This window comes from Neospora caninum, chromosome VIII, assembly GCF_000208865.1.
Source record: "Neospora caninum Liverpool complete genome, chromosome VIII".
Classification (NCBI taxonomy): Eukaryota; Apicomplexa; class Conoidasida; order Eucoccidiorida; family Sarcocystidae; genus Neospora; species Neospora caninum.
Window position 1 is genome coordinate 5,273,264 of NC_018395.1, and position 103,584 is coordinate 5,376,847.

General features: G+C 53.8%; 12 protein-coding genes and 3 non-coding genes across 15 annotated transcripts; 11 read left to right on the top strand and 4 right to left on the bottom strand.

The window, feature by feature from the left end:
* Positions 1 to 746: 746 nt before the first annotated feature.
* NCLIV_036650 (putative zinc finger motif, C2HC5-type domain-containing protein) lies at positions 747 to 5,845 on the top strand (the record flags this gene model as incomplete). Its single annotated transcript, XM_003883866.1, has 6 exons — positions 747 to 2,154; positions 2,492 to 2,671; positions 3,020 to 4,355; positions 4,690 to 4,966; positions 5,289 to 5,396; positions 5,666 to 5,845. 6 exons carry the CDS (start codon positions 747 to 749, stop codon positions 5,843 to 5,845), a joined length of 3,489 nt encoding a protein of 1,162 aa, XP_003883915.1.
* Positions 5,846 to 10,243: 4,398 nt separating this feature from the next.
* NCLIV_036660 (conserved hypothetical protein) lies at positions 10,244 to 24,015 on the top strand (the record flags this gene model as incomplete). The annotated part of the gene is made up of 13 exons (XM_003883867.1): positions 10,244 to 13,192; positions 13,568 to 13,746; positions 14,555 to 14,725; positions 15,147 to 15,444; positions 15,844 to 16,227; positions 16,436 to 16,751; positions 17,203 to 20,030; positions 20,348 to 20,701; positions 21,046 to 21,428; positions 21,728 to 21,989; positions 22,432 to 22,768; positions 23,031 to 23,229; positions 23,850 to 24,015. The coding sequence occupies 13 exons, from the start codon at positions 10,244 to 10,246 to the stop codon at positions 24,013 to 24,015; spliced, it is 8,826 nt and encodes a 2,941-aa protein (XP_003883916.1).
* A 2,257-nt stretch (positions 24,016 to 26,272) lies between these two features.
* On the bottom strand, positions 26,273 to 34,212 carry NCLIV_036670 (putative phosphatidylserine decarboxylase proenzyme; the record flags this gene model as incomplete). Its single annotated transcript, XM_003883868.1, has 9 exons — positions 26,273 to 26,496; positions 27,353 to 27,532; positions 27,913 to 28,018; positions 28,584 to 28,919; positions 29,717 to 30,010; positions 31,330 to 31,550; positions 32,675 to 32,699; positions 33,036 to 33,737; positions 34,111 to 34,212. 9 exons carry the CDS (start codon positions 34,210 to 34,212, stop codon positions 26,273 to 26,275), a joined length of 2,190 nt encoding a protein of 729 aa, XP_003883917.1.
* Positions 34,213 to 37,222: 3,010 nt separating this feature from the next.
* NCLIV_036680 (Protein F58E10.4, confirmed by transcript evidence, related) lies at positions 37,223 to 38,266 on the bottom strand (the record flags this gene model as incomplete). The annotated part of the gene is made up of 1 exon (XM_003883869.1): positions 37,223 to 38,266. One exon carries the CDS (start codon positions 38,264 to 38,266, stop codon positions 37,223 to 37,225), a length of 1,044 nt encoding a protein of 347 aa, XP_003883918.1.
* A 4,753-nt stretch (positions 38,267 to 43,019) lies between these two features.
* Positions 43,020 to 52,040, top strand: NCLIV_036690 (hypothetical protein; the record flags this gene model as incomplete). The annotated part of the gene is made up of 9 exons (XM_003883870.1): positions 43,020 to 43,210; positions 43,953 to 44,185; positions 44,569 to 46,237; positions 46,519 to 46,603; positions 47,042 to 47,171; positions 47,535 to 47,699; positions 48,115 to 48,306; positions 48,851 to 48,955; positions 51,193 to 52,040. The coding sequence occupies 9 exons, from the start codon at positions 43,020 to 43,022 to the stop codon at positions 52,038 to 52,040; spliced, it is 3,618 nt and encodes a 1,205-aa protein (XP_003883919.1).
* A 2,546-nt stretch (positions 52,041 to 54,586) lies between these two features.
* On the top strand, positions 54,587 to 62,053 carry NCLIV_036700 (putative M16 family peptidase; the record flags this gene model as incomplete). Its single annotated transcript, XM_003883871.1, has 11 exons — positions 54,587 to 54,800; positions 55,277 to 55,737; positions 56,055 to 56,173; positions 56,426 to 56,600; positions 57,206 to 57,285; positions 57,496 to 57,617; positions 58,003 to 58,577; positions 58,890 to 59,687; positions 59,909 to 60,992; positions 61,122 to 61,509; positions 61,843 to 62,053. The coding sequence occupies 11 exons, from the start codon at positions 54,587 to 54,589 to the stop codon at positions 62,051 to 62,053; spliced, it is 4,227 nt and encodes a 1,408-aa protein (XP_003883920.1).
* A 1,912-nt stretch (positions 62,054 to 63,965) lies between these two features.
* NCLIV_036710 (conserved hypothetical protein) lies at positions 63,966 to 69,491 on the top strand (the record flags this gene model as incomplete). The annotated part of the gene is made up of 8 exons (XM_003883872.1): positions 63,966 to 64,292; positions 64,495 to 64,671; positions 64,781 to 64,928; positions 65,237 to 65,354; positions 66,201 to 66,363; positions 67,362 to 67,517; positions 67,958 to 68,128; positions 69,381 to 69,491. 8 exons carry the CDS (start codon positions 63,966 to 63,968, stop codon positions 69,489 to 69,491), a joined length of 1,371 nt encoding a protein of 456 aa, XP_003883921.1.
* A 1,478-nt stretch (positions 69,492 to 70,969) lies between these two features.
* Positions 70,970 to 74,217, bottom strand: NCLIV_036720 (CBR-CSN-5 protein, related; the record flags this gene model as incomplete). The annotated part of the gene is made up of 6 exons (XM_003883873.1): positions 70,970 to 71,203; positions 71,663 to 71,847; positions 72,205 to 72,345; positions 72,824 to 72,958; positions 73,519 to 73,615; positions 74,065 to 74,217. The coding sequence occupies 6 exons, from the start codon at positions 74,215 to 74,217 to the stop codon at positions 70,970 to 70,972; spliced, it is 945 nt and encodes a 314-aa protein (XP_003883922.1).
* Positions 74,218 to 76,425: 2,208 nt separating this feature from the next.
* Positions 76,426 to 78,679, top strand: NCLIV_036730 (conserved hypothetical protein; the record flags this gene model as incomplete). The annotated part of the gene is made up of 3 exons (XM_003883874.1): positions 76,426 to 77,379; positions 77,672 to 77,839; positions 78,254 to 78,679. The coding sequence occupies 3 exons, from the start codon at positions 76,426 to 76,428 to the stop codon at positions 78,677 to 78,679; spliced, it is 1,548 nt and encodes a 515-aa protein (XP_003883923.1).
* Positions 78,680 to 79,624: 945 nt separating this feature from the next.
* NCLIV_t100013 lies at positions 79,625 to 79,696 on the top strand. Its single transcript has one exon. It is a non-coding gene; the product is annotated as a tRNA-Met (tRNA).
* A 1,011-nt stretch (positions 79,697 to 80,707) lies between these two features.
* NCLIV_t100014 lies at positions 80,708 to 80,779 on the top strand. Its single transcript has one exon. It is a non-coding gene; the product is annotated as a tRNA-Trp (tRNA).
* A 61-nt stretch (positions 80,780 to 80,840) lies between these two features.
* Positions 80,841 to 87,045, top strand: NCLIV_036740 (putative glutamine-dependent NAD(+) synthetase protein; the record flags this gene model as incomplete). The annotated part of the gene is made up of 7 exons (XM_003883875.1): positions 80,841 to 80,853; positions 81,846 to 82,061; positions 82,573 to 82,727; positions 83,264 to 83,462; positions 83,977 to 85,583; positions 86,042 to 86,247; positions 86,685 to 87,045. The coding sequence occupies 7 exons, from the start codon at positions 80,841 to 80,843 to the stop codon at positions 87,043 to 87,045; spliced, it is 2,757 nt and encodes a 918-aa protein (XP_003883924.1).
* A 1,349-nt stretch (positions 87,046 to 88,394) lies between these two features.
* On the top strand, positions 88,395 to 88,466 carry NCLIV_t100015. The gene has a single exon. It is a non-coding gene; the product is annotated as a tRNA-Pro (tRNA).
* A 1,119-nt stretch (positions 88,467 to 89,585) lies between these two features.
* NCLIV_036750 (putative ADP-ribosylation factor) lies at positions 89,586 to 91,244 on the bottom strand (the record flags this gene model as incomplete). The annotated part of the gene is made up of 3 exons (XM_003883876.1): positions 89,586 to 90,017; positions 90,553 to 90,662; positions 91,112 to 91,244. The coding sequence occupies 3 exons, from the start codon at positions 91,242 to 91,244 to the stop codon at positions 89,586 to 89,588; spliced, it is 675 nt and encodes a 224-aa protein (XP_003883925.1).
* A 3,099-nt stretch (positions 91,245 to 94,343) lies between these two features.
* On the top strand, positions 94,344 to 103,251 carry NCLIV_036760 (hypothetical protein; the record flags this gene model as incomplete). Its single annotated transcript, XM_003883877.1, has 12 exons — positions 94,344 to 95,670; positions 96,104 to 96,214; positions 96,695 to 96,828; positions 97,358 to 97,504; positions 97,897 to 98,169; positions 98,751 to 99,046; positions 99,597 to 99,712; positions 100,303 to 100,598; positions 101,131 to 101,458; positions 102,021 to 102,112; positions 102,665 to 102,754; positions 103,090 to 103,251. The coding sequence occupies 12 exons, from the start codon at positions 94,344 to 94,346 to the stop codon at positions 103,249 to 103,251; spliced, it is 3,372 nt and encodes a 1,123-aa protein (XP_003883926.1).
* Positions 103,252 to 103,584: the final 333 nt, after the last annotated feature.

Sequence of the window (103,584 nt, forward strand, 5' to 3'; positions counted from 1 at the left end):
GCGCTGCTGGAAGGCGACTTTTTCTCGGCTCGAAAGTCTTCTTCTGGAACGCAGCTCTCTACTTTTAAGTTGGATTTTCTGTCACTTCGGGCTTGGAAACGGCGGCTGCTTTTGCCGTACTCGCGAGAAAACGGTGTATGTGTGTGTTGAGCCGGAGACAAGGTGCCCAGTGCCGCGTGTGTTTCCTAGCAAAAAAGAGACCATGACCTCTCCTCTAGCGGGAAACGAACTTCGGTCCTCTTTCTCGATTCTTAAAAGTCCATGTCTAAAAGAAACAGACAATCGCGTGGCCTGTACGAGCTCGACACCGCCTTCCTTTCCGCCACATGACCTGCCTGCTCTCGCCGTTTCCAACTTCCACGCTGACTGGTCTCTGACTTCCACTTTTTTTGTGCTCCGTGCCCTCAGCGGCCGTTCGCAGTCTGTTTCTCTTCCCGAGTCACTTCCCCATCCTCCGAGCGCGCGCTTTTCCCTGCTTGTCCCTTCCCTTTCTCTCCTGTTCTGCCGTTCTCTCAGGCTGATGAAAGCACGCGCCCCTTTTTCGGAGCACCGGCGCCTTGGACCATCCTTCTCTCGCGCCTGACCCCCCCACCGGGTCCTCAAAGCGCTCCACATTTTCACTCCTTTTCCTCTCTCTGTCTTCTTCGGCTTCCAACGCTGGACGCGAGAAACACGGCGCGCCGAGGCGAGCTGTGGGGTCTCGTCTGCGTGAATCTGGTGCGTCTCGCCGTGTGTCTTCTCTCCAGATGGCAGCGCCGGCGCCTCTCCCGCCCGAGTTGGCGGCTTGGGCACTGCAGGAGTTGCGGGCTCTTCTCCAGCTGGATGACGCCGATTCCTACCTTGTCGATGAACTTGCCTCCTTTCTTCCGGCTGTAGAGAGCAGAGAGAATGCAGGGGCGTGCGAGACACAACAAGAGGAGCAAAGACAGGAAGAACACGACCTGGCGCAGTTCCTCGAGTGTCTCGTGGCGCCGATGCGCCCGGACTTTTCTCCCCAAGTCGCACAAGAAGTAGCGGACTTTGCCTCGGAGTTTGCGCAGCGTCTTCGCGACTCTCGAAGGAAGACGGGGGGAAAAAGGGTTCCTCCAAGGACAGAGGAACAACCGCAGACTCATGAACCTGAAGGCGAGGCTCGCGGAGAGACCGCATACTGGGAGCGTCACCGCGAAAAACCACACGAAAAAGAAGAGGCGCAAACCAGGAGTCTACTACCACCAGGCCGGACTGCTGACCGCTCTTCCTATTCTTCCTCCTGTTCGTCCTCTCCTGCTTCAGCTTCTTCTTCCTCTTCTTTGTCCTCTTCTCCTTTTTCGTCTTCTTCCTGTGGCTCTTCCTCTCCTTCCTCTTCTTCCTCTCCCTCTTCTTTTTCTTCTCCTTTTTCGTCTGCTTCCTCTGGTTCTTCCTCTTCTTGTCCCCCTGCCTCTTCTTCTCCCCCTGCCTCTTCTTCTTCTTCTCCCCCTGCCTCTTCTTCTTCTTCTTCTTCGTTTTCATCTGGATCGGGGGACGGTGTCTCTCGCTCGACAGGAGCAACGGAAGAGAAGAATGAGGAGAAAGGAGAGGAGAGAGAGGCGGCTCTATTGAACTCGAAGAGGGAGACGAAGCGTGTGAAGAAGGCCGGTGTGCTACAGCTGGATGCTTTCGGCCTCGCTGCGTCGCGTGTCTCGCTCGGAGACAGCAAAAGAAACAAATATATGTGTGTACAGAGGGCGAACGAGCCGAAGTCTGTGCGTTGCATTTGTCTCTGTATGGGAACAGAACACGGCGTCCACGGCAGCTGTATGTACTGCGGGAAAGTGGCATGCAAGATGGAAGGCGGCGAAGAGTGTCTCTTCTGCGGAAACAAAATCAAGACGCACTTCAGTGTTTCTTCTCTGGAGTCGTTTTCCGAGAAAAACCTGGGAATCTGTTACTCTCTGCACTCGGAAGACGAAAGGCGCGAGGGCGGCAGGGGAAGGAAATCCCGTGGATCACCCAAGAAGCACTCAAAGGGGAAACCCGCCTTCTGCCATTCTGGACGCGGAGGACAAGAAAGAGAAGAGAGTGAAAGACTCGGAGCCGAAAGCGACGGCTGGCTCGAGGAAGAGCGCCTCGAGAATGCGACCCCTGAGGAAAGAGAGACTGCCAGACAGAAACGCCTACAGGCTCTGAAACGCGGTGAGCCGAACGAAGGAGAAGAACGCAAAGAAATCTCGACATCTCCATATGGAAATGCACATGACTGCCTGCATCGATGCAACTAGAGAGCACTACACCAACATCCATACACCTATATATGTTTATCGTATGCAGACGTGGCGTTCAGAGATAGATCTCTCCGCGTTTCTGTGAACGTCTGTATGTTCGGTAGATGTGTGTGCCTGTTCTGGTGGTGTCTTGTGTCGAATTGCCGTTCCCTTTTTTCTGCGCTTTTGAATTATCGATGTTGTCTTTTTCCTTGTCTGCCCGCCTTTCTTGGGATGTTTGTCCTTTTTTCTCCTCTTCCCGCACGCAGCCGTGGCCCTTAAGGACCGCCTTGTGCACTTTGATCGGACGAGTGCAGTCCGCAGCGTCGTCTACGATGACGCAACTGACTGGTTCGACGAGGCTAATAACATGTGGATTGATTCAAGCAAGCGAGCGGAGGCCGCTGCGCAGTGGGAAGAGCAGAGCCGCCAAGCAGAGGAAGACAAAAGTAAGGAGAAACGGGGGAATCGGCGATTCGTGGCACACATGAAATCCTAGAAAACGCCCTCAGTACAGAAATGAGAATATATTCCGGGAGCATCTGGTCTTTATCGGTGAACTCTAACCCTACAAGAATCCTGTTTCTCTTCCACAAGCGAGAGCAGCAGCGTGGACCGCACGGGGGGAAAGCGGCAAGGGGGACAGAAGCGCGCCGATGCTTGACTATTGCGGCTAGGTTTCTGTGTTTTAGGTGTCTAGACAGCGGAGACAGCTGGGTCAAGAGAGGAAAAAGACTTTTCGAGGCACTTTGTGTTGGGATTCGGTTCACGTTTCGCGTTTCTCGTGTCTTCTCCAGGACGCGCTCGTATCACTTTGGATCTTGTCAACAAGACGATTATCGACGAGACCCAGATGCGAGCTGAAGAACGCCTCACAGCCCAAGAAGAAAAGCTCCAGCGCTTCCACCTGGCGTGTGCGGCGGCCCCGGAAGAAGAGCCGGGGCGCGACGCCGAAACGGACGAGGCCAGCGGCAGTTCGCAGTGGGGCGGGCAGAAGACGAAGATGTACTTTGACGAAGAGAAAAAGAGAGAAGCTGAAAAAGGCGAGTTGAAGAAGCCGAATGCCTTTCCGCCGCTGTCGAAAGAAGACACCAGGAAGCAACTCGCCAGACTGGAAGAAATTCAGAGACGGGTGGAAGAGCAAGCGGCTCGCCGGTGGAGAGACGAGAGAGACGCAGAGGAGGAACTCGCGGAGTGGGAAGAGGGCGACTGTGAGGATGAAGCGGAAAGAGGAGAAGATGCCGAGCAGGAAAGCGCGAGGAATTCTTTGGGACTCTCATCTGTCCAAAATCCATCCCTTTCGTCCACGTCACGGCGCCTGCTGGAAGTGCTTCAGGCGTCTCGACTTGAGGGCAGCTGCGAGACAGCCGACGTTGCTAGTTGGGCTCCAGAGGCACGGTCGGGAGGCGGCGACAGCACGGCCGCCGGCAGCGGGGCCACCAAGCAAGCGGGCTTTTTTGTCTCGCGCTCTGCACCCTTCAAACAGGAGGAAGAGTTGATGGAGGCCCCCTTCCACGCGCCTCAGGGGAAATGGCAACAGAATCTCCAAAGCCGTCTCCAAGAACAAGCGGCGAAGGAAGAAGAGCGGCGCCGAATGGAAAAGCACGAAAAAGCGAGTCGACAGGGACGGGATGGGCCCCCGTCTGGGGCAGCGCCATCGTCAGAGGAAGAAAAGCGTTCAGGTGGAGCCGCACTTGCTTTTTGCCCGTCTGTGCTTCCTCCTAACGCTGCCTCGGCGCCGGTGCCGCTCGAGGCAGCGGGAAAAAAGCAACGACTATTCCACGTGGAAGAGGCAGTGCTCTTGGGAGAAGAAGACCAAACAGACGAAAGAGATCGGACCCACCGCCTGTCTGTACGGCAGTCCGGCCCCGGTGACTCTTCGCGTCAAATCCCCGTTTCGTCCTCGGAGTGTCTTGGGATGAGTGAAGCTGACGCTTACGCGTGGGAGTGGGAGGGAGACGTCGAAGAAGGAGAACGCGAGAACGAAGCAGACAGTGACGCGTTGCAAGATGCGTACGAAGACGCACAGGACGAGGGTCTCTGCCTCACAGTTCGGCAACCTTTTGCTTCGCTCATTGTGTTGGGCTTCAAGGCGAAGGAAGGACGAAACTGGCCTTGTGCACATCGGGGACGGTGAGAAGAACGAAACAAAGGCGCCAGGAAGGAACAAGCGAGCACAAAACGCGCGGGATAAACAAGTGCAGTTTTCGTCTCTCGCTTCCCCCTTTTCAGACTGAGGATCCTCCCCGCCGTAAAGGAAAACGGCTCGACCGGGTGCTGCTGGGGTCCACACCAATAAGGGATATATGCATGTATGTATGTATGTATTTATTAACATATACAGAGATACCTGAGTTGATCCTTGAATCGATGTTTGTGCTACACAACGATGCGTGCATGCGTGCGTCTGCTAAAGGCGTGTCTCAGTGGACCTGTAGGGTGTTGTGTTTTGCTTTGTCTCGCCTAGGTTGTGGATCCACGCTGCCGCGTCACCTCCAAGCACTGCGGCGATTGAGGCGGCTCGGCGCTTCTACGAGCAGCTTCTCCATCTGTCTGCTTCTGCCTCTTGCGTTTGGAAGGGCAGTGAAGAAGGTTATCTATTTGAGCGCAGAGACCACGAGAAGGAAGGCCGGGAGACGAACGAAGTTCCGCTGCCACCCTTTCCGCGCGAGTTCCCCACTTCCGCAGTTTTAGGCTGTGTGACCGTTGTGGACTGCGCTGAGAAGACGGGAGAAGCCAGTTTGGTGAGAGGGACAAGCGAAGACGAGAAGACAAGTAGAGACGGAGGAGCAGGAAAAGGAAGGGAACGACAGAGCGGAATGGAAGGTTCCTGGAGAGGGAGGAGGAAACCCAAGGGAGGCACCGAAACAGCACGAGTCGTCCAGGGGATTAGACTTGGCCTATCCTGAATCCATATTAGGCACCACGGAAACGTGCCGGTTCTTTCGCCTATGTAAATATACGCATTTAGATACGCATACATGTCAGCAGCTGCTGCTGGATAGCGTACTTCTCGGTGTTCGCTCCGTTGTCTTCGGTTCCCGTTTCTCGACAGTCTGTGCCCAGTTCCAGTTTGCCTTGTCGCTGGTCGTTCTCCAGGGTCTGGACGAGACGGAAGGGTGCCAGTTCGAGTTCTGTCTACGGAGGCCGCGCAGGCTCATCGTACCAGTCAGGGTGAGGAAGGCATCCGAGACTGAGACACGAGCGAGTACAAAAGCGAAGGAAAGGTAGCTTGTGGAAGAACGAGGCAGGAGTGAACATCAAGAGAAAGCAAGAGGGAGTGAAAGGACCGTACAGACACGGAGGGAGGGGACACGGAGGGAGGGGACACGGAGACAAAGAGAAAAACGCAGACACGAAAGAGTGAAGCCGACAGGCGGCATGCGTCGCCTTTTACTGTTGTTGACGTGGTGTGATCCATGCCGTTTTCTGACCTGGTTCAGGTGCGGGGGCGCCATCCACGAATCTGGAATCTTAACTCCTCAAAGGTCCCCCACCTGCAGGCAGCTCTGCTCAAGTCACGGTGGCCTCGGGTCTTGGGGCACAAGTTCAGGGAGCAGAAACAGAGCCACCAAGAGAAGGAGAACTCTGAGAAAACGCAGGGGCGGAACGGGGAAGAATAGGGAAGCGACGCCGTGGCAGCGGAGCGCGGACGGACGGGAGTAGGAGAGAAAGAGACATGGAAATGATGGAAAGAACCCCATGGGACAACGAAGGCGAGAAAGGGAGACTTAAACCGAAAACTCGCAGAAGAAGCGATGACGAATTTTGGAGGAGCGCTGACGCCTGTCGCGGAAGAACTGCCAAGAAAAGGGTACCTTTCTTCTTCACCTTGCAGCTATCCTTTTTCAGCAGGGATAGACGTGAATGGTAGTCGGTCTCCCTGCGTGTGACTGTCTCCGTTTTGCCCTACAACGGCCTTTTTCTCACTTCACAAAGTTACAGGTTCAGTGTTATTCCCCTTCGGAATAAACTGCTCGCGCTGTTGCATTCTCCTGTCTCCTCGGTTGACAGGTTTCTCTCTCAGAATATCTGTTTTTTCCCCTTTTCCTCGCTGTGTAACTGCACCGTTTATGATTTCCCCTCTTCTGTTTCGTCGCTTTTATCTGGATATTTCCTTTTTCCTTATTTGTCGCGCTCTCCGTTAGGAAGATGAACGCATCTACACCTTGGGTTCTAGACTTCCTTAAACACATTTTCTACACTCAGTTCTCAAGATATCGGTATGGTAAAATAAATGTATATTGATATATTCAGGTGGATGTGCACTGGGCAGAACCACACTTTGTGCGCTAAACGTTTGTATGCATGCTGATAAAGATAGATATGGAGAGATCTCTACTTGTGTACAGCACTCGACTCCACCACTGGGCTGCCTAGAGTATCTGGCTGTATATGCGGCACAAGGCACCATTCGTCGGCGAGCCTTACCCAAGAATGTGGGGATAGCTTCTCTTGGTGCGTGGCACTTACTCTTACGTAAGGTGAACCCGACTGCACTGCGTCTTGTACAGTTACTCATACCGACGTTGAATATCTCGTCTCTCGAGCCTAGGGTTCCTGATCTACAACCCTTTCAGCGAAGCGTGTGAACGAAAGGTAGCGGACTTTCATTTTCCTTGGGCTTCGCTTACGCAAGCTTGACGCTTCGCCTTGTCAAACTCCCGTGTATATGATGCCACACAGGATAGACAGTTTACACTTTAGCGCATGGTCGCTTTGCATTTTCCTTGACATATCACGACCGGTACATTTTCCACTCTACACAGGTTTCCTCCGGAATCTACGGGGAAGTAGCGCAGAGCATCTCTATGGAAACCGTATTTTGAATGACGGTACATTCAGATGTACAAGATACCTTTCTTTGTTTTCCTCAAGGATTTCGTGGCTCCACATAACAAAAGTGGATAGCGACTCAGCGACACTACGTGACTGCTTCAGCCCGCTACGTTGATTTGACGGGGACTCGTCGGCATATTTTCCAGTGTTTTCAGGTGCACGTTGGGGTCGACTCGCTACAGAGGAACGAGGAACCATAAAAAACATTTCGGCAGAAGGATTGGCAACGTAGGGCGAAATAGAAATACAAAGAAAGACTTTGAATTTGCAGCCGGCGCCAGCTCGTGGTTCCTTTGTCTTTCATCCGTGATCTGGACCCACCGAATCGAAAGCAGCGCTGAAAAGGACCTTCATTGAGGGAGGGGGAAACATGCTTCTTCGTCTTCTCTCATTTTTCTGTCCGCTAGACATTTAAGACACTTCAGCACAACGAAGCTGCGCGTGGTTCCGGGACTGTGCTGTGTCTCCCGCTGCGAGTTGGAGGATAGAAAAGTGTGACAAAGAACGGTTGGAGAACAACGGTTTTATAGACTAGGTGCCCTCTTTTGTGGGCTTTCGAGGCGTACGAAACACGGGGACATTCCAAGAGAACACGGCTTGTCGTGCGTGCTTGGCTGTTTATCGCTTGAGCTCGTATTTGGCCGTCACTCAACAAGTAGGGGAAAAAGATCGGTAGGAGAAGACGACACGAGACCGTCGTTCGCTCTCTGTCTTGTCTCCTGATTTGGTGCTTTTGTGACGATCTGAAATCGACCCTATCTTGTCAAAGAAAGTACATCCAGGAAACACGTGAGATCTTTGTTCTCTGCTGTTCCTCCCTATTGGGTCACTCCAGACTGTGCCCGATCTGCTGTCTCGCCTAAAGTGCGGTGGACGCCAGATCTTCCCTGCTCGATTCTATCATGTTTCTTCCGTCCGTATGGATCATCTGTTTTCTCCCAATTTTTCTGTTCTGCGAAATACCAGTTGCTGGGGGCACAACAGATGCGTCGTCCTCGACTGTGCGTTTCTCATCCAAAATCGAACCTCATCCACTGTCTCCCGGGGTGGACCGTATGGATAGAAGGCTCTTTCTAAAGTAATTTGGGGTTTTTGGCTTATCATTGTGAAAATTTATATTCGGCTATTTTTTCCCGCATCGCTTGTCCACGAACATGCCAACATGTGGGTGAGTGCTTCCTGCACCGATACCAACAACGCTACCGGTCTACCAGTTTAATATACACACTTGTGGCTTCGCTCGCCTTTTCACTTTCGTTTTAAGGCGAAAAGGACGAAGCCTGCCTGAAGCTCTCCATCTCGGTTTTTCAAAGTGTCTTTCGCATGTACTGGGCCGTTTCGACTTCTTGCTCGTGGCCCTGTGCCCTTTTTGAATCCATACAACGACTCTCCTGTCCGTATTCTAAACCTGTTTTCTCTTTGTTTCTCTCAACATTTCTCTGTTTCTTCCCTCCTCGCTCGGGTCTTGATCGAGGGCAGCAATTGGCAACCACGTGTATACTTTGGTCCACGTGTTTTCAACAAGTGTTTTCATTGTCTTCTGTACGCAGTCTCAACGCCTTTGTGACCTAGTGATAGACCATATCGCTCTGGTTTCTTTTTCTCACTTTCCTGTTTAGTGTAGTTTGCAACTCGAGCTTTGCCTACATGATGCATTTCTCTCGTTTTTTTGTCTGGAGAGGGCCGAGACGTGTCCTCGGTGGGGACTGAGGAGACAGCCAGACCCCGTCCTGCCTCACGCTACATAAGCAGACCACAATAGAGAACTCGTTTGGGCCCTTTTCGGCGCACGTGGAAACGCCGATAGGCCTCTAAGATGCGCTTCTGTTGGCCTCGTATATTCTCTCATCCGCTGTTTGCCGTCAATATCGCCTGTGGACAGTCGTTTCTTCGTAGATCATCCCTTCGATTCTGTCCATAGAAACTCCGGCCACGAGTGGTTTCGCTTTTCCCTTCTCTAAGTCTAACGTAAGAAAACGGAAGTTGACAAGAGAAACGAAAACCTCAAGCGAGGTGCATGTTTTGACGTCCGACCCCCTCCCCCTCTCATAGCAACATGCATGACCAAGCACCTGAGTTTTAGGTGTTCTTTCGTGTTCCTTCTTTTCTGTCCTCTCTCCTCCCGGTCCTTCGGCTTTTCGATTCCTTGGTATCCTCTCCCCCCTCTGTGGATCCCCCATCTTTCTCTCTGGGCTGTCCAGAGGGTGATAAAAGAACGAAGCACAGCCTCCGGAAGGACAGCATGCAGTTGCGCAGAATACTCGGGTAGTGCTCGGACACGTCAAAGATCGATATCTTCTCTCGATTTCGCCCTCTCTCTGTCTCGTGCCTCTTTTCCGTCTGCGTCGTTAGCTTCCTCTGCTTCCTCTTTCCCCTCGACAGCTGCGTCTTCTCCGTCTTCCAGTCCGTTTCCCGTCCATCCTGCCCTTTCGTCTTCCTTTTCACAGTCTCGATTTTCTTCTTACCTTACGTTTAGTCCACCTTCGTCATCATACACCGGCTTGAGTAGCTCAATAATCGCGACACCGGCCATTAGAGAACGACAAGCAGAACCGCGATCGCATTTTGTACCGTCGGCCGCAGTCGGAAGTTCGAGCTGGTTCAAGGATCAAAAAAAGGAACAGTATTGCTGGGAGAAGTCGAAAGAGGAGAAGATAGATATGAGCATGGATCGACAAATGACTGACTCACCGCATTCCGCCTCTTCTCTGGTGCCCTCCCTGTCTTCGTTGCGTCCTGCCTCCCTTGCCTGTGCTTCCGTGCCTGTGCTTCCTTCTTCTCCCCGTTTTTTGAGAAAAACGCCCGTTCTTCTGCGAAGAAGACGCCTTCAGTCTTCTCTTCCTTTTGTGTCCGACCACATCCTTCTCCCTCTTCCTCTTTTTCTTCGTCCTCTTCGTCTCTCTTTGTTCTTCCTCTCTGCCTAGCGTTTTCTTTCCGCCCTAGCTCTTCGTTACTCGGCAGATATCGGCCAACTGCATCCTTTGAAACTCTCTGCGAGGAGTGGGCTCGGCGTTCCGTCCAAGTTTTTTGCGTTTCCTTCCTTGGCACATGTTTGGCTTCGGCGCAGTCGCGTTTCTCCCGTCCATGAAAGACGGCATTTCCTGTATCTTTTCGCACTGGTCTGTCTTCCGATCTTCGCACAGAACACGTTAGGCGGGGAACTCCGCTTTTTGCAGCCAACAATGCAGCATTTCTCTCGATCACGAAGCTCTCCAAGATGGATTCCAAAGACGGCAAGACTTGTTCTTTTCTGGCACTACCTTTTCCTTCTTTCGTTGCTGTTTTCGGTCTGCAGCGCAGCGACCGTTGTGGCGCACAGATCAAACCAAATAACAAGGCTACTGCGGGCCAAGGAGAGGGAGGGACGGAGATGGCGAGCTGGAGAAGGAGAAAAAGGCCGAGGAGGCTTCGCGTGGGCAGGTCAGTGTGCGTTGAGGGAGGACATAGAAAACGTAGGCTCCTGTTCCCTTCTTGAAGAAAGTACTGAAACAGAGTTGCCGTTTCCTTCTTCTTTTCCACTTTCTTCCCGCTTCTCTAGCGCATCTGCCTCACTCTTGCGCATCACAAATTCCAGAGAAAAAAAGGCAAAGCGCATGTGGATAAGGAAACGACAGGGACGCACGAATCCCTGCACCTGTCTGGATCGCGGTCAGGCGTCTTTGTTGCCAGCATCGACCCCGTCTTCCTCTCCTTCAATCCCTTCTCCCTCTTCGCCAGACGCTAGCCTGGGTTCTCGGCCTTCCCCAGAACCACCATCGACCCTCATCGCCCCCCAGCGTTTGTTGGCTTCATCGCCTTCTTTCTCTTCTTCCCAGCTCTCTTTCTCTTCCCTCGCTTCTTCTTTCTCTTCTGTTTCTCCGTCGATGCCAGCAGCTGTCAGCCAGCGAAGACAAGACGCGGCACAAGGACGTCGAGGGGAACCCGGTTCGGTTCGTTCCCCTCCGTCTCGCTTGTCGTTGTCAACCTTCGTTCTTTCCTCGTGGCCCACTCCTTCGTTTAACAAATGGTTGTCTTCTTTCTTCCCTTTCTTCTCCGACCTGCCTTCCTCACCATCTTCCTCATCGTCGTCTCTCTGCTCTCTTTTGTCGCCTTTCTGGGCTCTACACGGTCTTCCTGTCCTGCTTTTTGGGAGCGCTGCGACGCCGCTTGAAAATCCCCGCAAAGACAGAAGGGAGAAAGAGGTAGGAAGAGAGAGACGAGGTCGGAGAGGACACGAGGAAAAGCAATCTAACGGACTCGGAGAAGGAAATAGAGTTGCTCGGCCCTTCCAAGAAAAAGCACTGGCCGCTGCTGGTGGGTTTGGCGGTGTCTCCGCGACTTTGTCCACAGCGGATGTTCTACCTTCACACATTTCTTCCGCCCTTTCGTTTCCTCCCTTGGAGAGGAAGGGGTGCCATTCGAGCTGTCTCTCTTGTTCTCGCCCTAATGCTCAAAATGCCTGTCGCTCTTGTCCGAACCAGATCTCCTCTCCTTCCGAAGTTTTCGCCTTCTTCTCGTCTTTCCCTGCGTCTGCCTCGTCTCCTTCTCTTTCGCCCTCTTCTTCGCCTCCCGGTGCTTCGATCTTTCCATTCGCGCCGGACCTTTCTGGGTCAAGCGCGTTCCTCTCTCCTTCCTCTTTCTCTGCTCTCTCTGTTCCCTTTCTTCGCTCTTTGCCCCACATCCTTACCCCCCTCTTCCAGGACGGCAGCGGGCTCTGTATCCCGGTCGCCCCTGGCGATTCCTCGCCTTCTGCTGCAGACGTTTGCTTAGGCGTCGACAGCGAGGAAAACCCCGCGGTTTCTTGCAACTTCTCATCTCATTCTCCTCTTCCTGAAGCCGACGGGCCGCCCTCGTCCGTGTCCTCGTCTTGTTCCCTCTCGTCTATGTCCTCTTCCTCCGCGCCTTCCTCTTTCTCTCCTGCGTCTCCTTCGTTGCCGTGCTCTTTCTCTGGGTCGGGGGACCGTCCCCTAAGAGACGAAGGCGCCAGGGGGGACACCGAGCAGCGGCTTGGAGAGGAGGAACGGGAAAAAAACCTGGAACGGAAAAAGGCAAAGGAGCGTCTAAAGGACCATTGCCATCCTTCCTGCCTAACCTGCCGGGCCGATTGCTGCTACCGAAAAGCCGACAACTGCCTCTCATGCAATTTAACATTCTCTTCGCTGCGGCGTCTTTATCCGGACGGGACGGGACGTTGCCTTTCCATTCGCAAGAGAGAAGACGAAAGCACTTCTGTCGAGCCCACTTCTTCGGGGGGGAGAGAAGACGCAGGCGAGCCAAGTGGTGGATATGGGGCAATAGGAGACTGGTTTCAAGCGTTAATAGGATTTGCCGATGTGCAGCCTTCCTGGGAAATCATCGCCGGACACCCTTCTTTGTCCGCCGTGTCTCCTCCCTATTCCCCGCCCCCCAGTTCTTCGCCTATTTCTATCTCCACATCTTCTACGACGCCTAGTCCTACTTCTTCTCCTTCCTCTTTACCTTCGTCATTCTCCTCCTCTTATTCGTCCTCTCCCTCGTCTTCCTCTTCTTCGTCATCGTCGTCTCTGCCCTCTTCTTCGTCCTCGCCTCCCCCTCTTCTTGCTTCGTTTACTGCTTCTCCGTTCGCTCTTCCTCCGCCCTCAGCCTCTTCAATATGCCGCTCTCTTCCGTCCGCTGCTTCTGCTCTGCCTCTCCTTCACTTTCTTCACCTCTTTTTCCTCCACGCAGACAACAATTTAGAAGAGTCTGCGCTCCTCGACATGGAGGAAATCCTAAATCCGTATATAGGCCGACGAGCTTTGAACGCTATTTTAGCTGCACAGAATTCAGGTCTCTCTGGAGGCGGAACTCCTGGAGGGGCGGCTAGCCAGGCACCTACCCCGCTAGCGCCGCACCTAGCTCTAGCCCAGATGTATATCGTGACTCTCTTGGATCGACCGAAAAGTGGAAGTCCAAGCAAAGCCACCGAAGCAAGCATAGGCCGAGTGCACATTTGCGGAAATCTCGAGTACACTCAAAAAGGAAATATTCGTGTCCGAGGAAACCAGACGATATTTGTCCAGGAGGGCTGGCAGGGAACAGCTGAGCTCAGTTCAGAAACTGCGTATGAACTATTGAGGGTCAAAAATGAAGATGGAAGATTTGAATGGATGCTGCTGAGAGATCTGGGAGAGGTAAAGTCTAACACAGAGGAGCATGGGGAAGACAGAGGCGGGAGGCACATACACATTTTTATTTTCATGTTCACATGCAGTTCGCCTAGCATGCGCGCGTACCTAAACCTGCACGAAAGTTCGTATATGCCCCCTTGTCCCCGTAAATAAACATAGATTGCCAGATCATTTGCAACGACCAGGGTGTATACTTTCCTTCTCCGTACATACAAGCAGCTATCCAAGTATCCTTAGCCTGTGTGTGCCCAAATATATATATATATATATATATATATGCATATATAGGAATATTGATGAGGGACTGTACCAGGTTGTAGGCTCTGTCGGACTTTGGATGCTTCCTTATGTCTCATTTGTTGTTCGTTTAAGGTCGACATGAACTCGCCATCCGTCCTAGCGTCTTTCCTTCAAAGAAACTTGGATCTATTTCCTGCAAGACATGCGGCGCTGACTCTCTGGAACCATGGAAGCGCCTGGGTGGGGTTCGGTGATGACGAGAGCAACGCTGACAATTCACCCATGAGCTTGAAGGAGCTGGTACAAGGCTTGCAAAAGTACGGAAGAAGATGAAGCACCTGCCGGCACACTGCCCTTCTTAAGGAATGCGGGTCCTTCGAGATTAGCTCAAGTGTGGCTGTTCTTTTTAACCTCTCTCTCGAATTGCCCGTCTGGCAAGCTTTTTTTTGCCCCCAGACTCTCTCTGCATGACCCGTTTGTAACGTTCTGTCTGCGTCTTCCTATTGCTCAAGTTGTTCTTATACCTCGTAATCTGACGATATCGCGATTTCAACATCAGTACCCCCGTGTATATGGCTGTATATATATATATATATATACATATATATATTGCTCCTGTCTCGGTGTTTGACTCTGTCGCTCTGTAGCGCCTTTTATACTAATCGTTTTCTCGTCTATTTCTCTGTGCAAGCATTCCTCTCTATCGCTGTGCCTGTCTACATATCGCTCCGTCTATCCATCATCTCTCTATTGAGGTCTCTAACTGCACACAGTCGTCTATTTTCCCTGCAGAATCTGTCCACCTATTCTAAAGTGAGGGGACACCGACCTAGCTATCCTGCTGTGCCCTTTTGTATGTTCATGGTTGTTATCGTCAACGAGCCATCTCTCCAGTTGTCGCCTTCGGGGTTTATACACCGGTCTGCAACTCGGCTTTTTGCTCATTGTCGCTCTGCTGCTAGCGGACAGATTCGAAAAGGTAGACGAAAACAGAATGGTTTCCGTTCCAAGCTTCACAGACGATAATTCCTTTTCATCGGGATGGGAGAAGACAGATTCTCTCGTTTCAACAGCCTAGCGGGTTTCCCTTTGCTATTCTTTTTCACGTCCTGTTTTCTCTTTCAGAGGCCTCCGAGGAAGTGCTCGAGGCAAGCACGACCCCGCATTCAAATTCAGTGTCTTAGGTTTTGATGCGTGTCTGATGGCGAGCTACGACGTCCTCGAAGCCGTTGCCCCCTTTGCCCATTTTGTTATTGCGAGTGAAGACAATGAGCCTGGTCATGGGTGGAATTACCAGTAAGCGTTTGCATCTCTGTTTTCGTTTCTCGCCTTGGTTTCGGATCTCTGTTTTCTTGTTCCCCCTTTCTCCCATCGCGTTTCTTCGCGATGCCACGTCCCATTCCCTCCCGCTTCACTTCCAGTCCTCTTTTTCCTCGATAAACTCTCTGCTCCACGCAGCTTTCGCTTCTCTTCCGGTGTCGACAGGTTTTGTCCCCTGTAGACGCACAAGTGAACAGAGAGAACCGGGCCACGGAGAGAATGGCCGAGACTCGGTGCGTCAATCTTCTTCGGCGCCCTCCTGGTGTCCTTCTTCTGCTTATCTGTGGTGCTCGATTCGACCTCCTCTCCGTTCTTCAGCCTTCTTCTGCCCCATTTCCCGTCCCCCTCTCCCCCTTGAAGACATGTCCGAGAGTGCCTGTTTCGAGTTGTCGTTCAGCCTGACCGACCCCACGACTCTTCTCGACAACGCGGATGCGTCTGCTCCTCAGTCTCTCCCTCCTCCCTCCCGTCGCGAGTTTTTTTCCTCTGCACCTTCCCCGGCGGCTCTTCCTCCGTCTCTGGCTTCTCTCTCCGCTGCGCCTTCGCCCTTTCGTCTCTCAACAGCATATGAATACGCGTCACGCTTCATTGCCAGTTACGCCCTCCATCCTCGGTCCTCGGTTGCCTTGACTCTCTCGCTGATTGAAGTCAAAACATTTCTAACCTTCAAACACAAATTCGAAGAAGTCATGGATGTAAGAAGCGGAAACGAGACCTCACACAGAAGGCGAAGCAGGGGATGAAAAGGAGGAAAAGGGAGATACACAGAGTGGGTTTTTCTGTGTGGCGAACTGCGTTCTCCGTCTGCAGGTCGGTGGTGTCCCGAAAGGCATCTTGAAATGGGAAAAGAGAACCAGAGAAAAAAGAAGAGAAAGGAAAGGCTGAGAAGCAGCTGGCACTTGCGGCACTCCGCTTTGCGCCCCTGGTTCCCTGTCCGGATTTCTCTGCCTTTTCTCCAGTCTCGTTGAAACAGCGTATCTTTCTGCATGCCGCTGACTCCACTTCATGCACCACTTTGTTTTTGTTTGTTCTCGTTTTCGAGTCCTTCACCCCCTTTTCTGCACCACCTTTTCCTTTTTCGTGTTGCCTTCCAGCATTTGTTCGCATGCGGCGGGAGCGCCATCTCTTCCGTCATTCGGCGAGCCCTTGCTGCTTCCTTCACAATCCGCGGCTGCGAAATGGTCAGCTTGTGCTCGTGCTTCGACCTCTTCGATTTCCTGGATCACCTGCTGCGCCTTCTGACTGCACAACGCCACCAGGTCTACTCTTCCTTGCCGTCGCCTTCTTCCCTGTCCTCTTATTCCTCTGCAAACGCTGCTCCGCTCTCCAGCAAAAGAGCCGCGCCGCTGCTCTCTGTGGCGGAGAAGGTTGCAAGTCTTCGGAGGATGCTCAAAGCCATGGTGGTTATGGAGGTGGGAACGAGGGAGGAAGGCAGATATGCAGGCCTCAGCATGTATTTTCCTGATCCTAATATGCAGGTGAGCCGGGACGCCCAACCTGGACGCTCTGGTCTATGCTCCTCATTGACGCATGCCGCTCCCCTCATCCAGGCCTCCACATATCTTGATGCAGGAAAACCGCCGTATCGAAGCTGAGGAAGAAAAACACGTTTCTTAGCTGTCCTCTAATTCGTCGTTGCTCTCTCCCTAGTACTATCCTTCTCACCGGCGTGTTCTGCTTCTGCAGCTGAACTGCAAAAACACGCGCGGCGCGTCCCTCTGGGCAGAGCAATATCACCGGTCTGTTCAGTCTCGCTATGCCGCCTTCGTCACGTCGGTCCAGAAGAACCAGCGAGGAAGTGTTTGCTACTTTTCTTCGACTCTCGCGTCCTCTCCCGCGTCGTCAATTGGGGCCTCTCCGCATCCAGCAGAGGAAGCAGAAGAGGAACGCTTTGAAGTTCTGGAGGCGCGACTCCTGGGAGGGAAGCGCCAGGGAGGACACCACCTAGTCGGCCTCGCTGCCATCGCGCCTGCAAGTCTCATGTTCGCTCTCATGTTCAGGGGTGAGACCGAAAACGCAAGACCGGGCGATGCGAAAGCGAAAGACAGGGAGAGTCTACAGGAAGCAGGGTCAAGCCATACTCGCCTACCAACAGCTAAAAACTAACAGCTTAGATATCGAATTCTATGACCACAGATGCACCTACAGAGATGTTATCACCTACCGATTTGCTTAGCCGTCAATCGGTTCCTTCACAAACCAACTTCCCGGCGTAGCCACACATGGCTGTCATGTTTTCGCCTTCCTTTGCTGAATGCCTGTTTAACCACAAAAACAGCGGCCTCGAGTCATACACTCCTAAATGATACAAGGGTTTAAGCATGCAGCCATTCACCAGAGATATACACATGCATGCTGAAATATATATATATATATATATATATGTAGGTACATGCATGTGTTTCCCTGTTCTTTACATGCCCACCTGCGCTCCTTTGTCTTGTGTTTTTTAGGCTTCGTTTCTTCGGTGCATGGCAATGGGCGCTCGGCGCCTCCTGCGGCTCGTCCCCAGCCACAACGAGAAGAGCAGAGTCCAATGCAGCGCCGCGAAGGAAATCTGGCATCTTCTTCGGCTTCTTCATCTTTCCTGGAGTCCTCTTCCACTCCGCCTCCCACCCCACAAATAGGAGTCAGCACAGCCAAAGAGGAGAGAAAAGAGAGAGGCCGAGGAACGTTCCACATTGTCGTCGAAGTGTTCAGCACGTTACAAGCCTCCATGACGGACATCACCGACGTTGACTGGTTGGGGACTCTACCCGAAGAACAAGAAGAACAACAAGAAGAAGGACGGGAAGAAGAACGGGAAGAAGAACGGGAAGGAAGCAGAAGCTCAGGGGCGACGAAACGTGGGACCCCTGGGAAAAGGGAAGACTCCGCACCAGAGGCCGGAAAACGAAAGAACCACCCAGAAAACTCAAGGGAGCGCTTTGGTCGGCACGGAGAGACTGAGGCGGAAAGAGAAGACAGCGAGTCGGAAGGGAAAAAGACACCAGGGGGAGAAGAGACAGCAGGGCGAAACGAGAGACAAGACGCGAAGCGAACACCGGGAACTGCAGAAGCGGCTTTCAGCTCATTTTCAGCGTCTCCCAAAGAACGCAAGGGCCGCAAAGGAGCAAATACAGAGCAGCATAAGGTTGATCCTCCACGGCGCAAGCCGGAAAACCTCTCGGTCGCTGAAAGCTGGTGGGACGAGCGCGTGTGGCTCCTCAGGCAACAGCGAGCAGTTCTGCCGTCCTTCAAAGATCCTCGGAGGCGGCCTCTGGCGATGCAACGACGACGAACAAGAGAAGAAACAGAAGACGAGGCAGATGAAGGACAGACAGACAGAGAAGACGAGAGAGAAGAGGAAGGACAGGGCGAATACTTGGAGTCGCTTCTGATCGCCATGCAGGATGTCCCTGAGAGTCCTTCAAGAAGAAACACTGAAGAGCGCCGAATCTTCACGTTTCCTTTTATCTTCTATGAAGACGCTGCGGCACTTGAATGTGCTCAGAGAGCAATGCGCTCCACATTCGCTCACCCAAACTCGGCCTCTCGTTCCTCGTTGGCCGCTCAGTCTGTCTCTCCGTCTCCTTCAGCCTCAGGTGAAGGCACCCCATACACTGACGCCTCTGCCAGTAAGTCGTCGGCGCTTCCTTCTCAGCTCGCTTCTTCCCCTCGCGAGGCTCTAGCCGCTGCCGCAGCGCAGACGCGTGTGCTTACGGCGCGTCGACTGGCAGAAGAGGAAGAAGAACAGAGAACGGTCAAGGAAGAGACGAAGGATGAGATGGCTGAAGAGGACGGTATTCCTTTTGGTTCGGTGGATACGTCCCGTTCACGGCCTTCCTCTGCATGGCTGTCAGGCCGAAGTGGCGAAAGCAAGAGAAAACGCGAAATCGAACATGAAGGGACAGAAGGGACCTTCTTCACGCGGCCTCTAGTAATCTCGTCGGAGACACTCTTTTCTCTACCCTCCTCTGGAGGCGAGACTGCCGCGCGCCGCCACCTGCAGTCGAGACGGGGCGAGACTCACGACTCTTCCGCGGCTTCTTCCAGTTCGTCCCCGCATGCGCTCCCGGCTGCTTTCGGGGGTGCGCTTGGCCAGCGAGAAGACGGCAGAGCCTGTGGAGAACGCGCATATCTCTTAGGAGAAATGGAAGGAGACAGGGTGTCTAAACTGACTCTCTACGTGGTGGTGAACAACATGCCAAATGAGCGTCCACAGTCAAGCGGCGGAATCCTGCAGCCCATCCGAAAAACCTTCACGTTCGAACATCACCAGCCGCGTCTTGGTCTTGCTTTTGCCTCTTCCTCGAGCTCAGCGGAAAGGCAAGGTCGGCGCTTGAGTGAAACAGATGACGAAGAGCAGCGAGAGGCCTGGCTGAAGGAACAACTTGCTGCTGCCCTACGAGAGGAGCGTGAGGGTCACACCTTCATTGCTTCTGTCGGCAGAGGTACGGACCAATGGCAGACCGGGGACAGGCGAAGACAGGAGGAAGGAAAAGAGGGGACGGACGAAGGAAAGAAACAGGAAACGAACTCAGCCGCGGCGCCAAATAGGGACAAGGAGAGGACGGATCAGTGGTTGGAGAATGAACAGAGTGGGAAGAAGAAAGAAGGCGGAAAGGAGGATAAGCAGGGCGAAGAGCGACGAGATGGAGAAGCAACTAGCAGTGAACGCGCGGCGCAGCGGAAGAGAAGAGGAGACGAACAAGGAAACACGGAGACAGTTAGATGGTCCAAAATCACCATGGAAGAACTCACCCAGGATGTCTTATTTCTGTGGGGAGAAAAAGAAGATGTCGGGGAACTGGAGATTGTTTCAGTATCGCGAGGAGCCTACGCGCGCATGCAGAAAGAGAGACAGACCGACGGCAAGAAGGGCACCACCGAAAACAAGCAACAGAGGGAAGAAGCGAGGCATGCGAGAACGAAGGACGAAGGGGATAGCGAAGACGCGCACAGGGCTGACATCAGAGAAGAGGAGGACAACCTCCCGGAGATCGACTCACGCCATGTCTTAGGTTTTGTGATGCAGAGTGTGACGGAGCAACGAGGAGGCTTCCTGCTGTCTCTGCCGTCGCCAAAAGACGAGACGCCGCCTTCGTCTTTCTCTTTCTTTTCGTCCCTCTTCTCTTTTGGAGAAGGTGAAGAACAGAAAAAGAAAGAAGACGACTGCCAACCAGCATGGATAGGCGACGGCATATGTGACCCTCCATGTGATCGCCCAGAGTTTTCGGCTGATGGCGGCGACTGCCCGCACCGCAGTCGCCTAGGGCGTCTGTGGCTTGACCAGCAGCAGGTGGGTGAACTGGCCGAAAGCAAATTCAAACCGGAAGAAAACGCATGGCCCCCCGACCTCGGTTTCTGGTTCTGTGACGCCGCCGCTCTCTACGCATTTGGCCTGGGCGGCCCTCTCTGCTTTTCCTCCAGATATGTCCTTCTCCTGCCGTCTTCGCCTCTTTGTTTCGGATGTCTCACCTTGGCTTTGTGTTTCCACTTGTTATCTTTTCCCTTCCGTTGTCTCCTTTCACCTTCCTGCCTCTCCTGGCACGCACTCTGTGGGTGCTGTCGTCGTTGCCGTTCATGCTTCTCCTTTCGTTTCTTGCGTGTGTGCAGCCCACAGGGCCTTGCATAAACAACCAGTGTGGACTGAACGCGATATGCGAAGAAACTCCGGTTCCATCCAACGTTACGCTGTCCCTTAGTGGTCTCCCTTCCCAATCCCGTCTCTTTTACTTTGAAAAAGAGGTCGAGACAGAGCCTGCTTCCGCTTCTTCGGTGTCTCCCTCTTCTGATTCGCCTCACTCCTCGTCTTTCTCGGCGTTGGCCTCTGTATCTGCCCCGTCGTTCGCTTCCTCGGTTCCCTCTCACTTCTCTTCCTCTCGGGAGAGAGGCAGCAGCTCGGCAACGACAGGAAAGACCGGGTCGGAGCGAAAACAGTCAGTGCAGGAGAGTGCAGCTGAGAATCAGGTGAGAGAACAGGTCGCGTGGAGACAACACCAGATACGAGAGACAAGAACAGACCCAGCAAGATTTGATCACAGCGAACCGTCATGATGCCAGAAATGCTTTAGAGTCCACCGCCTTCCTTTACGTTCTTCATGCTCTGCTCATTTCTTGTGTGTTCGTTCTCAGTCCCGCTCGTGCCTTTGACCTGGCCGTCGCGGCGTCGACTTCTCTTTGCATCCCAGCCCAACCGTCAATTTTTTCTCCTCGCGTTTCTTTCTTCTGTCTCTCATCTGTCGTTTTCTTCGCTCTTTCTGTTTCTCATGGGTTTAGCTTCTCCCTCTTGTTCTTCTCTGCGTGCTCTTCAGGCTCCACCGCGCGCTCCAGCGACGTCCACAGTGTGGTTTACACCACAGGGCGCGTATCGCTGCCGGTGCAAAATCGGCTACGAGGGCGACGGTCTGAATTGCAGAGACGTCGATGAGTGTGCAGCTGGAGCGACTTCCCCTTGTCACCCCGCTGCTCTGTGCATCAATACGAAAGGGAGTTTCCGATGCGTCTGCAAGGCTCACTACGTCGGCGACGGCATCTCCTTCTGCATGCCCCAGTCCGAAGTCGCTCAGGGCGACACTCTCAGCGACTTGGAGCATCGCCGATGCGTCGACAGAGACGGCAAGCCGTTATGTCCCTCGACTCTGCACTGCCTGCCCGACGGCTCCTGTGGGTGCAACGAAGGCTACGTCCAAACCACGTAGGCGCGGAATCTATTGTGTTCTATCCGGCCAGCCCTCTTTCGACCCAAGAATTGGCGTGTGCATGACAGATTTTTTCGCGGGCTGTTCCCTGTTAAAAACAAGGACTATTGAGGGAATTGCTATAGACTTGACGTCGGTGCATGCAGTCCTTTTTTCGAGCGTCTTCGAGGTGTATCTTCGTGCGTCAGTTCGAGGAGCGTACACTGTCAAGGACGTGGCGCTCTGCGATTGCCTGTGAGGCGTGTGTTTGCTCTTTTCTTGTCCTTCTCCTTGCTCATGTGCTGTTTCTTCTCAGCGAAGACACTTGCGAAGACATCGACGAATGCGAAGAGGGCTTAGCCTCCTGTGCGCCGTCTGCTCTTGCGCTCTGCATCAACACGGAGGGAGGCTATTTCTGTAGCTGCCGAGAAGGCTACGAAGGCGACGGGCGCCAGTGCGTCAAGGGGCCGTCAGTTCTACACGCCCGGCTTGTCGTTTCTGTCGACCTTCGACAGACGATGGAGAAAGAAGGAGGCGTCGAGGAATTCACTCGCCTTTTTAGAGACTCAGTTGCGGAAGTACGCATCGCCTCATGAAAGGAATCGGAAATATGTGCACGTGAAAACATTTAGGCAGGAAAACCAAAGAACGTTTGATGGGAGTAGGAGCAACTGAACGCAGAAATAAAGATATTTGACCATGCAAGCAGATATATATATATATATATATATGTACAGAACGAGAAAATGTGATCGACACGTGCCAGGAGGTATCTGTATAGCAATAGATTCCGGCATACAACCGCTCCACACGTCGAGGCGGACTCGTCTCGGCACTCCATTCGCCGTGTCTCTTCGTATAGGTTGTCACTAATCGATCTTAAAATGGTGCAAAAATGTATATACTTATATTTGTATGTGTATGAAGTTTTTGAACATTTTTTGTGTTCCTGGGGTTTCTGTCCTTTGTCGCTGCCTCTGGTTTTCTGTCACCCACCTCTCCAATTCGATAATTTGTCAGGCAGTTCCCACGCTGACCCGCGAGCGAATTGAGGTCCTCAGTGTCTCTGACGGAAGCGTTAGTATTCTGCTTCGCATCCATCCTTCTCCATTTTCGTCTCGCAAGAAGCCGCCTTTTGCTACCCGGGAAGCGGGCTCAGAAGAAGGAACACGCGAGAGGGGTGAAATGGAGAGCGCCTTCACGATGGAAGAAGGAAAGGACAGGAGATTTGTGAGAGAAGATGAGCCACCTTTGACTTCCGCGGAAATTCTCCTGGCGCTCCAGTGTCAACTCGAAGACCCCACGTCTCCCTTGCGGACAGGACCGTTTGGGGAGTATGCGGCAGTTAGCTCGCTCGGTAAGAAGACGCTTCAAAAAAGCGGATTTGGAAAAAAAGGGGGGGAACGAGGGAGCGCACAGGCGCAACACGGGGCTGCAGGTGACCCGGGAATCTTTGGCAACAAGGGAGTCTCGTACGATTATGCATTGCCATCCGCTCCCAGCGCAGTATAACGAGGGGGACGACCCCTCGCACAATGGCACGATAACAGTGAGTGCACTTGATGTATTCTTCCCTTTTCTCGGATTCTTGCTGCAATTGTACCCTTTCGTTTTTGCAGAAGAATACCACTTTCTCACGAAGGCTCAGGCATACGGCACACACGATGTGCTAGACCTTCTAACCAAGTGGTTGCCTACGTGGATTACAGACCACGTTCCCAAGTCGATCATCGTAGGAATGGAACTGTGCTTCTTCGTCGTGATGTTCCTCATTCTCTTGAACTGCCTCATCAAAATATGCAAACGGAAGAAGAAAAGGTGAGGTGTTTCGGAATCTTGGTGCCACGCATTTGCTTCTCGGCTAAATCCTAAACGAGAGGAACGGGAGGGACAAGCCTTCCTATGCGTGGTTCGCATTCTGTAACACTGCAGACGTGGTTCGCATTCTGTAACACTGCAGGTGGTTCGCATTCTGTAACACTGCAGACTGGAGAAACACACAGTGACGACTGGTTTTGATTGTTATTCCTCTTGTTCCTCTGTCATCTAAACTCAAGGATGCAAACGAGGAATTGCCTGTTCTGCTGTTTATGTCCTTCATCGCTCTAGCTCCCCTGGACCTATATATATATATATATATATATATATATATATATATATGGGCTTGAATTGAGCTATTTGTTGGAATAGGGACATCTGTATCCCCAGTGTTGACCAGAAAAAATTAAAAATTGCGTCCATGGCGTCCTCCCCGTGTTGTCCACATTTTTACCAGAAAGGGCCCGGGGACGCGGAATGCAAGGAGTGTGCGGCGTCGCCCGGTCGTCTGTTGCTGCTGTATGGACGACTCTTCTTCTGAGGACGAAAGGGAAGTTCCTTGTCCGCCGCGAAGGGCCTCATTTTCTGGCCTTCAACCCCCTCCTTCCAATCCCTACCAGACGCCTCTCTATTCTCTTCCCTCTTCTTCCTCCGCCTCCTTTGTTTTTCCAACTCGGCCACAAGGCGAGACCCGGAGTGACCGACAGGGGAAAGAACGAAGAGGACGCAGTTTTCCAAGAGACGGCGAGGAAGGAAGACGAGATGAAGACACGCTCGAGAAAATGAAGAGCGTTGAAGCCTACCATAGACAGATCATAGCAGAAGAACAACGTCGAAGATACGTAACAGGGGCGGCCCTTGGCTGAAAAGCAAAACGCCAAACACGATCAGTCCATTTCTCATTTCCCACCCAACCTCGCAGCAACAAAACAGGACACCGCTGCCAGAAGTATGCACACATTTTTGACGGCCATAGACGCATGATTGCATGGAATACCTGTGAATGCTCATTTTCAGTGAAACATGCCTGTACACAGATGAGGCTTCAGATTGAACGACGCTCGTAGCGTAATAGCTTTTGAACCCTGGCTGGAAACGTCCGCGCGTGGAAGTATCTATTTAGACGTGTTTTGCTACCGGTATGGCTCTCGGGAATGTCTGTCATTTTAGATTTACGGTCGCATGCACACAACTTCTCACAGATATATTTCTCTACATGAATGGATAGACGTATACGGACACATAAATCGCTTCCCTCTCACTACTGCACCAATGCATCGGCATTTATTGGCTCCACGGGAACAGCAGATCGGTACTGTTCACTCCCGAACCATGAGGGTCCACGCTGAAATCGAATTACACAGACGCTGGTAGGCATGAAAACGCAATCAGCTGTATCTCCTCTCTAACACCTCTCTGCATTAGGAGTAACATCGAACCATGCCAAGCATGCAACGAAAATGCAATTCTCGTCCCGGAGTGAACTTGACAGCCGTCGGACGTTTCCACCACATGCAAAAAAATTATGTGTATGCATACGTTTATGTGTGTACGAATATGTGTATTTGTAGTGGAAAGACACAACGAGAGCATATAAAATGTATATACATACCTATAAATGTAGGACCTTTGCAGCGTTTCTGCTCGTGTGTATGTTTACTTTCCGTGGCTCTCGGCAAATCGACGCAACGCAGTGTTTCCAATGCAAGCAAATCGACGACTGAGTTGCACTCTGCGGCGCATGCTGCCTCAGGAAACCACTTCACGCTTTGCTGAGACACCTAGGCCCCTTCTGCCTCAAACGGACCCCAATAACCGCCGCATCCGACAGCGCGAGTTTACTTTTTCCACAGAGCAGCAGTTGTTTGTGTGTATTGCAGCTGCGTATGCGTAAGCGGTTTTGCGAAGGTGCAGACACAGACTCGGAGAAAACCGGGTTCGGATGCAAGGCGTTACAGGAACTCGACAGAGTTGAGGCGAAATACGAGCGCGGACCCATGTAAAAACATGGGAGCAACTCGTGAAGTAGTTTAACAGCCTCGAACGCGACTGATTCGCAGACATCCCTCCGTAGAGGCGCTTTCCTGCCATGGTTCCAACAACGTGCGGAAAAAATTCAGCCTCGGTTCTGTACCAACCCCACAGGAAATCGTCATTCATAAAATGGGTCTTTGGAAAATTGACACTAACTGCATGGTTGGTGTCCATTTAGAAAACAGAATGACATGAAAAGACCCCCCGAGTGCTCGTGGCTTGGCAGCTAAGCATGCAATGTTGCCACGTAACTGCTGTTGGAGAAGGAAAAATCCGGAATCCAAAAGAGGTTGGTATTCGGTTGTACTGCCATAGTAGAGAGAGAAGCAGCAAAGCTTATGGCAAGTAAGATTATATTTGGAGAGGACTGGACTCGACGGAATTCGTTCGGCCGCTGCACTTCCGCTCCGGTCCCTTTCAAACGAAATGGGGATAACAGCCAAAGGCCAGCAGAACGGATGGTGCATAGATGATCCCTCACCAACGGAAATATCATACGTGTGCAACGTCCACTCCCATTTCATTGCTCCCTCGACAGGAGAAACATCAAACAAGGCAAGCGTCTCATGCTGTCACCTACTTACCAACGACAAGAAAGGATTCCTTGCCTCAACTCTGCCGACACATATGCAAATGAAAATGTATTAGTGCATTGTCTAACGGAGAATGTATTGACACTTCTGAACGATGCAGGGGATAACGATTCTATGGCAAAAACATTTCGACTGCGTCTCTGATGCTCCTGTTTGCTTCTTGCGAGACGCGCGAAGGACCTCAGACGGAAAAGGGTGATTTTTCTGAGTGTATCGCACACCAAGTGACACACAGCACACGGCTGCGTTTGACGCTATCGAACACACGCAAAGCAAAGTGGCAAATTCGAGATACTGATGCAATGACAGTTCGCTGGGTTTGTTTCTCTTTTGAGCTGTAGGACTGCGAAACATCGCGTGAACCTTTGGCATTCTGTTCGGGGAGACGCAATTTCCTTGTGTTGTACTCCACGCTCTCAAAGATCCTCATTGGTAAGCGCAGTCTCCGAACTGGAGTCCTCCCGCTTCTCAACTGTACGGACCACACAGGTTGTCGAAGTAGTCCCGACTCTGCTGTCTTCCCAGCCACCCTGGCAAGGCTCCGTTTGAACCAGAATCGTCGAATTCACTACTCGTAGAGTGCGGCCGTCATCTTGTTTGCTTCCCGTGGACACCTTGAGCGTGAGCAGCACGGCGTGTTCTGCGAGGGGAAACAAAGGGAAACGCAGCAGAAGCGGCGAAAAAAGTTCGGCTGGATAGAGCCAATTCAACCGGAGATGCCCAGACAAACGGAGAAAACCGCGCCGAAAACACAGCGGCAGACTGAGGATGACGGCTCGCCTCCAGATAGACAGAAGTGAAACGTAGAGACCACCAGCAGAAGAAAAGAGAGTTCAAGGCTTGCGTAAAGCACACCCAGGAGCCGCTCGAGAAAACAGTAGCTGTACAGACTCCCTCATCAACCGCAAGAGACACTGCATCTCTGGGGGACCCAAAGAGCCCCCAGACTCATCCCTTTTCCTAAGTATTTGGAGACACCGTGCAAAATGAGATCTAGGTCGGGTCGTAGCCTCCCGTGGAGCTGCCCATGGAAGAGCTACGTGCGTTTTCTCTTTTCCAAGCATTGCACTCTGATGCAAGTGTCTCTCGCATAGCGCCACGAATAAGAAATTGCCTGTGTCATCTTTTTGCGACACAACAGCGAGAGTTAGGTCGTATTCTGGTGTGTATGTCGCGAGGAAAGGCTTCGTGGTGGACGTGAGGAAGCACGGGAGAAAAACCTCCTAGCGCTGTGAGCAGAAAAACCGCTAAAGTAGGTCACCTTGGACCGCGAAGCGGAACAATGCAGTCGAGTTTAGCGTCCCTCCATACGCGGAAAGAGATCCTGGAGCTCACCGCTGCTATACAGACCTCTTTATTTTGATAGATCTACATGTGAACACATATTGAGACGAGAACAGAAGTTTCGGTGGCCAACTCGGATTCTTTTTGCCGGTCCCCATGAGGCTACGCTAGAAGCATTTCTGCGTGTTTTGTTATCCCGTCACCGCGCGTACCAGGTTGGAGCGTCCAGGACGCATGGATCCCCTGGACAAGCTTGCCCAGCTTTTCGTTTCCAGTGCAACCATAAAAGGGATGGTGAAAAAGCAACTGCTCATCCTGGCTCACCCTCACAAAGAGGGACACTTGGCTTTGCCGTCCCATCATCTCCAGACGCATCTGCGTCTTGTTTTGGGCTGCGTAAGCAAACGAATGCATGCACACGACACGGATGCATCCTGAGAGCGCAGCTGTCGTGGGTTCACTGGGCATGCCGGTACACTGCTAAAAGGACAGAAAAGGAAAGCGTCCTACAGCTCTATGAAGGTAGTACGGCCTCTTCAAACAATTACAGACAACATAAACATCTAGACATAGGGCCCGAACGTATTTATATTGACAATACTAAAGCGACATGTCTGTGTACAGGGACACATGGAGGCGCATCGGGGGCCCTCGTGGGTTCGAATTTTTCAGCTGCGCCAAAAGGGTTCCTAGAAAGTACCAGTGCGTGGCCATTCATCATCCCTAGGTTTTGGCCCTTTCATTTCGGGTCCAAGATCCAAGCCCAACTTACTGGCAAAGCATCGAAATCCCTCCCGAATGACGACATCGCTGCCGTCGACGCCTTGCTGTAGAACTGCTGGTTGCCCCAGCACAACTTCACCCATGTTGTCATTTTGCTGTAAAGGCAATAGCACTTACAACAAAACGCCGGTTATTTCAGGAGCCGTCTCTTCATATGCAAAAGCCGATAGAGACATATAGCTACGGAGATACATCGGGAGACATATTTGGAATATATATTTACATATATATGACGCAGAGACGTGAGTGCGTGCGCGCGTGTGAGTCTCAAGTAACTCTGTAGGGATCCAGAAGTGTTATTTTGCATATCGAGGGGCCCAGCGACAGATATGAAAACCCAGACAAGATTGGTTATCTGTAGCCTTTGGTGGAAACCAACCCTTGAAGACTCGGCAGCCAAGGGCGGAGCATTATGCAAGCGATAACGTCAGAGCGAATCTGCCACGGGCATTTGCTTGACACCGCGGCTCCGCTTCATCCCGTATATGGGTCCATTTATCTACAGTGTCATCGCAAACATGGTACGTGATGGTCCGCAAAGGACTTCGTGACTATATAAACAATACGTATACGTGGTATTCAGGTATGTGGACACGCTCACAAACGTTTTCGCTACTCGCATGCCTGTCTCGGGATGGTAGTCTTGAGTCTTTCACTCACCAGAGCCCATCGGTTTAAGAGGTAGCGCGAAAGAGGGAAACCGTAGAGAAGACCACGTTCAGTTGCGCGGACAATCTCCCTCCACACACGCCCGGGTTCCTCACGCCATGCACGAGGAGCGAGTGTGTTTTCTTTCAAAACTTCATCGTGGTCCGGTGTTTTTTTGAGGTGCTGTAAGAACTGGAAAGATGAATCGAAGTTTCCTCGAAACGCGTTGCATCTCTCCTGAAGGGGCCTTCTCAGGCCTTGTCCCAGATAGCCCGCTGGTTGGCCTGCCGCGACGTGGGAGCACTGGCCGAGAGAAGTCATATCGAAGTCACCGGGTGCTTCAAAGATCTAAAACGAAATAAACACAAGCTCGAACAGTTCTGGTGAGACGCGGAAACCGCCCGAGGAACAACCTGAGAACCCGATTCTACGCCAAAAGCGTGTATGCAAATACGTCGGACCTCGCCTACGTGCGCGCATCGGTGATGGGGGATAGATGAAAGCAATATATATCAACATGCACGGGCGTCTGAAGGGGAGGAGAAGGGGATGCACAGGAACTCGATGTGTTCCCTTCAGTGACTTTTCCTTTCATTAAGGTGCATGTCTACGTGATTGCTGGCTGCGCCCTCGTACGCTCCATGCTAAGAAGAGATGCAGTGCTCGTACGCTCGGTGTCGCTTGCGACACAGGGTTGAGAGGGAAAAACGGGGGCATGCGCAGTCCCTGACACTATTCGGGAGAAAAAAGCAAACCGACTCGAGCGAGGGTTCTGTGTGGAAGCTTTCCCTTGCTAGAAGCGTGCACGAAAGACCATAGAGAGACGAAACCAGGTGAGGGGCGAGTTTCCCCGCTTGGTCACAGCCTAGCACTGGGAAGAACCTGCGGCTATACCGAGAACGTATACGAATCATTATTGAATGCCAGCATCTCGCCTTTCATCAAACCGAACGACATCGCCAGTGTTGCTGCCGAGCCGGCGACGGCTTGTCTGGACCGCGAATCTCGCTGTACCGAGTCTCGAGTGCAAACAGATTTGTTAAGTCCGCACTAGCGTGTAGCCGTGCAGGAGACCGGCGACCGACGAAGTCCTCGGTCGCGGATAAAAACAACCCGGGTTCTTGCGTGTCTCGAGCATCACTTACCATGACAACCGTGCTTCCAAAACGGAACGCTCCAAGTTCCTGACTTGCGCACAGCGGAACGTTGACTTGCTTCTCGAAGGTCTCAGTGTATCTGGTGCAGGAGCCTAACCGCATCTGGGCACCAAGGGGTTCTTCTTCCCACGAGAGATGCAGACCTCCGACGAACATCGCCGCCACCATGGTCACAGAGAAGAACAGTTGTTGGCCTTTGTTCTCCGGGTCCCAGTGCCCAACCAGCGCCGTCCTCTCGTACTTTTGAAGCAAGTCACCGGACTCCAGATTTTTGCGGGACACCTGAACACGCGGGGAGGAACAAGGGAGGTACAGAGTGCATCTTGCACGCTATCGGCGCTTTCGGCAGTTCAGTTGACGCAGTGGAGACGTATACCACCCTTGCATCCGCGGAGAAACACAGTGCAGAGGAATCGTAGATTGACACACTTTTGAGCCGAAGCATGCATATGCATGTACAGGTATTTTACTATAAATCCGTAGTGCATACCGAAGAATAGATATCCCCCTAAGCGGCCGTTTTTTGGGAATACAGGCGGTCGAACGCGGGGCCCTGAGATGCATGCGCACTCCTGGAGTTGTCGCTATTCGCCTAGCTCGACAGGGTTGATAGGGAGGTAGATAGATCACGAGGAGATTCGTATCCGGCGTACAACCCAGAGACGTGGGAACATGCAGTCGGAGCCACACACACTGGCAAACCCAATCAACCTAGATGACGCGCATATGGTACCACGCAGATATGGGAGGACGGGTGAGGCGCAAGGGAGGTGCGGTTTGGCAACCGTGCACGCATGCGTCGTACCGAAGGAGTGCACCCTGGGATATACGTCTGCGATGTCACAGTCCAGTCTGCTGGAGAATGAACCCTGTGATAGTCGCTCGGGGCAAGATAGTGGATGCTGACGAATAGGCGGTTCTGAGGCGACTGAAGCTGGAGAGGTGGTACTTCTCGTGGTCCAAAGAGAAACTCTTGCAAATTGAACGACATCGACTTCACCTGCAAATACCAAATACGCGGAAAGGGTCTGCTGAGAACCCAATGGTGAGCGCAAATTAGCGAAGCTTCTTTCTGCGCTTCTCCTCAGACAGACGGAGGAAACCTAAATACGCTCAGTTCAGCCGACGTCTGCGGCATGCACATTGCGAAGCCGAGGCCAAGTTTGAAGAAATGGGTGGAAGCAATAAAAATCCAACGAAAAGGCAAATACGAGGTGGGTTTTGAAGACTCTCACAGCACAGTTTCTCGCAGCCTTCTGCAGAGCTCCGAGGAAACACCGATATGCCCACACTGTGGCTGTACTGCATACACGAACAGCCTCCAGGACGCCGGAGCTCCTCATGCGTCTAAACAAGCAGTAGTAAAGGAAAGAAAATTACCAGGGGAACGAGCAAAGAGACAGTGAGGGGACCCCTTGCCTACACCCGCAAGGCCGCGATAAAAAACATCGAAGGACCAAAATCGCAGCACGGATCCTCTAGCGCACTGGGGCTGTGCTCCGCCCCGGCCGGCCCCGCTCCTTCGACTCGAGTAGGTTCTGTACGTACGTCTGTGAGGAGCGGGGTGAACCGTTCCGTTACGTTTCCTGACGAGTCCATACCTGCGGAATAATTTGGTGAGTGATCAGGCCCTGAGAATTGGGACGAATAGCGTAGACGTTTTGGACTAGGGAATCCGCCGGAGACATGATGGATGCTCGAGGATCCATATCACGATAGATCATGTAATTGATAGGCCGGGTGAAAAACTCTTGCAAGTTGCGAAACTCTGCCGCTGAGTGACGGCTGTCTGGGTCACTCATGCTGAAGGCCTCCTCCATATCTAAAGCAGGGGGAAAGAGAGGAGACGTTGGCATATTCGTGTATGCCCATCTTCGGTAGGATCCTTTAGTGTGCACACATCAGCGTGTGCACATCCATGAAGATATGCACATCCACTCACGGTACAGCACTGAATAAATATAGGTGCACATGAAGAGAAAGACATCTTTAGATATGCACAGAGATATGCAAAAGGGGTCACCTGCTGATACGCAACCAAACAATCTCACGCGCACACACGCACACATAGCTACGGGTAGGCACTGGATGTTCATGTGCCCTTTCAGTTGCATGTATGTATGCATATATATATATATATATGACGATACTCGCGCCAGTAAGAACTCATACGCCCCCCTTTACGTACGCTGGCATGTTTGTGTACATGTATACAAGAGTTGGGTACGTGTCCATCAACCCGAATATGTGTCCTTACATTAGCCTTGGTGTATCTGTCCACGCACCTACATGCACATGCATATCCACGCGTAAGAGCTCTTGAGCATATACATACATACATACATACATACATACATACATACATACATACATACATACATACATACTCGTATACGCTCCGGTCGACTGGTAAAGAATCATTGCCTTGTACAGCTTTTCTACTCCCTTGGCGCTTACTAATGTTATGTTTTTGAATCAAAGTTCTTATGAATCTTCTCGAGAAGGACCGGGAAACTATCCATCCGGCCATTTTCCCGATGCGCCTTGAATTGGCAGTAATTCGGGAAACGATGCCGGCGCGAGATTCTAGAATCAGGGACAAACAGCAGCAGTTGCGAAAGCCATGTAAAGTGAAGCATAGTCTTATAAGTCAGCCTGACCTCCCCGTGGCTCCCTCCTCAGTACAAAAGTTGATGACCGCCGCAAAAGGTATTCACGGTTCACACAGACGTCTACACAGTGCCGCTGCCGGCGTGTTGAGACTCGCCTGTTTACTCTTTATGTCGCTAGGACACTCGCATGCGTATAGAGGCGGATTTCGCTCGTCAACACTGAAACCCATCGACGCACGAACCAATTCAGTAAGTGCCAAGCACTCCGGAGCTTTCTCCCGACATTTCGAGCTTGAAAAGGTGCCCAGCCTCTCAAGATGTGTCGAAGGCTCACCGACTGCTTCCTCGAATGCCTCGAGCTGAAAAGACAGCACCAACGCAAGTTGACGACCGGTGAAAGCTGAGCTGCAGCCGTGGGCTGCCCACGGTAGACTGGTGGATAAAGTGCTTCTTCGGCGCCACCTACACATGAGGAACAGCCGCTCTTCTGCTCCACAAGCATTTGGTCACAATGACGTTAGCAAAAACGAATGTGCCCTTACGCTTCTGTGCACACAACTCGCATGAACGACGAGGCGACCACACATTCGCGAGGGCTGCGAAGCAGTACGCTTGAGAAGCGAAGACGCGTATCCGTCGTATACCACGTGTTAGGGGGCTGAGTAGTGCACCCCACAGTCTACCGGGGCTCTTACCGTGTTTGGAAATTCCCAAATGAGCGGGGTCTCTTGCCAGGTCTCCGAGCCGTCAGGGTGGCGCCAAAGCTGAAGTAGAATGACTGTCGGATCTTGTTCGCTTACACCTGCTACAGGTTTTCGAGCAGCGAGAAGACTGAGAAGCAGCTCGGCACCTGCATTGACCTTGTTCTTTTTACCAAGGCCCCTGACGCCTTCCTCCAACGTGTTCATGCCTGTGTGGGTTAATCTGTGGCTCTGAGATCCGGTACATATGTACGACATGGAAGAGGAGGGAACGAGACGAGCCGTAGAGACCGGAATCCGGAAAGTCGCATCCTCAACAGAGGTCACGTCAACGCCGAAATACGTCGTCGAGGGAAGGAGCAGGGCCAATTGACTGGCAGATGGCGTATACACCTTTCTGTCGAGCGATGCGTCGCGTGCCTTCCTGGGTCGCTTTCTCAGGCTTGCTGTTGCACTGCCAAAGTCGCCGATGGCGAAGCTCGGCAATCCTTCCAGGAGGATTTGAGCTGCTTGGTAACTGGAGACGCGCTCACCCGCCGGCGTTGTGGCCTCTCCCTGTTGGGATGGGTCTTTCGGGGTCAGCCCCAACACGTCCATACTGACATGAAGGGTGTATTTGTCCTGTAAACCCACTTTGGGCACGCCAAACAGAGGCCTGGGATCCAGTGCAGCACCTCTGCATGACGACGTCGGTGTCTGAAGAGGCGGACAGACAGCAAGATGGTGACCACAGTGCAAAAGGCCAAACTCGGCACCATTCCGGCAGCTCCGTTCACGTTGAGCAACAAAGGGATCGCGTACATGATGTCGGAAATGTTCGGGGGCTCCGGCGCACGGTGGGCTCCAAATGGTGGAAGGAAAAAAACGGGAACCGCTTAATCATCTCAGAGTCGAGGAACTCACTCTCACGTGAACCAAAGGTCCTATCACGCGTTTTCCCATTGAAACCCAACCGGCGCCGGGGGATGGGCTCACCAAGCAAGACTCCCCACGAGGTTTCACGACTTGACACCGTTTTGAGGGGTTGCAGATCTTCCTTGGCCTTTTCCCAGTTTTCGTAGCGGCTTACCACTTTGCGAACAAACAGAAGGAGTCGTCCTTTAGCGACTTGAGAGAGTGGGGTACTGCTGGGGAGGCCGGTGCCAATGCGAATAACACGACGATTCAACATAAGCCGCAAGAGAATTCGGTCCCGCCAAGTCCATCTTCGGATGGCCAACACTGAAGAAGGTTCGTTCAGGCTGGAAGCGAACGTGCGTGCAAGGCTAGCCTGCAAATCCCCCAGCGTTGCGTTTGCGAGGCGTGTGCCGTGAACAACCACTGTGAACTCCCCAGTCGAACACTGTCTTGTGCCCATCCTGAAAAAAACAAACGACACGCGCGCCAGCAACTTGTTTTCACGGGACGAATTGCACGGGCGAAGCGTGACGCAAACTGCGTTTCCCTCTGGTTGCAAAAAGGCAACCCAGGAACAAAGGCCAGATCCCTGATAGAGCCAAGCGTACTGCTGTGGCCGCGGCCAGCGGGGATCAACCTACGCGGCAGCACAAGACAGGCTATCGTCTTGCGGCACAGGGGAAGCTCTGCTGGTTCGTGAAGCGATGTCGCTTCTAGCAAAGAAAATCTGTTTCTTACGGCTTCAAATAGACGACATTTAGAGCCACCCTTGGCCCTCGGGCCACTTGCGAGTGGCGTCGGAACCAGCGAAATGGCCTGGAGGCAAACGAAAAGACAGAATAAGGAAACGAATTGCCGGTGCTGGTTCGAAGTTAGAAGAGGAACCACCGGTGTCGGATGGTGTTACTTTGAACAGATGATACGCTACACATTCAGGCACGATATGAAGCGTTTTTGCGAACCGGTTGACTGGTTTGCAGTTATCTGGGAGTGAAAGTTCCATCAAACCAAAAGCCGCTTGGAAGAAGACTGATCCAGAAACAGGACACCAGGTATTCATCTGGGGGCCCTAGTGTGTTCTCGAGAATGGTGGCACAGTAGTATGCGAACAGATACAATGGGTGCACGACTGCAGGCGCTGAAGGGACAGTGATCAAAGGAGACCAACTAGTCAGGCGAGACCTTTGCCACGAGAGCAGCAGGTTTCGGCGGATGAACGTTGCAACGTCGAATTCGAGGTTTGTGGCCCGGAAATCGCTCGTGGGCCCGCGTGCGAAGAGCCGCCGTCAGGTCCCGGATAAGTTTTCGGATAGGGCGCGGAACAAGGCACAGTGCAAGAATCCTCTCCCCCAGCCATGCTTGGGACCTCACAGACAGAAGAGGTACGGAAGGCAACACGGCGACTCTTGTACAGTCCTCGCATTTCCTTTCTGTTGAGCGGTCCACGGGGCAAGAAACGCATGAGTAAGCGCGTTACGTGAAAATCAACAGATGAACTGTTGGTTTTTCCGACGCAAAGACATAAGCCAGACTGTCGTCTCGTGACCTGCGCCCAGTCGAGAGCTCAGCAACCCTCAGTCGCAACTCTCGTTTACGGCAGCCCGTCCCCTGCTATAGGCGGTACGCGTGGAAACTATTAAACCCCTACCTTCCGAGGGTGGCGAGGAACCGATGCCTGAAGCCAGGTCGGAGGCTTTCTCTGTCGCTCGCCTCAAGTGCAGAAACTGCTGCTGAGAGGGCCACGAGGGCCACACAGGAAAGGACGACGAGCCTCAAAAAATTCGCCATGTTGCTTTGCCAGACTCGTAATCGTATTCTAGTGGTCGCTACGAAAACATGTAGAACCAACAGGGAAGAGACGAGACGGCCACAAAAGGTAGCACGATAAAATCATGGCGGCCCAAAGGTCAACTTTCTACGCATCGCATACGTATCACACCGCGAAAGAGGGACGGTCACCGCCTTGACCCGGATGTCTCTTCGGGAGATTGGGAGAAGCCCTATTAAAGCTGAGCTGACGATCTTGATGCGGCCACTTCACTTCCAAAAGTAACGGTCGGGAAACTCCCCGCCGAGTGTCGATTTCTTTTAGCAGTTACAGCCACATGCTACGCAGTCGTGAGTAATACCGCATCAATATTTATGGAGAGTGTCTTGAAAAGTTGCTCTGCCGACCGTCCGGGCACGCTAGTCGGCGGGTGCGCGGGGGTAGCTGGCGTCTGCGCTGGGGTAGCTGGCGTCTGCGCGAGTCGCCGACATTATAAATTGGCAGCGCCGCAGTTACGTTTGCAACAGCCCGCCCCTCATCCGTCGTTTTCGTACATCCCGAGGAGACAAGCGGTAGAAATTCACCAGTATTTGGGCCGTCCATTACATATTTACGTTTTGCGCTAAATGCGACGGTGCGGGTAGCGGCGCTGCTGTGCTTCGGTGCGGTGCGCGTTTTCACCATGGCTTGTGACAAGACACGAGATGCACGAACCCGCGCCGAGTGGACAGCAGACCTTCACACACAACCATTCTTGAAGGTGATCTGCATTGTGTTCGAGTTTGCTTTATTACAGTTGCTCATCAAAGCTGAGGGCAAAGAGCGACAGGGTGACCGGCTTGGGTACCCCCACTGTGCCCAGTGAACTTTCAGTGTTCGCGTTACAGTACGGTAGCAGCGAGGAGATTCACCCCGACAGAATAGGCAACACAATACTGCCGCTGGCAATGAGTAATACCAGTTGCAATTCAAGTACTACGCACCGCCTGGTGCCCGCAAAAGATTCTGCCAGACCCCCATATTTCGTAGTTGTGTTCTCCAGTGTACTAGGTTACGACTGATCCTCCACCCTACAGTGGTAACAGGCTCATTGCTTCATGCTGCTCGGAACCAGTGAACGGTTCGTTAATGAAACAGTCGCAGGCATTTCATTCCTCTTCCTCTAGTTGAAGAGCAGGCAACCATTTGCCACCAAGCGTGAGCAAATCCGATTTCCAGCGTCCACGTCAAAAACGGTGTAGCGACGGCAGGTGACGTGCCTTGGTCCTACTTCTGACACTGAGGTCAATCCGTGCAATGCAAACTGCCAATGAAGCGCGCTCGTTAGGAAATCAGAAGAAACGGAAAACTGGGGGGCTGGACCGTCTGTCGCAGTTCCCCAACATCGTACTTTTGGAACAGCAACTTTTTCTGCGTGGTTAACTCGAAAAATGATGTTCCCGGAACGGTCCACCGTTGAGGAAAAAACATGAGTGTACCTTTGTACAGATATACACATGTTTCTTCGAAGCGTTCTTTACACTGAAAGGTCATCCCACAAGAGAAATAATACGGAACCGTCTTGCGTCATCTCTTTCAGCAAGACACCGGGATCTATTTTCGTGACCCCGACGGCTTGTTCAGACGGATTTTTATGATCTTCCGCCTCGTACATACCAAGTGCCCAGAACGTCGCACCATCACCCGTCTCAGCGTTGGCATTGCGAATCGATAGTTTCTTACATATTTTGTCGAGGTTCCACCCCGCGGTTTTGCTTCCATCTACGTACATTATAGCGCCGTCTTTATCTTTTGCGGAACTCAGATTGACGGGAAGCATCTCTTCGGGCGCCATTGTCATGTCCACCCTGACCAGTATCCTGTCTGCTTCAGGAATTGACAGATCGGGCTTCACTTTCATTTTCATTTTTATGGCCTCTATTTTTCGCATCGTCGACAATGCTCTGGATGTCATAATTCTCTTTCTCCAGAGCTGTCGTCCAGGATGGAGGGACACGCAATGGGCTCCTCCTGAAACTCGCTCCTCTGGCCCGGCGTCATCCTTTGAGCCTTTCGAAACATCCTCTTCCCGTCTCCCTTTCACAAATCCCGCCTCCGCAAGGATACGACTGACGCGCGAGCGGTCGGGGGACGCCGCACCGACGGCGGTACGACGCAAGCACTCATGGTCGGAAGAAAAGCGATGTCTCAGACAGAACAGCTGTGAGCAATCGGGGCACTCTACCAGGCACGATTTCATTGTCTGCGCCCTGCACGACTGCAGCGCACACAGGGGCAGTCGCCGGGCAGCTTCCGCACAGGAAGCACTCTGTCTGTGTAAAGAAAGAAACGCTTCCGAGTCCAAGTTATCCGGCACCACAAGCAGACGCCTGCAACGTTTGCAGGCCACAGTGGCAGGAGGCTGGGCAGAGTCATCTGCTGCAGAGCTCTTGCAACAACAGTGGGCAGTCTGGCTGCGGTGCTCAAGACAGTAGAAAGTATTGCAGCCCCCGCAGAAAAACGGGAGAAAATCCAACTGATGACACTCCGGGTAGCCGCAGTGTTCCCCTATGTCATCCATCCTCTTGATCCCTGAATACGCAATAAAATAGCGGTGTGTACCCTCGAGTCACCGCTTTCATGCGGATAGAATCACATAAGGTCGGCGGAATAGATCTTCGGCAGCTTCCCGTAAACGCCTCGCCTTCCGAAACCTAACGGAGCGATGCGGGAGTTGAGCTAATGACCCACCGCTGCATTTATGTTGCCATCCGTTTCCATTGGTATGCCGTAGATGGCACCATCTGCGAAGGCAATCCAGATACGCATACACAAAGGAATGCTGGAAAAGAAGGAGGGACATAAATGGAGTATTGACAAGAGTTGTAAAGACGGTAACACGTGCGAATGCAGTATCCAACAAGGACGCTCAAGACAGCAAATGTACAGGCTCTCGGACGCTCACAGACTGGCGATCCTCAGCTCTCAAAATGTTCTCAAACCAGGATTTCTGACTTGAAATATATGGCTCGACTGCTGACGTTAGGGCACGCCAACAAGCGGGTTGTTGACTTGTCAGGATCACACGGCAGAAATTCTGTAGTTTCGCTGTCGTTGCGTATAACCGAGAGACATACGAGAAATATGTGTCTTTTATGGCCATCAAATGCTTGTTTTCCGGTTTGGTAATTTTGGATCGAGGAAGGGTCTGAGTAGAGGGCCGAGTACAGAGCAGAGATATCGCCAGCTCATTCGAGGCCGTGGAGAGCAGTCCACAACGGCATTGATACACTCCGCTTTCTGCGACATCCGGCTCGCAACTAAAACCAGGGAAAAGGGTATGATAACAACGGGCATGAGCCAGAACAATGCTATGCGCATTCGGGAAGTCAATATAACAGCATCTGTCACCGTTACGCTTTTGTCGATCTGTGATTCGGTTCAATTGTCTGGCGCGTGCGACTGCATGCATCCAGAAGACACAGCCAGTGAGGTAGCCCCAACAACGCATGCAAGCATGAACTTCTTCACTGGAGTCCCGCTCCTTTCGCGGGGAGGTCAGGGATGACGAGAAGTGCCTTCTGACATGCTCCGCTCTGTCTATGCTTCCCTAAATCCGATTCGTGTGATGCCTTCGAGTGCGTAGCGCGGTATAGACGTCCGGTAGGCAAAAGGCCTGTAGAAGCCCACCACCGCCGGTACACAGAAGTCAACTTTTCAGTCACGCCGAGCTACCAGTACTGTAGCCGCTCAAAATGATGGGTGATACAGCAGCCAACAACGTCTGTACGAGCTCTACAGGTCTACAGGCAAGAGGGGTTAGTGCCTCTATCCCTCTGGTTTGCTGCGAATGTGCGGATGCTCACGATATTCGTAACAAAACGCCGACTACCCCTCTTCTTGAGTTTCTTTCCAGCTGCAGAATCAGAAAAATGGTGAACCCTGTCCCCTGACGACTAGCAAAAAATACATGACATAAGAATCACATGCCAGGCATGCACCAAAACAACACCGCCATTCTTCTTGCCGGCTGGAACAGGGGTATGTGCCACACGACTATTCATGGTAATGCCCATTTTTTTTTGCATGAAAGAAACGTGAGCGGCCACCATTTCAACACATACTGGCGCTCAAGTGCTCACAGCTCTGCAAGAATTGAATATGGTGGCCTCGTTTTACGATTCCTAAAGGCAGTTATCTCATGCCGTTATCGTTCTACGGTGGAGTGCGTGATACAGAGAGTCTGCAAATGCCGCGCGTACGCGTAACGTTGTGATCCATTCTTGACTCAAACCCAGCATTGCAGTAGGACTAGTCACCGCTTCTGTCAGCTAAGGTTTGTGCCTTCATTGGTCAGGAGGCGACGCGCACGAAGATGTACTCTCGGCCGAGGTACAGATTCGAAGAGAGCGGAAAGAACAACTGCTATATATTGTCAACGACACTTATCTGAAACCGGGGAAGGCTTGACCTTGCGGACTCTAACATTAGGCCTTACCCCACGATACCAACATGTCACATGAGCAACACACTACATACCCTCAGTGAACGCAGAAGGGTGCGATCTCACTACTATTTTCCATGGTTTTTGATGCAATTCCAAGTTGAAGCGGGTCTTCCCGTACTGGAAATAAATGCGGCCTCACCGTGAAAATGCTGCTCCACCTAATTGACTGTACTCTGTCCCCCCCCCCCCCCCCACGCCATTGTCAGGTTTTTATAGTTCCAAACCATTGAGAGCTGAAACTTGGCCCACCGGGGCCGGTCTGTTTTTTTCATGCCCACCGACCGGATTCATGCAACGTGGATTTAGGCGGAGATGTGATGTGTCCAGGCTTTCCAAAACAATTCAAAGAAACCGTGGGACTGATTTCTTTTCTTGAAACGTCTCTTGCGAGACATCATGCCTCGAAAATAGACCGTAACTTTTGCTGAGTAACATTTGCGTACCCGTGTTTCCCCTTGCATACTGACGATATCACCTGAACGACGATGAACACTTACTTATGGTGAAAAAAATCCACTTGCCCCTTGAGAACCACGGGGCTACTATCGGACTTACAAGGAACACGTTCTAGTTCTTCCCACCTAGACTGTTTATCTCTGTTTGATCAAGGAACGCAGCGTCGGCCGTGCAAGGTACTGCATTCGTGCTCCCCCTCTACATTCGATGTGTCTCCAGGATTTTACAGGGCCTGCAACTTAATCTCGTCACCTTCTAGAGCGATTATTGTGTTGAATCACGCTTTAAACAAACGCGCTAACTAGATAAACACGCCCTTTATACACAAGTGAGTTTTACGGAAGGAGGATGACAAAACATTGTTTGATTCGGCAGCAAGAACAAAGAATGTACCCGGCATAAAAAAAACGAAGACACCAACCAGCAGGTTCCGTTATGCGTTCTTGCGTCACATCCAGTTTTTTTCTCGAATCTCCCTACACATACACAGGACAACTTGCTAACTGCCTTTGCCGCGCATTAGAGATTAATGTAAAGCAGTAGTTTACGCTCTTTTTCGTAAACGCATCGGATGCTTTTTCAGCTCAACAACAATTAAAGAGCACGTCAGTTCGGCTTGTGTCTCCGCGGCACACCGAAGGCCCTCCAACTGTAGCTGTACCAATTTTTTTTCTACGTTTTACCCATGCCTTCCTTTTTCCAAGTTGCTCAGGAAATCTCGTCGGAGAAAAGAATCTTCACTTCCCAAGGAGCGGAGCAAAGAAGCACGCCTAGAGCGGCAACAGCGCTGCCCACGGTTGAGGCGGTTAGTTAGCACACAGGTGATTGCGGTGACGCGCCGCCCTGTTGCTTGGCAATGATACATAGAATGAATGACACTAGCGAGGAACGGCTTTGTTTGCTCGAGCTCTGGGCGTGTCTGTTGCTTTCACGACATTTTTCGGGTGGAAGATGGTCAAGGAGCCTCAGTCGCTTTGTGGACACACGCTTTTGGTGAGTGAAATCTTGGAGCCGCGAATTTTCGTCGTCCTTCGCTGCCCCGAGCCGCGTTTTCTTTAGTAGCCGAAAACGGGTTTTTTCTTTCGCGGATATTTCCTGTGTTTTCTGACACTCTGAGGCACAATGAGGTGTAGTGTGTGTCCATCGTAGCTCATGCCAAGCTTCCACGAGCCGACAAGCACACAACCGGTTTTAAAGTCATTCGTTCCTTCAGTAAGCCGCTACGTGTTTTATGCTTATTTACTTCGGCAGCATTTTGTTCAGGAGACCGTCCTTCTTTGAGCGAGCTTTTTGCTCAGAGAAAAACACACAAGAAGAGTTTGGGGTTATCTGTCAGTCTCCTCGCCTGCAGGTCGGAAGAGACGGTGACTCCTGCCCGTGTCTGATTTTTTACCGCCACCTTTCAGCTCCTGTTTCCTACGTTTGTTGACCCTGTATAGCGTTCGTTTCTCTGGTTGTTCACCCTCTTCCCTCAATCCCCAACTGTTTGAGACTTCCCTTGATTGTCATAGAAGCTGTGTCGGTACCGCTCGCTTTAGGAAGTGTTCCGGGCCCCTCAGAGAGTCAACTAACCGCCAAGGGGATTGAGCGCTTGACAAAACATTCCAGTGACCTTTTTCTTCAAATTTTCTCCGGCACCAGGACTGTACATGCCTCCGTTCTTCCAGCCGAACTGTACAACGGAGGCGCCTTGTCTTGGTCAGGAAAAATGCTCTCGAAATGTGTGGGAACTGCAGGGCCTCCTTAAGAGCACGTTCCACATTCCTCTAAACCTTAGAGGGGATACGCAGAGAAGCGGGAAGCCTTTCTTCTCCTTGTCTTCTCCCGGCCCCATCTACACCTTGTACCTCATACTTGGTCATTGCCTTTTTTCCGGCCGTACTTCCCTCGTTTCGAAGCATTCACGGGCACGCAGCTCACCGGCACACTGTCTGACTGACGCAGTGCACGACACTCCAAGCTCCTGCTCTGCATGCTCCCATATGATATGTAGAGCTTGCGTTTTCTGCCTCGTTGTTCGTCGCATTTCTTGGGCCGTTTTGTTCGCGTTGTGGCCGCAAAAGCAAACGTTGGTCTTCAGCGCCCGGACCGGCAAATGCGTGAAGAGACTGGTGATGACAGTGGTGGATGCTGCGAGTGTCTCGTGGAGTCGGGGGAGAGAGACCCTTATCACGCGAGCACACGCTTTCGACTGAGGGTCTGCTACCAGGTGCAGTGGCTTCGAGTGGCGCTTTGTACGGACCAAGTCGGCGAATTATCTGGAGCTTACTAAGGGCGCTCCACCACATCTCACTGCAACATAGGGAGGCCAGAGCTTAGCGTGTTCCGGGCAGCGGAAGGCAAAGGATCGACTGAGCACACAGGGGCGAAAATGCACAACACGGATTGTAATGGAACCGGGGCAGCAGCCGGAGATGCTGGCAACGGGCCTGCTGGCGGCCGAGAACATCCACCGGGAAAGGCCATGTACGAAGATGTCCCAAATGAGAAAAGATGGCGAGGTTTCGCCAAACGGGAAGTTGTCACTCTTGTTCTTCAATGCATGGCAGAGCTAGGATACCAGTAAGTCACGACAGAGGAAATGTGCACAGGATGACATCCAGACGGTCTCCTCTTTGAACGGACGGTATGGAAGACGGTGAGCGTTATCGTCTCGATTTTGGGAAGTGATTTCGTGAGCTTGGAAAGACTCCATTCATGCGGACTGGTTTACAGCCCAGTCGTGCAGCCATTGGGGCCGTTGTGGTTGTCTTTAGTCACCGTGTGGTTAGCTTTCAGGCCAGAGTCTCGATGGTAAGCTGTGTATTGTTAAGAAAATGCAATGATGTATTCGTGGAACTATTCACAGCAACAAACACAACTTTCTCCATTTTGTGGAACCAGCAGGTGTAGTCGCCCACCCCCCGGCGAGTGTATCCTCCCAGCCGGGCCTTTGCGTACTGTTGCCTATCACTCAAGGTCTTCCTCGCTCTGCAGAAAAAATAGGACCATCGGGGCTTTCGCTGAAAACGCTTGTGTTTTTATGCATGAGTTCTCTGCTCTCATACGTGTTTTTGAATATTTCATGCGGTAACGCAGTGGGAAACATCAGCACAGACAGCATTATGGTTGCAATTTCGGTACGCAAGTATCTGCTCCTCAAGTTACAACTGTTGACTGGGCGAGAGGAGGTTGACTTCGTAACCGGCTTTTGCAGCCTCCCTGTCTTGTGAACAGTCGCGTGAAATTTTGAGGAGTCCCGCAACTTTGGACAGCACACCTGTCGATGCTCGACAAGAGTCTGCTTCTTCCGTGTTTGCTCCAGCAACTCTGTGAAGGCTTTGGAGGAGGAGAGCGGGTTTCTCTTGGAGGACCCGTCTGTGGCAGTGCTCCACGAAGCGGTACTGCAAGGGAACTGGACCGACGTGTACGTACACCTGAAGGCGCTGCCTCTGAGGCCGCAGGTACGCAAAGCCTGCTGGTTCCTTGCCATGGAGCAGAAGTACTTTGAGACCCTTACCAGCGCAAACGAAGAGGAAGCAATTCGATGTCTCAGAGGTATGTCCTCAATTTCAGAAACTAGTTGTCCTTTGGACTTGCTCATTTGAATATCCTCCGGAGTATGCTTCTCGGTCGTGGTACGATGAACCCTGAGGCACGCGCTGACGGCATCCCTGAAGCTCATTTCCCAAACGAAGCTTTGGTGTCGCCTCTTGCCGTTCACGAGAGCCGAATTCGTTTCCGCTTTTTTTCTGCTTCCGTGAGGGCGCGCCAACACGGCCTGAGCCGTTCCGCCAGTCTGTGCATCTTCAAGTGCCCATGGCGTGAGAGCCAGATGGAGATGACAGGTGCGGGAAGACATTGTGGCTACTTAGTGCGAGTACGGAGTGCCCAGCCCTCATCCAACAGCGTCTCCTTGCGTTGTTGTGATGTTTCGCCAGAAGATCTTCAGCCGGCGGTGTTCGATACCAGCACGTCTCGACGCTTGCAGGCGTGCAGCGCTCTTTTGATGCATGCGGACCCGGCGGGCATGCTGGAAAATCTGTCTGTCCTCTCCGATACGCTCCGGTCGAATCTCTGGATGCGATTGAAACATCTTCTGCCCCCGACTCTCTCTCCTCCGAGTAGCCGTCTCGCAGTGCTTCTCGCTTACGCCCTACAGCACCAAACGCTCATGTGTCTGTTCCACAACACAAATACTCCGCTAGAATCGTACTCTCTCCTACAAGACCACCACTGCCACCATTATGACCCATTTTCGCTGTCCCTTCCCCTGGCTCGGCCGCAGCGTCCCGCCCCAGCAGGGGCTTCAGCGGAGAGCCAGTTAGGCATGCAGATGGACGGGGAGGCGGCGACCCTCGAACACTCTCTCATGCACCACCCTTCCGCAGCTCAGGCGGAAGGGTGTCACAGCCAACTTTCCCAGGAACCGAGATCTCGGCATGGAGTGTCCAGGCAGGGCGAGGAGACGCTTCCAAATGAAGGGTTCACAGCTGGTCATCTCGATGCATCTCAGCAGGATGCCGGCGCAGATAGGTCTGAAGTTGTGTCGTCTTCAGGAGCCCGCGGGTATGGACAGGACGGATGCGACGCTGCCGCCTTCCCTGGCACTGCCCCGTGGAGAACCGCTGCGGAAGGCAATATCTCCGGTCGCTGTTTAGGCTCTGAAGCTTCCGAGTTCACGCCCGGGCCCATCTGTGGACGAAATTCTCTGCCCGTTCATCTGGAACAGTCGCTTGAGACGCACACTGACGAAGTCTGGGTTGTCGTGGCGTCACCCGTGACAGGCAGGTTTTTTGCTTCCGGATCAAAAGACCGAAGTGTTGCTGTCTGGAGTGTCCAGGGAAAAGACCCTCGTCGGTCGTGCCGGCTAAAGCCACATTCCCCAGGTGAAGGTGGAGGGCGCGGCACTCGCCGTGCACAACCCACTCTGCAGCAAGAGGGAGCCGGCATGGAAGAAGCAACTTATCGACGGCCTTGCGCTCGCTCGAGAACTTCCCGTCGTCGCGCCTCCGACTCCCGAGTGCTGCCACCGTACTCATCCTCTGAGACGGAAGACCAAAACAGTAGAGAAAGGAACGGCGGGAGAAGAGATGAAACGCGGCCGGTCATTGGGAGCAGCATGCGAGAAGCCGCCGTGGGTTCGTGCTTTGCCCAGGATGACGCTGAAACAGAGACTGCGTGCGTCATGCTGTGGCAAGCCTATGCTCACGAAGATGCGGTGGCATACATTGCCTGGTCTCCGGACGAAACGCTGCTCGCCTCCGGAGGTCAAGACGGCTCTGTCTGTGTCTGGGATCGAGAACAGGGGCGCGCGCCGCTAGCAAGAATCAACGCCCACGCACAAGCTGTGACGGCTGTCGGATGGCTTAGGGATGGCAGCAGCTTCGTTAGTGGGGGAAACGATAAGACGGTCGCGATTTGCTCCTTGGTTCACGGAGACGGCGCCAGTGGCGAGCGAGGCTGGCGCATCACCTGCGATTTTACCTGGGATCTTCGGTGCCGCGTCCAGGACCTAGTAGTTCTTCGAGATGGTTTCACAGTCGTCTGCGTCACCCAAGACAAACACTTGAGACTTCTTGACACCAAAACTCGAGTGGAAGTCCTCAGGTGAGAGACACCGGGAAGAATCTCCGGGACTCTAAGTGAGGCATGCGCGCAGCGTCCTTCACCGCCGATTCCTAGCGAATCTCTCTCTCTCCTGCGCGAAGAGTTTGTGTACCTGCTTTTCTTGGACGCCACACCGATCGAACACGTGTCCCTGTTGTATTTGTACTACGTGGTTGTGTTTTGAGCTAGATGCCGTGTCGCGATCAAGCGAGAGGTCAGGCTCCTAGTCTGTAGTGCACGCCTTCTCTGCTTTGGTTCCGGTCGTCGCTTCTTCTGTGCAGCTTTCCCTTCACGGAAGTCATCTACTCGGTCTGTGCCTCCGCCTTGTCCAATCAAATCCTCATCAACTTCGCGGACGCACGCCCGGTAAGATTCGCTATTTTCTGTATTGAAAATGGCTGACCCCGTTTCCAAGCCGGTATCCGAAGAAACAAACAGAGAAACAAGATGCATTACCCATCCATCCGTGCGAGCTACCGCTGTGCTGAAACGGAGATGACTAATCAGATACATGGCCTTCACGTCCCGATACAGGCTGACCCCAGGTGTACGTCATGAATACCAGCCACCTGTCTCCGCGTGATGAATGTGACTGCATATGCTTGCCTCATACCAAAATGAAAATGAAGATATATCTGCTTACATAAACACTTCATGGCTAATTTCGTAAGACGACGCGCACATATGTTGCGTCCCAGGAGTCCCAAGAGGCCGTGGCACAGAACAGACAGCATAGTGTAATGTGGTAGAGATGCCGGCCTGTTCTGCTCTTGTTATGTTTCCATCTGGGTTGCATGCATTCAGGTTATTCGTCTCTGGGATATTGACGAACATCGCTCAGTGCAGAGATACAGGGGACACAAGCAAGGCTGCTACGTTATTAGGTCCACCTTTGGCGGCGTTAATGAGGCCTTTGTTGTCAGCGGCTCTGAAGGTACCTGCCAGTCCGTTCTGTCTCTCCAAGGACGGTGTGAAAACGATAATGGGAGCATTCACACCGCATAGGAGGGAAGGCTTGCCTGTCGCTGGCGGGCTGTTCCATCGAGGTCGAACGAACTGCTGCCGTACGTGTTTTTGCCCTACCTTTTCTCTAGTGCCTACACCGCGCTGCGCCTATCCTTGAGTGTTTTAAACGCTCGTTTGCTGTTTCATGGTCTTTCGCGAGAATCGGTCGTTAGACGAGTCACGGGGGTGGTATTTTGTAGGTGCTTCGTCGGTTTTGCCTTGGTGTAGACATGTGTAGGGTCCCACGGCTGATTCAATGCGTAGGTTTCCACTTTCCTATGTGCCAATACAGATTCCCAGGTGTACATTTGGCATCGCTTTTATGGGTCCCTTCTCTACGTTTTGAGTGGACATGCATCGACGGTGAACGCTGTCGCTTGGCCCCACCTCAACGGAGGCCTTTGGATGATTTCTGCCTCTGACGACCACGTCATTCTCTTCTGGCACGTCAGGAGACGTAAGGGCTTCCTATCCTCAAGTCAATCAAAAAAGGAAAGAGCAGAGACCGCGCCCGTGTTTCGCATTTGGGGGCGCGCTCGTCTTTTCAACTGGTTCACTGGGTTAGAATAACTAGGGAACGGTTAGTTCGTCAACGGTAGGGGGGGGAACTCCAAGTCGGCTGCTAACCCATGGTGGAGCGAGCGTTTGACTTCAGTGAACAAACATGTTTGTTCCCTTTGTTCACACCGATCTATTTGCTGTCCGAACCGTGTTCGAGTATCCATAGTAACTCAGTGAGATGCTGTCGCTGTCCATTTTTACGTTGGATCCCTGGAGTCACAACTTGAACCACTGTTCGACGAAACCAGCGTTCGTGCGAGGACGTTGCAGCCAGCGGTTTCCTGCTCCAGTCACTTTGTGTCTGTCTGCAGAAAATCGACCGCTCCGAGTGACGGGCGCCGAAAGTTTTGTCATAACAGGAGTCAACGGCGGAAACAGAGACGAACGACCGTGTCTCCAATCCTCTTCGACACCGGACGATGGCCGTCCCAGTATTGATCGGGCCAACCGCGGATCTCGCAACGTAGCAGGCGCATCCGTCGCACCAGGCATAACCGAAAGAGGTGAGCGTTCACACATTTTGGATTCAGGAATCGAATTTCTTGGTTCTCTCGCCCCAATAATACACGTGGTTGAGTCTCACTTGCACCCACTGGTATCCGACTTGTTAGTTTTTAGTCCAAGAGAAGAACCGTGGCTCTGGGCCGCCCTCCTGGAAAGAGGAGAGTGTGAATGTTGGTGTCGCGTACGTGTGGTAGGCGCGAATGATGTCGACTCGGCACTGGCATGCACAACGGTGTATCCTGCGTAGTTATGCCGCAGTACAGCAACCGAAGATTGGGCTGTACCCGGATTTTTTTTATCAACACAAACTGAGTTTTCTTCGGGTATGAATCTTCGTGGTTGCGTGGGAGGACATCACCTCATCTTGTCAGTTTTCTCCAATCTGTTCAGGTTTTGTCGAGCTTGATTGTAAAGAGTTCCAGCTCGATTGAGAATAGAGTGCTTGAGTGCGCGGATTTTGCAGCGGTCTCGTTGTTTGTGGCTCTCCTTGCCCTTTGGTTTTTGCATCAGTAATTGCCTCGTTCCGGTCCCTCCGTTTTTCAGGCGGAGGGGTTGTCGTTGAGGGTTTGCTCTCAAGTGATCGAATTGAATACCCTGTAGTTGTTTCGTTCCCGCTTTGTGTGGTGCTGCTGTGGGCTTCACTAGGTGGTACGACAGACGACATGGATACCTCGGCTGACTAGCGACAAATCGCCCGAGAAACGCTGCTGTGTGTGCACGCTTGGTTTGCGTGTCTCTTGTTCTGAATCACTGCGTGGTAGGGGCGAGGGGGGGTGGGGTAAGGAAGAAGAAACCGTTTACTTTTTTCGAACTGCTTGCCGCTCCGAAAATATGGGGAAGAGTGTCCACCGCGGTTGAGGAACTGGTACCATTTCTAGCGTTGCCAATCATTCAGCATTTTCCCTTTCATGCTGTGTTTCTGTGCTGTAAGCAAAACTCGTTGAACCGTCAGACTCGTCATTGTGGAAGGGCAGGATCTTTGACGTCCAGCTGGATTGGACATTAATGCTAAGGGATACGCTATTGTTGGTTTTGAGGAACCCGTTTATGGATCCCCAAAACGCACGCTTATCCCATAGAGGCGTGTTTTGTCCCTTGCCTGTTCGATACGTACCACCGGTGAATATTGTAGCGAGGGAGAGCGGTAGTCAGCTGCTGCCGTGAGTACGGAAAGATGGCGTTGATTGGTAACAGTGGAATTGATGCAGATTTCAGTTCTTCGTTTAGAATATCCTATCTGTGCAAAGTCGGTTACAAAGAAAACATTTGCATCTGGTAGGTCCGGACGGTAGACTAACATTTGGACTGATGATGTCATGCCGCTCCGTTTCAGCTTCAGTTGACTGACACGTGTGGTACATGTAGAATCTCTAGCAGGGGGTGACCTGCACTCAGGAACTTGCGCGGTCTTCGCACAAGTGTTAGGACTGACGCTGTTGAGGTTCACGTTCTGCTTCAACATTGTTCCCCTCAGAACAGCACTCACGTATATTCGGCCGTCATCAGCTGGGGCATTGACGCTGAAAGCTCTCACAGCAGCAGTTTTTCACTTGGTCTGGTTAATCACTGGCCTTGTATCGGCAGAAAGCAGTTAGCATAGCGACTCGGTAGTGCGCAGACTTCATTTGCTCACTATATTTTTTTCGTTGCATACGCTCGGTGGCATCACTAGCCGGTTTTCCATAGCATCGATGACCCTCCCGCCCGAACCAGGAACCTCAGCCAATCAAGAAGAGGTCCGGAGCTTCATGAAAGCAGCGGCGTCCCTTCCCGAAGCTATCATCTACGAAATGTAAAACCTTTTCCTCCTGCGGTTATGCACGTTGTTTCCTGAAAGCGTTTCGGTCCACCTTTAACGGTAGATTTGTGCGCGACGCACATAACAAATACGATGTGGGAGTTTTTGCTTTTCGCTTTCCAGAGCCACGGCCTATCGTGGCACGGCGGTAGGGCACATCACCAACTCAAGGATGCACCACCAGGCTCTAACTGCTGAGGTGCCCGAAACAGGTGTGCATATTTCTGCCGGGCCACTGCATGGTCTCTGGACCTCGGGCAAATCTAGCGCAATTCTTGCGAAGCAGTCTTCCTCGAGAAAAGATGTCGGCGTGTTTCAGACCTTCGGTTTTGCCTGTGTTTACCTGCCGATATCGGTTATCTCCCGTAGAAACCGCGCTTGTGCGCAAGTGGGGTACCGCGCAGACGACTCCTCACCATGTTACAGCCCCTCTAGCATCGGCATGGGCAATAAGGGAACGCGGTTCAAAAGGCGAACACAGTCGCAGCATTTGCCCTCAAACTGGCCAGCCAGAACACTCCTGCTGCTCGTTTTCCCAGTCACCCGCCAAAGGTTCGCCCCGTATTGCCGCACACTCTTGGAAATCGAGCGCATTTTCCCACGTATCTGACCTGGCATCCAATCCCGCCCGGGCAGGCAACGAGGCGCGCGGTTGTCTAGCGCTAGAACGGCTCCAGGCTCTTTGATACCAAGAGCGGAAAGAGCCCGACCGGAAAGATCCTGATTCCATACTAGCCAGGGTTTCGCTAGGGGCCCCTGTGGGCAGATTACAATGACCAGTTTTACCGAGCGATGCCAGGAGTAGTCCGGTCAACGCCGTGTCGACAGCGCGCCTGCACCGACGACCGGGTTCGCGCCGGGTTTGGCCCCTGGAGCGGCGTTGTCGCTCCAGGGGCCAAACCCTCGCGGGTCTCGTCGAGCGACGGCACGCTGGATGGCAAATTGCTCTGGCGGTGGCACCATTCCCACTCTTCCAGAAGATTTTTTGTCCCTTTTCCCCAGATCCATCAGTCTCCTCCTTTGAGCCCCGACTTCCTGAAAGAGTTCTTCCTTTTTTAAACGTGGTACATTTCTGAATCCTGTACAGTACTCTCCCTGTTCGGATTCTGCTTTCTTCCAAGGGTGCGCACGCGTGCGGCCGTCGAGCAGCTTTTGTGCGCTTTTTCCCATCCCCTCAACAGTTCAGACCCCTCCGTCGTCAACATGAAGGTTTCTCTGATTGCGACTGGGCTCTTGCCCCTCCTCTTCCAGCCCACAATTTCAGAGTTCGCCCTCGCCGCGGTTGAATCCCCGGTTCAGGAGCAAGTCGAACTTGCAGAGCCGACGACGGAGGAAGTCCATGAGGAAGGTCTGGGAGAGGCCGTTGAGGATGGTGATCTGTCCGTCGAGCAGCTGGTTCCTCGTCGTAGCTCCGCAGGATCTAAAAGCGCGAGCCTTCGTGGCAGCAAGAAGAACGGTTTGATTGCCGGAATTGCCGGCGCCGCTATGTTGTCCGCTCTCGTTATGGCCGGAATCTTCGGTCTGTCCCGCCTCTCTAAAAGACAGGTTCCTGAGGAGGTGAGAGATATTGTCGACTCTGTTGTGAGCCAGGAGGGAGAGAAGTCGGCGCCAGCCCCCGCATCCTCGGAAGCTTCTGAAGCCCAAGCCCCGGCATCACAAACAGCCGCTCAAACTAAGCCGCTCTCCAAGAAGCAAGTCGGAATTCTGGTCCGGTATGGCAAGCAAATGCTCGGCGTTAGCGGAGCTCTTACCATTGCTGCTCTGGGTTACTACTTGGCGAATGGAGGTGCTGCCGAGCTTGGTAACCTTCTCAACGAGTACGCCGCCTATCTCGGATTGAGCAACGGCACCGTCTTCGGGCCAGAACCCGCACCACCAGTCAGCCCCGCACTTAAATATTCCAACGAGTCGATCGGTTTCCCCCAGGGCAACTAGAAGATGCTGTGAAACTTGGGTGGAAGGTGGTCTGTTGTGACAAGCTGTATCCTTTTGTATGCAAGGGAAGAGACACGTTATGGAAATAGCGAAACGTGTTGCATGTCTCCAAAGTGGTACAGCTATTATGATGATGCAGCTTTGGACATGTCCCTCAAAATACCCCGATAGCCAGCCCAGAGGTGATGAACGTTTGTTTTTCACCAGAGTTTTTTTAGTTGCATGGTTCCGCCAGTGAAAAACGGCGTTTTTTGTCCGATGTCTAGTAGTACCTGTTTTTCCAACACGCGTGTTGTGACTCCGGCTAAGACACTTATATTCTCGTAAGCTGGAGCAGTTTCTCTGCAGAAAACGTCTGCAAAGCGGCTTTCACCGGCACAGGTTACGAGAGAATCACAGAAAATGCAACAGTGGCTCTCGGGCACGACAACCGGACCGACTCGTACAGCAGAGATTCAACAGTTTTGCGAGGTATAGCTTTTGGTTTCGCACGAGTCACATCCGGCGGTGGCACTTGCCGATAGAACAATTTTGATAATTGGTTTTTCAGCCACATGTTCACTGCAAAAATACTAACAAAACACCAGTTTTGAGGGTATTGTGTCACTGTTGACGCTGCATATTATTCTAGTAAGTGCCATCAGGGTACGATATACTTGTATAGCTTTGATGTTAAGCTCACTGCTGGGTGACCAGCTGGACACCATGAATACCTGGAGAACCGAGAGTGTCGTTTGGGCAGTTGCTTCTCTCTAGCTCTCGCATCGACGGACGGGGATGGCTCTGAAAAAACACGCTCAGCGGGACGGTGATCTGCGACTGACAAAGATATGCTTCTTAAGAGCTCGGTATACAGACAAAACTGCTCAAATTTGGAATGCTTAGTGCAGCTCTTAATGTGTTTCGGCGCCAGTTGCTTCCAAAAACGAATGCAAACTAAGTGAAGAGATCGTCCGTCTTTATCCCCAGCTCCGTTACACACCATCAGCACGCCAGATGTGAGCAAGTGTTGGAGCACAGACCAGTAATTTGAAGCATTTTCTGGCTGTAGTCAACCTTTGCTCGACCAAGCGAATATGGCTGAAAACGGAAGTGTTGTCAAAAGCCTTCACTCGCATCTGCTACCAAGTTTCCTCGACAATTTGGACATTGAGGAAATATCATGTGTGTCCGACTACGCTGGAGAATCGTTGTCGAAGTACCGAAACTATCCCAAAGTCTTGGACTTGGCTTGTCAAGAAAAGCTGTGCTCACTAGACGCGTGAGCATATATACGCAGCAAGCCACGCTCCATATGAGCAGACAAAAGGCCATTGACCAAGATAGTTCTTTTCCATCTTTCCGTGAACCGTCATTTCGGCAACAGACACAGCGGGGCGTAGGTGGCGGCTACAGTCAGTGCTGCCTTTCCATGGCTTACCGTAATGTACAGCATATCTATTGGAAAAAGACCAGACGCAGAGATTTCCACCTTTATCAAACAGTACAATGTCATTTTTTATTCCTTTCCTTCCTTGGGAAAAAACAGCATGTGACTGGGTACATGCGATTTGTCTTGGCAGCTTGCTATGAGATGCGACAATAGCACCTGCATGTCTCGCTGACGTGGCGAAGGCGTCCATAGATAGCTAGCTCCGTAGACTTAAGACCACACAGGAGTTGAGGAACTTATTGTCTCTGCTAGCATTGCCAAAGCGGTTTTCCACATGTCAATGCTAACGCTATTTCGGCGCGCTGCAAAATTGTTTATTGTTCGGCCATGTTTTCTCTGCTTTTGAGGAGGAAGTTGGGTTACGTGAGACCGCACCCCACTGTACCCATTGCTTGTCTTCTCGCTGATTCTTCGGTTTTCTGCAAGCGGTGCAAAGACATTGTGCCGTCCATTTACCCTCCCTGGGTGGAATAAAAAGCAGAGCAGCACCAATGACTGAGTTAATTTTCTCGGTTCAATAATCGCGTACTAACAATTGATTTTTTAGTGTCTACGTCGACAACGGTTCATCGTTACCGTCTCGAAACGGTGACAGCTGCCTCCTGCAACGGGAACCCTGAGCTCAAGAAAGAAACAAGGGTCTCTTCCAATAACCGCTCGATTCAGTAGTTTCGTACCCCCTTATTCGGGATGTCTGGTGCCAAGCTCAATATGTTAAACTTGGCCGGGAGGTCCTTCAACCGTCTGGTCGATTCGGTGCGAGTCGTCAAATTCAAGCTCGACACAAGTTGGTCGTCGTTTTATTGCCTGTCTCGACCCCAGATATTCGCTGGGAAGCTTCTTTGTCTCTAACACTTTTTCCGGGACCTCCGCTTCAATGCCAGCAGGCGTCAGTCAGTGATCACGCGGCCGCCTACCTAAATTACACTATCCAGTGGAAAGGGGTCCGGTCTTTTCCGGCCGCGTCAACTAGCGGAGTCTGATTGATTTAGCAGCCTTCACATTTTCTGTCATTCCCTCTGTTCTGTGGAATTGCCAACCCGCCAGCCTAGCGTTGCTTTCTCTGGAAGGTGTTTACGGCTCTAATTTGTTACAGCTGCGGTATCGCAAAAAAATGAAGCAGGGGACGATCCGTTCGCGGATTGGGCTCACAGGAGTTTTTCTCCTCCTGGCTGCCTGGAGCGTTGCTAGCCCTATAGATGGTTCAAGACGTCAGATCTTGCTTGATCGTCTTCCTATCTTAGCCCGGCTACGGCGCGGCAGTTCCCTCATTGAGTCCGGCACTTCCGGGCCGGATCCCTCTCAGCGCCTCACGAGAACGGATAAAAGTACGTGCACGTGAATCCTGCGCCACCGAAGATTTTTCATCTGTCGTGCGGACCAGCGGGTCTCTTCCACGAGATGAGGCCAATGAAAGACTCGAAACACTGCTCCTGTTGTGACACTGTCGGAATTTGGTGGGGCTGTACCTGTGAGCACACACGTCTTCTCTCAAGACCAAATCTAATGTAGGCTTGCTCGTGTCAGCGCTATACCACCACCTTCCCCGCCCCGCCCTCCTCCCACGAAGATATGTTTGATGGAGTAGCCAGGACTTTGTTCAAAGATAGCGCCCCTAGTATTAGGTGGGAAAATGAGGTAGCGCAAACAGCGCCTCTCCCCTCTTAACTTCGCGTGCAGTCAACGCGACTGCTTGGTAATGGGAAGGTGGAAAATCCTGGTAGGTTTGGCGTTCAAGCCCGGTCACTGATTTACTGTCCACTATCTTGCGCCATCGCCTTTCCGCCATCCTTTCTGTTTTCAGTACGGAAGCCGAGAAGCGACAGGCGAAGCTATCGCTATGTGGAGCTGCCTAACGAGTTGCGCGCTCTCCTCGTTTCAGATCCGGAATGCGATGAAGCAGCTGCGTCGATGCGTGTGGGTGTAGGCTCCACGTCGGACCCCCCCGATATCCCTGGCCTTGCTCATTTTACAGAACACATGCTGTTTCAGGGGTCCAAGCGATTCCCCGGTACGCATGACTTTTTCGACTTTGTTCACGATCATGGAGGTTATACAAATGCCTTCACAAGCAAGTTTTCAACGGTCTTCTCCTTTTCCATCGGCCCCCAGTTTCTCGAACCGGGACTTGACCGTCTGGCCGACATATTCTCAGCCCCGCTGCTGAAAGACGAAAACCTGCTCAAGGAAGTCAACGCTGTTCATTCAGAGTACATTGTTGATCTCACCGATGACAATCATAGAAAGCATCACCTCATTCGGCAGGTAAGTACGAGCGTTTCTTGCTTTCTAAAGGCGGAATTCTAAAGCCTTCATTGTCGATGCATGTGTGTGCATGCTACATCCCCGGCGCTACTGAACCCCCGTGAGGATGGTCTGACCGTGTTCTCGTTTTCTTGGTCCAGTTCCTCCCCCAAACGGGTACTCCATGGGGGTAGCAGGCGGCCGATGCTACAGATGCAATGGTACCAAAAGCGTATGGACGCGAGGGTCGCCGCGGTAGCGCACTTTGTGGAGGGGCCAGCGAACGAGCCAGTACCGAAGTCACGCCTGCTGAGCTCCGTCATTCTGCGCGCTTTCAGACAGCAAGCGGCGGTCCGTTGTCGAACTTCACCGTCGGCAACCTCGAGAGCCTCGTCGAGCGCACGAAGCAGCAGGGTATCGACCCAGTGAAAGCCATGCGCCAGTTCCACAATAGATGGTGAGTATTTTCTTCGTGGATCTGTAACACTTTATCTCGTTCCTGTAACGTCCACATCCTATTTATTGCTGGCGCTGCAGAGGGCTGCAACTCCCTTTGACATGGTTCTGACCATTTTCACTGACAACTGGGCAGTTCACGTGACACGCCTTGCCAGGCAAGGGCTGTCAGTGCTGCCAAACACCTACCCTTTTTCCCATGAGGATTGTCCACTCTTTAATTTGTCGCTGGGGCTGTTCGCGCGCCCTTCAGGTACTCCTCAAATCTCATGACGCTGGCTGTAGTCGGTCGAGAGTCTCTGGATATCCTCGAGAGCCACGTACGCCAGCACTTCAGTAATGTTCCCAATGGACGCGTCACCGCACCTGTCTTCGAAGAATGCTCTGAAACTTTCGTTCCTCTTGCCCCGAACGAACTTGGCACTCAGGTGAGTCTACGGTGATTCGCTGTCGTTTCTTTGGCGCCGGGGACAGACGTCCAGTGTGACCAAGCAAACGACGCCTCACGTTACGAGCCCAGATCTCTGTATCGATGAGGCGGCCTTCATAACAGGGAGGGATCTAGATTCGTCCACGTATCAGGCAGAAGCTGCCCAGATGAGTCATTCTCCTCTGGTGTCAGCTGACCCTTTTCTGTTTGGTATACAGACCCTCGCAGTTCCGGAGGCAGATATTCACGACGCAAGTTTCGTTTTTTACCTGCCACCCCAAGCCAAAAACTGGCGAAGCAAGCCTCTGCAGTTTATCGCGGAAATGCTTGAACACGAAGGGCCAACGTCGCTGTCAAGCAGCCTAAAACGCGAGGGTCTCATCACGTCCCTCTCTACGGATTTCTGGTCGCCACAGCTTTGCACCGTCTTCCAGGTGAGCAGCAAATCGGATGGAAGCAGTTCGCTGGATGTGCATGCAGCTACAAGCAATTTTTCGTGTCTCTTGTGTGAGATAGACGCAACTGCTTGTATAACACCCCCACGTTGAGAGGGGTCTCCAATTCTACCGGTTCGAGAAATTCACTGTTTGGTTCCAAACACAGGTTAATGTGAGCTTAACTGAAGAAGGACGGTCCAAGGACAGCGTCTATAAAATCGGCTTGAGGCTTTTCACCTTTCTTCGGTAAGAGACAGCATTCGTCCTCGGCGCAGAGGCTTTTAGACCTACAGGTGTGCTGTTCAGGTAAAGGGTTTTAACAGGCAACACTTATACCCTCCTTTGCTCGTCTCGGGACCACAAAAAGAGAGCCCGAGCCAGTCAAACGCACCGATCGATATCTCAGTCGGCTACTTCATCTCTGTGCGCACTTTCCCTGTGATTGTCCTTCCGCAGAAACCTTGGCGCTGCTCGTCCTGAGCGCTGGCGTGTGACGGAGATGGCCAAGATTCGCCAACTTGGATTTACGTTCGCCGATATGCCTGATCCGTATGCATTAACTGTCAGAGCTGTGGAAGGTGAGAGAAATGCTTGCCGCAGGCATATACTTCCTTTCGCTGTACCACTTACTCAAACAGCGGCGTTCTACCCGACGAGGTTCACCTGCTCAACGTGCAGAGGAGACAAGGAACTGAATTGGCCTGCCGAGCACCGAAAATAGTTTTAGCTTGTCATCGAATTTAGAATCTCTTCACAGGCCGGCATTGTGTGAAGCTTCGCGAGGCAAGCAACTGTCCTTCAGCGTAAGGGAGAACTTTCCTGCCGAGTTTTGTGACCTGTTCAGCCTGATGCGGTGTCCTCGATTTGGCCATGTCCACTCCATTTCCGCTTGACACGCGTGTTTGCACAAAAATGCCCCCGTTCTGCGACTTTGCGGTTGGCTCCTGCTTGGCTTTTTTTCAGGGTTGTACTACTACACGCCTGAGGAAGTGATGGCTGGTGACCAGCTTATCTATCGGTTCGATCCCACCCTCGTTCAGCAATATCTGCAGAAGTTCCTGGTGCCCGACAACGTCCGCCTCTTTATTTTTGACAAGAAGCTTGCCGCAGGTGCATCCCGTGAGGAGTACTGGTTCAAGATCAAGCACATGGTTGAGCCCATATTGGAACCTGTCTTGAAAACATGGAAGGATATCAGCAAATCTCCTTTAGACATGGTACAGAAAATAATGGAGATGGGCCGTATGGCGCTTCCTGCTCCGAATCGATATCTGCCCAATAATGTAGCCGTGCTTCACCCGCCTGTTTCCGCGGAAAGCCGTAGAGAGACGGGCACCTTTCCGGAACCTCTCGTCTTTCCCGAGGACCACGCCTGCTCCAATAAATGCACTGTCTTTCACAAGCAAGACACCACATTCGGTTCTCCGAAGGCCGTTGTCGAACTTCAAATGTATTACACTGGAAACCATCCGGACGACGTCCGAGAGCGCATCCTGACTACGCTGTACGTGCTGAGCATAAAGCTCGCCCTGCGTGAGGTAAGTGGTTCGAAGTTAACCGCTTCGATGACAACCGCCACTGGAGCATCTCCTAACAATCGTTTTCCAGCTGGACAGGGGGGCCTTTGCATCCATACGTTGCGAATTTTGCTTCTTCTCTGCCAGTGTTGTTTTTGATCAGTAAAGGGCATCCTCTTTTTCTTGACGTTTTCGTTACAGTTTCGCAGTACACTGTTTCTAGGCCTATCAGCGCCTATGCGTCGCTGGCGGAGTCGTGAGGCACTGCGCTGCTCACCAGGCCGCTCGCCACTTTGGTTTGTCTGTGTTTTTCGATGTTTTTTCTACTTCCAGCGGTTCTCCGATGCACATAGAGGAGGCTTATCTCTTGGCCTGTCTAGTGGCGTGACTTTGGGGTCCCCCACCCTTCCGACTGTGAAACGGCAGAAGGTGCTGACACTCTACGCAGCAGGCTTCTCGGATAAACTCGATTACTTTTTTCGAGCAGTCGCAAAGAATCTAGCTGCCGCGGAGAGTGCTTCAGATGAAAACAGGACAAGTCCTTCGCCTACGGCTCTTGGTGTCACTGTGTCTCATGGCCTGAGACAAGCGGTGCACTCCAAAATCACCCTCCCTTCGAGTGTCCTGTCTTCGGTCCATTCAAGCCGTTTAGACAGCACCGCGGTTCGCTTTCCTGGAGGCGGCGGTCTTGCGCGTCGAACCCTCCTGCACTCCCAGATTACGACCCTGCAGCAGAAACCGGCATCTGTGGCTCTGACTGTGATGAGAAGTCCCATAACAAATGTGGGAATCCCTGTTTCTCGATCGCGCCAAGGCGGGGACACTGGAAGCGCGGCTGCCGGAGGCAGTTTTACTGGAGAGAAACCCCTTCTGGAAAAGCGGTTCGTAAAATTAGCTCTGGACAGCTTGCGGACGCAACTGCGAGTTACGACCTTCAACCGAAGTCCCTTGCGGCAAGCAAACGACGCTGTTTTGGAGCTGGTCATGCATCCATACATTCCAGTGCACAAGGTGTATGCTGCCTTTCTGGAAATGGAAAAGGAGTATCGGACTTTGGACACGATCTTTGAAGAGGTTGCAGACTGGGGGAAAAAGATATGGAATGAAGCTGCCATCGAGGGGCTCGTCCAGGTACGTGCCTCGTGTTCTGTAGGATGTGTGACGGAGATTTTGTGTCTGCTTATGACCAGGTGAGAACGGGTTATTTAGTCACCAACTGCAGAAAAGAGTGGTATGAAGCACTTCATTTTCCCGGCGTGGTTCCATCCGGGAATTGTTTTGCAACCTACTGTGTAGACCAAGAGCGTGTGAGTCCAGCTGTTCTCAGGCGTGCGTGTGCCTCTGTATTGTAGGGAAACATTTCCTCTGAATCAGCAGCACAGCTTGTGGGAGACGTGATTTCCCTGCTTCCACTCAAGAACATCGTTTCGGCCGACTCCATTGCAAAACCCACAATTTCTCCGCTGTCTTCCCTGGGGGAAGCAAGTTCCGCTGTATCCGACTCCTCCCCACAACGGCTGTCTGTCGTTTCCGACACGCCTACATCGAACGACACAGCATATGTGCCGTCCTCCGAAAACCAAACGCCAGCGTCAACTGGGCATGCGCCTTCTGTCGTTTTTAGAGGCCCGCCTCTCGCCGAACGTATCCTGAAGGCTCTGCCACCCTTTGGTAAAGTACGAGCTATACGGAGGCGCTGGGAAGTGAGGGGCGCAAACGCACACAGTTTGCAGTATAGGCCCTTGAGGTTTTCAAGTGCCTGGTTGAATCCGAACCCAACTGAGGAAAGACGAATCTTGCTGCGACGGGTACTGAGGAGGAGGTTGGCGGCAATGAGGCAGAAGGCGCAAACGGACACACAACAGAACCCGTTCGTTGTCTTCGCGTTCCGCCGGCCTCCCACCGTGGCGCGGCGTCTACGCATAGCACAAGGTCGCTCCTTTCTGCAGAGCCAAGGTGAAGTTTCGAAAGGGTCCGAGGACCCTGCCGCCGGTGAAGCGGGCGACGGCCCGTGCGCAGAAGGTGCATGTGCTCAGAGGCTGTGCAGAGGCAGCGAATGTCAGCAAACGCCTAAACGGGCCTCCGAAAGTCCGTGCACAGGGGAGGCGTGCAGAGGATCCCCTTGTACTTCCCTCGAATGCCAGCGATCACCTTCGAGTAAAGCTGAGCAGCCCTGCACGGACAACGACTGCTCTGGCCCATGCCGGGGACCAGGGTGCTCGTCCGCAGCAGCCTCTCAACTATCCGATTGCACCGAAGCGGAGTGCGGCAGGACTTGTCCTGGCTGCAAGCATCTAGAAGAGAAATCGCTTCACCTGCGTTCTAAAAGGAAGAATATGAATCCTAATGACAAGAAGAACCAAGCTTATCTTGTAATTGAGGTGAGGCAAATGGAAGACCGCAGAAAGCTAGTGTCACCTGTTGAGGGGAGGGACAGTATCTCGCATTCGCTCGTCTGCATCCTGTGTATGGCAGGTGATCAAAAGAAGAGCACATCAAAATAACGAGTGTCTTGAGAAACGGAATGATAAGATTTGATATTCGATTGCTGTATGCAGGTTGGAGCACTCAAGAACATCCGCGACCGGGCAATATTGCACATGATCAGCCAGTGGATGTCTCAGCGATTCTTCAACAGGCTTCGGACTGAGCAGCAACTGGGGTATCTGACAGCGATGAGATATAGTCGTTTGGAGGACAAATATTACTACGGATTTTTCATCACTTCAACTTATGACCCCGCGCAAGTGGCTGACCGCATTGTGCAGTTCATTTACGCGGAGCGTTCCAAAGCCCTATCACAAGAGGAGTTCGCCACGCTCCAGCGGGCGGCTATAGATGTTTGGAAGCAAAAGCCCAAGAACATTTTCGAGGAATTCAGCAAGAACCGGCGCCAGGTTATACTGGGAGATAGGCTCTTTGACATCAACGAACGCATGGTTGCTGAACTCGAGTAAGGACAGACAACTGACTGACTCCGCAGTTGTAGGCTAGTGAAGTAACCTCCCTCCACCTGTGTCACCACGTGCCACCGAGGAGCATCCAAAAGGCAAGTGGAGCAACATAACATATGTGAGCATTGAGTTCATGCCTGATGAACTGTAAAAATACGCACGTTGTCTTCAGTGAAACATCGATGCACCCCATACATGGCACGGCGTTTCCAAATCTTTCGTAGCGAAATGATCTCTGCATGCCTGACTGCCCGTTCTGATGCACCGCTCCGTGGCCCTTCTTTTCGCATCCGGTTTGACGGCCCGCCCTCCGGTCATGTGTTTTTATTCAGGCGAGTGACTCCGGAGGAAATTCAGAGTTTTAAGGAGAGGACGATGTTCAACGCACCCTGGTTGCTCATGGAAGTCTACTCTCAGCGAGAAGAACCACAGAAGCTTCCACAAGCCAGCATTACATCCGGCGAAGGCAGTGCCAACCCATGGCTCGACGTTAATCCTGAATTGTTGTCGAATATCAATGTGCCAGAGTCGGAAGATTCTTGAGTCTCGCCTTTTTGTTAGTTGTCATTTTTGTCTTTCGTATCACGCCGATAATTGTGTGTCCCGTCAGTCTCAAGGTGACTAAAAACCAGGACACCAACTGCAAAACGTGCGCAGTTGGAGAATTAGGTCAGTCGCGGGAGTCGGATGTAGAAGCAATACAGTGCCCAGTCAGATGAATGTGTCTTGAAAAATCCAGGAGACCTCTGTTCTACGACCCCCTGTTAGCCGTCAGCTTGAGGATCGAGTAGTTGCACGTGCAGAAAGCCACTCTCTTGGTGCCAACAGCACAGTCTTTGGCGGCGAGTTCACTTCAGCTACCGTTCGGAAATGTGCAGCTATCCGAAGCCGGAACAGAAGCTAATAAGAACTCTGTAATTGGAGAATATGACGAAACGACCTGAACTGGGCAAGCCAGTAGATGAGAAATCGAAATCGATTGTGATTTCAAACGTCTGCTGATAAGTGGAACAAAGAATAGCAACGTTCGTGGCGGAAAAGCAAGAATTATGAGCTGGGTGGCCCGGTTCTTGCGGAGCTCTCCTCGAGAATGCTGGATATCAGGAAAGGTCACTAGGCGGAACAAGCGGGTTAAGGTTTTGCCGGTCGTCAGCCCGTGTGGAAATCGTGCATCGAAACGTATCGGACATGCAAACTCGGGTGCAAAGTGATTCTACGTATTTAGCACGGTGAATCCCGAATACAGGTAGCAATTACCGTAACCGTGTGTCCATCCGTGCACGGGTGGAGTGGGGTTGGCTGTAGCCGCTTCTGGTCGAGTAAAATTCATTTGCAGGTTCAGCCGTCAATTGCCGAAGTCTTTTCGTATCAATGCATCCCAGCCCAGTACCAGGTGGTACCGGTGTTTCTTGCAGACGTCTGCTCAATATTACATGCAGGCGGCCTGCTGCAGCACACATGTCGCCGGCTTGTCCCAGCACTGCTACGGAGGGAGCCCGCTTCCACGGCAGTGACGCTTCTGACATAGTCATCTCAGGCGGTGTCCTTCTTATCTCCTTTTCCTCTTCCTTCTCCCCCTCATCCCGAACAGCTGTTTCCCTTACGTGAAGGTGGTACAGTCCTTGGAGCCTCCGTAGCCAACACGAGGCGGGGAATCGCCGTTTCTCTTCGGAACATGACATGATAGAAAACAATGTGTGCGTCCTCACTTCAGTTTAGAGTATTGTCCGCTGAGTTAGGCGTTTGCTAGGCTTGAAAAGGGCTCAACAGCCACCGGGCTGGTCAGTACCGCCCTCTGGACACGGTGCTCAGTCTTGGAAGAACGGATAAGAAAATTGTATCACGCTCCGACTCAAGCGACTGCAAACGGGATACGATGAGAACAATCACCTCATGTCATGTTCGTTCGATGTAATATTTTTATATCCACCATCGCGAAAAAAAAATTACCACGAGCGCCCCCAGCTCGCGGTACGAGCAAACTCAGTTGACCAAGATCGGAGCGTGAAGAACGTGGCCGAAGCGGTGAACCGTATCATTTCTTCACGTTCGTGCCCGCTGGTTTGGATTGCCTTTTGGCTTTACTGCACAGTGAAAACTCAACTTTTGTGTTCCTGCAACCGTATATCTGGGGACGTGCACAGATCGAACTGGTAGGGCATCATTCAAACAAAGGCTTTCGGGAAGACGTAGAGTTCCAAGGAGCTTTACTCGTATGTTAGTTGTTTTGTCAGTCATCTTCGCGATGAAATCCGCAAGCGTCTTCTGTATGGGATTAATCTCCCTTCTGGAGCTGAGTACAGCTCAAGCAAGTGCATCTGAAACTGCGTCCGAGTCTGGCGCGTTCTTTGGAACACAGAATTATCCTTTGCAACTCGGTTCATCCAGTGCACGCGAGCCGGTGCCTGTCTTAATCTCGACTTTTCAGCCGACCACTGACCGACTGAACACGCGAATGGTCTTCACGCAGGTCCTCAACGATGCATATAATGGAGGCACAGATGGAATCCACAAAGCAACTTTGTTCTCGCAAGAGCTCAGCAGCAGCGTAGACTACACCGCTGAGGCGATGGAAAAGTTTGTGGATATGATCCAACCAATTCAAGGAGTTGCTTCCATCTGCTACCCGGCATCGGCGGCAGAAATACCGGAGAAATGCAGCAAAGCGTACGAGTATGGCGATACTGTGTACATTCCTATCACCCGGTCCAGCGTCGCCCCCACAACAAATGAGGCGTACTCAGGTGGCTTGTGGAGAGACCCCAGTGAAAAACTCGACAAGGTAGGAGCTTAATGATGCGGTGCAGCCCCTGAACGTTTTGAACGGCGCATATCAGTGCAAACTCAAGCGCCTACTGTGTAGATGAAATCTCCTCTGATCCTTATACGATGCGAAAAAACTGGCATCAACTGTAATTCGTACAGGTCAGCAAAATAGTATCATCAGAAAACCAATGATCCTTATGTCCACTTCGTGTTCTCAGGAATGGTACGAGGCGATACGTCTCCTGAGGAAGCAGGTTCCGAAGCTCAAGACCTTTGCATTGTACACTGGAGCTCCTGACGACAAACTCCTTCACTACCTGCTAGGCGAGCACAGGCTAATTTTTGACGGCCTCTTGATCGACTGGGAATTTGGTCGGGGAGCCTGCTGGTCAGAGGTACGGCCCTAGCAATAGTCATTCACACGAACACGGGCATGTTGCATGCGCGGAGTCTTGGGGTTTTCTCTTCCACGTGTGCGGTTGTGATATTCCGTGTTGGTTACAGGTGCAGAAATCACCGCCCCACAACAACTGGATGTGGTTCGTAAAGGGCAAAACAAGGTACATGATGGCCAATCAGGATCCAGCAAGCTGCATCAACGCTGATGGTAGCCGTGCCGACAAGGACGTGTTTCTGAATGCTGGAGAACGCAGTAAGCATTTCTTATATCTCTCAGCAGCTGCCTGCCGCAAGAGAGGTGGACAGCCTTTTATCCTCTGGGGGATAGACACAGTGGCGCCTTCTTGAGAATCTTTCGTGTATGACAGGCAAACAGTGTAACATTTTCTCTATGGAAATATTTGTGTAGAGAAGAAAACGGCTTCGTGATTATCAAATATACGTCAAATATGACCGCCATCGACGTAAACAGTGATTCTCCGGTGTATGTAGGTTTGTTAGACCTTTAGCTCTGTCTCGGTACACACGATATCCAGCTTGTTTTTTTTCCGCATGGGTCAGGCCTGCAAATCCAAGACTACCTCCTTCCCATTTTCCCCTGCTACAACGGCAGCGAGTGGCGATGCCACAGCGCCATCAAGGAGAGGCCCGCTCTGGCGTGTGACGACCAGAGACAAAGGTAAAGCCGGAGTCTTTCTTTGTTGCGAGCACTTCTCACGCACGTAACGCTGAAAAGGCCGGGCCGCTCGGTAATCCTTGCTAGGCGCATAGTGAAGTCACTAGTGTGGAAACGAACACTCTAGTATTTGAATCCAAACATATGGCGTTCTGGCGTTCAGGTACGCGTTTGCATTGTTTGAAATTAATTCATCTGCAACGCTCAAGTTCTTCTTGAAAACGTGCAAGAACGTATTGGGCAGAACCCCAGCCTACGATCTTGTGCAAGTGCTCTGAGAATATCGACGAAGGAAACGGAGAGGATCCCTTTTACGCCTGTTCATCATCCCCTTGGAGTTCAGGGGATAAAAGTTGCCGAAACCGCTGCTACGACAGTCACTCCAATGGCAACTAATCAGCCAGCGGGTTCGAGTTCCTACCCTGTTGCATCGTGGGGTAACACTAATGCCTATACATCGCATTCACCTGATCGTCTGGCCACCTTGTTTCAGTCGCCAAGGAAAATAAGTCGGACAATGCGGCTGCCTATACTAAGGTGGCGCACAAGTATGAACTTAGTTCTGCGTCCCGACTCTAGCTCTGACGAAGTCGTATGCACTTCGTCATTTCAACCCGTTTTCCTACAACAATGAAATGGAAACACCTTTGGCGTGCCCGCGTTTGGGTTCCGCGTAGCTTTCTGGCAACGTTTACCAGCAGTGCCAACTGGCTGGCTCCCTTCAATGCCGCGCACCTCAAGCCGCTGCTACACACTGTGCGTTACAGCCGACACTGGTTATAGTTGTGCATATCTTCTAAAAGTACGCCAGCCTCAGGCCACTATTTGTTGCTGGTCGTAATCCGGCAGTGATATTGGGAATAACCTCGCGTTCTGGAGCACTCATCATCTCAACTTTGGCGGCTATGGTGGAAGCCTCGGGCGGCTGGCAACAGTAGCTCTGCCCTGCTCGGTGCCACGAGGATCATGTGTACGAGAGATGAAGCTTAGGACAATTTTACTTCAAATCTTGGTCAGTGATCCGGCCTCAGCGTAGACCAGTGTATTGCGACAAATCAAACTAAACGCGGAAGACGACGCCCAACAGGACGCCGTTACCAACTAGAAGCAAAATGGCCGCTCTGTGAAGAGCTACTGTTGCCTATTTTGCGTACGTTTCCTCTCGCTCTTTGAGAGTTGTTGAAGTGCTGCTGATCAGCGCCAATCCCGGCGTACGTTGCATGCACATGCACAACCCTAACCGTCTGAGACGGGGCTTCTGATCATTGGCGGCTAATGGTACCACGCATTTTGGTGCCCAAGTTCAGATTTGCGCCCTGCAGTCTTTCTTTGGAGCTTCCATATTAGGTGCCTTTCTCTGTATACAGTCACTCTGGTTTTCGGAAACAAATCTGTACGGTCAGTTGAGGCCTTTCGAATATTTCAAGGTGGCGCTCACCGACACTGACGATGGTGCTCATACACGTGAAAACGTCCGATGAAAAAAACCAGTTCCTCTACGAGGCTCAGACATCTGTGAGCATTGGAGAGCTTTTACAGGAACTTATAGAACTGCACAATCTCCGGCTGAAGACAATCCACCTCTCTGACGCATGCAAAGGCCTCGCCGCACATGGGCCCTTGAGGCCTGAAGAAACGCGTGGCCTTACGGCTGAGGTCAGTGGATTGCGGCGGTCTCGCACCGCGTTTGTTGACGATTGGTGCGGTAATTGGAAAGGAGAATTGAAGTAACTGGCGCACCATTCCACTCGAGAGTCATTGTTCTTCAGCTTCTTCAGCTCAAAGGGGGCGTTGCCGAAATCGCTGGCGGGGCACAAACAACGGTTCCGAGCTTCTTACCTGTTCACTAGGAATGAAGCTAATGCGGTCGTAGAGGGACCAACGACACGACCGCGGTTTCAGTTTGAGCGAACATGCCATAGTGTAATGACTATAGCTGGCGGTCAAAACACCAGGCCCGCCCGTGTTGTGACGCACAGTCTTTGATTTCTGTTTTGTCTCTGTCGGCAGGTAGCAGAACTATCAGACTTAGACATCCACGCATACGGGGAACCAACAAACCCAGATCCGACAGGTTACAGAACTGGTGTGCAACCTCCTCCAGAGACAGCTGAAATTCTGGAACAAACGGCGGGACGGTCTGCTGAGACTGTCTCACATCAGAAGGTCAGTATCGATCTGCCACTGGAACGTCGTTTGAGGCACCACGCTGCAGACCGTTGTCAGGAAAGTTGCCTGTGCCACGCAAATTCTTGGATGCGTGCCTGAAACAATCGAGAAGGCCTCGCCTTTATTTGTGGCGTGCCACAGAACTGATATCTGATGTGGTGTACCATGTAAAAAGGAACCACAAACTAGCCACAACAGTAGTATTCCCCCTATCCCCGGTGGTGCCCCGGTAGCTACATATAGTAAAAATTTCGAAGAGCTCAGGCTACTCTCCATTTTCTTAATAAATTCAGAAGTTAGTTCCTGGATGCCTTCTTTCCAGCATTCCAGCACTCGATCACAGGCGAAAACAAAGCAACGAGAAAATTGGCATCGCAACTCGCGATCAGATATCTAACACTGTGACCTAGATGGCAGCCTTGTCTCTCTCGCCGCAGGTTCAGTCAAAGGAACCTCTAACAATGAAAGCTGTAAGAGCTGCGTTTGAAAATCTGAGAGGTGCGTTGATGATAGCATATCCGGCATTCCAAGACCTTCCGGAATGGGATCCTGCTCGTATCCTGCTTGAGGAAGAAGATCAGCAGAACGATACGAGTATTGTCACAGAGGTACGCGCTTATCGAATGCCCCAGACAAGCCAAACTGGCTGTCGTCGCATCCTGAACCGCCGTGAAGGATGACCCCCACCGATGAGCCGAATTTCCCACGAGGGCAGTGAAAGTTAACAGGAGGTCAGCACATTAGCCCAAGCACGCTGCCATCAACCCATCCAGCGGGTTTGCCGCTCTCTGGGGAGAGCTGTGGCGTGGAGGAGACACGATAATTGAAAGCGTCCTACAGAATGGATCGGCCCACGAGTTGTTTTTCCTCACTGCAGCAACATGTCGGCACTGCCCCGTTGTGCGGTGTTCAGACACTCGACAAGAAGAAGACGTCTCTGTGGTGGGCAGGCAAGGAGCTGCAGAGCGACAGAGAACTTCGTCACTACATCGGGAGAAATGAAAAGACGAAAATTATCGCGCGCTTGCACTCCAAATCAGACGGTAAACTAAAAGTGCAACTCGATTGTTCGCATACTCTCGCGTAGTGCGAACAGGCAATACGTTCAGCCTATTCTTACTAGTACTACTAGACCGAGCCCCACTTGTAGGACGATAGCCCTGCTGGTCTCGGGGAACATGCCTTGTTTCCATGTTTAGGTCCCCCCATTCGAGAACCGCGCCTCGATGCTGAAACACATAAAGCGATGCTGGCGTACTGCCACAAGAAACGACGGGAGGAACAGGCAAGTTATTCAACAGCTTCAGGACAGTGTGTACCATCCTGTACTGGCGACGTCGTGATAACAAAAGATATGTTCCTGGTCCGGCGACTCCGTCACTTACCGTTGTTTCGGCGGTGACACCGTTACTAATGTGATCAAATTGGGTAGCTCGGCGCGCGACTACTGGTGCGACCACAAAGATGGACAAGCGAAATACGTTCTCTGTGACGCAACGGTTTTGTCTGACCCGCTGAAACACAAAAACTGACTCCCATTTGTTCTTCTACGCCTCGATTGCGTAGGGGCGGCTAGTTTTGCTCCGCACAGTGAAACCGCACCTCGGCGATGGAAAACCCCTGTGACAGCGGTGCTCTCTAACAAAGAAAATCTACGAGCAACATACCTCTTCAGGCTCTGTGGTGCTCACATTTCACAAATAGATGCCGAACGGCCGGAAAAGGCTTATAACACGTTCTTTCTCGGGCGATAAGGTGAGAACGCATTATTTTGGGGTAACTGCATTCTCTGCTGTGTGACGAAGACCGGGTGCCGACGTTCTGTACTTTGTGGTTGATACGTGATTCTATCTTTTGTAGGAACTCGAGGAAGACGAGGACGACTCGTATCTCGACAGTGAGTGGGCAAATCCACGAGGTCTCAAAAATGCTCTTATAGGAGGCGGCCGGGAAATCCGATGGAAGCCCTAAACTGTGTCGTCTCTGGTTTGTCAATTTCCGTCTTGCTAGCGGAATTCATTGTGTTCGCTCGCATGCATTCTCCTGTGGTGACATGAGGCACGGAGTTCATACTAATAAGAGCCCGGGCGTATATTACAAAAATATGTGTTGCCGTTGGTTCGTTTCTCCTACGGTATCGTCGCTGCTGTTCAGAAGCCTTGGTTCACACTTCCGCACTTTCGCACCAAGCGCAGTTTGTCCTACGGGTTCTCCTTCCCTTTTGCAAACTGTCTGCTAGCGCTCTCTTCTCGTCGTGATAGCTGAGAACGCACCGCCGGCAACCCTCAACTCGTCAGTTTACCATGTCTGATGAAGAACATCGTCATCTGCGTCTCCACCGGTTCTACCATGCGACGGGCTCATTGCTGTCTTGATGCTGAAGCGAGCCTGTTTCCGATGCCTTCGGGCCTCCCACCCCACATTTCTCTATTTCTAACTGTGGACATCCGCGTGTTTTCCATTGCTAGTCACTTTTCTTCCTGGTTCTCCAACTCGTGACCAAGTGTATGCATTCCTCGGGCTTTCAATACGCCTACTAACCGAAGCGGACTCTGCTGCTGCGTGGCTGCCCATACGGTTTCGCCCCCATAAAGGGAGAGTTCCGCTGCCTATGCAGCTCGAACGCACCGATGCCTTAGCACCGCTGTATCCTATCACTGTGTGCAACATACCACACCTCTCTCAAATTGCGGCAATCGTTAGCACTCCCTAGCGCTAGGTTCCATGCGAACTGGGAAATCAATCTTAGCTTGGGAGGGGTTTATTTGAACACTGAAACTACGGTGTAGCTCCTGACATTGCACATCCACTGACTCCCTGCACCAATATTGAGCAGTTCTGTTACTGCTACTGAGCAACAGGCCAATAGCCGAGGCAAACGGAAACAAGACAAAGTGTGGGCGACTTCCCCTAGACGGGTGACAGCGTCCGTCACTTCCGCGGGCCTCCCGGCCGCTGCTTTCCAAGGCTTTTAGAAAACAACACAGGTCGTGTCCGCTAGTTTTGAACTGATATTATAAAACAGTCTGCAGCCTTCGTACTCCCAGGGACACCATAAGGGGTAGGGAACAGGCCCATCCACTCGCCGATTATTTGGGTCGTCACCATGTCAGAAGCAGGTTCCTAACACCTCTCACTGATTCACCGCTTGCACATGTCCTTACACGTGTTGGACTACGACTGTAACACCCGCACGAAACCCGGAGCCGCGCAGTGCCTTACAGCGGGTGACTTTTATCTACGCACAGCGACACTGCATATCGTTGGTCTCCCAAATAAGATACATTTGTATGGGCTGGAAATTTCGCTGTAAAACATCAACGTTCATAGCATCTTAGAAGGAGGAATGGAAATCGAAGCCAAATGCAATCAGCTCCCCTCCCGTCTATCTGCTTCCTGGCTGTGGTCCAGGAATGCGCCGCTCGTTCTTCTGTCCGTTTGGAGAGCTTTCAGAAGATGAGAGTATCAATCATTGTGCCCAAAGAGTGGAGAATGTTTTCCGTCATCAAAGTGTCTACATCACTCTCCAGTCGCTTCTTGGCATCGACTTTCCCAGCACGCTCGACCACCAGCTGCTCAGGCGTCTTTTTGATTTCTTCTTGAACCATTTTGTTGTACTGCTCCGACAATTCCTTCATCGACTTGGTACACGCCGCACTCTCCGCAGCCATTTCGTCGAATGGCTGCACGCACAGGCGGCATGAGAGAGGGAGAAAAAGTACACACGGTATTCAGTCTCTCTTGTGCCTCATCGTTTCTAGCTTCGCCACCAAAAACAAGCATGCGCGTACCAGTCCTTCTTCAACCTGTGCGTGTAACAAACACGGGAACACGCGTGGACGAAAGCGGTGTCTGGCTTCTTGACGTCTGCTGAACACTGCTTTGAGCAATTTCACGAAAACACTGCCCTTCCTGTGGAAATCACCACAGCGCCTGTCCCTGCTTGTCGAAATTCAGGAATTCTGGGGCCAAATCAGTGCTCTGGTTTCCATGGCATGAAACGCACAAAGATGTCGAACCCCGCACGCGCAAACGCCGGCTGTGGACAAAACTCGGCACCTGACATCCGGCCGGAATGTGCTCAACTGGGGACGCCGCCTGCTGACCTAGCGCCCGTATCGTCTTCACGTCCAGCAACTAACCTTAAGTTTCAGAGCGTCGTTCCACTTATTCTTGTGGAGATTCAGGAGCATCTGGTTCTCCAACTCATTTTTCCGGTAATTGATCACAATGGAGTAGTAGTTCCGATTCAAGCCGTGGACAAGCGCGGAGATTGTCGGTCGCTGAAGGTGGCCGATGTTGCTTGTCGTCTGTCGCAGGTCTTGGCCTGGACAGAAGGAAACGAAAGTTGACGGAAAAGAATGCAGCACCCACTCTCCCTTTCAGACGAAGGATGCATCCCCACTCCCCGAGCGAACAACAGCTGGAAAGCGTTTCGAACTATCGACCTGTTGTCGAGTTCAGATCGACACGCTCTTCTTGGGATGGCGGCCTGCTCTGGACGCCCATCCAACGCGTCCCCTCGTAAAACTACGCACGTGTGCCCAACAGTCAGTCGATAGCAAACAGGGGGTCTGATCCGTGTCCGTGCTTGTCACAGAAGCTCAGGAGCACCTTCCCTGCAAGCGGAGGGGAATCAGCGAGTTCTGAGGGCAGACTCTTGTACGGCAGAGCCGTTCCTTACCAAGCATAAGAAGATGAGGATTAATCAGACGGAAGCAGTCAATAACAACTTTGCCTTTGACCGACTGGATCGGGTCCACGACGACTCCCACAGCCCTCGGGTTCAGCTGCTCAAAGCTCTGCTGAGTGTTTACATCCGTTCCTGACGGGCAAAACAGCGGACAGGTGAAACAGTCCGTCTGAAGGCTGTTGCACAGGCGAGGCAGCATCCTTGTTCCTTGCCTCAGACGCGCCCGACACCGACCCCTGGCGTGCGTGGCAAACCATGAAGCACACAAAATTCAGCCGTTTTCCCTCTGGAAAGATGAAAGCCGCAATCATCTTCCCTGAAAGTGCTGCGCTTGGACGCACACGCTTTTCCTGGAAGGGGCGCGCCTCCCCTCCCTGCGCGTTCCCAGCATCCGCAACGCGTCATCTGTCCAGCAAACCCGAATCTGGAAGTTCAAGAGCCGTCTGAAACGTTCCCCTGGCGCTGGGATCCCACCGAGGAAAGTTCGGGTATCCCAACCCACTGCCGGCTGAATTTAATGCGGAGACGCGTGTACACAAACGCATAAAGGAAAACGCCTCCGTTCAACTGCTGGTGCACAGTGCATGCACTGGAGGAAATGAGCACTCACCTGAGAACCAACAGCCGAAACCCGGGTGGGAATGGTACCAGCCGACAACCATCTCCGGACGGCCTGTCCTTTTCAACTGTTCCAACATCTCTGTCTGGTACACTGGGTCCACGGCCTCGACACTGACACTGTTGCCTGCACAGAGGACGGAACGGGAGAAAACAGTAGGGGAGCCCGTTTCCTTCCCTTGCGAGAATCCGACCATTTCTGAGCGGCCACACTTGGTGCACGGGTGCATCCACACATCTTGACCGATCGTGATCCAGATTCGCCCTCTCGCGCGCAGCAAATGCAAAGCTGAGTGAACGTCTCTCAACGAGGGAAATCCGACGCATCACGACCCGCCGAGTCCGACGGGGCAATCAGCAGACGAAAGGCACGCGCGACTGCACAGGCTGCCCCAAAGAGCATCTCCACAACCTTGTCCTACACCGTGTCCGCGGATTTAGTCTACGCATGCATGGAAACGCGTTGCCTGCTGCGAGGCGCATTTCAGTGGACGAGGGAAGAGAGACTGCGTGTGCCACCAGCGTCTTCCTTTCGTCGTCTGTTCGGCATTGTGCTTCGCCTACGGACCACCCCGAACCGGACGTAGGAAATCCCTTAGGACGCACACCTGTTCAGTGTTGCTGCCCCACGGCGCAGAACCAGGATTTCCAGTTCTCCCTCTGGTCAGGAGAAAGCCGAACACGCACCTGATTGCGGCATGGAGAATACGTCCACGACACGGACGGTGTAATCGTCAATGAACTCTCCGAGCATGAGACCCATGACTTCCATAGGGACTCCAGCCTGAAGGGAAAAGGCACGAGAAGGCCCGGAGTCATTACAACTTGGCGAGGTTCGAAGAGCAAAAAGACAGACACGAAGGGAGCGCTAGGAAGACAAATGCGCGACGCGAAAATGTCGGCAATTGCCACTGAAAACGACGCGGGCTACGTGTGCACAGCGGCAGGGTAGTAGTTTTCTCTGTACGGATCCGGTGGACATGCACAGGCTTGCATTTTCGCACGGCAGTTTGGCCCACCAAAGGCACGACGTGTCTGCGTGATTACGAGCAGAGATGTGTGAGAGTGCCGACGCGCTATTTACGTTGATGTGGCGAAAACACAGGCCGACGGCACCGCAGGTACACACTGCGAACTGCTCCAATAGTATGTCACACAGCCCCTTTTTATGGTACGGAATACCTCTGTAATGATCAGCAAGCAGTTGCCTTTTCTCAGGTGTGGGAAACTCACCCTCCCATGCTTGAGCATCTTCAACAGCGCAAGAGATGAAATGTACACCTGCTCGGAGGTGTCGGCCATCGGTTGATCCCGATTTGGTGGACCGACGCCCATGCCCCCAAACTGCTGAAGCAGGCCTCGAAGGTTCGAAGGCAAACCCGCCATTCTGCTTTGTCTTGCGCACGACAGCGGCCGGAGCTGTCAGTGGGTACGGAAAGGCAATACGCGGAAAACGCAAAAAAAAAACAGAAACCGACGAAAAGGCGCACGCTTTTAACACCGTCCGCAGAGCTGGACAACGACAAGATCACACGATTGTCGGGAGGTCGGCAAAAGCCCTGGGGCGGCAGCCGGCGCAGAGGCCGCCGAAGCTCGGGGCAGTCTCTGTCCGTTTCTGTGCGCACAGGGTAGCGGAAAAAACAAACGGCTTCGCAACTCGCGCAGAACAGCTCTGAACGGCCTGCACAGGGGACGAGCACGGCGGAAGTGAACTTGCTTCGACGGCCAAGAAGAGGGAAATCCGACCAAAGTCTGCAGACAGATGCACGTGCCGGTTGGAAACGAGGTCGATCAGGGTGTACACACGAACCTGACGGTCCAGTGGCGCTAGACTCTATACGGTGTCCCAGAGAAAGACAAGGGGAACTGACGTCGAAGCAGCAATCAAAGGCAGAAAAGTGCCATCGGCACACAAAAGACCTTCGGGCTGGGAGAGAATCTAGAGAAAACACTGGGAGGTCGGCGAAAAGAAGTGAGTTGCCTGCACAAGCAGCAGTGTGTCTACAAAAGCCCAGCTGACGGACACAGTAGGTGTTAAGACGTCGTTTGCCAGTCGCCAAGAAAACCGACAAGCACGGAACGAACTTGGCTCTTTCGGTTTTCCGACACGGGAGCAGAGAGTAAGTGGAATTCCCTGGAAATTTATCGAAACACGCGTCACACCAGTGAAAAGTGGAGACCTTGAACAGAGCCGGAACACGTGCACGCTGCTGTGCGGCGGTGGTGATCCTGCATGCAGACGCCATCGTAAAGGCGCTCTGTGAACCCAACTTGCATTCCTGATCTCCAAATTGCTTTCAGCCACCTAAGATTTGATTTCTTTGTCCAGATTTGTGTCCGCGCTGTGCTAGTTCTCACCGATTCCATTCAGGCAGCATCCTAAAGACGTTCCCGCCCCGTGTTCCCTCGAATAGCCCACAATGGGGAAGTGACTCCATTCAACTCTACACTCCGTGCCACTGCAAGACCGCCTGTCGCCAGCGCTTTGCCGCATGCGTAGCCTTAAAGCCTTGCGTTTTCGCCACAGCCCTCTCGGCTCCTGTTTCCTGCTCTTTCCTACTGTACTCTGTCCTAGACGCTCAACTTTGTCCATATGTTTCACCGGCTGGAGGTTTTGCCCCGCTGAATGGACTCCGAACACCGGAAGCCGCGCACCTGTTGCCACTCTGCGGACACTGTCAAAGTGCGTCCGCCTCTCTTGACTCCACCGAGCGAAGAAGCCGCCAAGGTTTTGCGAGCGAAATTTGTGTAAAGGAGTTTCATGCTTTGCCCGTTCTGAAGCTAAGAGAGAGGCGGAGGCACCGGGAGCTCTGAACGACCGCAGCCGATCGTAAGGCCGCAGTAGGGAAGCCGGGGGTGTTTCAAGTGTGTACCACAGGCAAATGCGTCTGCCAGCGTGCATGTCTGTAGCCGAAAAACGGACTGACAGGAGAGAGGGGAACCTGAGTTTTGTGCTTTCTTTCTTCCGCTTATGGAAGCGAGGAGAGGACGACAATGAAGCTTCGCCCAAAACTATCGCGGAGACTTGAGGCCGCTGTACAGACACCGCTCCCTTTTCGGCGGACAGTCCGATACGGCCACCGGCAAAACGGGTGTTGCCCGACTCCTTTTTTTCCCGACGCAGGGTTCGCTTTTCTTCCAACAGACAGAGCAGCAGAGAGCCGCGTTTCTGCTCAAGACGACGCCCCGAGTTCCGCGGCCTTCGAGGACTGGTCGAAGCCACCTGGAGGTCGGAAGACTGCCTGGCGTCTCCAGGATGCACCCGGGATCAGCCGCTCCCGACCTTCCTCAGAACTGAATTCCCACGGCTTGTACAGTAGCTGCTGGCCTGGAGTTACCGGAAACAACGCAGGCAGTTTTAGCCGCTCCTCCGTCCAGCTCTGGGCCTCCCGTTTTGCAAAAGACAGGCGGTTTCCTCGTAGCCGCTGTTTGCATACCGGCCGCTGCCATGTCGAGCCCTCACGGCGTGGCGGTGGCGGAGAGACAGAGTGCGTCCCTGTCTCTAGCAGTGGAGACTGCACGCGAGTTGAGGAGAGGAGGGCGGACGGGGACACGGAGCTTCTGACGGGCCCCGAAAAAGAAATCGACATAGACATGCGCTTCTTTGACGGGAGCGTCTACTCGGAGGAAGAGGATCTCCTGGAGAAGAAACGGAGGATTGGTGTAGGCATGGGCCCTGGGGGCTCAGCGCCGTCTCGTGGCGCTCCGCCCGCTTCCGGCTCCTCTCCAGGTTCTTTTCGCTCGTCTTGTGGCCGCGGCGTTTTCGTGTCTTCGCCGACCTCTTCCCAGGCAGGTCTACTCTCAGAGTCCCTTCCTCGGGCGCCGTCGTGTAGCCCGCCCTTGGCGCCGCCTCCCTTTTCTCCTTCCTCCCTGTCCTCACCGAAACTGGTCCCCGTCTCCGAGTACTGCAAGCTGTCGAGGCGGTTTCCTCCGGGCCAGGAGGCTGTGGGAGCTTTTGACTTGGCTGTTAAATTTGAGACCCTCGTTTCTCTTCGATTCCCGCTCGACCAACATCCCCGAAGAACGCACGCCTGCTTTCCTCGCTCTCGCCTCGCTTCTATGCCTTCGCGGCCCCGTCCTCCCGCGAGCCTTCCTTCCCCGGCGGCGTTTCAGCAGTTGCTTGGCGAGGCCATTTCGATTGCGAAGGCCAATGCGGACATTCTCCCTGTATCTACACTGCTCTCTGTTGCGCATGCAGCCGCGCGGCTAGGGGTGCAAATTTTCTCCTTTGCTTCGGCGCTCCGGCGCCGCGCCCTCGATCTCCTCCCTGAAATAAAGAATCCCGCCGCGTTCATCCGTCTCCTACAAGACTTGGAGAAGCTCGGTGGTCTGGGAGACCGCCACTTTATCTTCTTCAGAGAAAAAGTGAAGGAAACGCTCCAGAGTGCTTCCTCGCGTTGTTCGCTCTTTGGGACCACTCTGGTCGTCCACCTTCTCGCTCGGCACAGACTGAGAGACGAAGAACTCCTGACGCTCGCGTACCGCAGGTTTTCGCGGAACCGATACACTCTCGCTGCGGCTGTGAGAGAAACACCTTCGCTCTTGGCGGTAAGGCCTAACAGTACGCATCCGTCGAAGTAAAGGCTATCTTTTGCGGCTGCTGCGGTCACTGCTGGCCCGCTGCTGGGGCCAGAGGGAGTGACCGGGTTATCCCAGACAACTTGGAAGGGGCTTCCGGGTTTTCTCCGTTATGCTCGTTTCGATCAATTCGGCCTTTGCCTCGTTGCCAGCGACTCTCTCCCCTGTGTCCGGGCGGCTTCGTCGATCTGAGAGACTTGAGGTTCCGTCACAAAAAACGGAGGCGTGGTCTCTGCTCCCACTTTTGTTCTGTCGCATGCAGGCGCTGCCGCTGGCCCTGTCGAGGCTCGAGGTCCCAACGTTGGCTGCGTCTGTGCTGGACAGTCTGCTCAGGGACCAAGCGCGAGCAACTCTAAGTCAACTGTCGATCCACGAGCTTTCCAACCTCGCGTATGCCATCGCCTGCGTTTCCACACATTCCCAAGTCACTGTAGGCACGCGTGCATCGACGGACGACGCAGGTTCTTGTCACGCGGAACGGCTAGAGCGTTTCGTGAGGGACCCGCCAAAAAGCAGTGGAAAGTTGGGGTGTGACATGCAGTTGCAGCCAGAGCAAAGGCCCGCAAGCAAACAAGCGGGGAACGCGTTTGTTGATTCGACAGAAAGCAACGCCGCAAGTAGAGGAATCGGCGGACAGGCTCCAGAAAACCAGCGGGGGAAAGATACCTCATTCCAGGTTCTTGAAACGCGCGCTGTATGTACACCTGAGGAATTGGGACGTCGGTCGGCTCTGTTAACGACCATCTTACGAACGCTTTCTCGCAGTTCTCTGAGGCGTCAGCCACTTAACTCTCCCTTTGAGCGTGCGTGGCGACAGATGCAAATCATTGATCTGCATCTGCAGTACAAAATAGGCCCTCTCTGTGTGGACGATGAGGAAGCGCTCCAATTTCTTTCTCTTGCGCGGGAGAAGAAGCTGTTGAACCTGGTTCACGTGTCCCAAGTTCAGAAGCGTGTTGGACGCTTGCTTTTTGACGAAGGACTGATGTCTGAAATATGTGTTGAGTATCCTCTGGGGCCGTATGTCTTAGATTTTGCAATACCGTCTCGCAAGCTGGTTGTCGAAGTTGATGGAGAAGCCCATTTCTTCTTTGGTACAACGGTGCCTACTGCTCAGACGCGTATGAAGCGTGAACTGCTTGCGGCTATGGGGTGGCATGTGGTCGTCGTTCCTCAGGAGCTTTGGAGGAACAAAAGGAAAGGGAAAATCAAAGAATTTGTGGCGAGAAAGGTCCGAGAAGGACTCGAGATCGACAGTGGCGGGAGGTGAAGTCACATACTACAGCAGCAAGAAGACTGGAGAAACAAGGGGAGCATTGAGCCACAGGTATTTCAGACGACAACAAACAGTGGAGCTTGAGTGGAAGCAGAGAAAAGGGTGATGGGTTCCATCGAGGAAAGAGCGAGTACAGGTTTTCTCCCAACATCAGGGAAGTGGGCGACAGGACTGCGACGAAAGGCGCCCCGAGCAAGCACTTTTTCGCTGAGCCGGCTTCCGGTTTCCGTTCCTTATGTAAAGTGGTCGTGTTCCTTTTTCTGTTTTGAGACCCGGACACAAGGGGGAGGAACGAGATTCGACCCGCTGTTGCGCTCGACCGGCAGCGGGATCCTCTCTCCTGCGCCTTTTTGCGGCTTTTCCAGATGTTCGTGTCACACCGGGAGACTCGAGCTCACGAGACACTTTCTTGCATTGACTCCAGGCGCACCTACCGTTTGCTTGCTACAAGCGCTGATGCGTGTGAAACACAGAGTTGCTGAACGACGTGGGCGACACACCACCGAACACGACGGGGCCGTAGGTCGAGGCGCGTTTCGTTTCCAACAAGTGGGAGAGCGATCTTGCGAGACCACAGGAATCGGTGGTTTCCTGTCTCTCTAGGGAGCTTGCCTACGTGCGACCGTCCCGTTTCATTTCCTTGTGAGGATGTCCTGGCCTTCAAACTACTGGGGAGTCCCGACTCCAGCACATACCGCACTCCGTTCGTCGCCAGGATCCCGCAGGAAGCGTGTATCTTCTCGACTCGAGACACTCTCTGGACAGAAAACGCACGGGACTGTTGCGCAGTTCCTGTCGCTTCAGCAGCAGGCGGCCCCATCCCCCGTCCACGACGCCGCACTGGGCCAGAATCACCAGAAAACACGCAGAAATACCATCCGTCCACGACGGCGCTTTGGCGCGGACTCGACCGAATGTTTTGCATCGACAGAGAATGTAAGCACCGTAGCTCAGTGGGAGAGTGGGGGGCTCATAACCCCCAGGTCCATGGATCGAAACCATGCGGTGCTACTGGCTTTCTTTTTATTTTTCGTTCTCTCATCCTTCTTGCGGATGCCACACATTTGAAAGTTCTGAAGATACTTTTTGTGAATTTTGAATGCCGTGACTGCCTGCTGTACTAGTTGTTTTGGCAGATTTTAGGTTTTTTTCCCGAATTCGTCAGTCACACCCGCCTGGCGGGGGCGTTTCACAAAAGCCGTGCTGGCTACCTATGGATGGGCTTTGTATCATGTATCGAAGTGATCTCTCATCAAAAGAACCCTCTGAGGTTTTTCCTCCAATAGACAGTCCGGTTTCCGGTAACGAAGCCACAAGCGTTTGGACCCTCTCGTTTTCTGGTCCCTTTTTACCTGCGCAGCTACTCGGTGTGCTCCAGTGCCGTTCTCAGCTCTCACAGTTCTGTGCTGAGGATTGCCGAGGAGTCCCACACATTTATCCTCTAGAGAGTATGCAAAGCACTGTTCTGCAACAAACATTCTGCTAGACGCAACCAGCCTCCCAGCACACCTTATTATCCAGGGCAATGGACAACTTGTGACAGGTGATGCTCAGATAAATCTCGTGGAAAACCGAGATATGGTGCTGGCTTTAGCTCGGGCTTCGGCCTCGAGTTCCCTCAAAATCGCGAAAGCTCAGACTTCAGTCAGGCACAAGAAAACGTGAACGTACGCTGTCCATCGAGCAAGCGGCCCGTTTTCTTCTGGCCCCGAAAAAAAGCGCCACACAGAGTCGAGGACGGAGGCGCCTCCCTCTGGCCAAAACTCTTGCAACGGTATCGTCGACGCGGACGATCCACGTTGCGTTCTTTGCCGCAGCCGCGCTTGCGGTTGGCGATCTCTGTTCTTTCCTCGGCTCAAATACGTCTGCGGTTTGAAGACGAAAAGCAACGAGGATGCCTCTGAAACCGGGACGGCTTTGTGTCGCACGCGCGGAAAAGTACGACAACATCGGAAACTGGCGGTGTCTAAACGAACAGTGGTGAATTCCAACCCTGTCACGCGAAAGACTCTTCTTTGCAAGGGGCCTATGGCGCAATGGTAGCGCGTCTGACTCCAGATCAGAAGGCTGGGCGTTCGAGTCGCTCTGGGCTCACATTTTTCCCAGTCGCCGCGTTCCCCTCTTCTGCTTTGGTACGTTGTCCTCCTCGTTTTTAATGCCGTTTGGAAGTAAGCACGGGACGAAGAAGCGCCCTTTTTGTGTTAATGCGACGTGAAATTTGAGTTTCCTCGCGCTCGCAAAAGCGCTCCGCTTTCTTCGCGGACCGACAGTCCCGCGACCAGAGAGAGCCCCGCCAGGCCAGCAGAACCGCGTGTGTGTATTCCGCTCGACTGGAACTGGAGTCAGACACAGTGTGTGCAAGAGGGGAAGGGGAGTTTCTTCTTGTGCGTCCGGGGATAAATGCTGCAGATCTACGCGCGTCGCGCTGCCGTACGCGAAAATCGTCCGTCACGTGCTTTTTTGCACCGTCTTCGTTTCCTCCCCCGGCGTTTTCGGGCTTTCGAACCGCACGCATGCACAACATCCCGATAACACAACGCAGCAGTCCTGTCCAGACGCAACTTCCCGTCGTCCCGCGTTTGCTTCTTGAGCGAAGCGCGTTTCCGTCGCTTTTTCGCGTCTTTGTGTGCCTCGCCGCGATCGAGGGCCCGCAGGTTGTGTGCGCGGAACTGCGGAGTCAGCTGCACTGTTCCCCTAGCGAGTGATCCAGGGCGAGGAGACGCACGGAAGATGAGCCAGAGAGGAAAGCTGCGCGTTCATTGTCGCTCAGGAGCGCGGTAGTCGTCCGCGAGGGAGGGGACGTTTGAGAGAGGCGGGCAAGCCGTTCTTTCTGCCGCGGAACTCGAGCGTGCACTCCGTCGATGCTCGATCCCTCTCAAATGCTCAACGGCGGCAGCGCTGCTCCACGACAGCCCTCGAGGCAGATCTCGGCGGAGGGCGGTTTTAGTTTTTCCTGTACTTGCTGCGTCTCCTCTCTGCTGCGTGTTTGTCGTCACCCGCTTTCCCTGTCTGTAATCCCCGCCCACCTTTGCGCATCTCCGTCGCTCTTTTTGCGCCGACCTCACGCCCTCGCGTCACGACGCAGTTCCCAGTTCCGCGCCCCAAGTGCGCGCCTTCGGTCTACGCTTCGGGAACTCGCCGTTGCCTCCCTTTTTTGCAGCCATGACGGCCCTTGGTGCAACTGGCCTTGGGCCCTCTCAGTCGTGCGTCCCCGCGCCTTCCCGACGATGGCAATATGAACAAGACGTGCAAGAAACGCTGGCACGCGTGTCCGTCTGCAACTTAAATCAGTGGGCTCTCGACTTTGAAGGAAATTTCCGACGCGTGGCGAAAAGCATCGAGGTCGCCAAGGCCGCTGGGTCCAAGCTGCGAGTCGGTAGGCTCCGCGTCGCAGTGGCGGGGGAGAACAGCAAACGAGGCCGAACCGCCCGAGAAGGTGAAGGCAGAGCTGAAGACGCGGCGTCGCGAACGCGGCGTCGTCTCGCGACTCAGGCTCTTCGGTTTCACCCGCTTCTCCGTACGGCGTGTGCCGCTCGAAGGTGCTGTGGATCGTGTGTTTGCCTCGTCCCGTTCCGTTTCGTTTTTGGGTTTTCGCCTCCCCGTCGTCGGTCCTCGCCGCCTTGCTCTCTCTGTCTCTCCTTTCGCCCCCACGTAGGGGGATGTTCTCGCCATGTGTATGTAAGTGTGTGTGTGTGTGTGTCTAGAGCGCTTTTTGGCGCGTCGCCGCGTGCTCTTCCTCTTCCACGCGTATTTTCCTTCGCCCCCCTCTTCGGTTCCGTCGTCTTATGCTGCGTCGGCGGCTTCGTCGCCTTTCCCTTTCCGTGCTTCGCTTCTCCTGTCTTGGCGTCAGTCTTTAGCCGCTTGCGCTGTCGTCTTGTCCATTTCAGGTTCCGAGTTGGAGATGCCCGGTTACGGCTGCGAAGACCACTTCCTCGAAACCGACACTCTGACGCACTCGTGGGAGTGCCTGGCAGAGCTGCTGGCCTCGGACCTGACAGACGGCATCTTGTGCGACATTGGTATCCCCGCCGTCCATAAATCCGTGAGTTATTCTTTGGTGTCCAGTTCCTGCTTGTGCGTCCCGCCCGCTTCTGCACGAGTCCAGCAGCGAGTGGCCAGAGCTACTCCTGTCCCTCAGGCGGTCTTCCTTTCCAACGCACAAAGGAGGTTCGCGGGACTGCCGGGACCCAAGCGCGGTTCCCTTCGAACGCACACGCCCCAGAGCGGCGCTCCCCATTAAGCTTCAGACGCGCTGAGGGGGTTTGCAGATCCTCAGAGATCGATCCACGTCGCAGGAGTCTGCGTCCGCAGTCCGAGTCTCACGGCTACGGCGTGCGCCCACTTCCGTCTCGCGTGTTTGGCGGTCCTGGCCCGTCCGATGCCTTTTCCAAGTCGGGTTCTCTCTGGTTAAAGTTCTCTCTGGTTTTCTCGGGTGCGGCTCAGTTCCTGCCCACACGTAGCAGAGCGCTCGTGCTGGCTCTCCTCGCGTCTAGGTGACCATGTCCTTTTGGTTTCGTCTTCCGGCTCTCCTCTCTCGCGCGCCGACGTTTCTCGACCTGTGCCTCGCTCTGTGTTCAGCTGACCTACAATTGCCGCGTGTGGATCCTCAACCGGCGGATTCTGCTCGTGCGGCCCAAAACGGTTATGGCCGATGACTTGAACTACCGCGAGTCGCGCTACTTTGCGCGCTGGAACAGGCCAGCCGGGGCGCCTCTGGAGGAGTTCAGAGTTCCCCTGTGCGTGTCAAAGGTGACGGGACAAACCACCGCCCCTTTCGGTACGTGAGACCGGAAATCTAACGCGGCGCGAGACGCCGCAACACAACCGGCCAGGGAGACACGTATATGCCTGTTGAGACCCACAGAGTCGCACACACGCGAGCTCGACAGTCGGACCTTTCCACGGCCGCGCCGGCGGACTGCTTTTCGAGAGAGATGCAGATGCAGCTGCGTGGACAGGCGCGCTGTCAGGCTCCTCCTCGGACGCGTGTGCTGTGTGATGGGGCGGACAGGCGGGAACTGACAGGGCGTGAGAATGTGTGTGCCCAAGCGGCTGGGAGGCAGCGTAAGCAGCAGAGAGATACAGCAAGGCGCCCTGTGCGGGGAATGCTTTTTATGGCTGGGGCGCCCAAAGTCCAGGGGTTTCGGAAGATTTTGTGCTAAAAGTTAATCCACTGAAGAGGGGGGGGGGGAGGCGGGCGGGGGGAGGGAACTCTGAAGGCTTCTTTGTACACGCACGTGGTTTGTCTGTGCGCTTCCGACTGCGCTTTTTTTCGTGTCCCCGACAATCAGGCGTGGCAATTCTGGAGTGTCTCAACACCTCAGTGGCGAGCGAGAGCTGCGAAGAGCTGTGGTCGCCGATTCCGCCGCATGGGTCTCTGTTTCTCGACGGCGGGGTTGAAATTATCTGCAACGGGAACGGCTCGCACTACGAAATGCAGAAGCTGGCGCGGCGGTACCAGCTGCTGCGCCAAAGCACTTCGCACGGAGGCGTGTACATGTACAGCAACCAGATCGGGTGCGACGGCGGCCGTTTGTACTTTGACGGGTCCGCGATGATTTGCGTCAACGGCGAGTTCGTGGGGCTCGGCAAGCAGTTCAGCCTCGACGAGGTTGAGGTCGTGACGTCAACGCTGGATCTCGCCGAGGTCCGTTCGCGTCGGGCTGCGTCGGCAACGCGTGCGCAGCAGCAGCGGCCGATCCCGTACCCTACCGTCCAAGTCCCTTTGTCTCTTTCGCCTGCTCCGCCTCCGCTCTTCTCGCGCCTTCCCTCCGACTTTGGCCGGGGCGTTGAGGCCTCTTCGTGCCCGGGAAAACGCGAGGGCGAAGAGCGCGGAGCTGCCGACGTGAGTGGCGTGGAGGCAACGGGGCTGCCTTCACCGCTCGAGGTCCAGTTCGCGTGGACGACGGCCTCGCCAGTCGTCGTGCCCAAGCTTCTTTCCCGGGAGGAAGAAGTCGCGTGGGGCCCTGCGTGCTGGATGTGGGACTATCTGCGTCGCTCGGGAGCGGGCGGCTTCTTCCTTCCGCTTTCGGGCGGCGCCGACTCCTCGGCCGTGGCGACGGTGGTGGCGTTCATGTGCCGCATCGTCATGGCCAGCGTCGACCAAGGGAACGCCGCGGTGCTGGCCGAGTTGGAGCGGATCCTCGGAAAGCGGAAAGACCGAGACGCGGGCTTCCCCGCCGACGCGAAGGAGCTGTGTCACCAGCTCCTGCACACGTGCTACATGGCCACGACGCACTCCAGCGATCAGACGCGCCATCTCGCCGGCCAACTCGCGAGTCAGATCGGTTCGTATCATCTCGCGCTGACCATCGACTCCATCACGACGGCCTTCACCTCGGTCCTCTCCTCGGAAACGGGGCTCGTGCCGCGGTTCGCCGCGCAAGGCGGTTCGATGACTGAAGATCTCGCGCTTCAAAACATCCAGGCGCGCAGCCGCATGGTCCTCGCGTACTTCATGGCCCAGCTGCTGCCGCTCGTTCGCGGCGAGGGCCAAGGGGAAGACGCGTACCGCAGAGACATGGCGCTTTTGCCCGGAGGCAGTCAGCCAGCAGGCGCAGAGGCGACGCCTGCTTCGAACTCCATGGACGACGGCGATTCCGGCGGCGCGACTCGCCGAGCCCGACCCTTTGGAGCGGGGGCGTCCGCAGGCGACCCGTCCGCCGACGGCGCGAGAGGCGGAGGGCGAGACACCGCGAGAGCTGCCGCTCGGAGAGGAAGAGGCTACCTCCTTGTTTTAGGAACCGCGAACGTCGATGAAGGCTTGAGGGGATACTTCACCAAATATGACGCGAGCAGCGCCGACTTGAACCCCATTGGGTCCATCAGCAAGATTGACCTCAAACGCTTTCTCCGCTGGGCCGCGCAACCCGAGAACCTCGGCATTCCTGCTTTGCTGGTGAGCGGCAAAGAGAAACACTCAGCAGGAGGGGACGGGAGAACGCTAGGAAGCCGAAAAGAGGAGAACAGGGAAGAACGCGTGAAGCGGAGCACTGATTTCGAGCGACAAGATGCACGCCACAGACACACACCCACGACGAGGCAACAAGCTGAAGAGGAAAGAGACGAACGATGGCGGGGATGGATTGTGCTGTGCGGGGACTTTTTCAAGCGCCGCGAGGGAGAGACAAACTAACCAGAGGCGCAAGGGGAGGTCAGACAGAATCCCCGCGTCTTGTCTTCTCAGACGAACTTGTGTAGCACAAATCGGCAAGAAGAAAGCGACACGGCGTGTGTCTGTTCGCTGCGACCGTAGTCTGCGAACAATAGCCCTAACCTTTTTTTGAAGCGAGAGGAGGTTTTGCATCGTATCTCACCCCACTGCTCTCCTTTTCTGGTCCTTTTCTACTGGTTTAGGAAGTGGTAGATATGCCGCCAACAGCCGAGCTTCGCCCCCTGGATCAAGGCAAGCAACAAACAGACGAAGAGGAGATGGGGATGACGTACGAGGAACTCGGCTGGTTCGGCCGTCTCCGAAAAGTCTCGCGATGTGGCCCCTTCTCGATGCTGAAGCGGCTGCTGGATGCGTGGCGGGATCGCTACAGTCCTTCGGTTATCAATCAGTGAGTGGTGACACGAGCGGGGGCATGAACGGGAGGGGAGGTGGGCGGAACCGTCACTTTTTCTCGGAGACTGGCGACCCGGTCTCGCCGTCAAGGCGCATGCAGGGCGTGGCTTCTGAGCCGGAGACGCGAGGGCGTACTCCTGCGCGTGAGCGGGGTCCACAAAGACAGAAAAAGCGATAGGCACGGGTCCGTGGTGTGTGCCGGAATTCTTTTTCGGGTGTATGTGCTGCGACAGACATGCGTTCGAGCGGCAGGGCGTGCTGGCGCCTCAGGAGTCAGCTCGACGTCGATTCAAACTGCGATCGTTCTAGGCGAACGCAGTTTTTGCAGGACAGACCAGAGAAGTCGTCTCGCGCTAGCGATCAGCCTTTCCCGTTTCCCCACTGGTTTTCCAGCCGTGCTTTCGCGTCCTGTCAACCTCTCTGCGCCTTCAGGAAAGTTCAGCATTTCTTCCGGCAGTATGCTCGGAACCGCCATAAAATGTGCACGATCACTCCCGCGTTGCACGTGGAGAGCTACAACCCGGATGACAATCGCTTCGATCTCCGTCCGTTCCTGTATCCCAACTTTGCTCGCCAGTTCATGTCCATGGATCGCCTCGTGCTCAGTATCGAACGCGCGGCGCAAGAGCAGGCGTTCGCGACGCGTGCCCCGCGGACCTCCTTCCCGTCGTCTTTTTTCCCGCGGTCTTCTCCCATGGGGACAGAGGCGGCCGCCTCTCTCTCGTGCTCGACCGCCTCAGCCGGCCCGTTCTACAACGCCGAGATGGGTTTCGCGGGCACGACAAACAAATAAGAGACGAGATCGCTTTGCCAGTGTGCACAGCGAGTCGAGTTGGACAGGGCGGGCACTCGGGGAGAGACGGACGGGGGTGAGGGGAGACGAAGGAGAAAACGAGAGAGACGCTGCAGATCCGAAAGGGAACGACGCACACGTGACAAGGGACAGAATGGCGGATGAAGAGCAAACGATCTCACGGCTCACGATGTGACCGCCGGACACATATACCGGCAGACGAGGGCTGTTTTCAGAAGGCACTGTGATGCGTAAGTGCCCGTACATTTTCCTTTGCACATCAAGCGGCCGCATGCGTTGAATCTCCATACACGTACACACACTTGTAAGTGAAATGCAGCGGTGCATTTTCATCAGGAGATAAAAGGTTATGGAGGCCAACACAACATGGAGCATTGCGCATGATTCGCACCGAGGAGGGAGTCCGTGCACACGTAGATACTTGGCGCGGCAGTCCCGGAGAAAGAAACCACGTTTCGAAGCGGACGTGGAGCGAAAGGAATTGTTCTTTTACATGCTTTCCTCAAGGAGCAGCGGGTCCTTTTCAACGCCGCATCCTCTTTTCTCCATAGGACAAAACGCGCAAAAGAGCGGGCGGTTCAGGTGAACTAGACCCGTCGTGGGACGACTTGGACACGGAAATGCTCTTTGGTTTTTGTGTTTTTTCTTTGGAATCCGACTGAGATGTTTCTTGTGGGAACCCGGATCTGGTAGCATGGGACCGCCCCGGGGTTTGTTTATGCGTCAAACTGTGTCGTGTGTTTTGTTTCTACTTTTTCTCCTAAAAACGTCAGTTGTGCCGTTCGTCCGTGGACTGAGGGACAGCTGCCGGTGGATCAGTCTGCTCGTTTTCTTTACTCTCCGTCTTCCACCGCATCCGTCAGTCAGTTGTCATTTCTTCGTTCAGCGTGATACTTGGTTTGGTGCCACAAGAGGTAGCTCTGAGACAAGCTGACTCGTTCGCGGCTCCTCGAAAGCAGCTGCAGGAGGATCTGCTACGGAAGGCCTTCAGAGAAAAAAAACACAGGCAGACATCGACGCTCCTGAATCTCGATGGCCCATGGGCGTGTACGCGCCAAACCTCACAGTCAACTTGACAGGCAGCGGTTTGACTCGTCAGGCGCCGGAACGTTGGTACCGAGACTGACGGGTGACGGCACGTGGCATTCCTTCTGAGTTCACGTTCGGGGGCAACTAGCGCGCAAATTCCATTGAGAACGAGACTGTGTCTTTTTTCCAAGAAGGCCAGACTGGAGCTCTCTCGCCCTCTGAGCTCGAAGCGGTCGTTAACGGCACAGGACAACAGCAGACGGGGACTCTCTGTTCCTCGCAAATAACCGCGCGATTACGGCTGTTTAGTCTAGTGGTATGATTCTCGCTTTGGGTGCGAGAGGTCCCGGGTTCAATTCCCGGAACAGCCCTTCCTTCTTCTCTTCGCGGCTCTGGACCCCGTGGAAGCATTCTAGGTTTGTATATCGTCGCTTTCCAAGGTATAATGTGCCTACGTCCCTCCTAACTGCAGCGCTCGGCCTCAACAGGAGGAAGAGTTGCATGGGAGGAGGTAACAGCGCCCTTCTAAGTGGGTGTACTGCCTCTGTAAATTTGATTCGCGTTAGAGGCAAGTGAACAGAGAATACCAGTGTCTCTAGCGGCAAAACGCATGCTCCTTCAAGTAACCGCACACTTTGCAGAACAGACGGCGCGTGAGGCTGGCGTCAGCGGTACTCACCCCTCACGTGGGCGTGAAGGTTAGCCACCTACGCAACGACGGGAGGCGAAGGGAAAAGAAACCAAAACGTTTGACAGGAAAGCGTCTAACAAGGCAGCTCATGGTTCTCTTCATAAGACAAGGGAAAAGAAACAGACGAAGAAAGAGACCTTTCGAATAAGAACAACCGCCATGCTTGCACCGTAGGCAGTACACTACATGGGCATCCGCGACACCACCTGTTTTAACCGTGCTTCTTTTCTCGTCTGCTTGACATTCGAGTTCCTCCGCGACCCGTGATCCTCCGCGCATGGGTGTTTTTCTAGCACCCAACGCACCATGCCCAATTCGTTCAAAAGGGATTGAGCCTCCGGCTCGCTCACCGGATTCTCTCTCAAACGCACGAACCCGCAATCGTCCCGTCCCAGCAGAGACACTGCGTCACTCCTCGCCCTCTGAAGTTCCGCTTCACCTGTGGCCCAGCGAGAGAAACTCTCCGTTTCGCTCGCTTTTTCCTGCTCCAACTTACCCAACCGCGGTTCAGACCAGCCGGACTTGCTATGTGTTTAATGCATGCAAGCATCCGGGAGAAAGCGTGTGAGCATGTGTACACAACTATCTCTGCACGAGTCTACATAGACATCTGGATACCCACATATACAGATATATCTGATCTACAAAGAATCATAGACTGTGAAGCTCTGGAGATCAGCACCCTGGTCGATCGTTTTGGTATACCAACTCCTTCGTGAAGGCAGGTTGAATCGCGGGGCAGCGCCGTGGGTCCACGTGCAGGCGCCCTTAAATGTCTGTGCGCCTCGGACATGCTTGGCTACTTTTTAGCTTTTTTCGCCTTCCCCTTTTTCTTTTGGGGGCGGCTGCCGTCTTCTTTGACTGCCTCCATTTTTGCGAAGTGAGCAAACAGAAAGTTCACGGCCTCCTGAAACTGAGCGTCCCCTTCCCCCTCCTTCGCGTCGACAACGAACCAGGCAAGCCGCGACGCAGCAGCCGTGTCTTCGGCCTCGAGCAGTCCGAGGCGCGAAGCCATTTCCGGCGGGGGAATAGGCACCGAGTCAATCCCCATGCCGAAGGTGTTCATCACCACCACAATTGCCGAGTCGCAGAGACAGTCGTCGGAGAGCAGCGCACGCAGTTCTGCGCGGTTCCTCGCGATGCGCTCCGGATTCGTGTCTGTCAGACTCACCACGTACACCGCCGCCCACATCTTCACGTACCGGTACAGCCCGTTCCACGACCTCTGCAGCTGCGGACAACAGTCGGAGCACCGCAACGCCTTTCAGACCTAAATGCCTGGAATGCCATCGAGTGCGGACCGGCAGATCTGCGCGCGAGGGGAATGGTATCCTCCCAAAGACATCCGAGGCACGCCGCGCACGACGAACACACAGAAACACGAGAGTGTTTGATTCGCAGAGACCGCGAAGAAAAATTTACTTTGTCGCCATAAAGACAGCGATAAAGTAAATTTCCTCGCGACCCCTGGGGGCCATCCACCAGCCACCGTCTGTGGGGGATAGCTGCTTTGTTTCAGCACGCAGTGACGCACAAGGCACGGCATCAAAAACGGGTGAACAAGGACGCACGGAAAGAACGCCAAACCCAGAGAGGAAGAGGGAAGCGCATCGAACACACACACATCTGCAGTGAAGCCCGAAGAGTGCGCTGCTGGTGTCTCCGGGGGAAAATGGCGAGTGGGTGACCAAGGAAACGTGCTTCTCTGCGTTGCCGTTTCGTCACTGCCTCCATCTATCTCTAGGCAGCCCCCGCTGCCGACTCACCGCGGGGTTGCCCGAGAAGTCCCAGAGATGCAGAGTGCGTCCACGTCGGACGACAACTTCGTGGTAGAACGCTTTCGTCGGCTCCATGCCTTGTATGATATCCGTCCATCCTGGGGAACAACAAACAATGCGAATCGGCTCCACTCAACGGAAGTCTCGCTCACCATGAAACCATATCTAGATATCCACATACCACCTGGCATATATATATATATATATATATATATATATATGCAGTTGCGTGCATCTACTTGTATGCACGTGCATGTAAGGATCTGCACGTATGCGTTGCTAAAAACACCGGAGGCACCGTCACGAGATTCGCGTTTTTAGCAGGCAGATGGAGCCTTAACGGCAGAGAAGGATGGGAGACGAGGCGTGCGCCAAAACCACTTCGGCAGAAGCGAAGATGCCTGGTTGTTCCCGGACACGGACAGAGAGAAAACAGACTAGGACCGCGACGGTAAATAAAACGCGCAGACACTCACATCGACACGAAAGGACAAGAAGACGCCCGAGGGCCGTTGAGTCACAGAAAACGACTAGCTGGTGAATTTACCTGGCATAACTATGCGGAAGAGAAGCGTTGTCTTTCCTACTCCAGGAGGGCCAACAAACATGATGTGCGGGGCGCTTTTATATAGCGCACCGTTGGACTCCAAATTCTTCACTTTCGACTTACAGCACCCCATGGTGACGGACCAGGAACGGCCGGAAAAACCCACGGCTTTCCGCCTCGGCCATTCGTCCGCGACAGGCCAAGGCCTGTGGCGAGTACGCCCCTCGCCTTTTCTTCTTTCTCTTCACTCCGTATATCTGATGTGCTGCGCTCTGTGTTCGCGTTTCTCTACTCTCGCGCTCCAACACGGTTCGCAAGAGAAAGTCTCCCACGCGGAGATCGCTCCGCAGGCGGTACCCCAAGCGCCGCCTTCTGGGTTCAGATTCACCCACGGAAACGCGCGAGAGAGGCGGCTACCCCGTGTCGGAAGTCAAGCGAGAGGACGCGCCCCGTAAGAGATGCGCTCGTGGCACGAGAAACAAAGATCTACAGAAAGGCGAGCAGCAGGGAAAGAGAGATTACCACGACAGTGTCGTGGTACGCGAACCGACGACCTCGGAACTCGCCGCTCCAGCTCAAGGCTTTTCGGCTTCTTGCGCTCCTCTGGAGGCGGCGAAATCCTCGCCAGTCTCAGTTGCCCCTCGCCGTCGTCTCGAATCTGTCGCCTGGGAGACAGTCCGCGATGCGAACCGCCACACGCCCGCTAGGCCGTCGGCGTGCAGCCTCGCGGATTCGGGGTCGTCTCCTACGCCTTGTCACTTTGGCTGCTTCGCAGACCCTTCTGCGACTGGAGACACAGGCATCCGCCCTGTGCCTTCGCGTGGGGGACCGCAAGGGCGTTTCTGTCTCCTGGACGCGCCTGGCCCGCGTTCGGCCTATAAACCGGAGGCGGTGTATGGACCAAAAAAGGCTTCTTTTTGCCGTTCCTTGGTCTGCGATTCCAATCGTCGCGGGCTAGTCTATCTGTGGAGGCCCAGCTCCACTCTATTTCGTTTTTCCTCCGTCCTTCTGGGCCTTTTCTGAGCGACATTTACCGCGGTGATCGTCAGTCGTCCCCGCTTTGTCCGTGGCAGACGCGTCCGCATTCTGCGCTCGACGTTGACCTACGACGCCACGAGCTTCCGTTTCTCGCCGGTTCCCCCCGCCTCTTGAAGGTTCTAGGCCCCTTTTCTCCAGGTCCAGATTTCCGGTGGCTGTCAAATCTCGCTCTTCTCGAGGCGCGGAAGCGCAACCGTTCTCACTTAGGCTGCTCGTCAAGTGCGCGAGGCCTACCGGCCAAAAGGGTTGCCGCCGCGTTTCGAAGGAAGGAGGCGAGAAAATCCAGAGACATACGGGTTCTCATTGTCGCTGGAGACGGCGACAGACGGTGAACCTGGCGACTCGGGGTGTTTTTTTGCTGCTTATCAAAGCCCTCCGAGGTCTTCCTCAACTAGCGCTCAGTGCGGGTGTACGTACACCGCAGGAATCACCCCGTCCACGCCGTGGTCCGCGGAAAAAAACAAGGACGGTAGAAGGAGACTTTATGCTGGGATGTCCTGGAGAACACCGCGAGAACCAGAAGGCCCGCTGCAACGCAGTGTAAACGGCGCCGCATTGGCCATCTCCCGAGGAACAGAGACCCGGTCCGCACGGCTCTCGTTTTTTGGGACACGAGACATTCCTGATCTTGCCCGGCTGTAAAGGGGAGGAAACACTTGAGAACGTGTCTGGGTGCGGAGAAAAAGGTGGTGCCGCGAAATTTGCTCGTCCGTCAAGGTCCATCTAGCACAGTTTCGGCTGCATGCGGCCGAAGTGGACGAAGGGCTTCAAAGAGAGGAATTCACAGCCAGAAAACGCGACCTCGTTCACGATCCGTCGGGACACAAGAAACACGAGACCTCGCATCTTTGTGGCACGACAGCGCCCGCCACAGAGTCCTACGTGCCTCAGTTCCCCCGTAAAAAGACAGCGCAAAACGCTTACGTAAACGGCGGCAGCCGTCACACACATGTGTCTGTTTCTTTTCGTTGAGGCATTTTCGTGAGAGTCAACCGGGTCTTCGGAAACTCCTCTTTAACCGTTCTCGGACACACGACAGGCACGGAGAAATCGAAGTTTCCCATCAACTTTTCGCGCAGCCACGTCGTGGTCACGCGCGCGTTTTGCTCCGTAGATCGCCAAGTTCCCGTCTGCGGGTTTTCCACACCTGAGAGAGCAAGGACGAAGGCCTCTTGCTTTTTGACAGCACACTCCAACAGAAAGTATCCTTCCGTCTTTCCGTGCTCCGCTTTGAGCGCAAGTTGCCGTTTCTTGACTCCCAAAGGACGTCTCCTATCCGGTTTCGTCGCTCAACGACGGGCGCACTCCAGGCCGCGCTAGCCCCCAGGGGGGGAGCCGGCTTCTCCACATGCTCTTGCGCTCTGGGGGCTCAGCGATTTTTGCTGAGTGGGGCCCTCTGGTCTGCGGGTTCATTCCTCTCTCTCCTCCGCTTCGCTCATTTTCTCTCCGTGTTTTTTCAAACCGTCTCTCTTCACTTGGGAGACGGGGGCTCTTGAGGACACCTTGGTAGCCTGGACATGTTCCTCTTATCGCGTGCATGCGCGACAGCATTTGCTCTCGACGGGAAAACAGCGTCGGCGCAATCGAGACACAGACGGCCTCAATCTTTCTCCTCAGGAGCCGTGAGAAATCTCAAACTGGAGCTCTCTGCTGGCTCTTTCCGAAAGGCGAGTTGCAGACTTGGACGTCGCCGGTTGCCGCCGACTTTTCCGCCGGAAAACGAGGGGACAGAACCAGCGAGGGCCGGCAGAACGAGGGGCTGTTCTGCGTTTGAGTCTGTCATGCGGGGGGGAGCGAGGAGATGGGAAAGGAGATCATGTTTTCGCATTCCACTTTTCTGCTCTTTCTAGACACCGTTGTGACCAGCTGTATGGACACGTCGACGTCGAGCCTCCGCGAGCAGCGCTCGAGAGTACACCCGGCGTCTTCCAGCGTCTCTGTCTCTTCTCTTCTTCGGTTTCCTTCGTTCTGTGCGCGTCCGGAATTTCTCTTACCCTTCCGCCCGTCGTTTCCTCCCTTCTCTCGAGCTGTCCGGCGCGCGCCCTAGATCTGCCCTGTTGCGTCCTGTCACCCGCGAGCGCGGCGGTCGCGCCCCTCTTCTTCCGGCTCCGACGCCTTCTCTTCCCTGCTCTGTTTCCTGCTAAGAGCTGACAACGAGAGGCCTTGCGTTCCCGTGAACGTTACCCTCCCAACGATGCCTCCTGGAGTTGCCATGGACCAGGCTCCGCGCGCCGCGCCGTGCGGCGGTCTCCGGTCGCGGGCCGAGGGAACGACGCGACGCGGTGCGGATTCCGAATCTTCCGCAGTCTCCGCTTCAAAGAGCCGGCCGGGAAGCCGCACCGCCTCTTCAGACGACGCCAAACAGGCGCGAAAGTCGATCAAACGCGAAGACCCCGCGCACGACCTGCCTGCGTCTTCGCCCGCTCCCTCCCGTGCTGCGTCAGCCTCTCCGCTCGCAGGCAGCGTCTTGTTTCACCCCGTGCGCATGCTGGGGAAAGTGACGGAGGCGGTTCCCTTTGGCCTCGCGCGTCTCGGAACTGAGCACTTCATCACCTGCAGCTCGGGTCGGGCGTTCCAGGTCTTTGAGGGCGCGAAGCTGCGGGTCGTGTTTTCCAGCCCCCCGCTCGGCCACAAAATCCGGCACCTGGCCGTCCACCGCTCGACCGTCTACACCGCCGGCAAGTACGAAGTGTTTGCCTGGGAGAAGCTGGAGAAAGTCGCGGAGTTCCTTCCGGGAAAACATGCCCACCGCGCGATTCCCGACTTGCCCGAGTACAAACTCCGCGGCCTGCTCGTCATCGGCGACTGGCTGCTCACGTTCACGGGCGTCGAGCTCTGCGTGTTTGAACGGCTCACGGGCGCGCTCGTCCGCCGGTGCGAAAACCGCGACTTCTTCGCTGCGTCCGCTTCAGCGGAAAAGCGTCTCCCGCTCTTCACCGCGCTCGTTCACCCGCCTACGTACCTGAACAAAGTTCTCGTCGGCTTTGACTCCGGCTGCCTCATGCTCCTCAACCTCCGCACCGGCCAAGTCGTCCACCAGCTGCGGTGTCTAGACACCCCAGCGATGGCTGCGCACGCCGAGACGCCGCGAAGACCGAGCGTCTCCTCCGACGCGTCCAGCGACCGGGAGGAAGAGGCGCTTTCCAGTCTCGTCACGTCTGCCTCCTCTGCGTGGGGCGCGGTGACAGTCCTCGCTCTCAGTCCGGAGCCGGACGTCGTCGCGGTGGGCTTCGCTTCAGGAAGAATCGCCGTCGTCGACCTGTGCCGCGACGAGCTCCTCCTCGAGTTCGCCCACTCGCCGGCGCAAGGCGCGGTCCTCGCGCTCGCTTTCCGCAACGACGCGGTCGCGTCCTACGAGGACGCGTCAGACCGCGCGGTCCTCGTCAGCGGCGGGAGAAACGGAGAGCTCGTCGTGTGGAGCCTCGACGGCGGCAGATTCCTCGGCGCGCTGGACGGCGCTCACGAGGGCCCGATCCGGTCGCTCCAGTTCTACGCCGGTCAACCCATTCTCGTCTCGTCAGGTAAGCGGAAGAAAGGGGGCTGTCGACGAAACGTAAAGATCCCGACGGACCGCGAGAGCGCGACACACTTCGAGTTCCAGAAGCAGTCGGCGCGGACACCCCAGCGGCACCAGAGAGAACTAAACGGACAGGACGGAGAGGAAGAGACCCGCGGGAGAACAACGGAACGCGAAACGTCAGATCCAGAAAAGCGGGCGGCTGAAGAGACAGGGGTGCCGGAAGCTCTGCACGTTCCCCGGAGCGACGCGCGCCAAAAAGGCGATTTGCACACGGAGAGCGGCGGGAGGTTCGAGACTGGCGAAGCTCCAAGACAACACTCGGGAAGGCCTTTTGCGAGAAACCCTCACCGTGTTGTGTGGAGGGTGCGAGTGAGCACATTTTTTCTGCGACAGAGTGAATGGCGCGTTCCCTTTGTGTTTCGCTTCCCTTTCAGGCGAGGACAACAGTTTAATCATGTGGATCTTCGACCAGCCGACAGGCCTGCCTCGAGAACTGAAGTCCCGGCGTGGCCACATCGGCCCCGTTGACTTCATGAGCTTTTACGGTGAGCTGCGTTCCGCTTTTTGTCCCTGCCGCCTTGTTTGCCTCGGGGCCTCGTCTTCTCTTCTCGTCTTTGCTGACCTCTGTTCCGTTTCCGACGCGTGCGCGGCGGTCCCCCGTGGCGCTTTCGCGCTCCCCGGTTTGTGCCTCGTCCGCGCGCCTTTCCTTTCCTGCCTGCCGCTTCGCGACGCCGGCGAGACAGCGCGCAGGAAAGACGAGGGAGCGCGAGGAGAGAGACGCGAAACGCGGAGGGACACAGGACAGCGAACAGAGGCGGGAAATGGGCCAGGCCGAGAGACGGAGCAGACGAGAAGAAATGCCAGCCGGACAGTCAGCGATAGACGGACGAGTCGGGTGAGGGTGCGCGCAAGGCGTATGGCCGGGACCAAAGGCGAGGGGCCCGGGACAGTCGGGGGAAAGAGGGACGTTGCTAGGCGCCGCTGAACGCTGCGGATCTCCGGTGTCGGTGCCTTGCCGTGTCCAGATGGAATCCAGGAAGGCTCGGAGCTCCTCACCACCAGCGCGCTCCGCGGCTGTGGCCACGTGGCGCGAACGTCCCTGATCCGGCACCAACAGAACTGCGTCTTCTCGTCCAAGTGCTTCCGGAAGAAAGCGATCGTGAGTTGCACCACCACGCGGGAGCGGACGGCCACGGCGAAAAAGCCGCAGACAAAAACAGAGAGCGGAGATAACCGTCCGCGAAAAAGATGGGGTAGTCGCAGGCGGCAGGCAACACACGCGACGCGCGACTCGTGGATGTCATGGGCAGGGAAGAGCTATCGGCGACTCGTGGATGTCATGGGCAGGGAAGAGCTATCGGCGACTCGTGGATGTCATGGGCAGGGAAGAGCTATCGGCGACTCGTGGATGTGTTTGAAGGCGCGTCGGCCCTCGCGAGGGACAGACAGCAGGAGCACCCCAACGAGAACGCAGTCGACAATCTCATATCGCGAAGCTACATGACGCTGCTGACGACCCCCCTCACAGCGATATCACACCACCATATATATATGTATATATATATATATATATATATTTACATAGATATAGATAGAGACGTCGATATGTAGATCCATAGGCTTGTGTATGTGTATGCATACATGTATAGATATATGCATCTTCGGATTTCATTGTGATTTTTCTTTAGGAGTGGGGTTTCCGATCCAAACGTTTTCCGCCAGCAGTAACGGACATCGCGTTCGCGTCGTCTCGCCACTTTGACTGGCCAAATGTGGTGTCTCTACACCGCGGGGCTCACTCGGCGCTCGTCTGGAGTTTCCACGAGAAGACTCTGGTGGGTCTCTGGGTGTTGGGCACTTTTCAAAAGCATTTCGATTGCTTTACTGTCCACGCGGCTCTCGCAAACGCTGCCGCGCCTTACTCCCTTCTGTTTGCTCCGTTCATCCGTGGGTCGCGTTCCGTTTTCCTCACGTGCAAACGCGACGCGTCGGTTTTCAAGCAGACCGCTCAGGCTATTTTGTACATTCTGCATGTGGTCTAGGTGTTCGACCCCGCGTCTCTTTCTCAGGAGGTGCGCGTCTGTGGTGCGCCTCTCTCCACCTCTGTGCCGATGTGTCCCTGTGGCCCGGTGCCGCGGTTCGTGCACGACCCCATCCGTTGCCGTGCGCTCTCCTCGACACACAGTCTCGGCGTCTGTGCGACCTGTCCGCGCGCTGCACTCTGCAGACGCCTGTGGCGCTTCGCGTCTCTCGCCACGCCTCGACGCCGGCGACGGCAGTCGCAGTGAGCGGCTGCGGCAACTTTGTCGTCGTGGGCTACGCAGACGGCAGCCTCCACCGCTTCAATTTGCAGTCGGGAAAACACCGCGGCGCCTTCACAGGCGGCCTAGGGCGCGCCGAGGGAAGCCGCGCCCTGGTGGCCGGGGGCGGGCTGCGCTCCATTTGCGCCGTCGCCATCCTTCAGTCCTCGACGGTGATCGCCGCGTCTTCGCACCCTTCCGTAAGTCTTTCCTTCGCGCGCTGGGACTCACTCCCCTTCAGGATCCCGTCGTCAGTTTGTCTCTTCTGACGCGGCGAGGAACAAGCTTGTACCTGAAGGCGCCGCTGAAGCTCCGCTGCGCTGTTCGTGTCGTGAAACTCTCTGTGCGAAAAACGCGCTCACCCCTGGCCCGCATGCGCGCGCGAACTTGGCGCCGTGTCTGTCGGCTGTGGCGAGCCTTTCGCAGACACTCTCGCCGCCTCGTGCTTGAACAGTATGCACGATCGTGGGCTTTTGAAGGTTTCTGCAGAGACTCTGTGCACACGAGGCAAGCAGACTCCGCGCGCGCGCACACCCGCGTGGACACTTACACTTTTTGCGGATGCATGTGCACGCGGAAAGATCGAGGCTCGACGTATCCACACAGAACTATAGATCCGGTGTGCTTTTGGTTTCCCAGATCTCCGGGGAGGGGGGGGGTATGTGTAGTTCCAGCACTGCCCACGTTTATGGGGAGTCGTTTCGGGCATGCACAGATTGTTTTCTCTTTTGCAGCTTTGTCATTTTGCGGCTGTGTCGTTGTGCGACTTCGGCTGTGCCAGGACGTGGCTCTCTCGCTCTACTCGCTGACGACGCAAGCGTTTGAGCGTCGCCTTCCTCTTCCCACGTCCAGGGGTCCGGTTGCCTCCTTCACTGTGTCTCCAAATTCGTCCCTCCTCGCCGTTACCACGCAAGACGGGGCGGTGTTTCTTGTCGACATTCTCTCGCAAACGGTCATTCGAACGATCTTCAAAGACGGCGCGCCGGCAGCCCCCGGGGCGGTGGCGTTCTCGCCCGATGCGCGCTGGCTAGCCGTCGCTGCCCGGCCAGGCGCCTCGCACGGGCCCACGCTGTACATGTGAGGCCGAGCAATTCCGAAAACGAGAGACACCATGTTGAACGGAAAGGAAGGGGTGAAAGCGCCGTCTAACGAAACAGAGGAAGCGAGCGAGAGGGCGAGTCGTCCAACTCTGCGGCGTGCCGCCAGCTTATCTCCGTTCCTACATGCGTGGGAGCTCGCTGAACGATCCATGCATGTACTTGCACCGAGAAGGCAACGTGTATATCATTTGCCCATCTGTACAGTGATGCATATACGCATACACGATTATATATATATATATATATATAGATGTATATATATATATATATATATATAGATGTATATAGATGTATATAGATGTATATAGATGTATATAGATGTTTATTGATTCGTCCTTGAGTATATATCTGTATGTATCCATGTATCTTTGTCTGTCGCACAGTTGCACGGCGAAGCGTGAGAGAAGAGAGAGAATCGACACATGGCTTCCTACATGTTTGAAGGAGGCGGGTGAGACCCGAACCTCAACTTTGCCGTTTTCCGCGATTCGTCGAATGCCGGTGTTTCCCGTTTTCCTGTCTTTCAGCTATGACATTCTGAGCGCGGCAGTCATCGACTGGTTGCGATTCAAGAGCCCCGTCCTCGCCTTGGCGTTCGACCCCACAGGGACATTCCTTCTGACTTCCCACGAGCATGCACACGGTAAATTTGTGCCCTGTGCATGAAAATTTTTATATAGATGTTTAGGAGATCTCGCGGTTTTTGACTGGGGCCCACGTTATTGGCAAGGAAGCGTAGCAGCACAGACGTAAAAACGGCGCTGTGCGCTTTTGCCTCTCTTCTCGTCTGTGTATTGCTCCCCCTCAGGCTGTTTCCCAAGTGTGTTGGGTGTTGCTTTGACTGGAAACACCAACTAACTGTCTATATCTGTGGAAAGCTGTATTTCTATCTGCATTTCTGCATCCATCGAAATATGCATAAAGGCGGGCACTCATCGATAAAAACTGTGTGTATTGCCGACATGTAAACAGCTGTCTTTTTGTCTGGGAATTTCCTCTCTCATACACTGGAGTCACCCGGCAGCTTCGCGAAGGAATCCGCGCCGTTTCTGAATCCTAGTGCGCCTCGCCTCTCCTCCTGCGGCGCTCTGCGCGCTTCCGGTCTTTCCGGCTGGATGACGCGAGTGCGCGAGATGATCTCTCCATCGAGACGTCGCGCTCACGCCCGAGCGTGGAAGCGACCACTCGCTTATTCGTTCTGGCAAATCTGCATGAACACTTCCGGGTTCTCAGGGGGCGTTTTCGTCTGGGCGAACAAGCACGCCTTCGAGCCGGCCTTGACTGCGCCTCTCCTGCATGCGTCGCCGTCCGAGCCGATCGACGTGGAAGACCCTGCAGGGATTGCTGAAGCGTCAGAGGACGGAGACACCCAGGCGCCTGCGGATACTCCTGAAGGCGTGAAGAAGAGTCTCATGCTCTACAAGACCAAGCGCGAACCTCTCTTCGACGGAGCGTTGACGCTGTCCAGCGTCACGCCGGCGAAACTCCAGGCGATCGTCTCCATCGAAGAAATCAAAGACAAATGCAAGGTCAGCAAAGCGACAAATCCGGTGCCGAATTCGATCGACGAGAGGCACTGGTGTTCGAGAGAACGCCGCGGCAAAGATCTGATTGCGAGTTTTGTAAAGCACAGAGATTTCTCCATTCCTTTCGGCGAAAACGCCATTGCCTTCTCTCCTTCCTTTAAAAAGTTTTCTCTGAAAATGTATACAGTCTGTCTTTCACCGTGCTAAAAGGGACGACGGGACTTTCTACGGGTTTGAGGGAGCCGCGTTTTCGATCCCATCGCGTTGACGCACGCTTCGTTCGTTTCGAGCGTACATCTCGTGTTCTCCCTCCGCGTTGTTGCCTTGCGTCTTCCTGGGTAAGCTCCGGAGAGAGCGTACCCGGCCGTGTCTTTACCGTCCATCGTTCTGACCTTCTCTGCGTCTCGCCGCTTTTTCCCCCTGCCGATCCTGCTCCGACCAGCCTGCTTCGTTTCCTTCGCGCAGGCCCTCTGCCGCACTCGCGAGCATGCGCTTTGTCTGCTTGTCTTCCTTTCCACTTTTCGTGTCCCTCCAGCCCGTTCAGCCGGTGGCGGCTCCAGTTTCTGCGCCTTTTTTCCTTCCCACGCGCTACGAGGGCACTAAGGCGAAGTTTGCCCCGATGGACGAGGCGTGGAATGAACCGGAAGAGAACGGCGAGTCGGAAGCCGCGAGTGGCCTAGGCGACGACGCAGTCGCCTTCTTCTCGGGGAAAAAGGCAGGAACGCAAAGCGAGGAGGGAAAGAAGAAGGGACAAAAAATCTTCTGCGCCGACACGGGCGGCCTCGATGTGCGGTCGCAGCTGCAAAAGCTGCTTGCCATCCCTTCGTCGGAGACGCCCAGAGCGAAGGAAGAGAGATATATGCGTAAGTCCCGAAGCGCACCCCCCTCCCCCCCAGAGACGCGGCAGACAAACTGGACGTTCAGCATTTTACGCGTTTGCCTCGCATGCGTAGATGTGCATGCGTGTGTGTCGGCACACCGCACATGCTAGAGGAGGGATGGCGAACACTAAAATGCGGCGCAAACGGTCATTAAGGCCTCGTTCGAACGCAGGTGGACCTGCGCCTTCCACAAACCACGGGTCGCGAGCGCAAACCGATCGTGCCTCACGGTCTACACGTTTTCGTTCAGAGTGTGTCTGTGGAACTTGTTCCCGCGGAGTGCCCCACTCTTTTGCAAGGCCACGAAGTAGGGTGGGCATCTACGGAGGTGAATCCAAGCGCACACATTTTTACTCAGTCGGGGTGTTGATATGCGCCCCTTCTCCGCTCAGCGCTTTTGATCCTCCTTGCGAGGTTTGTTTTCCACGACCGAGGGTCCGAATGCGGTGGCGATTCTGCAGGGGAAGAGCACGAAGTTTTTCGTCTGTCATTGTGCGACATTTCACGAGAGGCGCTCTCCTGTGTCCACGTCGCGTCCTTGCAGAGATCTTGAAATATTTGAAGGGCCTTTCCCCCTCTGGAGTCTCCCTCGCCATCCACCAACTCGGCATTCTGGCCGGCAGCTCCGACGGAGAGGTAAGCGCGCGTTGAAGGAAAAAACTGGCACGCGTGTATCGCCGGCGGCGAGCGAGGACAAAGGGAAGAACGGGACGCTTGCGACGGTTCTGCTTGAGGCAGCGGGTTCTCACGCCGGCGTGATGGTTGCTTTCTGCGTGTTCTCCAAGGACTCCAAAGTGTTCTTCGCGCTCCTCTCTCTTTGCGCCGAGAGCCACACTGTGGTCTTCTGCGGTTGTGGGAGATCGGGCCTCACGCCGCCTTTCTCTCTCGCTGCCTCCGTGTGTCTCTCGCTTCTTGACTGTATATATTTTGTTGTCCGTGTCCGTGCTTAACGGTCGCCGCTCCCTCTGCAGTCCTTTCTTACGCGCGAGACAGAAGAAGTGATGGCCGACAGGCTCGAGTCGCGTTGGGTCTTTGCGGCAAAGTGCCAACGCACCGTCTACTTTCCTTTTTTTGTCCGTGTGTAAATATCCATGTGTATATCGCTGTCGCTATAGTTTTCCACATATCTACGGTGAGACGCTTTATTTCGAGCGTGCGGCGAACCCCTGGACTCTGTCCCCTGTGTAGGTGGAGGAGATGGTGCGCGTCTTCCACTACCATGTGAAGAAGCGCCACGAGGCAGATCTGGTTCAGAGCCTCTTGACTGTCTTTTTGAAGGTGAGTTGGGAGTGTGGGGTCTGGGTGGAGCCGAAGTCTCAGGTCCAAATAACACGGGCGTGACTCGTGTGGCGGCCTGTCGCGGATTCTTCCGGCTTTTTTTCTTTTTTCACGTCGGACTCCCCGTGACTCCAGCGCGTCATTCCGTGTCGCCCGCGTGGAAGCGCTTTCCGCTTTACCCATTTGAGGGCTTTTCTACGGCTTCCTTTGTGACCTGTGTGTCTTCTTTTCTCCACCCTTTCCCGCATGCGTCTCGTCTGGGCCGTCGCACGTTGTCCTTCCTCAGCTCTATCTTCTCGTCGTGGCTGTGCCTTTCGCTGTCGGGGTGCATGCAGGCGCACGGCGATGTCCTCGCCGACGCGGCGTCAGACTCCGAGCTCGCGGCCTTGGCAGCGGATCTCGAACGCATGCTGCGAGGCGACTGGCAGACTCTCGAGGAGCAATTCGCTCTCTTGCAGTGTCACCTCAAGTTCCTCACACATCTTCAGATGGAATAAAAACAGACGGGGAAGACGGAGAGCCGAACAAAAATGCACTGGAAGGAGGCCCCCGCAGACCCGAGGCGCACGCGCGAAGATCGAATGCGAAGCCGGAAGGCAAAGCTGCGGAGAGCGAAGAGGTGAAAAGCGTTTTCGGAGAACGCGGAGTCGTATCGGAGAATCGCCGAGAGAGGGAAACACAGGAGCATTGGTGAGAGCAGTGTGCCCGGCGCTCTCTGTGGGTCCTTCAGAGAGAGATGGGGCAACAGCCTAAATACGGTGGCGTGTCGTTTCCGGAGCGCCGATTGAAGAATGAGAAAAGCGAGATATCTGCGCGTCTTCTGCCGCGAG